The 137,364-nt window shown below is 36.7% G+C and overlaps 7 protein-coding genes and 1 long non-coding RNA gene across 15 annotated transcripts; 2 read left to right on the forward strand and 6 right to left on the reverse strand.

The window, feature by feature from the left end:
• Positions 1 to 458: 458 nt before the first annotated feature.
• Positions 459 to 18,762, forward strand: LOC127806430 (DNA polymerase II subunit B4). The gene is made up of 3 exons (XM_052343722.1): positions 459 to 712; positions 1,338 to 1,456; positions 18,409 to 18,762. The coding sequence occupies exons 1-3, from the start codon at positions 501 to 503 to the stop codon at positions 18,543 to 18,545; spliced, it is 468 nt and encodes a 155-aa protein (XP_052199682.1). The 5' UTR covers positions 459 to 500; the 3' UTR covers positions 18,546 to 18,762.
• Positions 18,763 to 19,590: 828 nt separating this feature from the next.
• LOC127806424 (probable calcium-binding protein CML48) lies at positions 19,591 to 32,335 on the forward strand. The gene is made up of 5 exons (XM_052343715.1): positions 19,591 to 20,160; positions 21,270 to 21,316; positions 31,592 to 31,770; positions 31,857 to 31,875; positions 32,086 to 32,335. The coding sequence occupies exons 1-5, from the start codon at positions 19,818 to 19,820 to the stop codon at positions 32,188 to 32,190; spliced, it is 693 nt and encodes a 230-aa protein (XP_052199675.1). The 5' UTR covers positions 19,591 to 19,817; the 3' UTR covers positions 32,191 to 32,335.
• A 1,984-nt stretch (positions 32,336 to 34,319) lies between these two features.
• LOC127797560 (glucan endo-1,3-beta-glucosidase 14) lies at positions 34,320 to 46,823 on the reverse strand. 6 transcript variants are annotated; one of them, XM_052330604.1, is made up of 5 exons: positions 46,572 to 46,823; positions 44,919 to 45,943; positions 44,589 to 44,748; positions 44,406 to 44,479; positions 34,320 to 34,630 (listed from the first exon to the last, which is right to left on the reverse strand). In XM_052330604.1, exons 1-3 carry the CDS (start codon positions 46,630 to 46,632, stop codon positions 44,692 to 44,694), a joined length of 1,143 nt encoding a protein of 380 aa, XP_052186564.1. In that variant the 5' UTR covers positions 46,633 to 46,823; the 3' UTR covers positions 34,320 to 34,630; positions 44,406 to 44,479; positions 44,589 to 44,691. The 6 variants fall into 6 exon arrangements, with proteins under 6 accessions (XP_052186564.1, XP_052186530.1, XP_052186547.1 ...); XM_052330614.1 differs by lacking the exon at positions 34,320 to 34,630 and adding an exon at positions 38,160 to 38,625; XM_052330570.1 differs by lacking the exon at positions 44,406 to 44,479.
• An 8,539-nt stretch (positions 46,824 to 55,362) lies between these two features.
• Positions 55,363 to 57,697, reverse strand: LOC127797589 (uncharacterized). Of its 2 annotated transcripts, none has more exons than XR_008022250.1 (2): positions 57,395 to 57,697; positions 55,363 to 57,090 (listed from the first exon to the last, which is right to left on the reverse strand). It is a non-coding gene; the product is annotated as an uncharacterized LOC127797589 (long non-coding RNA). The 2 variants fall into 2 exon arrangements; XR_008022249.1 differs by having other exon boundaries at positions 57,248 to 57,395.
• Positions 57,698 to 82,086: 24,389 nt separating this feature from the next.
• LOC127793550 (60S ribosomal protein L10a) lies at positions 82,087 to 85,482 on the reverse strand. Of its 2 annotated transcripts, none has more exons than XM_052324305.1 (6): positions 85,350 to 85,482; positions 85,086 to 85,123; positions 83,843 to 84,062; positions 82,911 to 83,076; positions 82,500 to 82,705; positions 82,087 to 82,342 (listed from the first exon to the last, which is right to left on the reverse strand). In XM_052324305.1, exons 2-6 carry the CDS (start codon positions 85,088 to 85,090, stop codon positions 82,289 to 82,291), a joined length of 651 nt encoding a protein of 216 aa, XP_052180265.1. In that variant the 5' UTR covers positions 85,091 to 85,123; positions 85,350 to 85,482; the 3' UTR covers positions 82,087 to 82,288. The 2 variants fall into 2 exon arrangements, with proteins under 2 accessions (XP_052180265.1, XP_052180266.1); XM_052324306.1 differs by lacking the exon at positions 85,350 to 85,482 and adding an exon at positions 85,281 to 85,303.
• Positions 85,483 to 86,686: 1,204 nt separating this feature from the next.
• LOC127793552 (cytochrome b-c1 complex subunit 9-like) lies at positions 86,687 to 88,305 on the reverse strand. Its single transcript, XM_052324307.1, has 3 exons — positions 88,179 to 88,305; positions 87,887 to 87,934; positions 86,687 to 86,873 (listed from the first exon to the last, which is right to left on the reverse strand). Exons 1-3 carry the CDS (start codon positions 88,296 to 88,298, stop codon positions 86,826 to 86,828), a joined length of 216 nt encoding a protein of 71 aa, XP_052180267.1. The 5' UTR covers positions 88,299 to 88,305; the 3' UTR covers positions 86,687 to 86,825.
• Positions 88,306 to 122,885: 34,580 nt separating this feature from the next.
• Positions 122,886 to 126,959, reverse strand: LOC127812670 (tryptophan N-monooxygenase CYP79A68-like). Its single transcript, XM_052353172.1, has 2 exons — positions 125,918 to 126,959; positions 122,886 to 123,568 (listed from the first exon to the last, which is right to left on the reverse strand). Exons 1-2 carry the CDS (start codon positions 126,899 to 126,901, stop codon positions 122,936 to 122,938), a joined length of 1,617 nt encoding a protein of 538 aa, XP_052209132.1. The 5' UTR covers positions 126,902 to 126,959; the 3' UTR covers positions 122,886 to 122,935.
• A 1,111-nt stretch (positions 126,960 to 128,070) lies between these two features.
• On the reverse strand, positions 128,071 to 134,885 carry LOC127812456 (uncharacterized). The gene is made up of 3 exons (XM_052352880.1): positions 134,843 to 134,885; positions 128,898 to 129,278; positions 128,071 to 128,801 (listed from the first exon to the last, which is right to left on the reverse strand). Exons 1-3 carry the CDS (start codon positions 134,883 to 134,885, stop codon positions 128,071 to 128,073), a joined length of 1,155 nt encoding a protein of 384 aa, XP_052208840.1.
• Positions 134,886 to 137,364: the final 2,479 nt, after the last annotated feature.

Below are 137,364 nucleotides of genomic sequence, written 5' to 3' on the forward strand. Positions count from 1 at the left end.
GAATAATATTTGAAATCACGATTGATCACATTGTCATCACTTATTTATTAAAATAGATTAAAAAGATTATGTATTATTACTTTTTTAATCATTAAATGAGAGTGCGAAACATAATTGATCAGATTGTTATTAATCATAACTTATAGTATTATTTTTTATGTAAATAACATCACTAATTATATTATTCGTTAAATGAAAATTATTTATGAGAAAAAAAACACTTAATTATTATAAAAAATGGATATGAATCATAAAAAGTTTTAAAAAATCTAAATTAGAAAAAAATAGTAAGTTCGATTTTTTAATTCATATAAAAGACAACTGTCTTGCCCAATTTCGAAGACGGACTGGCCCACTGGCCCAAGGAGCCCAATATCTACTTCTAATGGGCCTCCCGGTGAGGCCTCGGGCTCGCTCCAATCAGCCGATGGCGGGAAATAAGGAACCTAGAAAATGGAGTCCACCGGGTTGGGTCGCGGAGGATCTAGAGAGAGAGAGAGATGGCGGAGAAGGCCTCGGCGGCGGAGAAAGCGCCGGCGGGAGTGGAGAAGGTGGTGTCGGAGGCGGAGGAGCTGCCGAAGACTATCGTGCGCAGGGTGGTGAAGGATAGGCTCTCCCAGTTGTCTCCCGATAGCGATATTTCTGTTTTGAGAGAAGCTCTTCAGGCCTTCTCCGAGAGCACCCGAATCTTCATCCACTACCTCTCTGCCACGTACGGCCTCAAAATCCCCCCCCCCCCCCTCCCTTTCTATCTGTTCACAAAAAAAAAAAAAAAAAAAAAGAAGAAGTTTAAAATTCGTAATATCTGCGGAAGCTTGGGCTAGCATTCTAAACTCTAGGTTTCCACAGGAGGTGCTAGCGTTTGATTCGTGAATTGCACAAGATTAGCGAGTAATTGATTGTTCGTTTGATAAGTTCTTATTTAGTATTCATATTTTTTTTCTTTGAAATATGGGCTTCTATTTGCTGTTAGCCCCTTGAATTGAAATTGATTGTTCGCTTGATAAGTTCTTGTTTAGTGGCCACATTTTTTTTCCCTTTGAAATCTGAGCTTCGATGTGCTGTTAGATCCTGAACAGGAATTAATAGCATTTTATCATGCAGTGGTACTCATAATGGAAGAAAATACTGAAAATAGGTAATCACAATGAGCGATGGATCAAGGGAAAACCCCGATTCCTGGACTTTATATAAGTTATTACTAGTTAACTCTGCATATATAATCAATCTGCTATTGGCCTCTAAAATATCAGAAGGGTTGGAGGTTAGAAGATGATGGAGATAAGAATATTTTTAAACAATAATGGCATTTGAGTAATTCTTGGTTTCATGTGCAGGGCAAATGACATATGCAAGGAATCCAAGAGACAAACCATTAATGCAGATGATGTCTTTAAGGCACTTGAAGAAGTAGAGTTTCCCCAGTTTATTGAGCCTCTAAAGGCCTCTTTGGAAGGTCTGTGAATTGAATAGTTTCAGTTCTCTTTTCAAGTCCAGTGGTTAACTTCATGTCCTTAACAATGCATTTGATGTGTACTTCAGTTTTCCTGTCTTCTTTTTTGGATTTTAATCTTTCATTTGTTAATACCTGAGATAATTTTGAGTGACACCCAAGTATAAAGTGGCAAACACTATCTTATTTTGATGTTCTGGAACCGAGGAGGATGAAATAACAACAACTATCACAAACCTTGTGTCATGAACCTAGGGTTCATAACAAGGTTAAGATTGGAATTCGGAAGGATCCTAGAGGCTTAGGATTAAGAACATAATGTTTAGAGAGGAATTTGGACAGAAATGGGGAAAGATAACATATAGAATTGAGGGAGAGATATTGAGAGAAAAGGGAGAAGAAACAAGAGAGAAACGAGAGGGAGAATGGAGAGAATTGTAGAAAGAGAATCAGAGTTTCATTTAAACAATTCAAGTATACTCTTCTCTATATACTATAGCCTATTTATAGGCTATACAACTGAAAGAAACATCTAGAATACTAGTCCCATGTGTTGTAACAGAATAACAGAAATAGCTCTTAACAAACTAAGGTATCTAATTACATAATTGCCCTTATAATTACCCTTGGGTTGTGACAATCCCCTCTCCTTGGAAGGTTTCTTATTCCCAAGAAACTCATTACATTGAGCCGTTCTTATTCATCCAATTCTCGCATTCTCTATCTGATTTTTTTTTCTTTCTTTCTTTCTTTTTTCTTCTAGGCCTTTTCTTCTCCCTCGTTCTTAAGTGTCCAAGATCAATCCTAGTCGTAATTCAGCCTAGAACTTCAATAGGAGCAACCTGATAGAGTTCAAGTTCAATACCAACAACAGTTGTTCCTGCACCTCCATAGCTACACATTGAAAGATATCAACAACATCCTCAAAATGTAGCAATGGAAGATTGCAGATTTGCCTTGGATACTCATACCAAGGCTGTTTGTGAGTATTAGCATTAGGAGCTGCTGCAACTTCAATTCCAGCTAACGGTTTCTCAATGACTGACACCTGGCCTCCATCTCAACCTTCTTCCCTAGCATGATTTACAACTAGATTAGGCTGTGCATCACCGGGATCGTCAGCTTCTTGCTCTTGTAATGTGTGGTCTACCCCAATCTCCTCCTCCAATCTTCTTTCATCTTCGAAATCCTGAGTTTCCATTGACTTGTTCGCTTCATTTACAGTGCCAACTTTCTTAATATTAGCTGAAGTTTCAGTCGGAATCTCCAGATTACATGCAAATAATTCAAAACTCTTTCTTCCTTGTGTTTGCTGGAATTTCCCTCTATATGAACTTCTCTTTCAACAATTTCAGATTGTTCCTTTGCCTTTGCTGCCCTATCAATCTGTTCTTCACAGATTCCCTTTGGATAATGCCATTCACCACCAATATCATCACTAATGTTGCATTCCTCCTTGATAATTTTGCTGAAATTGGTATACTTCTTCCACTCCATATTAGAAATAGGTAGTGAATCTGCTTCTCGACTTCTTGTTTTCTCCTTCGGCTGGTCCATTTTAAGGAAGTTCTCTTTGTTAAGATTTCCACGATAATTCTCGAAGAATTTAGCAGGAAAACTATAATGATACTTCTTAGTAAGTATCATTGCAAACTCCTGCAATTGTTCGTGTAGCATCCGGTCGAATTCCTTACTCGATTCATGTACCACACTTCTTGTTCCCTTGTCTAATTGGCTGATCCCCTTCTCCTGTTTCTTGTTTTTTCCAGCTAAAATTTCAGCCTTCTTCTGCTTTCATTGAGGCTCCAATTGCCTCATGCGTGCACTACTTTCCATGGGCGATTTTTCACAAACAGTATACTTCGAAATCCAAGTAGCAGGAGTTCTATACATGATGAATCCCCCCCTTCCATAAACTATTCTGGTCTAAATTAGAATTGCCTCAACACAATTCAATATTTGATAAGGAATTTCATCGAATCTGTTAAATCAGTTGCTTTCTGATCCCCGGGGTGCATATCGGCGGTCACCCGTGAAAACCCATTCCATAGCTCCAGCAAGATTAACGTAGCGACATTCTCAAGGAGACCCCATCTTGTCCCACCGGACATTATAATAACGACATGATTACAAACATATCAATGCCATGAAAAATCACACGCCATGCATTTTTATGAAACTTACTCAGTTGACGCATCATGTAACAAAATACAACATGCTCAATATGTGGGTAAATCAAAGACAATTTGGGTAATACATTAACATGGAATAATCCAAGGTTTGGAGGATAAAACTGCTCACTAACCAATCACGTTCACATGGAACAACCCAAGGTTTGGAGGGTAAAACTGCTCACTAACCAATCACAAGCAAAAATAATTTGAAATAAACCAAAAACCAAGTGCTGGATGGAACCACTCACCTTAACACAATTTATACTGAAACCTCGAAACACATGCTGACTTTAAATGTCATGCGATCCTCGAATCTGATGGCCAAATCACCTCTTAACCAACGTTGTATCCAAGGAAATCAGTATTCCATATTTTTCTCAATTTTTCCATCTTCCATAAACTTCTTTTTCTTCAAAATTCCACAATAAATATCTATCATCTATTTTCACCAAATATTTTTTTCACAGATATTCCTAAAATAATTTTCTAAAAATTATAAAAATAATTTCGAAAATTTCCCGTACCTCACGCGCCAAGTGCGTAGCCTGCGAGTTGAGTCTGCGCGTGCAGCACATGTAGGTTGTTTTCTCCGGTCGTCTTCTTCAGCTTTGGTCGCCAGCGACAGCTCCGATGGTCGATCTGACCCTACCACCTTGAAGAGCTTTTCACGTTGGTCCTAGGGGTGCCTTTAGATGCTTGAAATTGCCATCGGAAAAGCCTCAAATGGTCGGTTACAGGTCCAGTTCTGGCAAAGCCTCTGAAACCCCTTAAACCTATACCAAATGCTCACAAACTCTCTAGAAATTCTCTCTAAAATACACGGAACAAAAGTCCCTTATCCAAAATACTCGATTCTTTCTTAAACAACATGAATTCGAAGCAAAAACTTGAATAAAACCCTCAGCCCTGAACCCTCTATTTATAAGCAAATCCTAGTCGCTAATCTCCAAATTTTGAGCTTACTTAGCCCCTAAGGTCTAAATCTAGCCATTAAGTGGCTCGAGTAGCCTTGAATCATGAAAAAAATGCCACAATTTGCCGGCCAATTTTTCCAGTCACTTTCCTCATTAATTCCGGTCACATCACGGCCGATCTTGGCCAATGGCTACCACCAATTGATTCATCATGATCTGGGGCACCTCCTGGACCCCTTGGGTAACCTTCCCAACAGCTACAAGTGGCTGGTCGACGGTGCGGCTGGCCAAAGAATGGCAGGTTTTACACCTAACTTTTGTAATTTACACTTTGACCCCCTAATTAATTTCCAGACACAGTTTGGACCTTTCCTTGAAACCCCTAAGATTTCCAATATTTCCATCAAGCCCCTTGAGTTCCAAACTCCTCATTTTGACCCCGAAACTTTAGAAAAAACCCATTTTTGACCTCCCTCGGCCAAAATTACAAACTTGCACTTAGGCCCGATTGCACGAAAAATTGTGTTATGTGCCCTATTTTGCGAATCCTTCGAGTTCACGAGTCCCTAAGCTTCCTTTTCACATCTTTGACCCTAATTTCTGTCTTTGCCACAATTGTTTCACCACTTTTGGCCAAGATTTATAAATTACGCTCCGGCCCCTAATGTACAAAAAATTATGTTTTGACTCGAAAATTCCATAAATTCCAAAACATTATATATAAAATTCTGAGTATTATAGCCTAGCCTTGGAAAATAGCCGCAATCCACTCGTTCTTCTGCTTCACAACATTTGCCCAGGATAAGCAATCACCTCACCATAGTTAGCGATCTTCAATTCTCCAGCAAACTGAACAACTAGGCAATAGATAAATCACCCTATTGTTCCACCTTCAAAGTCGACAACCTAATTTGAAGCGATTCACGCTTCCACCTTCATAGTCGCTCTGTTTTCGACCCAATACCTATTGTGCCACTTTGATTTGACTTCAAATTCACCGTTGACACTCTCCTAGTTGTGTCGTCTTGAATTCCACTGAGTCCTGATACCACATTAATCACCATCCGCTTCACCTAATCATTGTCCAACACTCCAAGTCGGCCAATTGTCCGCCTATGATCGCAGTTGCTGTTAATCATCAATCGCTCAAGAATCTGGACTAGCCTCAATCACACGCCTTCACAATTTGGATCTTACGCACTGATAAAAAAAAACTTTCAGATCCTTAACCAAAAATCATCGGAATCACTTACTGGAATTAATTGGAATTATCGGAATTGTAGAATTCGCTGGAATCGAAGTCGCAACCATGGAGACTCACAATTGCCCCAGTCGGTGCTTCTTTCTCGCCAAATCACCGTGTAGGCCAGAATCGCTTGGGTTATCTCCCAAGATTACAGCCTACCTTGCTACTGCCGGTTTCCGAAATCACTTTCATATTTCGTGAATCAACTGCATTGGATAGCAGCCATCGACATCCAACGGACCTTAATTAGCAACGAAAACGGCCGATGAACGATGCTCTGATACCATTTGTCATGAACCTAAGGTTCATAACAAGGATTAGATTGGAATCTGGAAGGATCCTAGAGGCTTAGGATTAAGAACAGAATGTTTAGAGGGGGATTTGGATAGAAATGGGGAAAGATAACATATAGAATTGAGGGAGAGATATTGAGAGAAAAGGGGGAAGAAACAAGAGAGAAATGAGAAGGAGAATGGAGAGAATTGTAGAGAGAGAATCAGAGTTTCATTTAATCAATTCAAACATGCTCTTCTCTACATACTATAGCCTATTTATAGGCTATACAACTGAAAGAAACATCTAGAATACTAGCCTCATGTGCTGTAACAGAATAACATAAATAGCTCCTAACAAACTAAGGTAACTAATTATATTATTGCCCTTCTAATTACCCTTGGGTCGTGACACCTTGATCCTACAAGGTGGGGTTGACATGACTTCTAGCTCTTTACCTATCCTTTTATTCAAGTTTTGCATTGAGTGGCTGGAAATTCTAGAAGGACTCGGTTATGTTAGGTTTTATATGCGGCAGTGGCAAATTAGGAAATAAAAGGCTAATTGCATGCAAATTTAAGTGAGGGGTAGATAGGATATTTTCCTGGGTATTCTCTCATTGTAACTCACGCCCTTATGTCTATAAATAAGAGGCGTGGGGGTCGACTGCCGATATCTAATAGACTAATCGTTCTCATTGACTATAAGAGCTGTATTGCTAGAGAAGGGATAAAGAAGATATCTTTGTAATCTTGCAGTTCTTGGTTTGTCAGTGAGGATTGTGGGGTGTGCGAGTGATTTCTGTGTACTGAATTCATTAAGTTTCTAGTGGATTGCTCTTTCTATGAAGGCTGGATGTAGGACTGATTTTTTTAATCAGTTCGAACCAAGATAAATCTCGGTGTATCTTGTGTGGTTTGATTGCTCTAACTCTATTCTTTGTCAATTCTTTATTTTCTGTTTATGTTGTATGGTTGAATCGGTGAGAGAGTGCATCAAGGGTATTCAGATTTGTTGGTTTTTTGGGTGAATTCATAGATCGACAGTGCTCCCAATTGTAACATATCCATCTCTATTCTCTAGCATGGTCATATCTTCTGAGGGGGATAAATTATATTGGGGAAAAATGCAGCAAGAAAAAGTAACTTCTTAGAAGCAAAAACAGGATAATGCTGTGTATTATGTAGAAATCCAGTTTTCTATCTCATGTTGCAGATTTTTAGCCTTATCTTATCCATTATCAATACACTGGTGGTTAATATTATCTGACAAATTTTGGTCACTGAGGTGTGTCAGTCTGTTAAGAGTAGAGAAAGGAAGACATTGGAATAATGAGAAGACTGTGGATATTATAGCAATGCCATAAGTGTATGTATGTATGGATGTATTTATGGCTAAAAGTCTTGCAGTTGCAAATTAGGACCATGAAAGTTTCCCATTGAGAGCCATGGATAGGCTCCACTGATATGCAATAAAGGGGGCTGGGACTTGCAACTCTTTTTACAAAGCAAAAAGGCCATATGGTTATAGATCAAAGCAATCTTCTACTTGTTTTGTTTTCTATCTTCCTTTTCAATGATCAATGCTTATTTTTTGCTATGATGGAAGAATGTAAGACATTTAGACAAACCTACAAGTTTCTAGACTAGTAGCTATCTTCAATCAATAGCAGGTGGTTAATATAAATGTCAATTCTCTTTCATTATGGAATGGTGCCTCTTAGATTAGGTGCTGCCAGATTGTTAAAAATCAAAAAGAAAAGAAGGTTAATGGGACAGGTAGGTCTCCCCATCAAGGGACCCTCCTAAAACGGTTTCTTGCATGTTGTCCACCTTCAGAGCCCCTTTGATAGACTTCCTATTGTTTTATGTACGTATTACATAAATTAGTTATCTTTTATTTTAATCTTAACTGATCCCGATATGGTGATTGAATTTTGTGTCCATGGTAATTAGATAATGTCAAGCATCTAGTGGTGATTCAATGCATATAACAATGGTGAGATGTGGCTTTTAGCCCTTCTTACTTTTCTTTCTCATCGTTGTGCTTGGACTTTAGTCTACAAACCATAAACCTTTGGTCTTTCTTCTTGGTATTGTTGACTTCTAGTATGGATTACATTAAAGAAACTAAAGTATAGCATTTTTATTTTTCAAAATTTGGTGTAGCCTACTTTTGAGTTGTCCATAAACTTTTGTGACACTGTTACTCTCTTGCAAAAGTGCTAGTAAAATTTTGGGATCAAATAATATATTTTACTAGGGAACAAGTTGATATGTCTTTGTTGGGATCACTCACTGAATTACCCTAGCAACCACTGTTTTATTATATTGGTTCAAAATAAAAACAAAACCTATTACCAATGACCATAGAGTTTAGTTGGCTAGATCTATGCTGCTGAATTCTGCATGTGACTTTGAACTATAGGTTGCACTAGAAGTTCTGGAGATGTGTTGTGTTGTGTTGAGAACCACTTTAACTAATATTTTGTATATATATTTTTGGCATGTTTCATGCTTTGCTTGTTTTGTTTGACAGCTCTGATGGAGATATTTTGCTTTTAATTCAAGTCGTTCGTCTTAACACTGAAACCAAAATTAAACAAATTAAAGTTTTCATCTAACTTGAACTAGAATCAACTAAATGAAAACAGTTCTTGAACCACTTAATGTAATGAATATAACTCCTTTGAATCAAATAACTATACTTGAATTCAATTCTAAAGTATGGTCTCACCAAATTTTTAACTTTCATTTTGAACTTTAGTTTGTCCATAAACACCAATTTGGCATTATGCCTGATAGGTCAACAATGGAAGCTATATCAACTTAATAGACACTTAAATGGAAAAATTCCTAGGCATTACAAAAAGACGTGCATATGGTATTTATAAACTTTCAAAAAACCTATGATAGTCCCCAGAAGTCTTGTGGAGGATGTTAGAGAAGAGAGGAGTTCAAATTACTTATATATAGGCTATCATGTATCATCAAACAAGAAACATTTGTTAGGATTTTTGGATAAGATATTGAGGCCTTTTCAATTACAATTGGATCACGTTAAGGATTTGCATTGAGCTCTCACCTTTTTGTTTTTGTGATGGATGAACTCGCATACCACATCCAAGAAGTCTAATGGCTTTATAGACAATATGGGCAAGGATAGAGATGCATAGGGGTGTAGAATTCATGTAGCAAACCCCATCTAGTGGGATTAAGGCTTGTGATTGTTGATTTTGTCGTATTTTGAGCTTTCACTATGTTATAACTGATATCCACTGATGTTGCCTAGTATAGATCAATTAGATCTTCTAAGCTCTCTGTCTTGGAAGTTTTAGTGTAAATTGTGGGGATTGGTAAGGTTATTGTATGAAAATGTTTGGAGAAAATTTGCATGTCCACAGTTAAATGTGAGATAACAAGGAAGATGTGCAAGTATTGGGTGATAAAGAGTTTTATCCAACTTTCAAGGATAAGTGGGATTTCTTGGGAATGGTCAATAAGGAACAAATGCTTGAGAGGTGGTGAACTTTTGCATGTTAGAATCTCAAATCAATTGGGGAACTAAATTTGGCTATATTTTTGTCTTTAAAAGCTCTATAAAACCTCTTTTTAGTCTCAAACACATTTTTTGGGGACGCATCACCTGATTGGGGATACTTTGTCAAGCCGTGACAGTGTACCAAATCTTCCATGTGGCTTGCAATCTCAAGCCACTAGGGCATGATTTGGTGGGTCTAAAGGGATAAGCCTAAGCATTGGTTCTGTAGCATTGTCATGACCCTAGGAATTACCCAAGGATATATTAGTAAATATAATAGTAGGAGTTGGCATACAATATACAATAATTGTAATTTCTTTTCCTTCTTTCTGTTATAGTGTTTTGTCCCATCTTATAGGCAGTTAGACTAGTTGTTATATTGCACATAGGAGTATGTGGGAGGCTATTAGGCTATATATAAGCCTCAGCTGAGGTTGGATGGATTATACTTGAATTGATTGAATGAAAATCTGATTCTCTTTCTACAATTCTCTCCATTCTCCCTCTTGTTTCTCTCTATTGCTCTCCCTCATTTCTCTTTACATCCTTCCCCCCATTTCTGTCCAAATTTCCCTCTAAACATTTTGTTCTCAGTTCTACTCAATCGGATCCTTCCAATTGCCAATCCAAACCTATTATGAACCCTAGGTTCATGACAAGCATTTGCATGGGCAGCAAATGAGTAGTAATTTTGCATGAGAGGGTGGGGTGTGAGCTATGTCATGGGATACATTTATTATCCCCAGTAACCTTAGACAAACGCCAAACTAATAATTGTACTTTTGTATCACTATCCTAGAGTGGTTGTGGTCCATGTGGTGGGATACATTTATGTTACGACCCTAGGATTTGCCTAGGGTCTAGGAAGTAATTTGGTAAGAATTAAAGGAAGATAGGGCAGAAAGGGAGGGAAAGAACATAACGGATAGAATTGAGGAAGAAGAGAGAAAGACGAGAGAGAGAACTAGGAGAATTGGGTGAGGGAAAATGAGAGAATTCAAATCATTCATTAAGCCCTTCCTCTAACTACTCAAGCCAATTTATAGGCTTATGATTGAAGATGCTAACAACAGCAGCAGAAAATGCAACTAGTGCAACTTATAAGGAAAACACATGACATGTATTACTAATATATCATTGGGGTTCCTTGGGGTCGTGACAATCCCCATCCCTTTAAACAATTCTTGCCCCCAAGAATTGACAGTTGTTGACCTCATTCCTCAGCCGATTCCAGCCTTAACAATCTAGTTTCTTCTTCGCCTGTTCTTGTTCTCATCTCTTATCTTCCTTTTCTTTTGCCTTTCCGTGTCTTTTTCTTCAAAAACATCAGTACTATGACTTGCTACAACAACAAGACCAGCCATCCCCCTCATCCTGATTTCCTTTAAGAATGGTTCCAATTGATCCGTTATTGCTGCAACCATATCATTTCCAATCGTAGAAAGGAATTCCAGCTTCGCTGCAGGCCAAAATCTACTTCGAAGTTGCAGCTCTCCAATTGAAAGAGGAATAAACAAAACAGCAAGAGTCTTGTTCCCCTCAACAAAAATTTCTTCCAAGCACAAGCAACTTTCGTTAATCTCTAACCAACCTTGAATTGTACTCCAATGGGCATTCACTTTGATTAAAGCACTTTGTAATCTTCAAATTCCGAGGTTGGTGTAGTCATATCCTCCCCTATCTTCACAACCTCTTCTCCTTCCTTATCTTCAATAGAGACTTCCAGGACCTCCATGTCAACTATCCCTTCTCTAATATCCAAACTCCTGAACCGTGTGGCAGCAACCTCCTTTTCCCTCATCTTTTGAACCACATGGCTATTCTCTTGTTTAGTTAGTTTCAATTGCTCCTTTTCTACTAGAGTTAACACCTGTAACTGATTTACCCCCTTTGAAGTAACAGCAAGATTGTCACTCACAGTAGCTACAGGGTTGTACAAGTCCTCAGCCTCCTGCTTCTTCCTTTGGTCCAAGTCCTCGTTGCATGGTTGTCTTTCATCATTGGCATGGAACCTATTTGCAACGTCATCCTCATCTTTCGAAGCTACTCCATTAGCTTCTTGCAAATATAAGATGTGATTTTCGCTGATATCCATGTCCGATCTCTCTATATTGCTGAAGTTTTCAGTTACAACTGACTAGTCCAGCTCCAATTTTCCTCAGATTCTTGCTGGTCATAATTTGCAACCTTAAAGGCTCCTTCAATCTATTTGCTGCTCTCCGTAGATCCGTTAGGCTGCAGCCCATGCTTCTTAAAGATGTCTTACAAGGTGAGTTCCTGCAACCTTGCTTTCTCAGCTGCCTCTTTCATGGTTGCAGGCATCATCATTTTGACTATTAACCTCAATTTGTCCTTCAACCCACTAACAAATCTTGATACAAAATAGTGCTCCGTTAGGGTTGGTTGAGCACTCCACATTAGGGGCCTTAGCTCCTCAAATTTAACTTAATAATCTACCACCGATCCCTCCCGCCTTAAATTGTTGAACTCCTTAGTTACCTTAGCCGTGTTCTTCTTCCCAAATTGGTCATGTAAATTTCCAGCAAGATCAGTCCCCCTGGCCTTCCCTTATCTAGGCATTGGGGTGTGATGGGGAGTGAGGGAAGATGAACCTCTTACCTGAATTTTCGGTTTCAAGACCGATAGTTCTTCTGCCTCTTACAAGCCATAGGTCATAGGGAGGGTACCATGGTTGGGCAGAATTGGATCAGCTGCTACTCGGGGAGGAAAATACGGTGGAAACCAGAATTGATGTGGCGAAGACAGCATGTTGAACATGCTGTTGATCTGCTAGCTATGTTGCTCCCTCGCCTTCCGATGCCTCTCCAAACCTCTCTGCATTCCTTCTTGAGAGGCAGCTACATTCTCCCATATGTTTTCAATGATGGTCACAATATCCCCTCGGATTTGGGTCATTGCCCCATGCGTTGGCATCATCCCGAACCTTAACGCCTCTATCCTCGACTCCAGCTGCTTTAATCTGGTTCTTTCGGCCATCACTCAATTGTTCGCACTAACTTCACCTCTGTAACAGCCTCTTGTTAATCGCCTCTTATGTAGCTTTCAAAGGCCTCTTCGGAAACTTATTTTGATACTGAAATTCAGCAACCCAAGCTAATGCAACTATTGCTTCCAATTCAACAACCTCAATTCCAGCTGCTAAACATACTCCAAATCAATTTCCCAAGTCATCGGAATTCTATTTGAGATCGCCTCACATTAGTCACTAAGTTGCCTAGGAGAATCACCCGCCTCACAGTAGTTGCCTTGGTCAAATAGCCAAGGATTCCTCTTGTTTCGCCTTAGCAATTCAAATCTGAATCGAAATTCACAGCCGTAAGACTTCCTCACCTCTCGCTTGAATCAAGTTAGAGATTGCCTAAGTTTACTACCGTTGTCAGTGATCGGTTGTTATGAACTTAAATGGCCGTTTGCAGACAGTTTCCAATCTCAATTGCTCAAGGCTCTGCTTCAATTGCAACTTCCTTTTCCACTGTAATCAGTGCCCTCGTCCTTCACCCAATCACTATTCAAGGACTGCGAAACCACTGGCTCTGTTGCGATCTGCTTTTAGTCATTGTCAGAGCTCCCTTGACCTGCGTTGTCTTCAATTCTGAGCCGAAGCTTGCCTTGCTCCCCTTCGCCTTTCAAATCCGAGTTCAATTTCGAATTCAATACCTTTAATCTACAATTGAATTGTCGATCAGGGCCTACAGTCCGCAATAACTTGTTTCTCACAGTCGCCCTCTTGATTTGCTTCCGTAGCCAAGACAAGCTTCAAATTCCGAACCTAACGCTATGGGTTTGTCGATTGTCAGACTTGCTTGCGTCTGCTTGTCATCGCTACAAATTCAAGATCGCTGGACCTACTTCCACGTCGTGCCTTAACTACTCGCCCAGTCACCGTCCACTGGCTTTATAATCACCGAAATTTCACTTATCTCTGCCTTGACTCACAATCGTCGAACTCTGCTTCACCTAAATCCACCTAGATCTGGATCCGCTTCTCCTCCAATTTTGGACTTGATTAACTCAATCAAGTCAGCAGAGAATTTCCCCATATTGAACCGCACTCTGATGTTCAACGATCATTACTTCCTCTTCCAATTTCACCCCAGTTCCGTCATTGGAAGTCACAAAGCAGCCTCGATCAGTTCCACAGCCTAACGTCTGACTCGCCTATTGCTACCGGATTCCGTAATAGCTTTCAAATTTCGAGAATCAACATCCGTCGGAATTTGCTACATGGAATCACCTTGGTCAATTTCTACAATTTCCAGATCACAGCCGAGATTCATCGGCTCTGATAGCAAATGTTATGACCCTAGGATTTGCCTAGGGTCTAGGAAGGAATTTGGTAAGAATTAAAGGAAGATGGGGCAGAAAGGGAGGGAAAGAACAAAACAGGCAGAATTGAGGAAGAAGAGAGAAAGACGGGAGAGAGAACTAGGAGAATTGAGGGAGGGAAAATGAGAGAATTCAAATCATTAATTAAGCCCTTCTTCTAACTACTCAAGCCTATTTATAGGCTTACAATTGAAGATGCTAACTATAACAACAAAAAATGCAACTAGTGCAACTAATAAGGAAAACACATGACATGTATTACTAATATATCCTTGGGGTTGTGACAATTTATTACCCCCATTAACTGTAGACTAGGCCCAAACTAATAGATACTTGCCTAAGAGGGCTTTATTATTAATAATGGCTAGATCACCCCTGAAAGGTTCTGTCATGATCCTTGGAGATGAGCTAGGGTGTGAAAGGAAGATCAAGAATGATAAGAGAAGAATTTGGGAAAGAGATCAGTTGAGAGGGAGAAATCAGCAAGAAGATAAGGGTGGAGATCACTGAGAGAGAGAGAGGAGAAATATTAGAGAGAAAATAAAGTATTCAATTCATTTTCAGCATATCCCCTTCCTATAGCTGAGGCAATATATATAGTCTCACTTAACTACCAAACAAAGCTCTCTAACCAACTAAGTTACAAGACAAAAAGGGAAAATAATAGAATAACAACACTCATGTGTTGTAATCGAATTACAAAAATACCCCCTAACTGTAATTGTAACTCAATTATAGCTTTACTCCTATAATACCCAAGGTCATGACAATTTTCCCCCCCTTGAAATGTTTTTTGTCCCCAAGAAACTTATTACCACCTAGCCGTTGCTTCTTTATCCAATGCCTATCTTCACCCAGTGGTTTCTTCTTCGCTTTTCCTTCTTCTTATCTTGTTTTTCCCTTTTCTTTTGCCTTCTCTTTTCTTTCTCTTCAGCAACAACAACATTATGTCTTGCTGCCACACCAATTTCAGCCATTCGCCTCTTCCTTAGTGCCGTTAAAAATGGTTCCAAATGTGTCGTCAGCCCTACAATCCCATCCTTTTCAATTATGGACAGAATTTCAATTCTCTCTGCGGGTAAAAACCTATACATTACCTCCAACTCTTCTTGCCACAATGTTACATTTGCTTTGTCTTGTGTGCTCGTGCCAATGACATACATGTGAGATGTTCCAAGCAAGGTACCCAATGCAATCCCTTGTTCTTTCTCCTCAAGTACTTGGTGAAAAGGCTTTTCTGGCTCCTTCTTCTGCTGCTTCCAGAAATCAATAGAATCAAGTGTCTTAACACTAGTAAGAGTGCTTGAGAGACTGTCATTCTCCAATTCCTCTTCCTCACCCTCTTCTTCCATGTACTCCTCAGCCCTCTCCACCTTCTCGCTGCCCATTTTACCCCAAGCCAAAGAATCCTTAGCTTTTGGTAGGTCCAAAATAGGAGGAAGGATTTCAGCCCCAATATCTGTGTAGATTGAGGGTCCTTCAGTCAGATTTTCTTGATCCAATGCTATTCCATTTCCCACAAACTTTTGATCCGAAACACCCCCAAATCCTTCAGCCCTTGCATTAGCCAACGAGGGTAATGAGTTGGCATCTTCCTTGTCAATTTCGCCTAAACTGGTATACTTCTTCTGCTCAACATTGGAGGTGAGCAATGAATCTACTTCCTACCTCAATTTCTCATTCAACGGCTCTATTTTAAGGAATTTGTCTTTGTTAAAACTCCCATGATAATCATTGAAGTATTCAACGGGAAAGTTGTAATGATACTTCTTGATTAGCATCATCACAAACTCCTGCAGCTTCTAGCTGAACATACGGCCAAATTCTTCGCACTCTTCATCAATCCCACTTCTTTTTTCCTTGTCCCCGTGGCTGATCTCCTTCTCAAAATCCTTTCCCCGTGTTTGATTCTTTTGGTCAACTGAAAATGCAGCCTTTCGATTGGGACCGTGAGGTGATCAGAAATCATTTGACCCTGCTTCTCTCTCAATTCTTCCTCGTTTAACAGGGCTATTCACCGAATTTGTGAAACTGGCTGCGACAACCTTCCTCACCCCTGTCGTCAACTCCAGCAGAGCTCCTACAACCTGTCTTCCGCTTTAGTCGCACGCACCTAGGCCGTTTGCTTCAGCTTCAACGGACTCACGCTCGCCTTGGACAGTCGCAACACTCCCAAGTCCAAATCGCGACCTCCTGGCTGTTCGCGTCACCTTCTGGTCACCCACTCCAGTCATTCGACCAACTTGCATCACTGTTGTCACTCCCTAAGCTTGCTTGGATGGCCGAGGTCGGCTCTGTTACCGTCCCTCAAGGTCGCCTCTGAAGTAAGTCTCATCCTCGTCTTAAGCAACCTGACTCGCTTCCGACACTGCTACTTGACTTCGCCAGACGATGCACAAACGGCAGGCCACGAGCTTCCGAGAACGCATTTGACGGACTCCCTCACCAATCGCAAGCGTTGTCTATTCATAACGCTTCACCTCACCTAGAATCGCTTCTCACCGTCTGGGTTGGGCTTGCTTGCTCATCTGGAAGTTCCAATCAACTGGAATCAAATCCACACGCCGCCGAAATCCGCCTTACCACAATCGCCAAGGAAAACCGCTCACCATAGTAGTCGCCTTCAACTGGAATCAAATCCACAGCCAAGGATTGACTGTTCTGATACCATTTGTCATGATCCTTGGAGATGAGCTAGGGTGTGAAAGGAAGATCGAGAATGATAAGAGAAGAATTTGGGGAAGAGATCAATTGAGAGGGAGAAATCAGCAAGAACATAAGGGGGGAGATCATCGAGAGAGAGAGAGAAAATAGAGTATTCAATTCATTTTCAGCATATCCCCTTCCTACAGCTGAGGCAATACATATAGTCTCACTTAACTACTAAACAAAATTCTCTAACCAATTATGCTACATGACAAAAAGGGAAAATAACAGAATAACAACACTCATGTGTTGTAACCGAATTACAAAAATACTCCCTAACTGTAATTGTAACTCAATTATAGCTTTGCCCCTATAATACCCAAGGTCGTGACAGGTTCAGACAAAATGCATTCCATTTAATATGACTAGAACTCTTCCTGAATACCACCCCACCAAAAGTCACTCTGAAGTCTCTTAAGCTCCGCAAAGCAATAAGAAATACTGACGCAGATGTAGGTGAGAAGGCTAGAAAGATTGCACATAATTCAATTGTTCTTTAGGAGTACACTTCTCAAGTCTCTTCACCATAATTTCCACAGAGTAGAACCTCAAGTTATACCGAATGAGTAGCTAAGTAACCAACTACACTTAAATGACATTTCCAAAACTTGGATTCTTCAATAGATTGTGAATGATCTGAATCTTAGCCAAATTGATGTGTGAACCAGGGACTGCAAAAAACAAGATTCTATAAGAACATTATTACTGATGAAGAGCCAGTTTGCAGCACAGGGCCAAATGATTGATGACTCCTATGTCTAAAGAAGTTATGCTACTATCATGTTTTTTTAATAGTTCTTCTGCTCTTCTGTTTGTGAATTTATTGAGGTGGATTCCTTCTACTTCCTGTGCTTAAGCTTGTCATTTCCATAAATGTAATCCTGGCCACAGCTTATCCATTAGGCACTCATTATGAAACAGAAACTGTTGTCTCTTACTATATTCATAATATTTGTGAATGTAATTTCAGAAAGTTGATTTCTGATTAGTTTAAAATCAGATAATGGATCCAGAGGTGGCCTTTATAATTTTAGATTAGGCAGATTTGTGCACTCAGATATGATTTTGCTAACTCTTCCTTTCACTTGTAATAGAAGCGAGCAAGGCTTTAAATGCATGGAGGATATGCATTGCCATGAATTGGGCGGCTGTTGCCTTTATAGGAATGGGTTTCATAAATTGATATGGAATAGTTTCTGTGTTAGATCAGCTTAGAATGATGATGGGAATAGTTTCTGTAACTGTCCTTTAAGTTCTTCTAAATGGGTATTATTTGTGGATTGTTTCCTCAAAGGGGTTGACTTTGGCATGGAAGAATTCCATTTGGTTTGTTACTTGAAGGTGGAAGAGAAGAGGAACATGGTATAGAACAGGCAGGCGACTTGAAAATTGATGCGTTTATTTGTTGTTAAGGGAAGGTGGGAAAGAAATCAATGGAAAATATCCAGCTTCTTTTACCTGCATCCAGAATTCGTTATCTCACATACTTGGTTTATGTTCTTTAGGGTAAGGAGATGAGTATTTTAGTTTTAAAAAAAATTAAATCCTTAACAAAAAAATTCCCAAAATATATGTTGACATGGGATTACTTGACAACAAGCATTCTTTCCTAATCCTTGTAATGCCACCTACCATTGGCAGGTCAGGATTTATTTATTTATTTATTTAGTTGGGGGTGTATGGCTCGTCTGGATTTCAGTAGCAGAGATACTTAAATCAGACATGTCTCAGTGTTAACTTTTTGTTCGTTTTCAGAGTTAAGACAGAAGAATGCTGGAAAGAGATCTGCGTCCAAGGTGAAGGAAGGGAGTAGAAAGAAGAAAAAAGAGTCGCCTGTGGAAGATGGAGGTGAAGACCAACAAGCTAATGTGGAAGAAGAGAATGAAGATTAATTAGGACATTGCCATTTGGCCCCTGCCAACGGCTAAAAATTGGACTAGTAATTTGCCTCGCGTTGTTGTATTTTAAGTTGGTAGCGCATTTACATACTTCTTGCATTTGGTAATTTCGTCATGCTGTCACTGTAGATGCTAATTTTGGTTAGTTTAAGTCGTTGACAGAGAGGGGGTTGGCAATTGAACTAAACTAACTAATTTTTTTGTATTGAAATACTCAACCGAGCGGATGTGTAGAAGGCTGATTTAACTATTTTGACCAAAATGGCCGAATTAAATGAATTTTACCAAAATAATTGCTTTGTAAACATCCATTTATTTCATAGCAGAATGGAAATTTAAAATTAATTTACAGAAGTTTTTAATTTTGTAAAAGTCAGGAGATTATTGTTTTATTGTGTGATTCTGTTGAATTATAAAGAGGCTGTTCTTAACAACTCAAATTTGTTATTTCTTCAATTACAAAATATCAGTAGTATCATAATATTACTGTCGTTGGTAGGTTGTTATGTGCTTGCAAGTTTAAACCCTTACAAGAAAGAATCTCTTTGATGTTGTCTTATTATTTGCTAGTTTGAGTTAAGATAAAAAAAAAAAAAATGTCTAATATGTATTTTGACAATTAAAATAACCGTTTGATACTTAGTAAGAAAGTACCATAAACAACTAAAGACTGAGTTAGTCAAGAATATTAAAGTTAATGCAAATAGGTATTAAATATTCGAACAACAATCGAATAAGATGAAAAGTGTTATTATTTCTTTTAAGAAGAGTGCTTTTTTATTCAATTTATATTTGTTGAGATCTTTTTTTTTTCTTTGCGGGTTCTTGTCGCTTGATCTTATGATTTTTAACAGAAAGATAAATGTGACTCTGATATTAGTAATTGTTCAAGGAATAAATTTGAAGCTAAAAATTCAGACGTGTCCCTACTGAGCACTGGCATTAGACTTCAATTTGTATTTGTTGAACTATAGCCTAAGGAGTGTTGTATAATGGATCTTCCCTTCATCCTCCCTAGTCGCAGCCAATTCTGATACTATCTAGCGAAAAGAGAGTGCTGATTTGCAGCACCCGGTGGGGTCGACCGCTGTCTCTCGGCCGCCTTCTTCGACCGTCGACTGTTAGGCCAGTAATACTAGTTTTTTAAGAGGACAAAACGTAATTAAAACCCCCTCTGTATATCTTTTTTATATTTCCTTCTTCGTCCAACAAAATCAGTCATCACTTTCTCGCACTTTCCATCAGTTTCCTTTTCGCCAATCAGCCATGTCTTACCACCCCCGACCCAACTCGGGTTACACCCCTTCCGCCCCACCCATGCCCATGCCCATGCCCGAGCCTCACGGGTCTGGCAGCCGCTACCCGGCTCCTCCCAACTACAACAACGCCCAGACGCCCAGTTACGGGTCGCCCGTGTACTCCGGTTTCCCGCCAGGGACCCACCCGGAGGTCATTCGGAGCTTCGAGATGGTGGACAAGGATCGCAGCGGCTTCATCGACGAGTCGGAGCTCCAACAGGCTCTCTCTTCGGGTTACCAGCGTTTCAGCCTTCGTACTATCCGCTTGCTCTTGTTTCTCTTCAAGAACCCGAACGATTCTCTCCGCCTTGGTGGGTTCTTCTTCTTCTTATTGTAGTTTTTGCCTTGTTTTTTGATATCTCTTTTCTATCCAGTCAAGCTGAACTTTATTGGTTCTTCTGCTTCGTCTATGGTTCAATTGGAACTCCATTTAATTGGGAACTGGGTTTTTCTCAGCGAAGAAAAACATTGAGTTAATTTTTACTTCTCCAAATATAAATTTATTTAGATGATTAGAGGCCTGTTGGTTTCATTATTCTTCCTTTTGTTTTCGTTTACAAGCAATTGGGTTTGAGCCGAGCCGAGCTCAGGCTCAGCTCGTAAGCCAGTTTCTGGGATTGAGCTTGAGCTCAACTCGGGCTTGGCTTGTCAAAAGGTTGATGAGTCAAGCTCTAGCGCTTGTTGGCAAGCCCGAGCTTGCGAGAACTTGTAATTTTGCTTAAGCATAATTTTTATTTTGTTTTATTATATATTACATATATTAAATGATTAAATTAATATATATAATAATTTTAAACATATTTAATTTAATTATATTATCATAATAATTTAAAGTTTAATAAGTTTATATTGAATAATATATTTATAAAATTATAAATAAACGTATTAATGTATTTATAAATATGCTTGTTTATAAGTTATTCATGAACTTCTAATCGAGCATGTTTACGACCTTCTAATCAAACCTATTAATTCATGAGTTTTTAATCAAATATGTTTGTAAATTTTAACTAACTGAGTTTTACTAAAATCAAATTTAGTTTGTTTACAAATTGAGTTTCAAAATTAAGTTCAAACTGAGCTCGTTTACTTTAACGAACGAACTCAAACGAGGTTTTGTCAAGTCGAACACGAAGCCACTCGTGAACAACTTTGGTCATTTGCAACCCTACAAGCACAATTATGAAACCTGGAAAAGCAAAATTGTCCCCTAAAACTGACTCTTTCAAAGCATTTTCTGGACTGCATTGACCAAATTTTCTTTTCTTCTGTTTTCAGACCCTTACATTTTCTTAAATTTGCAAACTTGTGTATGTATAGATACATTTATTGTTGTTTGTTGGATTTTTCTAATCAGTTCAATAATCTTTTGAACACACATCGTCTTTGTGATAATTTTGAGTACTCTTACCTGTCACAGGGCCAAAAGAGTTTGCTGCTTTGTGGAGTTGTCTTGGTCAATGGCGGGTGAGCTGTCGTTTTATCTTTCTCACGTCAAATTTAGACACACAACATATTTATCCCTTTTGATATGTGAAAGACGTTTCATTGCAATTCTTTCACTAATAAAAAAATGAACACACTTTACAAATGTGTTTCATTGAGATATATGATGCATAGTTGTAATAACGGCATGGTATTAGAAATTTCTAGTTTTACCTGTGTCAACCTTGAAATTTCTTGCGCGAGTGGTGAATATAAGTATGCTGCTGAAATTTTGAGCTTGCTTTTTGATGCAAGATTAAAGCCATACAAAAAACATATGTTGTCTCATATGAATATCAGATTCATAATAGTAATGTTACTTGGTTTTCAATTTCACATATTCATGAGTCATGCAAGTACATCTTTGCATAAAATAATTAAAGCACCAGTGAAAGCATTACATTGATAGACATGAAATTCCTAAGCCAGAGTTCTAAATCAATTATATCCATATTTGGAAGTCTGAAATTTGTGATGTCGACATTATTACAAAACCAAAGAGAGAAGGAATTAATTGCCTCTCTATTATATGGTTTTGGGAAACAATGATTGATATTAGGATAGAAAATTGGCATTAAGAAAGACACATTGGGGGCAATGGTTCTCATTTATACTAGCTTGTATTCCCATTTCTATGCTAGTATTAACTTATATTTGACTAAGTTTGTCTGGGTGTGGACATGTCAAAGTCCAATATCTTTAGTGCATGTGTTGGTTAGCCAATCAGCAGGATAATTTTCATTTTCTTTTTTTTTGTCGTTGGGGGGGGGGGGAGGGGGGTTTGTTTTCTTGGGTTTCTGCTCAGCTTTAGTACACAAGATTTTAGTTAACTGTTAACTGGGTGACCTGTCCCAGTTTGACCAGCCTTCTCCCTTTTATTATTTGATTTACCCCACCCCCTCTCTCAATCTCTTTCACATACAGTTTAACTTGACTGCCATTGGTGGCCAAAAGCAGATAAAAGAAAGAGACAAGAGCAACATAAAGCCGTGTCTAGGGGAGATTGGGACAAAAAAATGAGCCGAGAGAGGTGATCAGAGTTGTTGTCATTGAAGAAGGTGACAACTGTTAGAGAGAGGGATGAGAGGAAATGGAAGTGAGAGAAAAAGGAGAGAAATGGCCAGTCAGGAGGTGAAGGAGGGAGGTAGAGGCAGGTCTTGCAGGAGCGACATATGTAGAGCTACCATTTGGAGGCTGGCCATGGCCAAGGGACACATCGACAGGAGACTCTCATGTGGTTCTCTCTCTGTGTTCCACTGAAGAGGAAAATTTTTGTTGTGTTTGTTGCTATTCTGCTGAACAGAAAGGTGTTTGAGTGGTAGTTTCTGAACTCTAAACAAACATATAGACCTGTGCATCAGATTGTAGGCTCATAAAAGCTTAAACCCAACTCTGTGTATGCTGAGCCTTAGAAATCGTAAAACCGAAAATCACATAAGGTTAAATGCAATGCAAGATTCCTGAACTGTTTTTTGGTATATTAATGGAATCTAGAGTGGTAAGAAAAGCTCTTATGTTGAGGGGAAAATCAGTTTAGGGACACAAAATCAGATATGGGATGTTGAGTGCATTTTTTGGTTCTTTTCTTACTACAATAAGAAAATCAAGGTCAGATTGCTCACTAATAGATGAGGGAGAAAGTGTTATTTCAGTACCTAGACCTCATTCAGAGTCATGGATCTGTCCTTGGTTTGGATTGGGCCGTACACGTTGTTGAAGACGTGCCTTAGGAATCTGTCATATGTTTGTTTCAACTAACTGTTATTTTTATTGTTAGTGGGTTGTCAGTTCCTATTATGTTGCTTTGTTGTTATTAAGTAGTGGACTATGTTGTTAGTTGTGCTGACTAGAATTCTGGGCCATGATCCTCTATTCTAGCATCTTTCAAATGTATTTAAGCTTAAGATAACTTCAGTAAAAAATTGATGTTTTAGAGTTGCTCATATTCCTTCTCTTATCATTTCTAATTTCTGTAAAACAACAATTGGTATCAGAGCACTTTCTTCTTGAGGGACCCGTGAGTGTCTTAGTGAGTTTTTTGAGAGCACCTAAACACTGACCCTATCTTTATAGAAATCAAACCTTTCAAGCTATGAATGCTGAGGCAGGTTTCGCTCAAATTGCTCCACCAACCTTCGATGGGGAGAATTATCAGATCTGGGCAGTGCGTATGGAAGCCTATCTTGAAGCCTTGGATGTTTGGGATGCTGTGGAAGATGCAGATTTTCATGTTCCAGCTCTACCAGATGACCCCACAATGGCTCAACTCAGAAACCACAAAGATAAAAAAGCAAAGAAGACAAAGGCAAAGGCCATTCTTTTTGCTGCCGTCTCACCCTCAATTTTCACCAGAATTATGACTCTGGAATCAGCAAATGCCATTTGGAATTTCCTTCGAGATGAATATGAAGGTAATCAGAGGATTAAAGGTATGAAAGTGCTGAATCTTATAAGAGAATTTGAAGTACTTAAGATGAAGGAGTCAGAAACTATTAAAGAATATTCTGACCAGCTTCTTAAAATTGCAAATCACGTAAGATTACTTGGCACTGAACTTTCTGATTCTAGAATTGTTCAAAAGCTTCTTGTAACTGTACCTGAGAGATTTGAAGCCTCAATTTCTGCTTTAGAAAATACTAAGGATCTATCGAGTATTACATTGGCAGAAGTAATTCATGCTTTGCAAGCCACTGAACAGAGAAGGCTCATAAGACAAGAAGGTACAGTTGAAGGAGCTCTGCAGTCAAAGCACCAATCTGGTGGAAAGGGAAAGAAAAAGAAAAACAAGAAGGACATAGTTGCAAGTGGAGATGCTACTTCTAATAATAATAACAGTAGTAGCAAAAAGGAAAGATATCCACCTTGTAAACATTGTGGTGGCAAATCTCATCCTTATTTCAAATGCTGGAGGAGGCCTAATGCCAAATGCAATAGGTGTAACCAAATGGGGCATGAGGTAGTAATATGCAAGGCAAAAATTCAACAAGAAGCTGTTGAAGCAAAAAATGCTAATCAAGAGGAGGAAGATCAACTCTTTGTTGCAACCTGTTTCTCCAGCAGCAATTCATGTGAATCCTGGTTAATTGATAGTGGCTGCACCAACCATATGACCTATGACAGAGAGTTGTTCAAGGAATTGGAGAGCACTGAAGTTAAATGGGTCAGAATTGGAAATGGTGAACACATTCCAGTAAAAGGAAAAGGCACTGTAGCTATAACAAGCTACTCGGGTACAAAAACTCTTACTGATGTTCTATATGTGCCTGATATTAATCAAAACTTACTCAGTGTTGGACAGTTACTTGAGAAAGGATTCAAGGTTATTTTTGAAGACAAATACTGCATAATCAAGGATCCAACATGCCAAGAAATGTTCAAGGTCAAAATGAGGAGCAAGAGTTTTTCATTTGATCCAATGAAGGAGGAGCAAGCTGCCTTCCCAGTTACGACAAGTTCAACTGATCTTTGGCACAGGAGGTTAGGTCATTTCCATCATTCGGGAATGAACTACATGCTAAGAAATCAACTTGTTCGTGGAGTACCTACCTTAACAGCAAAATTAATTGACTGTGAAGCATGTCAGTTTGGGAAGCAAACAAGGCAACCATTCCCTGAAGGTATCTGGAGGGCCACACAAAAGCTCCAGCTAGTTCACACTGATCTTGCTGGACCACAAAGGACTCCATCACTAAAAGGAAGTCTCTATTATATCATTTTTATAGATGATTTAACCAGAATGTGCTGGATTTATTTTCTTAGATACAAATCAGAGGTCGCAAAGGTGTTCTGGAAATTCAAAGCTCATGTTGAAAACCAAAGCAGCTGCAATATTCAAGGTCTAAGGTCTGATAATGGGAAGGAATATGTCTCAGATCAGTTTCAACAATTTTGTGCAGAGGCTGGAATAGAACATCAGCTCACTGCTCCTTACACTCCTCAGCAAAATGGAGTGAGTGAAAGGAAAAATAGATCAATCATGGAGATGGCTCGATGTATGCTGCATCAAAAAGGCTTACCAAAGAAATTTTGGGCTGAAGCTGCAAATACAGCTGTGTTCATTCAAAATAGGCTGCCTACAAGAGCTGTGCAAAATCAAACACCGTTTGAAGCTTGGTTTGGTTTCAAACCTCCTTTGGATTTTTTTAAGATATTTGGTTGTTTATGCTACTCACATGTACCTCAGGTTAAGCGTGATAAACTTGACAAGAGAGCAGAACCTGGAATATTTATTGGCTACAGCACCATCTCTAAAGCTTATAGGATTTTTCAGCCTCAGACAGAGAAAATCCTAATAAGTAGAGATGTGTACTTCATGGAGGACGAAAAATGGAGTTGGAATGACTCAAAGAAAAGTTGGAATGACTCAAAGAACAATCAAAATCCTCTATTGGTACTTGACGACACAATAGATGATCCACCTGTTAGAGGCACTAGATTACTATCTGACATCTATCAAAGAAGCAATGTAGCAGTGTGTGAACCTGCAAGCTTTAAGGAAGCTATGATGGACCAAAAATGGATGGCTGCAATGCAAGAAGAGCTGTTCATGATTGAAAAAAATCAGACCTGGGAACTGGTTCGAAAACCTCATGATAGAAATGTCATAGGTGTCAAATGGGTGTTCAGAACAAAATTTAATCCTGATGGTTCTATAAACAAGCACAAAGCAAGGCTTGTTGTGAAAGGTTATGCACAAATATTTGGGATTGACTATTCTGATACTTTTGCTCCTGTTGCCAGACTTGATACAATAAGATTGCTACTTGCCATTGCAGCACAAAAGGTATGGCAGGTGTTTCACATGGATGTCAAGTCAGCTTTTCTCAATGGCTTTTTGCAAGAGGAGATTTATGTTGATCAGCCAGAAGGCTTTGTAATCAAAGGCCAGGAAGACAAAGTTTACTTGCTAAAAAAGGCTCTCTACGGCTTAAAGCAAGCTCCAAGGGTCTGGTACAGCAGAATTAATGATCATCTGTTGAGTTTGGGTTTTCAGAAAAGCCTATCAGAAGCTACACTCTATGTTAAGCATTCTGGTGCAGAAATCCTAATTATTTCTCTGTATGTTGATGATCTTCTGGTGACAGGAAGTAATGCAGCACTTATTGATGAATTTAAGCAAGAAATGATGAATGTTTTTGAAATGACAGATCTTGGTCTCATGACCTATTTCTTGGGAATGGAGATCATTCAAAGGAAGCATGAAATTTTTATTTGTCAAAAGAAGTACGCAAAGGAGATCCTCAAGAAATTCCACCTTGATGACTGCAAAGCAATGAGCACTCCTATGAATCAAAAAGAGAAGTTCAGCAAGGAGGATGGAACTGATAAAGTTGATGAAGCTTATTTCAGAGGATTAATAGGGTGTTTAATGTACCTTTCAGCAACAAGGCCTGACATCCTATTTGCAGTAAGTATTCTGTCAAGATTCATGCATTGTGCAAGTGAACTGCATTTGAAGGCAGCAAAAAGAGTTGTAAGATACATAAAAGGAACTGTCAATTATGGAGTGAAGTATTACAAGGAACAAAATTTCAGATTATTTGGTTATTCTGACAGTGATTGGGCAGGTTCTTTGGATGATATGAAGAGTACTTCAGGGTACTGTTTCAGTATGGGTTCAGGTGTTTTCTCTTGGTGTTCCAAGAAGCAGGAAATAGTAGCTCAATCAACAGCTGAAGCTGAGTTCATTGCAGCAACAGCAGCTGTCAATCAAGCTATTTGGTTGAGGAATATCCTAGCAGATCTACGTTTGGAACAAGACCAAGCCACAAAAATCTTGGTGGACAATCAAGCAGCAATTTCAATCTCACATAATCCTGTGTTCCATGGAAAGACAAAGCATTTCAATGTTAAATTGTTTTATTTAAGAGAAGTGCAGGAAAATGGAGATATAAGTCTAGTTTATTGCAAAACAGAGGACCAAACTGCTGATATGTTTACTAAATCTTTTTCACTTAGCAGGTTCGAGTTTCTGAGGAATAAACTTGGAGTTTGCAGCTTCTAAGGCAAGGAGGAGTGTTGAAGACGTGCCTTAGGAATCTGTCATATGTTTGTTTCAACTAACTGTTATTTTTATTGTTAGTGGGTTGTCAGTTCCTATTATGTTGCTTTGTTGTTATTAAGTAGTGGACTATGTTGTTAGTTGTGCTGACTAGAATTCTGGGCCATGATCCTCTATTCTAGCATCTTTCAAATGTATTTAAGCTTAAGATAACTTCAGTAAAAAATTGATGTTTTAGAGTTGCTCATATTCCTTCTCTTATCATTTCTAATTTCTGTAAAACAACACACGTCTTGAATAAACTTTCAATTCCTTAGATGTTTGATTTGGCTGTGACTGCTGCTGTTCTTGAGAGACATTTTGAGATTTCAGTTCTAGTTGAGGTGGTTCTGCTTTGAATGACTTGGATTCTAAGAGTTCTTTGGTATTAGGAAGTTCAAGTGTGTGCATAGGCTGTTTGAGTGTAGGTTGTTGTAATGGAGGCTGTGTGAGTGTATGTTGTTGTACCAGTACTTTTCTAGGTAGAAACTCATCAAGAAAAGTCAAATCCACATTCATTCATTGTCTCTTGAAGTCTTCCCTTGAAGATGAGAGAACCAGTTTGAGTAGAACGGGTTAGTTTTAGAAAAAGTGACATCCATAGTGACAGATTTTTTGACTAGGATGATGGTAGCATTTGTACCCTTTTTAATGACTAGAATATTCAATGAAGACACACTTTAGGGCTCAAGAATCTAATTTAGTGGTATGTTGTTTATGGATAGGACCTCTAAGAGATGTCTATTTTTTCGGTCAACAATTCTATTTTGTTAGAGAGTGTTAACACATGAGGATTCATGAACTATTCCTTTCTTTTGACATAAGAAGATCAGAAATTGGTTGAAATACTCTTTCTCATTATCAGAGCAAACCCTCTTAATATTTTTTCCAAACTGAGTTTTGATCATACTGTGGAATACAGGAAAATTTTTGGTCGGATTAAGTTTTTCTTCATAAGATACAACCAAGTTGTACAAGTATAATCATTAATAAATGAAATAAACCACCTAGCACCATTGATATTAGGAATTTTGGATGGAGTCCAAACATCAGAGTGAATTAAAAAGAAGGGTTTAGATGATTTTATTGAACTTAAAGGTTGAGATACACGATGATTTTTTGCAAACTCGCATACATCACAATGTAAACTATAAACTGAAATGTTCTGAAAAAGTAAAGGAAACATAGTTCTAAGAAGTTGAAAAGAAGGATGACCAAATCTCAAACGATGAAGCCAAATTTTGGACCTTTTTGGAGAGATGGAGGTATTATCAGGTGAGCATAGTAACAACTGATTCTGTCCATTTTAGTCACCTGTGGTCCCTTCAAGATAGTACAACCCATTCCTTTCCTTAGCAAATCCAATTGTCTTCCCCATGGTTTGATCTTGAAAAACACAATTGAGTATCGAAGAATTTGATTGTACAATTCAGGTCTTTGGTGATTTGGAGATGGAGAGAAGATGGTTGACAGTTTGGGAACATGTAGGACATTAGGTAAGAAAAGGAGAGGGGTAACCTTAATGTTGTCATGACCAGCAATTGGAACATCCATCAGCTACAAAGATTTTTCGGTTTCCAGGGACAAGCATATAATTGTCAAATTCATTTGGGTAGTGAGTCATATGATCGGTAGAACTAGAGTCTATGACCCATGATTGGGAATGGAAGATGTTGAGCGCTTTAGAAAATCAGAAATGAGACACTTACCGTTTTGAGCCAATGAGCATGTACCAGAAGTCTTGGTAAGGGAGTTCGGCAAACCTTTCAGCCTTTCAATGTCTTTTTTGCTGAATTCTTCTCTACTGACAGCTCATTCCTCTTAAAAAATATCCTTCTTATTAGTAAGATTAGCTTGACTTTGCTTCTGTCCTTTGAATCCACCATTTCTAGCCACTACTTGAGCCTTCCCATGCAGCTTGAAGCAGTTATCCCTTGCATGTTGAGGATTTTTACAGTAGGAACACCACAATCCATCTCAGTTGGATTGTTTAAAGGAATCAGCCGTGTTCTGCCCTTGTCTTGGATTATATAGTTTATTTCCTCCACCATCTATGCCTTCTTTGGACATCGTGGCAGAACCTTTGATCGATTGTGTCTCAAGCATAACATTTCTCCTAGTTTTGTCTGCTTGAATGACGGAGAAAAACTCACTAAGGGGTGGTAGCCAATCTTTTCCCAACACTTGCACTCTTACTTGATCATATTTCAGATTTAGTCTGCCATAAATGCAAAAGGCCTATCCCTTTCAAGAAATTCAAGTAGGACCTTAGCATCTTCAGCACACTTCATCTTAAGATCTTGATAATTACCTATTTCAAGCCAAAGACCGTTCACATAGTTATAATATTCAGTAACAAAGAGAGAGCCTTGTACCATAGATGAAACTTTGTGTTTTCAGTTCGTAAATCATCACAACATCTTGCTTCATGGAGTAGGTTTTTTGAAGCATCTCCCAAATATCTTGCACTGTAGGAAGGAATGTGAGATTTCTACTAACCTCTGGCTGCATTGAATTCCATATCTAGGACATGATCATCAAGTCGTCCTCATCCCATGCTTGGAACTTGGGGTCATCACTACTCAGACCAGTCCCATCTAAGTGGCTGCCCTTTTCCCTTCAGGATCGGGATCGTCCTCACAATCTGTGACCATTGCATATAATTCTTCCCATTCAAGCAATAAACAGCATTGATGCCTTAAAGCTCTCCACTTGAACCAGTCAATGGAGAATCAAGAACAGCTCTAGGATTAAACATCACGTTCTCGGAAGTCTCAGATATCTCCCTACGGAATAGCCAGAAAACAATGAATGGGATTGAAGGGAACAAGAATGCAATGAAGGACAAATCAGCAAAGGTGATGGCGATGAAGGAGAACAAGAAACACCAAGAAGAACAAAGGTCAGCAATGAAGGCTGACAGGAAAACAGAGGACAATCGTAGAAGGCTCTGATACTATGAAGAAAGGAATGATTCTTCTATCTTGAACTGAGTATATGGTTTAAAATATATACTAGACAAGATATACAAAAGGGAAAGAAAGAGATAAAAGAAAGAAAGAAAGAATAACAGGAAATCTCCTATTTCCTAAAACAGGAAAGGAAATCTCCAACATATTTAGGAAAGGACATATTTAGGAATAAATCCTAAGAAATCTTCAACATGATTTTTTGCCAGTGTATTTACTCACTTGCAAGTGAGGGGATTCTGTCCTTAGTGTGAGAGATTTGTTCTTGTATGCAAGAAGTGTTCTTATTTTGGTAAGGGATTGTGTTGGTTACTACCTCCTTTAAAAGCTAGGGATTCTTCATAGTAAAACCTTCAAGGGTTACTTTGAAGAGAGAGGGCAATACCTTGCTAAACCAAGGATACTCCTAGTCTGCCACAGTCTTGGGTTGCTCCTACTTGAGCACCACCTTCATCTTTTGCTAGGTTTGCTAAGATGCCTTCTCCCAACAAAATAAGCCCCAAAATATCAGCTTGTTAAGGTAACACTCACACTTGGACAGATCGGTGTAAAACTTATATTCTTATAGGATGCATGAATGAGAATATTATTGAAGCACCATAGTGGTATACATGATGCAACGTGGAGGGAGGGGGGGGGGGGGGGGGGGAGGATGATAACGTACAGTGTCTTTGGTTAGGAACTCAAGTATATCTTTTCTCAAGTTTCATTTTTCTATCTGGCACTTGCTGTATATTAATTGATATAAAATAGATCGCCTCTGACTGAGTTACTGCATTTTTCCTCCATTTGTTACCCTGCCTATGTAGCCCTTTTCTGTCTCTGCTACTTAGCTGGCATAAATTACGTTACGTACCTCCCTCAGATGGGTAAGCCCCACTATGGCAACATCGCAACTCTGTTAAAATGTATCGAGTACAAGACAATTGTTTGTGGCATAGCTTTTAAATATTACAAAACATTATGCAATAAAAATGTTTGGGTAGTTTTCCCCTTGGGTAAATCAATTTTTAAAAGTTTTGGTTGTGTTCATCTAGAAAAATGATATACTGTATCAGATTATTGGGTGTTGTGGACATTGTAATTGAGATTCATATGCATGTCATTCATTTTGCTGAAAAAGTGTCCAAACAGTTGCCTTGATCAATCCCATGTTGTGAAGCTGTCATGCTCTTTGATAATATGTGATTCACAAACAACAATTTTATTTGCGTTTGTAAAGTTGAATTCGTGTTCCTGTTACCATAGGCCATTTTTGAAAGATACGATAGAGATCGTAGTGGAAAGATAGATGCATTTGAACTAAGGGATGCTCTGTACAGTCTTGGATATGTAACTCCTCCTCCTGTTCTTCAAGTTCTCCTCTCAAGATACGACGATGGAAATGGCAGCAGGAGGTTCGGGCTGAATTTCGACAGTTTTATTGAGTAAGGCTTCTTGAAACATCACGTCTGATTCAAGGTTTTTATACCATCCTTATGTTCTGAATGATGTGCTTTTGTTGGATTCACAGGTGTGGAATGATCGTGAAGGTGAGTGGCAACTTGCATACTCCCATTTATGGTTTGATTCGTCGATGTCTTTTTGTGATTAGAATCAATTGTTCTGAGAGGAAAGCAACATTTTTATGGTTGCCCATTGTGATTTGCAAGCAAATTACGTACACATGTTTTCTCACCGTTATTTTGGTGCATATATTTTGATGCTATTTGATTCCTCCACAAATGTTGATATAATTTCAGGGCTTGACAGACAAGTTCAAGGAGAGGGACCCACGCTACACCGGTTCGGCAACGTTAACTTATGACACATTTATGACCATGGTCATACCATTTCTAGTTTCATAGTAGTACTTGTTAGGTGAAATAGAAATACAACCATAGTTGTTTTATGCTAACCATGTGTGTCATTGCTCGTTCATTTGTTCTAAGAACAAACTTTTATGTTGGAGGCGCTTTGGATTCTCTGTGTTGATTCACCATTGATGATTTATATGTTTCTAATTGTGCATAGAATTTGCTTCTATAGATTCTTATCAAATTGATTGGGACAGCTTCTCGTTAAGTCAGTCAGTCGCTTTAAAAAGTAAAGAAAAATACTATTAGTACATCCTTGGACTATACAATGATATACCAATATCTAAAATGTCCTCACCTAAGGCGCTGAGGCATAATAAGGCGAAGAGTATGTATGTCATTTATGTGTCTTGTATAGTTTAAGATATACATAAATAATATAATTTAAAAGTAAAATAACGTTATGAGGTTTCGTATCTACTTTTAGATTTATAATAAATATGATAAGAAGGGTGACTTTATGGATCTCTCTAATTTGAATTCTCTCAATTAATGTATTATTTTTTTTGATCTACAGTTTACTACTTGTTGAAGATATTATATCAAAACATGCTTCTAAAAAGAAAATTTTTAATAATAGTAATTCTAGAAAATATCATATTATGTGAATAAGAAAATTATTGGATTCATAAAATCTAAAATATTTTTTATTCTTATCCGATGCAAAGTTTCAAAGCATAAACGACTGAATATGTATCATTAACTTAAAAAGTTATTTGGGAGCTCAATATATGATAGTTGATTGATAATTTTGTTGGTTTTTTTGACATACGATGATTATTCAAGAGAGAGATGAATTGAGTGATAAAATTTATTAAATCGAATTCTTTCCTTTTTAAAAGTCTTAAACATTTTCTTATAAAAAAAATATTTGTTATAAATATATATGTTGTTTGAGAGTAATAGCAATTTAAATACACAAACAATCACAATATTAATACAAGATATATAGTGGTTTGATGTCTCCAATACCTAATCAACCCAACACTTGAGGTTTTACTATAACCATATCTAGGTTTTCCAAGAAATTTACCTAGGAAACTTTTACACCACACCAAGTTTTTTCTCTTACCTCACTTCAAAAACTATTACAAAATATACCTAGATTACTTGAAATCTAGGAGACCACTCACAATCTACAATTAAAGCAAATGAACAATCATATGTCCAACAAACTTGGACTAATAATTACCAATAAGAAGAAAACTTCTTCTTCTTTGCCTTGAGCTCCAAATGATGTACTTTTAATACTTGGATCTTAGATTACTTTTCTTGAGTGCTTGAGAGCTTAGATGTGCTTTAGAATGATAGATCTTGATAGTGCATTAACTTTCTCCAAAAAGCTTTCTTAATATATATATTTGAGCTTCCAACAGATCTATGACGACTAGAAAAATCTGATTATTAGAGTTTGGTAGTTAATTGTTCTAATTGACAGTCAACTCCATAATACCCACAGTCGATCGGCCAAAACATGCTTTCAACTACCTTAATTCTGCATAATTTACAGTTGACTATCCCTCACTTGGAGTAGACTCTCAATTCAGATTTTTAGAAAAATTAAATTTGCTTGATGATACAATCTATAACATAGATACATTACAACATATTTATATTTATTTAATTTAAATAAATATCCATATTTTTTAATTTATATTTTATCTTTTATTTACTTTAATATATAAATATAAATAAAAAAATACCCCATCTGGATTCAATAAAAATATATAAAAAATTAAAATTCATAACAATAAAAAAATATAATTTTAATTTTAATAACAATAAGTATTAATTATTAAAATACTGAGAGATAATTTTTCAAAAATAAAAATATTTTCTTATGTGTCCCCTTATAATACGTCAATCTTACACTTAGAACAAATAATATTTCATTTTGATATACAAAATATTATAATACTTAAAATATATTTTTTACCCTAAAACACATCTAAAATCCATTAAAAGATTTAAATATATCAAAAATATTTTTATTAAAATTATATTTTATTAAATATCAAAATACATAATAAGTTGATTTGAGCAATTTTTGCTCAACAATTTATAAATCTTTTCAATGACTAAATTACACAAATCAATATTTAATAAGGCAGCAGAAGAAATAATAAAATATGAAGTCCATTATTAGATGCTTGTTATTAAAAAGAATAGTTTTCCCCCTAATTACAGTTCAACCCTCCACACCTTTTTTGCTTTATTGGCAGACAATATGAACTATTTCCAAACACTTTCTACGTGAATTTCCATCACAAGGAGTTCTCGGTAAGTGAAAAACTACAGTAATTGAACTTGTCAATGGTAGATACAGCCGATTAAAAACGTAAAATTCGTCGATCTGACGATGCCTGGTCTGGGGGAAAGTTTTTCACCATTACACAAGGTAAATGATGGAATGATTTCCCATGGTGTCTCCCTGCAGCAAATGCACACAATAAAGAATTAGTTTCCAAGATCGAAATATTCATAGATCGATGAAGAATTTGTCAACAAGATGCACCAACAAGATGAAAATAATTAATCGGGTTTGTTACATTGGTAGGTTATTTGGCCTAGGTAGAGATTGTTGCATTTGTTAGAAAATAAGTAACGTTCAAGCATAACTAGAGGAATGTTCCAGCACGAACGTGACAGTGACAGGTGTGAAGGGTATTATAAAGGCCAAGTGGACTAAGGGTTAATCATTTTTGACGCCCAAATTTGGATATAGATTAGTATATATTACACTGATCTACGCTTTAGTCCACATGATGATTGAATTGAAAATTAGTTTTTCTCTAAACTCTCTTCCCTTTCCCCTAAATTCTCTATTCTTTTTCTTGGAACACCAAGGATTTTACCTTGTTGGATTGGAAATCTAACAAATTGGTATCAAAGCAGAGTCTTGACTGATGAATTTCGATGATCTTGAGCAATGGTCGATGGCACGTGGATGAAACAGATAGAGATGCAGTTACAACAAGTAATTGCAACGATGATAGAGGTATAGACTCGAGTGGGATTGATGGAAGATATAATCAGAGTTGCCGTTGATAAGAAGTTAGAAGCTGTCTTAGATCGGCTACGAGGGGAGATGTGAGACCAGATCAGTAAGGAGATGCGAAAGCATAGCAACATAGTGCGAGACCAGATGCAACAATTCACAATGATGTTCGCTAACCAGGCACCAGCACGGCTATCCCCTAATTTTCCATCTTACGAAAGATTGGACCCCATACTGCCAAGTATTGGTACGAGTCATGGAGGAGCAATGTTCTAAAAGGCGATAGGCGCTAATCGGGCAGCAAACTGGCAAATAGGCGTCGCTTAGAATTTTTTTTATTTTTTATTAATACATTAACAAATATTAAAATAAATGATGTAACAACACTTGTTGCTTGTAAATATTAAAATATTAACAAAGGCTATTGTAGCAAAGAGACGACTGGGGTGCAAGTAAATATTAAACTGACGAGGCTCAGTGCTGCAGCAACCTGCTGCTTGATGCTTGCTGCAATAGCAAGCACACAAACTTGCGCTACTGCTTGTTGCTGCAGTTGCGAGTCCACCATTCACGACGGGCGGCAGCGGCGTGCAACGAGAAGGGTAATAGGAATGGAAAGCGGCGACGGCAACTCTGCAACTACAAGAGACGACGGTGGCATGCGAGCACAAGAGAGGCGACGACGACGGCGACTCTGCAATAGACAGTCAGTAGTGGTGTGAGTGAGAGAGAAGGGAAAAAAACAATCGGCTAGGCAGTTCACGTGGCCACAATCAGCTATAATCGACCAAGCAATTCACGCTGCTAAGAGGCCGCCTAGGCGTCGCTTGGTACCAATTAGTCGGGCCAGCGCCTAAGGTGGCCTATTAGGCCATAATCGAGGTGGTCAACGGTTGCCTAACGCCTAGGCAGCCGCCTAGGCCGCGTTTTAGTTCACTATGGAGGAGTTGAATTCGTGAAATTGGGAACAAATTTGGTAGCTATTAGAGATAATGTCATAGGCATAAGGGTTGAGGCTCCGATGAATTATGATCATACGAATTTTCCAGTGCCTAAGTTAGAATTACCGATGTTTGATGAGACAAAGCCCCGGTGGTGCGAGAAATTGTTCAATATTCACCAAGTGGCTGATGACCAGAAGGTTACTCTGGCAATAGCATATCTGAATGACATAAGCGACGTCCAATTCCAAGGATGGGCAAGAGTGAGGGATAATTATAGTTGGGAAGAGTTTGCTAAGGGAATATGTGAGAGATTTGGAGAGTAGAGAATGGTAGACATTGTAGAGGAGTTCAATAAGTTGAGACAAATGGGGACTGTACATGAGTACCAGCTTCAATTTGAAGAGCTAAAATCACTCATACTTAATAGGAATCCCTATATGAATGCGGAGTACTTTGTATCGAGCTTCATCAGTAGATTGAACGATCATCTCAGATCCATGGTAAAAATTATGAGGCCTAGATCAATGCAAGAAGCAGTAGAGGATGCTTTGCTACAAGAATTAATGGTAGAAGCATTGATGAAGAAACAAAGGGGCCAAATGACAGGGGTTAACCCGGGAATGACACCATCAAGAGAGAGGATACAGAACAAGGAGAATTTCAGAAGAGGAATTGGGGTGAGGTATATGGCCAATTCAGTCTCCAATATGAGTTTACAATAAAGGGACAAGCTCATTGAGCAAATGAGGGTTGCTAGATTATGTTTTAAATGTGGGGTTAGATACTCCATTAGGCACCAATGCAAGAAGCAGTTGCTTCTACTGGAAAGAGAAGAAGAGGAGATGGTCGTGATAAAAGAAGATGAAGAAGAAGGAAAGGGAGTTATTTCTTTACAAGCAGTCAAAGGAATGGCCAGTAATAAGATTATCAAAGTAGAGGGAAATGTGAAGGATAACATTCTCATAATCTTGACAGACAATGGAAGTATCTACAGTTTCATTGACGAGGGTACAACCAAGAGGATGAAGTGACCATTAGCCAACACACAACCACTATCAGTAACAGTAGCCAATGGAAGCAGAATGATAAGCAAATCCACATGTTTGGGATTTTGGTGGAAAATGCAAGGGGAAGAGTACTAGGCGATTTGAGGCTATTGAAGTTAGAAGGGTGTCACATTGTGCTTGGGGTTGATTGGATGAGGGGTGTCAGTCCAATCAATTTCAATTTCAACAAAATGGAGGTGACCCTAAATAAAGAAGGAATGATAGTGGTACTGTAGGGGAATATGGAATTGGGAACACGAAGGGAATAAATTACAACAACTAATCAAAAGGAAGGTGTCCCAAGTAGCTCAACTATTTTCCATTGAAACAGTTGAGCAGATGGATGAAGGGAAGGAATGGGGTCCTACACTTGGGAGTTCGCCATCTACTATCACCTGACAAGTATATGAATTGGCTTATTTTGCTGCATTATTGGTTGAATACCAAGACCTCTTTGTAGAACCCCTCAAAAAGATTCTTAGACCACACAATACCCCTTCAACCTAATGTTGAACCAGTGAACATTAGGTCCTACTGTTACCCTCATAAGCTCAAATATGAGATTAAAAAATTTGTGAAAGAAATGTTGAATCAAGATATCATTAGATCTAGCCATAATCCATTTGCTTCATCCATCCTTTTGGTGAAAAAAAAAATGATACATGGTGTTTTTGTATTAATTATCGGCAACTCAATGCCATTACCATCAAGGACAAATTTCTAATACCAATCATTGAGGACCTTTTAGATGAGCTCAAGAACACACCTATATTTTCTAAACTAGACCTAAGTGTTAGATCGAAAGGTGCTATGACATACACCAAGAGGGGTGAATTGAATAATTTACAAACTTGATAGAATTTGAAATCTTTTTGACTCAATTGAGGTTTTAGTGATTTAAAACATAGAACATATAAAATGACAAATGTAAAACAAGAAAGATAAATGTCACAAAAGATTTATAGTGATTCGGTTTAAATCAAACTTAATCCATTACCTTAACTCTCACTAAGAATTTTGAATCAATTTACTAAAACATTCTACTTACACAAATAGGCACTCTAGCTACACAAATTAGGAAATACAACCTCTTACTTAAACCAAGTAAGCCATGTAGCTACACAAGCTACGAAATACAAGAAGTGTAATAAAGAGAAGATCTAAGAGATAAATCTCTTAATTATAAGATCTCTCAAAATACGAAACAAGACTTGAAATGAATATATACAAATTAATATCAAAGTCTTGAAGAGAAAAAAATACAGTACGATCAATATAAATACAAATGTGAATACCAATAAGCTCAAATTATTTCATTCCTGTTCATTAGTCTTCTCTTGATCATCCTTGAGTTGTATAAATACGCATTCCAAAAGCTTTGCTCAAAACTAACCGTTTGTTATCGTTGAAATTTGAAAAACTAGCCATTGGAAGCTTTCTGCGAAAAAAGATAGTCGATAGAATATAATAGATAGTCGACAGAATCAAGTAACAAAACAAGACATAGTCGACGAAACCATGCCCATAATCGACAAATTAAAAATATGAAGAAGATTTCTATCATCATACACAAGGATAGTCGACAGAAGAAAATTCATAGTCGATAGATCCTGCATGATAGTCGACAGAACATAATATAGTTGACAAAAACCATACATAGTCGACTATTCTTAAGCATAGTCGACAGAGCATATATACATAGTCGACTATTCGCTTGGAAAAACTTAACACTAAACTGATAACATGTAAAAGAACACTTGATTGATACAAAACATTACCACATATTTACATTTATTTAGTATAAGTAAATGTCTTCATTTTGTTTAATTTATAATTTACCTTCCATTTACTTATACTAAATAAATGTAAATAAAAAAGTACCCATTTATTTGGATTCAATAAAAATATCCAAAAAATCAAATTCCTTAACTATAAGAAAATAGAATTTTGATTTTAGAAAGCGTTTGGTACATGAGAAATTTTAAGATTCCTAAGAATGTTAGGTTGAGAATCTGTATTCTCATGTTTGGTACAACTTTTTTATAAAAAGAATCCTGAGAAATAGGATTCCCGAGAATGATTTTTAAGCAACTTTTCCATAAAAAGATTTCCATAGGGGGTTGGGAATCCAAGTTTTCCATGTACTTGGAAATGTTTTTAACAAACAAAAAGACTAAAACACCCATTACCTATTTATAACCCCATACAAACATATTATATATATTATATATATTAAAGTAAATATTCAAACAAACATATATATTATTATGTATATATATATACATACACATGTATACATGTACATAATGTGTAAAAAATAATATTTTTTATTTTCTAAAGATATTGTGGGTCCTAATATTTTATATAGTAGAAGAAATTTATCATTTTTAAATAAAAAATTAAATAAGGGTAATTTTAAAAAAAGAACATAAATTCCCAATAATGTTATATTTAAACCAAACATAGAAATGTAAGATTCTTAGAAAAGAATACTCAACATTCCAGAGAATGTTTAAATCTATTCAAACATAGAATTGCATAAATCCTGAAAATCAAAGATTTTCAAGAACATTCTCAAGAATCATGAATACCAGGAATTTAAAAACTTCTCCCGTACCAAACGCCCCCTTAGTATAAACTCGGGATCTAACAAATTTACCTCTCAAAATGCATACCTTCTATTTATTGAAAAATTCAATAAAAATCGTTTTAACAACAATGAATACTAGCTATCAAAATACCAAGAGATAGTTTTTTAAAAAGAAAACATTTTCATACATGTTTCCTTATAAGGTGCTAACCTTTCAAACTTAGAAAAATATGACTTTAAAATCTCGATACTTGAAATTCATTTGATTTTCATTCTCACAAAATAATACTTGATATTGAAATTGATTTAGTCAGAATATCATCAAATTATGATATATCCAAAAGATATATTCAAAACAATTTTCAAGACCTACCATGGCCATTTTGAATTCATTATTATGTCATTTGGCCTAATCAACGCTCTAGTCACATTCCAAACTCTCATGAATCAAATTTTTGAATTCTACCTCAAAAAAGTCACATTCCAAGCTCTCATGAATCAAATTTTTGAATTCTACCTCAAAAAATTTATATTGGTCTTCTTTGACAACATTCTAGTCTATAACCTTTCCTTTGATCAACACATAAACTATCTTAGGGCTACATTTGAGACCTTGAGATTCAACCAATTGTACATCAGGCAGTCAAAGTGCGCTTTTGCACAAAAACATGTGGAATATCTTGGACATGTGATTTCATGAGCTGGGGTGGGCACTAATCCCAAGAAAATTGAAGCTATGGTAACGTGGTCGAAACCCACCTGTAGCAAGGCACTAATAGGGTTCCTAGGGCTCACCAGTGATTACCGAACGTTTGTGAAGAAAGAAGACTTCAAGTGGAACCCCAAAGTTGATGAAGCCTTTGAGCAGCTGAAGAAAGCACTTAGTAAAGTGTCCGTACTAGGTTTGCCTAATTTTAACAAACCATTCGTACTAGAGACCAATGCTAGCAACTATGGTATATGGCCAGTTCTTTCACAAGAAGATAGGCCTCTAGCTTTCTTAAGCCAATCCCTAGCCCCAAGGCACAAAGGCCTCAGTATTTATGAGAAAGAATTGATGGCAGCCCTCGTGGCAGTAAAGAAGTAGTGACACTACTTCGAAGGAGGAATGTTTATTGTCTGGATAGATCATGAAAGCCTGGAGTTCTTAATGCAGCAGAGATTACACACCCAACTATAAAAAAAATATATGAGCAAACTCATGGGAATAGACTATGTAATTTAGTTCAGGAGAGCAAAGGAAAATGTAGTAGTTGACTCCTTGTCACGGTGCCAGGAGGAAGGGGAAAGTGCAACCATATCAACAGTAGTGCCGGATTGGGTCCAGGAAGTTACAAATAGTTACCAAGGAGAGTGGATCAAGGGATTATTGGAACAACTAAGTATGGATGCTAAGAGCAGGCCGAATTACTCATTCAACAATGGGGTGATAAGGTACAAATGTCGGCTGGTGAACAAGGATAATGAGGAGTTGAAAGGCAGAATATTACAGACACTACATGAGTCCCCTATAGGAGGCCATTTAGGGATTCAAAATACTTACCGCAAGGTGTAGTAGGTATTCTTCTGGCCTAAACTTAAAAAATATGTATGGGATTACGTGTTAGGTTGTGATGTGTAGAGTAGATGCAAACATGAAACAATAGCCCATCCAAGTTTACTTCAACCCTTGGTTGTTCCCGACCAAGCATGGGCCCATCTAACCATGGATTTCATAAAAGGACTTCCAAGGTAAAAGGAAAAGAATGCATAATGGTGGTGGTTGACAGGTTCTCCAAGTTCAACCATTTCATTAGCCTATCTCACCCATTTACAACACAAGAAATAGCTAGAACTTTCATGGATAATATAGTGAAACTGCACATAACCTCTCAGTCTATAGTCTCAAACAGGGACAAGATATTCACTAGCATATTTTAGAGAGAATTGATGAAATTCCTAAGCACCAAGCCATTCATGTCTACCGCATATCACCCTAAAACTAACGGTTAATCAGAAATAGTGAATCAATGTTTGGAAGCCTACTTAAGGTGCTTTAGCTTTCTACAGCCTCGAGGGTGGCATAAGTGGTTAGCAATAGTTTAGTGGTGGTATAATTTGAGCTTTAATAGGTCAATCAAATTGACCTCATTTGAGGCTCTCTATGAATACAAACCACAGTTGTTACCGGCCATTGGAGGCAATCTACAATAATTGCAGTGGAGACCTATTTACAACAAAGACAAGACGCAATCAAGATGGTGAAATGAGAGTTGGCTAAAGATCAAAACATGATGAAACAAATAGCTAATCAAAGAAGAAGTGAGCGAAACTTTTTAGTTGGGGAGAATGTCTACTTAAAGCTGAGCCCACAACATCTCAAGTCATTGAGCCACTAACCCTTATCTAAGCTAAGTCCTAAATACTATGCGTCATTCACCATGTTGGAGAAGATGAGTGTTGTGGCATACAAATTGCAATTGCCAAAAGAAACACATATTCATTCCATATTTCACGTTTCCCTTCTCAAGAAAGCCATTGGAGCACAAATGGGTGATATGCAGACAGGGTGCTCCAATCACACAAGTGTTGGTTAAATGGTCCTCACTCTATGAGGACAACAACACATGAAAATATCTACCAGATCTACTTAAACAATTTCCCAATTCAACTAGCTTGCTACACATTTCATGGGGACAGGAAATGCTTTAAGGAGAGGGGATTGTTACATTAGTAGGCTAATAGGTTGTTTGGCCTAGTTAGATATTATTACCTTTGTTAGAAAATAAGTTGCGTTCAGTCATAGCTGGAGAAATGTTCCAGTATGCACATGACAAGTGTGAAGGGTAAAAATGCCAAGTGGACTAAGGGTTAATCATTTTTTGGCACCCAAATTCGGACATAGATCAGTAAATATTACACTGATCTACGCCTAAGTCCACATGATGATTGAATTGGAAATTAATTTCCCTCCAAACTTTCTTCCCTCTCATTTATAAATTCTCTTACACCCCCCCCCCCCTCTTCCCCCTAAATTCTCTATTCTTTCTTCTTGGAACACCAAGGATTCTCCCTTGTCAGATCGGAGATCTGATAAGTTCTCGGCCCAGCATAGCCCAAGTTGACAGGGCAGTGGTCCAACACACTTGACATCCATACTATGAACAAATGTAGATCTGTTTAACTTGACTTCATTTAACGTTCCTTGAATGCATTTATGATAACCTACTTTACATGCATAAAGGGTCATTTATGATAACACAAGTCATTTTATCTTGGGAGGGTGGAGAGAATTCTCTTTATATGCATTATTACCCTTATTTTATATGCAAAATGGCTGTTTCTAAAGCTTTAATTACAGAGAGCAACTTAAAGAAAAAATAGTTCACATTGACATGAAGTTGGAAGCAGGACGTGAATGCTTTCAACAAACTCAGCAGACCTACAAATATAGGTTGTTTTACCAACTGGAGATGAAATTAGGCAGTGGCTAGGCGGTCACATTATGAACTTTGATTGTGGATTCATCAATATCTGTCAATCTTATCTTATTTGCCCATGCTGATGTATGAATGCAATGACAACAAGGTCATGGGCCCCAAGATGTTGAAATGCACAAACTTAAATTTGTGGCAAAAGCATCAGTTGATGTTGCGTGTTTAATAGCATTTTTCACACAACAGAAAAGGGGATTCTGTACGCTAATTTTTGAAAGAGAACGATATTATCAACAAGAAAAATTTGACATCCAAGCGGGTCTTTTTCAACTTTCTGAGGTCAGGCAACAGTAGAAGCCGATAGCATGGATTCAAAGGCAAGGAAGCAGACACAGACATGGTCCATATTTCAGGAGCCCCACCAATTTAGAGATGTGATTTATGAATGTAAGCTTGAGGTTGACAAGAAATAACAACAACAAAAATTATGGGGAGATGCTTTTGGGAATAGAGAAAAATAGATGAAGATGATAACGGCACCATCTTTAAAAGTAGGCCTCGGAATGAAAGGCAAATTTGATGAACTTTCAACTATGGAAATTAATAAGAAATGTAGGATAAGGGCCTGCCGAAAGATGGGACTCAGATGGTGGCTTCCCTGCCTGATAGAAGCCAAGATGGACTTTTGTGTTGTAGAAGACAAGGAGAATTTTATTTAAAGTAAGATTCAAATGCATGATTGCAAGCTGGAGATAAGGAGAACGGAAACCACTACAATATGTTAAATAAAAAAAAAAATGAAAAGAGGTCTTCCTAAAATTGGAATATTTCAACATTACACGATATATCTAATCAATTCATCAAGGGTACACATATTACCTGCATGATTGCCATAAAATTATACAAATACTACTACCTGTAAGATACCAGGTATATGAAAGGCTCAGGCAAACCAAAATCCTAAACACTGGATTTTATAAGAGAGTTCTAATTTTTCTGAAAGCTCATCAAGACAAGGAATAAAGATCCTAGTGACCCATCTAGATGGGTATACCTCCACCAAGCTGAAAATTACACTTCTAATCTGAAAAGATTGAAGGAACTATAGCTAGGGAGCCCGTGAAGAATTAGCCTCTGCTTTTAACTTAGAAAAAAAAAAAAACAAAAAGAAGAGGAAAAGGGGAATTGAACTTCTAATCTTTGAAATCTTACCTTGAACCATACCAAGAAATATCAATGATAGCGACAAGCCCTGGCCTTTTCCTCTTAATTGGGAGATCGGATTTCTAGCGTGAAAACATGGACATATAATGGCATGGAAGGTGCATATGCCAAACAATCCCTGTGTTGGACTAAGAAAAAAAGTAAAAGAAAAAAGAGAATTGAATTTCTCACCTTTGAAATTTCCCCTTTGAACTACTGGGAGAAATATCAAGATAGCCAAGACCCTTTTTCTCCATAATTTCCTCAATTTGTTGTCAACAAATTTTTTCTACTTTCAAGAATATATAAAGCATGCTAATGCTAAAACCAGAATACTTGAAATTGACAAGGCCTGCAAAAAAAGCATTTAGAAGACAAACATTAGATATATTGTTTGCTTCATTAAATCAGTTATTCCACTATAAAGTGAAGACTTCAATCTACAAGATCAAACATCACTAAAAAAATAAAAACAAAGACCATAAAGGGCATCTATGCCAAAAAAAGTAACAAGTTTCTTACATTTATCTTGGAAGAAGCCGAGTAAATCTCTGGAAGGAAACCCTGCAATCCAATGTCGTAAACAGGGGTACCATCAGGATAGTACAGCCCATAGTTCCTTTCTGATGCCGGACCTGGCTTTAGATTCTCGTTGAAAAGTGCAAAAACATATATGTCAATTGGCACTGACGGTTTTGCCGGAGTACCTTGATTCTGTTGTATCCGACGCAGCAAATTACCATTATATATCTCTGCGTTCTGTAGTGTGGCTCCAGCTTCATTGGGATCCCCTTTAGAAGGCCAACCGGTTTCAGAGATCTTGACATCAACATTTGTGTGCCCCATTGCTTTGATTGCTGAATAAATAGCATCAATTTGTGCATACAACATATTATCATAATTCAAGTTCGTATTAGGATCGGTTGTCCCTGAGTTAGGCTGAAAAAGGACATAATCCAATGGAACCTCGTTTGGGTTATCTTTGTATGCAAAATATGGATACGCATTTATGAGAAATGGTGAGTTGACTTGAGCATGAAAATCAAGGATGGGATGAATGTATTCAGCAAGATCTTGTCGAAATGCTCCCGAGGAAGGAGGGAATGAATTACTTAAGATGGCAAGGGAATGGGCAGTCGTCACATATAACTGTTTGCTTAACCCAAGATTCACGAGAGCGCCATAAACAGTTCGCATTGCTGGGAGAAGATGAGATATCAACTGAGTATCATTGCCTGATAGGATCTCGTTTCCCACAGTGATGCAGGTAATCTTGGTCGAGCTAATGAAAGGCTGAACACGCTGTTGAATCCAATTCTGAGCTTTGATGGGGTCGGTCATATTTAAGAGATACTCATTCCCAAGCCCAATGACAAATTCAACATCTGAATTGGCAAACGCACTCAACACCTTCGGATCAGCATCATAAAGCTTCACTCTGGTGATGTTGAGAGATCTGAGGAGGAAGGAAACACGGGACGGTGAAGGAAGGTTGTTCGCAATCTGCCCATAGTTAATTCCAATCCCAAGGCCGAGGACTTGAACAGCTGAATCCAACCAACAAAGCGGAAAACCTCAAGAATGAGTTCAAGAAAAAGAAATCTAAGATGCACCAAAATTTATAGGAGAAAACAGAATACACAGATCAGTACTCAAAAACTAGGCAAACCAGACCTGCGGTAAAGTAAGATGCAATTAAAATCCGGAACTAGGGCTCAAACCACTCTATAAATCGAAACTTCACTTTCATTGTCTCTGACAATGAGATATCAAAGAATTGGAATAGAGAGAATCATACTACTAACTCCCAAGAATATGCTGCAGAAGAAAAGAAATCGAAACACTGAATCTTTCGCATCTCAACACAAGACGGCTTAAGACTACTAATCTTCCATTTCGAGACAAGCATAACTACTAAAACATTTTCCTCTCACTTGATCTATTAACTGCTAGAATATTCTGCAAAAGAAAACTAATCAAGCCACTAAATCTCTCTCACAACTCATTGCCGGAGACTCGATTAAGAAAACTAAAAGGCGAAACAGCGTTACTTCAATTTACATCTCCTCGCAACTCACAGAGATTCAAAAAGTTCCTTCCTAAATTCGTTTCTCTTTCAAGAAAGGGAGAAAGGAGAAGCGAATCAACAAGAATTGATGAGTTGTGGAAACGAACCAGAAAGAGAGAGAAGCAAAAGGAGCGAAGAGAAGAGAGCAGAGAGCTTCGTCGTAGCCATTGCTTCTCCGCCGATACGACGCCGCTTTGCTTTCCGAGAAGCGCCCCTTCCGCTTATATATGAGTCCCCCGCCGCTCAGGCTCAGTTCAATCTATATATCTATATATCACATGCAACGCGTTTGTGCAGGCTCTTCTGTACGGCCGCATCTTTATTCACCTCACTACTGCTTCCCCGCCGTCTCTTTCTGCTGAACTTCCCCGGTTTTTATACTTTATTTACTTATTTAATAATAATATATAAATACATTTCGTAAAATTCTTGTTACGTATACCATACGACTCCCTAACCATTCATTTAGAACCTTATTATTTTATTTTTCTAAAATCAATTTTATAACACTTGACTTAAAAAATTAACAAATTAACGTTATTTTGAGCATGATTTAATTGACTGATATTCTTATCGTCAAAACATATTTCAACCATTTGCCTTTACGTATAACTAAACGATTCTTATTTTTTTGTCGGGACAGGAAGCGCATTATTATTTTTATCACGATATTTATGCATTTTACATTTTTCCATCAATTATCAAAAATTGAATTAAAATAGTTGGACTGGCATGAGTTAGTCTTAAGTAGCCTTATCGTAGATTCCAAGAAAACGGCAGTAAAAAATGTTAACACTTTTTTCTCTTTCCCACTCGGCCTTATCAAATTCAGAGCCAGACACAACCTTCATAAATAAGAGAAAATAAAAGAATAAAAAATAAGAAAATGATAGTAGCATAAGGGAGATGGTGACGCGAATCCAAGTAAGGGACCACGTGCATCGCGTTAACGAGCCAGCACCGATTGCGATGCTGCACCGCCCGCCTCGTTGCCAGAACGAGTCGGTGGACGGAGGGAGAGCCGGCACCAGCTCAGCCAGAGACCGCGTCATCCATCCACCTTTGGCTTCACTTTTTTAGCCTCGCTCTTTTGTCCTTGCCCCCTTCTTTCTTGTCCCCCAAGGCTAGGCTGAGAGTCGAGTACGTAAAGAAAGGTTAAAGTTCATTTGTTTTGAAATCTTATTTAAGTTTTGAGTTTGAGTTCAAAATTAGGATTCATTGCTTGTTTGTTTATAGTTTTAATGAGTTTAAGCTCAAGTTTATTTATATTAAACCAATTTTAAATACATTTTTATGACATAAATTTAAGATCCATTTTAAACTCATTTATGTATAATGCATAAAAGGTATGTATTTTAATAATATATACATTTAAATTTGAAGTTCCAATGATAAACATAATAAAGTAAATTTTACACAATAATCCCAAGTTTGCTTAAGTTGCACCAATCACCCATGTGTTTTCAAAAATAACACTGATCTCTCTTAATGAAACATTAAAATTAATTGTATATAAACTCCTCTCTCTCCCCCTCCTCTTCCCGTGCCCCTTCTCTCCTCTTTCTAATTCCAATGATCTTTATAATCATTTTCTTTTTTCATCTCCAACAATTTGCAAACAGTATAACCCAGTAACCACTAGTTCGATCTCTCTCAACTTTGTTCCTTTTATTACTTTCTGTTGTAGGTTTAACAATGACGATGCCCAACTATTTCTCTCTCTCTCTCTCCCAATAGATTTTTAGTGAAGCCTATTACACTAAAAACTCAACCTTGCATGATCGAGTTTTTGGAGAAACCCCACAAAGTTAGGTTTCCAATGACACCTATTAATTCGGACCGTTAGGTTTCACCAAAAACCTCATCAGTGATAATGGAATTTTTGGTAAAGCCCTATTGAAATTGATGGTTTGATGAAACCTCACTAAAACTCCTTATTCTTCCTTAGAAAGCCTAGATTTAGAATTGACTATTTAGGGTTTTGTAGATCAAAACCTAGAATAGTGAGTTTAAACAGACAAACATAAATCACTAATTGAAACCCATTACGGGTTCTCGTGAACAATTTGCCATACCCTTGTTTAGTTTTCTTTTTTTTTGTAATTTTTGTTAGTGTTGTGTACTCTAATATTAAATTTGAATGACATCTAACAGAATTGTAATTAATACATTTATTATATCTTTGTATCTATTAATTAAAAAGCATGTTTATCATTATTTATAAACTCTCTAGTTTGTTATATGAATGAGTTATTGGATCTTCTATTTGAGAATCTTATTCTTAAGATATTGATATTGTGTAATCGAATTCTCTAGTAACACGACTTCTTAAATTATTCTTGATCCTTAAATTAATCAGATATGAACTCTGATCAGTGAAGTATGGATTAGTACAATGTTTACTACTTTGTTCAATATGTGATATTAATGGAAAGATGATGTGTCACATGTCATATGATATGGGGATGTCTCTAGTAAATCTGTGGGTGGTTGTTAGGGATAACACACTTAATGTAATTTTGATGACTGACCACATGACATTGTAAATAATGGTCATGTCACCTAGTTGTAATAGTGTAATTGATTCTTATACTTAAACTGACACGATTTTTTTGTATATTAGTGTACGGGATTTGTTAATAAGTCAAATTATCTAATTACGAGTTGGAGAGGTTCATCTATATGATTTCATATTACTGGTATATGAAGACAAGTGTTAGGAATAAGATTTATCACCCTCGTCGTAATTGATGGGATAAAGATCTTATGTAATCTACTGTTAGTGTGACAGGATAGTCTTCAGTTAGGGCAGATTGATTATCAGAAAAAAAAATTTCTTAAAGTGTTATCTAGTCACATTGACGAGATCAAACACATAATTACTGAGTCTATAAGTTTCTCACTTCATGGCTCTCACTCAATCGGAATGTTAAGTGATAGAATGATTATAACACACAGTAATCGTCAACTGTAATATATTCATTTAAAGTGAAACTCCATTGTCACATATATTGTCTTGGACCATTACTAGACGTTATCTAAGACCTCTCATATCATCATCGAGATATAAAGATATTCTTATGATAGGTCAAGGTATTGACCGGTATTGAAATGGGTTTTGGTACTTTTTGTTTGCTGGCGGACAATGAATCTAAAAAATCACACACCATATAGTGTTACGTTTAGTATCAATATTATGCACCCGATGTATTTTGGTTATGTCATTAAGTGTTAATGATGTGGCGGGTCAAATATTAACTTGTTGAAGCAAAACAGTCGACTCCCTACTGGTGGTAGTTGACTACTACAATAGTCAACTCTCAGTGGTCACCAATCAAGTCCCAGTGTCACCTCAGCCTTTCCAATTGCATTCCATGTGGGTAGCAATTGGAGAAGCACACATGTGGGTAGCAATTGGAGAAGCAGATGTGGTGGGGGTGAGGCGGTGAAATTACATGTGAAGTGAAGAGATTAAAATTGCAGAAGAAGTTGTTTGCTTCTGTTTTGCTTTTTTTGCTTCCTTTGTCAATTTCTGTAGTTGCCCGGTAAATTACAAATGCATGATTGTCACGGGACAAAATAAAGACACAAGCAATTCAATTTGTTTACGCTAGACTCATTTACCAATCGAAGCTTAAAAATTTAAGCTCAAATTTATTTATTTACCTAAATAGATAAGATTAAAAAAAATCTAAATTAAGTCAAGTTTCAAGTCACTCACAAGCAATTCAATTCATTTACAGCCCTATCTATCCATAGGGATAGCCACGGAAAGAAGGATTTGGACAAGGGACTCCCCTTGTTCCTTCTCTTAATAAGTATTTTGTTTAATCTCTCTCCATTTTTGTCTCCATTCAATAATGGATATAATGGGTACCAATATTCAATAAAATTCTTATTGAAATTAAAAGAATCAAAAGAAAAAAGGAGATCAGAAAGAAAAGGGAGAGACATGAAGTAGTAGTTTGGATTTTGGATGAAATAAAGAGAGAAGTAGGAAGCAGCTGGGATAGACAAGAGGAGGAAGCTCTCAAAGTATAAAAAGGACAAAAAGGAGCCCCCACAAGAAGAAGAGTGGATGCAGCAGGCTGAGCCTGCAGCCTTGTATGAAAATCAAAGAAGTTTCACTGAAAGCGAAAAAGAGATTCGGTTATATAGACGCGCAAACACAACTAGGAGGAGGGAGCTGGAATGTTAAGTGTAATTTGACATATGATATAGCAAAAATGTTTTTTTTTTTTTTTTATTTTAGAATTACCCCCAAAAATAACTCCGAGGTGAGTTTTCTTTTTTAACCTAAACTCAATTTTACAAAATGAGTTTTAGGACTACATGAAAATGTAGATTCCATTGCCATCCCTTACAATAATCCATTTCAAAAGGTTGGCGGTGATGCTCCTCGTATTGACATGTTATAAAGATCACATGTTCACCCGCTTGCTTGAGGCGGTTTCTGATATTGCTATTGGAGTCTAGCATGAGGTATTATTTTAACTAAATAACCTCTAAACTGAAATACCATAACAAGAAGAGAATTAAAAAGGGGCTACGTAGAAAGGCCACGAGAAAAGGTCGGATTTAGAATACTCAAAATTCTTTTTTCTAAAAGAGAATGAGTTTGACATTATAATGAAGCAAAAATCTGGCTGTTTATAGCATTATTAAACAACTCAAAAGATTTGATGAGCAAAGGAAAGTGCATGCAGCATAATGCTAAAGAAAGAGAGAGTGGGATAGCTGGACGCTTGGTTGGACACAAGAAGAAATCAGTTGTGAATTTCTATTCCTTTGCAGAAAATGCTAAGATATTGCGGGAAAGTAACGACACTTGGCCGGTTGGTAGGGCCATACATACTTCATTGTTAATGAACCGTGTTTTGTAAAGTTCTGCTCAGTAGGACATGCTTTAGAGTTTAGAACACGCTTTACTCAACCCCAAAAAATAATAACCAAAAGAAGGGTGGGTTGCAAATTGCAATACCATCTTCATCTCCATTTTTTCAATCCAATTATGCATTCGCTTGTATGAACAATGAATCAAATACAAAGTTACTAATTAATAAACAGGGACATCAACTGAATATTACAAGTCAGCAAGCTTAGGACACTGTCTGGTAGGTAGGCAAATTGCGCATATTTTCTCGCCTCTACTGAGAATGCCCTTAAACTAATGTAGACTTTAAACAAATCCCTTGATATATACACTCACTAATTGCATATAAAACAAGAATAATTATCAACGTTTGAATCATGTACAGGTGAGAATTGTGAGCTATCAAAGGGACCCTAATAATGGTACTTTTTTCTTTTCTCACTAATGGAGATGGGTAAAGGCAACAAGAAAAAGAAAGGTGCAATTCATTGAGGTCAAGGAAATGGGTTCAAATTCAATTGACTTCAAGTTGAAGGCACTTATGCTATGGTCCAATCATTCCTCTGTCAATCCCTTAATGATGATTTATTGGTTGTCAAGCTTTGTTTGGGGGAGGGATGATTAATCCTTAGGAAAATTCCCTTCCTCTTAGGCCCTAAAATGGTCCAAATGATCACTCCGGCAAAATGGGTCCTTTCTGGAATAATTTCTGGTGAAAGATGAGATTGCTGCCTCATTCTTGGACCATTGGGATCACAACAAAAAAGGAGGGAGGCTTATTAATTAAGGCTTATTTTTTGTCTTTTTTTCATTTTAGGCTTGAGATTTGGGACTATTTAAGCTATTTTTTTGTATTATTAAGACTTGATTGATTATTATTAGAGTTTTTTCATACCATTAAGAAAGGGGTTTTCTCAAATTTGTGTTGAATTCATATATTTACGCTTCGATCTGCGCCAATTTCCAATGAGGAGTTTTGGCCCATTTTCAGGAATTTAACTATTTCTGGAAGTTATGATCATACAAAAATAAAAATCATATTAAAACAAAGATATATTTAACAATTTTGATTATAGAAACGGCACAAACAAGAATAAGAAAGCACAAAAAGCCAGATCAAGTAGGACCTGATTTACTGAAAAACCAAGCAAAAAGGTCCAGTCCCCAGAAACCACTTTCCAAGACAATGCCTTCACTAGATTTATAGCTAAAGCTAATTATTCTAATCAACAAAAAAGAAACATGTAAAGATCATTTCAGATAGCTTTGAATCTAAACCTTTTGGAAGGCCCATGGAAAGTCGGGTGGGTACTTTATTCTTATTCCTCTTTGGTGGGGTCCTCCCCCCCCCCCCCCCCTCCCTCTCTGTTTAAGTGTTTGACCATAATTTGCCTTTGTTTGGGCCCAAAAGGTTTGGGTCTGTTCAAGTGTTTGACCATAATTTGCCTTTGTTTTGGGCCCAAAAGGTGTGCCTTTTGGGCGCCTAATGTGCAGTCTTTCAACCCTGGCCCAAAGGCAAAAATGAAAGGGCTAGTGCGATAGAGACGCATATGTATAAAAAAAAAATTGGTGAGATTTATATTAATTTTCTCGTTCATCCCAAACCATTTTTGTCATTTTGCATGCGCTACTATTTTTTGATGATGCTCCTAGCTCTTTCTCTCTCTCTCTGGATTGGAGCTCCTATATCTTACTTGCCCTAAAGTTTTTGTTTCAGTTTCCTGCTCAGGCAGTGCTATAAATCATAAATTTAAGAATTCTCTCAACTCTCGAGAGTTAACCTAGTAGTAAGAGGTTATAACAGCCTCTACAACCAACGTTCAAACCTTCTTCGGGGTGAGTTCACACAAATTTCTTTGTACTTAGCTAGTGCACCTGATTTCTGGGCCACTGGGCAAATAGATTCCAACCAACTAGGATTTCCTAAGAACTCTTACCATCATGGGTATTGCTTCTAGTCCATGTTTGGGGGAACCAAGCCTCAATTCAAACAGTACAAGACCAGTGTACAAGGATAATGAAATCTACCCAAATTCCTAAATAAACTCAGCCAATGGAACTGTGGGTTGAAGAACCCTTACATTTGTGCTACCTTCATTGCTCGAGACTTTTTCTATAAACCCAATGATGAAACCTTATAAGAGCCATGGTCTAACCACCATTGCTTCACATGCAGCTTACTCTGTCTAACATTGTACTAAAGGTACCAAGGAAGTGTCATCTTTCTTTTTCTTTTTTTGAATAATTACATAAACATACTTCAAGGATATACAATTTTCATTAAACTCCTTGTAACTTTATAGTTCATACCTATAACATTTTAAATCTAAAAGAAACATTCTTAAGGTCTAGATCTTTATGGGAAAAAAAATTTATAAAAATAGTTAGTACAATTTTCAAATGTAAATAAAAGTGTCCATTGCAAATCCCCCCAAAAAAATTAATTTGACAGGTTTTACATATCTAAAATTGTTCATCGTTGTTAACTTTTTAAAATCTAAAACTTTTAGGATGTGTTTGATTGCATTACCTAGAATTTAATTCTAAAAACTATTTGCCTAGAAAACAAAAACCACCCCACCCCCTTAGAAAATGAATTCCATAGAAAGAATCTTTTAAATGCTTGTACCATATACATTTCCCCATAGAAAAATTAAGAGTGTTTAATTGTTTCTATAGAAAATATTATAATAATTACACATTTTCTATGGTAAATATATACAATCAAACACTCTCTTAATGATTTCTTTTAGACTTATAACTTTATTAACACTTTTATTAACTTTTAAAAAGTGTATCAACAACGTTTTGAAATTTTTCTTAATGAAAATTTAGATCTTAGGTTTTGATTATTTGGTTAAGTTTAAAAATTTATAGATACATTTATGTAAAGTTGATAGAAAGTTTAATTAAAAGTGTATGTTATAAAAAATTTCAGGTGCGTTTCTTAAATTATCCCTTTTCTTACTTTTCTTAAATAAGAAGCATTGTTTTGAGAACCAAACCACTCGATTCAACTATTAAAAACTAGTTGGAAAAATCCAACCATTTGAACCAAGAATTGTAAGAAGCGACTCAACCAACTGTAATAATCCATAAAGAGCTCTAATTCTGAAAAGACCTTGAAATATTAAGATAAACATCATTTTAAGTAATCCCAATCCCGAAAGATTTAGAATTACTCCATGTTCTTTTATAAATAAGCAGAATCTCATTACATAAAATGTACATATTTGATATTAGTGTGAATATAATCTTCAAGTATTTAGCAATTTAAGCATTGAAGTGTTTGCATGAGAACTTTCCTATACTGTCGTACTATTTATTCTCTTACAAGGTCAGATAGTTTAATGACAACGTTTTAAATCAAATAAATTTATTATTATATTTTGATAACAAGAGAAAATATCTTTATTACTAAATATGTTAAAGGGGATCACACAAACTTTCCCGTGGAATGTTTGAAATTTTCACCTAAAAAGCAACCAAAGTTGAAATTTTCACCTAAAAAGCAACCAAAGTTCAAGCAAATCCAATTGGTTTACAACCTTTAGACTTCTCATAGTTCATGATTTACAATCTAAGAAATTTTACACTTGGCTGCTACCTAACGTAAATCTCCTCCCTTATCCAAGCTTTAGAATGACCGTAAATAGAAGAAATACCTTAACACTAAAAGCATTCAGGGGAATACTCAACCAACGTGAAATTTTTGGACTTCTTACTCAAAAAGAAAATTTAATTGAAAAAAAGGGAGCCTGGATTGGCACAATGTTAAGACTGACAGAACATGCAGCATTTCAGGCACTGCTGGGGTAGACCATGGCCTTGATTGGGTGGTTCATCATTGGATTATAGAAAAAGTCTAAAGCAAGGAAACGCAGTATGGAAGGCACAAAGAGGTCGACTTTGTGGAAAGTACCAACAAAAAAGGTGGTTTCCATAGTGGTAATGATGGAGGTTCAATAACAAATACTGCTACCTAACTCCTTAAAGCAAAAGATACAATAGGGCGGAAACAAGAACAACCCCATTATCATGTTGCCTAGTTAGAATTAGAATAAAAATGAAACTTAATCATCCATCTTTAAAACAACTAGGCATGTGAATGTTTGGAGCAGTATGAGAAGCGCAAGCTAGTAGCTCTCTGCCCTTCACTCGAGGCTCCATATTTTGCGAAGAGGCCTCACAAACACAGCATTTTTTGCATGTTTGTCGTTTCCACAGGATGGAGATCTCTTAGTCCCTTTAACTAAAGTGTAATCCATCTATGAATTATATACAACAGACCAGATAGAAAGACCTACATTGCAGAGATTGTGCTAAGCATTAATTTAAAATTAAACTTACAAACAGGTGATACTTATATTTCAAAGATTTCCGTAGATGTTAATAAGCAGGCCAGGACATTATCTCCCATCAATAATAGTTGTCGGCTCAAATCTATCCAGCCATCGTGAGGGCAGACAAATATAAATTAGGTGAGCTCCAATTAATACACTTCAACCCAAGAGTTCACGAGTGCCATGAAAAGCAGCCTTTTCATATTCTCTCTTCTCTAAGCTCTCTTAACTCTTTCTTTTAAGCTCAAGTGGGGGGAAAAAGGGGGCTTTTTTAGGTGAGGTATAGATTGTCTAAGTGCTGCGTGAGAGTAACAGAAAAGACGTGACAAATAAGTGTTAAGAGTGATGCAAGTGCAAGGAGTAGCTCTCTGCTCTTCAATCTAGACTCCATGGTTTTTCAAATTGATGCATTGGATTCGCAATAACTGATGCCTAAATCTTTGTGCCTGAAGAAAAATTATCCAAGTGGATAAATGTCCATTAATTCTGTTAACCAAATAAAGCACCAGATTCATTAGAGCCAGGACAAACCAAGTAGAAATTACCTCTTGGAGATGCCATCTAACAGTATTAAAACGCATAATAAATGCTTACAACCCTGAAATTTTGAACTTATTTTCCAAAACTTTGCTTAGAAAGACTTCATTATGGACTTTGCAGTCACAACCTTTTCCATTAAATAATAATCCCAGCAAAAAATTGATGCAATCAAGATGGTTGGAAGCCACTTATTATTACAGCCTTTTCATGTATAGAAAAGCAAAAGCTTGATTCCCCCCCCCCCCCCCCAACCCGCTTCTATTTTGTCTATCTTCCCCTTTCTTTTCTCCTTTACTGTCCAATTCCTTGTCTCTATACCTCTGTAATTTCTTCTTCTTCTCAATAATAGCTTTCATAAGCTAGGAAGAGAGCCATTACCTGATGATAACCCATAGGAAATAAAGCCCTATGTCCCTATCTACTTCAAATAGAGCTTAATTTCTCCAAATATTTCATTATTTAGAAGCTCTTAAGGTTAATCCACATTGGATCTTCTCTCCTTTGCCACCATGCCTCTTAATAATAAAAGCACAACGCAAAACAAATAGATATAATGGATAGTAAATAACATGTTGCCTTGATAGAGCTTGCAAGGAAAATGGAACTTAACCATCCAATCCTGTGACAACAAGGCACTAACTTTTGGAGCACTTTGAGAAGAAGCAAAGCAAGTGGCTATCTGCTCTTCAATCTGGTCTCCATGTATCACAACTACTACAACGATCCCAAACTTACCTCGTCCAATGCCTAAGATGGATGTGTATCTATACAATGCCCAAGAAGGTTGTAAAGCGCCCTTACCTCATTCCTAAGAAAAGTGTTACAAGTCCACAATATACAGTGTCCACCCTAGTTGCAACTTCTCAGTACCTACCATGAAATTAGATTGTTTACTAGACCAGCCGCAACCTCCAATAAAAGATGATTAAAAAATCTAAACCATATTACTTAGGGTATTAACCACCGAGCGACCATTCTTACATATAGCAGAGCCAAACATCAGACATTCATTCTACTCGCATCGTACCTTCGGGAACAAACAAAGATCGAAGACAATCCGATCGCAGGAGAAGCCGAAAAGGAATTTAAATAGACGACAAACATCACAACAGGTCGCAGGAAAAACACAAATCCATGCGTTCAATGCTAAATGGAAAAATGCAAAGGATCTTACAGAAAGAGCCGGCGGCGGGCGAAGAATGAGTTGCTCCCGCTCTGCTCCCTGGTCGTTACTTATAGATGGCCCGAGGGAATAGAGAAGATGCCCTAATTCTACGCTACGCTCGATGCCGCCGCATGGCAAACCACTTTTATACTCAAATCGCTTTACAATAAAAATTCACAGTGCTAATATTTACGTTATGTGATCACTATGTTCTATATTGTTAAAACAATTGCACGACCATTAAGAAGCTATAAGTGAATTTTAAGGGTCTTGCAGAACTTTTTAATGGTGCCGTGACAATGAAACATAATTGATTACAAATGTTGTTAGTTGACATTAGGTATGGCTATGGAGATTGTTGTTGGATCCCGCCTAAATTAGGCATCCGCCAAAATTGTAGCGAGAGGTTTTTTACATTGAAATGTTGGGATTTAGTCTAATTGTGACTAAATTAGGTATCCACCAATTACTCTTTTTTTTTTCTTTTTTTTTTGGGGGCGGGGGGTAAGTTTCAAGCTGTGAAGCACGAAAACGGCGCGGAGGAGTCGTTTCGATATTTTCAAATCGTTTCCCATTTCGGAAACAGAAAAGGAAAAAATGGCCCGAAATATTTTTCGAGCCGTTTGTGTAATTATTGAAACATTTTGGGCCGTTTCGGATTTTAAAAACATAGTCAGAAACGGGTTTCCAACCGAAAAAGCGTTTCCAACGAGCTGGGAAGCTATTTCTTCTTCTTCCAGGGAGCTGCCCAGTTATTTCTTCTTCCATCTGAACCCTCCTCCCTCCCCAAACGCATTGCTATAAGAAGATTTGACTCTCTAATGATTCGGTCGCGTGAATAATATGTTTTTCCCCTCTTTTGTTTACAGTAAGTATATATATGTTAAGTTAACAGCAAGATATATATATATCCAGAGATATATATGTGTGTGTGATTATATTTATCATTATATATATGTCTCTATATATATATCTATTTTTATATATATTTTTAATACATTATAAAATTTATGTTTATTATTTATATTTAAATATTTTTATTTTTTATATTAAAAATTATATTTATAAAAAAATCCCTATATTTTTTAAATTTACAGTTTACCTCACGTTTCCGTTTCCTACTTTTTTAAAAAAATGCCATTTTCGCATTTCCGTTTCCTATCAGAAACGTCTTCCATTTCCATTTACATGCAACTTAGGTTTCAAGTATAAATACCCCCTTTCCATAAGGTTGAGCCATCCAAATTTGAGGATCCAAGAAACAAGAACAAGTTTCAAGATAGATAAGAGGCAAGAAAGCCAAAGGCTTCAAAGTGAGGGTGTTTGAGAGTGCGATTCTTGTATCACTTGAAAAAGAGTAGAGTGTGTGAAAATATTTTGTAATTATCCTTATTATAATGAAATATTTCTTGGAGCTTGTCCCGTCGTTTCTCTATCAATATTGAAGGATTTTCCATGTTAAATTTATGTCTCTTGTATTTTTACTTGTATTCTATTACGTGGTAAGAAAATGTGATTCCAAGAAGGTTCCGCAATTTATTAAATTTCTGTCTAATTTTCCTAACAAGTGGTATCAGAATTCTTGGTTACGAAAGTGTCAATCTTTCAGGAAATTCTTAGTATGCTCTGTGATCACAACATTATTTGATCTTCCACATTAGAAAAAAATTGTCTAGGTTAAAAGTATCTTTCTTGTACATCCAATTACTGGATTTAAGTGTGGTGTGTGGAAATGCATGTCTAGGAAAGGTTTTGCCTAAGGAAAAATTTGATATTTAAGTGTGTTCAATTGTAACCCACATCTCTTTTCTAAGAACTTACCTAGTATATTATTCACGTACAGATACTATTCTAGTATACGATTACTATTCACAATTGTAATATCCCATATTTTCGTAAGGTTGTCATGTATTTTAAGTGAGTTTAAAATACCGAAAAATGAGCTTGAAAGGCCAATTAGTTGCTGAATCAGCTACAGGAAGTGCCCTAGAGCCTAGATGCTTAAGGAAAATGATGTGACATCGTCAAGCATCTCGAAGTATGATTTATGGCACCGAAAGAAATTGGATCGGGAACAGTTCCCGATATAACTAAAAAGGCAATTGTAATTTAGGCTGAAATACCGAATTATCGTACAGGGCATTCGGGAAGTCAACAGAACCCCAAGAAAGTTCATATTTAGTATGTAGAGCAACCCTTTAGTAGTTTTTGGAAGAAATAAAAGGGTTTGTAGCCAAAACGAAGATTTGGGCCTTAGTGCAGTTTTTCAAAATTGACAGAGGGTGGTTGAAACAATGCTTTTTTGGAATCTTCAAGGGAATGTTTTAGGATATTTCAAAGGGTTATAAAGGTCTTGAGGGAGAAGTTCAATTTTTTGAGCCAGGGGTAAAATCGTAATTTTTGAGATTCGGGTAAAAGTGTAATTTACCCAAAAATTAGGGGCATTAGCGTAATTAGTCCTTTCTTCAGGGATTAAAATGCAATTAAAAATTGGCCTAGGGACTGTCGACGTTCGATTTCGGCCGACCATGATTCGTTTTGGGCCGCGGTGAGTCAATCCAAAAATACCGAGAAGGAAGGAAACCCCCCCCCCCAAAATTCCAAGCGTGTACACCAGAATCCTTTACGTGCTTCGGCCAGAACGATGCCTAGTCCACGGCCGCCGTCTGATTATTCTCTCAGAGTGGCGGTATCTGATTATTCTTTTTGTCCCTGCCCCTCATGGTCTCTTTGATTCCCATTTATATTGAGGGGCTTTTACAATTTAGATAATATATAAAAATACAGTGATTGTATAATGGGTGACAAACAGTTCTTATCGCCTTCAGTGGGATTCTCATTACGAGGGGCATGGGCTGTTACAGATAAAGTGATCGGACCCTACCTCTGACTTCTCAGCAGCTTTGCCACTCATGCGAGCTGGAGGTTTTAGGCCAGCGACCTGGATGGGCCAGCGATTTGGAGGATATTTCAGGAGCTCGTTAGTTGATTGCTTGGAGCTCGTTGGGGGATTACCGGGAGCTCGCCATATGCTCGCTTTACGAGTTCCGGATCTTTGGTGGAGGCTGGACTTTCCTTGACGAGGTCGTCCGGGCCTTCTTGGCCTTGGGTGATTGGGCCGGTCTATCGGACCGAGTCTGGCCCATGCGGGGTGATGCGGGAAATGTTCAGGTCGGTGAAGTCGATGCAGGTCCTCCATTTCCCGTTTTTCTTTTTTACTAGGACCGGGTTGGCCACCCAGACCGGATAGTGGGCTTCCTTGATGAAATTATTTGCCAAGAGTTTGTCCACTTCTTCTTTAAGAGCGGCATAACGCTCCGGAGTCATTGGCCTCCTCTTCTGGCGCACTGGCCTGTAGCTTGGATCTACGTTGAGCCTGTGTGACATGACTTCTGGGGCGATTCCCACCATATCTTCGTGGTTCCATGCGAATACATCAAGGTTAGCTTTAAGGAAATCTGTAAGTTGGGATTTTACCTCGGGGGCTAGACTCTTGCCTAGCTTGAGGTGCCTTTCCTCGTTTGCCTCGCCGACTGAGATATCTTCGAGCTCTTCCATGGGACCGGTGGGTTTTTCGCAGTCGACCTCGCGTGGATCCAGGTCCTCCCATCGGCCGGTTGATCGCGGGCCAACTTTTGAGATGATATTTACTTTCTTTCCCTTTGCTCCCATTTTCAGGGCGTCCTCATAGCAACGTCTTGCGAGGTGCTGCTCGCCTCGTACACACCTTACACCGTCGGGGGTCGGGAATTTCACCGTAAGCGACCTGGTTGAAGTGACTAGATCCAGGTCGTTCATCGCCGGCCTTCCGAGTACGACGTTGTATGCTGAGAGGCAGTCAATTATTAGGAATTTTGCTAAAGTAGTGGCCTGGCGGTTCGCATCCCCGATGGTGAGGGGAAGGCTGATCCGACCGACGGGAATCATTGCGTCCCCCGTGAACCCATAGAGTGGCTCTGGGGACGAGCTCAACTGTTCCGGTCCCAAACCCATCTGATCGAAGCATGTTCTGTACATTACATTTACCGAGCTGCCCGTGTCCACCATTATCCTTCGCACTTCGGAGTTGCCGACCTGGGCTCGTATAACGAGTGCGTCGTTGTGCGGCTAATGGACGTCTCTGGCGTTTTCTTCCGAGAAAAACATCTTCTCTGGGATTGGGTTACCCCTAGGCCGCTTCGCGGGAACCGGCTGTTCGCCCGATCTTGCTAGCAAGACATGGTTGGCCTCTCGTATGTATTTGTCGCGGGATTTGTGGGAGGATCCAGCGAGGTGGGGCCCGCTATGGATCGTGTAGATGGTTCGTACAGCCGGTGATTGGTCATCATCGGTGGGAGGCTGCTGCTGTACCGGCGGCTGGCTTGGTTGATTAGTCGGCCGCACCACGTAATCTTTCAAGCGACCTCTTCTTATCAGATCTTCGATGGCGTCCCTTAGGGCCCAGCATTCCGAGGTGTTGTGACCCGCCTCGTTGTGGTATGCGCAAAATTTTTCTTTGTTTCGGAATTTGTTTGGGGTTCTTAACGGGTTGGGCTTCCCGAATTCCTCTTTGTTCCTTTCGATGGCGAAGATCCTTTCTTGGGGGTCTGACAGGGCACAGTAGCTGTCAAAGCGCTGTGATCTACGAGGTCGCTCATCTCCCTCTGCCTTCCGAGCTCGCTTGAACACTTCATTGCTCGAGCGCTCCCCCCGAGCTTCTCTTCCGGCGTCTCCGTTGTGCCTTCTCTTATTCTGGCTGGAGCCCCCAGCTTCTTCTCTCGACCCGACGGGTTTCTTCGTCCCGAAGGCGTCTTCCCATCGGATTTCCTTGGAAGCTCGTTTATAGAATTCCCCCAGGTCTTTGACTGGGGTTCGGTAGATGCTCTCGTAGAGCTTTCCGTCTTTTCGGAGGCCGGCGGAGATCGCCGTTAGGATACTTTCATCCGAGGGATCCTCGACGTTGCTCACCTCGCGCCTGAACCTGGCGATGTAATCCCTTAGTGGCTCGTTTGCTTTCTGGAATACGGTGGTGAGGTGGCAAGGTGGCGCGAGCTGCCTCCTTAGAACCCTGTATTGGTTAAGGAACCTCTGTTGGCACTCTTCCCAGCTGTTGATGCTACGGGGCGGAAGGCTCCTGAACCAAGCTCGGGGGATGTCTCCTAAGATTGCTGGGAAGGCGCGACATTTAGCCAGCGAGCTGGTTGTCTGTAGATCCATTTGCACGTTATACGCATCCAGGTAATCATAGGGGTCGCTGTCCCCATTATATTGTGGCATGCTCGGGACCTTAAAACCTCCGGGGCAGGGGTTCGAGCTCAATCTCTCTGGTGAACGGCGTCCTATCCCCACGGCCATTATTCTGGCTGCGGACTCCTTGTCGTTCTTCCAGCTGTCGCACCCTTTGATACAGCTCTTCCACAGTTGAGTCCGGTCCTACTGATTGCTGGGCTTGCGATCGCCTGCTTCTTTCTCGGACTGGGGAGCGGTGAATTGGGGACGGATAGTTATCCCCGATATCCTCTTCCGCGGGTGGGTGTCTCTCCTCCCGCGGTTGGCGGACCCTGCGAGGCGACGCCGGTGGGTCGTGGACAGCCTGTGCTTGAGCTTGGGCCAGAATTCTGACCGCGTCAGCGAGTTGCATTACCGTATTCTCCAATGCTTCCTGGCGCTGCTGCCAGTCCCGGATCGTCCCTGTCCCAGTGATTTGGACAATAGGCTGGACAGGGACCCGTGGTGGTATGCCGGGAGTGTCTCCGGCGGGCGGCGGCAAAGGAGTATCGGCTGTCGGGGCAACGGGTCCTCCATTTGGTGGTAAGTCTCGTGGTCGGTCGTGGTGATTTTCAAGTGGGTCGACCGCTGCCTCGGAACTTCTAGTATTCCTTCCTCTAGCCATGGCTATTGATCAGAGCGGCCCCTTCCTCTAGCGCCAAAATGTCGACGTTCGATTTCGGCCGACCGTGATTCGTTTTGGGCCGCGGTGAGTCAATCCAAAAATACCGAGAAGAAGGAAACCCCCCCCCCAAAAAAAATTCCAAGCGTGTACACCAGAATCTTTTACGTGGTTTGGCCAGAACGATGCCTAGTCCACGGCCGCCGTCTGATTATTCTCTCAGAGTGGCGGTATCTGATTATTCTTTTCGTCCCTGCCCTCATGGTCTCTTTGATTATTCTCGATTGCATCTATTCCCAGGAAAATTGAAGTCTCGATGGGTCGGCCCCTTTGTAATCAAGTCCATCTCAGGATATGGGGCATTTGAGATAGAAAATCCGGAGTCAGGACAGCTTCTAACAGTCAATGGTCATAGGTTGAAACCATACCAGGGTAGTGTTGAGGAGAATGAAGGAGTTGTGGATTTGGATGATCCATCATCATCTGATGAATAGGGAAAGTTTCCTATCGTCTGGGAATCTGACGTTAAAAGACCACCTTTCCATTTAGGTTAAATGGATGTTTATAGATCTGAAAAAAAATATATATATATATATATATAAAAATTAAATAAAAAAAAAGAAAAAATAAAATAAAATAAAAATAAAATAAAATAATAAAGAATTATATATATAAGTTGTTCATTTTCTGCATTACTTAATTAACTTTGATTCAAATAGTGTTTCTTTGTGTGCAGTCTAAATAAATTTTTTTTGCATACGAGTTCATGCATTGAAGACCACCAGGTATGCCTATCTTCTATCCTTTTATTGTCGATTGAGGACAATGTAAGGTGTACTTGATTTTATTGGTGTTTGAAACTGATCCATTGTGCAAATAATTTTGTTAGACTCGATAATATTGTCTTGTATGGTATGTATGATTTTATTGGGCCCCTAAAACAAAACATTTATTAAAAAAATCAAAAAAAATAATAATTAATAATAATAATAAGAATAAGAATAAAAAAATTAAAAAAAAACAATAAAATAATAATAAAAAAAAATTGAATTGAGAGAGACAAAATTGACGCTGGTGGTAGCTATCTTTTCTTGGGCAGTGCAATCACACTGCCCTATAAAGGATAAGGCACACTGCCAAATGTTGAAAAATGAGGCACCAAGCGTTGAAAAAGAGACGTCAAGCCTGACCCTGTAATTATGGCATGCCTCGAGCCGAGTGTAAAATAGTGATGGTCATTGCTCTATAAGAGACTCCATATCTGTATAAGGCAAGCCACCCTTCTTGAGCTCAGTCTTCTCTCATTTGTGTTATTCTCCGATCAGGTACTCTCATCCCTTTTGTAAAGTTTATAGTTCTTTACTTTCTTCTTAGTATAGTTAAAAAAAAAAAAATGGATCTTTATCTCTCAAAAATTCACAAGTACTATCCATCTCTCCCGCAGAATGATTTGAAAAAAATTTATGTTGCTAGGTGTGAAAGACTTAGGTTGTTGATGCTTAATAACATCCCTGAAGATATTCGTTGGCTGATCGAAGCAAAAGTTCGATTAGCTGGTGAAACTTCACCTAGTTTTAAGCATTTTCCAGGCTTAGGGAAGAGTAGTTTTGCGAAGAAAAGAAGAGCGAAAAGAGTGAATGGTTGTTACAAATGTGCTCGATGGACCTGTAACACACGATGCAAATCTGTGGGGTTTACGTCCATAAATCGAGAAGATAAAATTAGTTTCATAAAGGATGGACTGAGTAAGGAGTCTCTGGATGATATCCGATTGACTCTTGAGACGCATCCATGTGGAATAGTGCAAAGAGAACTTCTTGCTTTATGGACCCAGTTCAGAAGTGACCACCAACGCTATAGTCTTGGGAATCTGACTAAAAACGACCCTGTTTGCCAATCTATAAGAAAATTGGATGGGAAGCTTATCCCCGCTTCATAGAAAGTGTTTAAGCCGTTTCTGAACGTAAAACCAGAGGAAGATGTGAGCCACAATCACAACTACTTATACATACGCATGATTTTTGTTTGTATTTATTTCTTGTTGAATTGTTGTATAGCTACTTTTGATCGCCAAACTTCTTTTCAGGACATACAAAAGGAACAAACATGGAAGGCCAGTTAGTTCGTCGAATCAATACCATATGTGTACTTTGTGGCTCTCAACTTGGGAGCGATATTTGTTATGCACTTGCAGCGAGCGAACTTGGTAAAAAATTAGGAGAGAAAAAAATTAATTTGGTATATGGAGGGGGAAGTCGTGGATTGAATGGTTATGTTTCACAAGCTGTACATCTTGGAAATTCATCTGTGGTAGGTATAATGTCAATCCCTTTAGCTAAACCACATATTTCCGGGATTACACGCGGTCAACTTATAGAAACGACTTCTATGTCTGAGCGCATGGCTTGTAAGATTTATCAGTCAGATGCCTTCATTGCTTTACCAGGAGGTTTTGGAACACTTGAAGAAATCTTTTGTATAATCTCCTGGGTCAAGAGTAATCTCCATACCAAACCTATTGGACTTTTAAATGTTAACCATTTTTTCGATGGGTTACTCTCTTTTCTTGATCAGGCTGTGGACCAACAGTTCATTTCTCGTTCAGCAAGAAAGATTCTCATTTCTGCATCCACCATTGATAAGCTGCTAGAGAAATTACATGCTTATGTTCCACAGTACGATCCTTATGAGCCTCGGATAGACTGGTCTAAGGCAATTAGTAACAAGCGCCAAAGGGGTCCGATTAATTTAGATTTATCACTGTGAGAAATGCTCTTTATTAAGATGGCTGAGTAAGGAGTACTTTTTGTACTCTTGAGACGCATCTAGTTATTGTACAACTCGCAGAATTTTTCTTGGTTGTGTTCTTTAAAAAAAAACAAAAAAAACAAAAAAAAAAAAAAACAAAACAAAACTGTGGAATGTTGTTAGCAAAGTCTTTGATAAGATGGCTGAGTAAGGAGTACTTTTTGTACTCTTGAGACGCATTTTGCTTATCTTATGACTTGCATGAAATTTTTATTTTGGTGTGAAAATATAAATATATATATATGGTGTGCTCATTTGTTGTTTAAGTTTTAGCAGTTCACAGCAAATCTATGGACTTGTGGAGTTACAGGTATTCCTAACAACCCTGATTTATTACTGCAATTCAAGTTGGGGGGTGTAAGGTCTAGTCATGAATCATCTGGTTTATATTTAACTGTGAGTTTGTAATTACTAGTTTGTAGTCTTGTGGGAATTGATTGTCTTTATCTGCTCTTATAAAAAAAAAAAAATTATTATGTGTTTTAAATAATGCTATTCCTAAAGCTTTAAAGTTATGCACTGATAGCCGGTTAAGTTTGCAATACGAAACATAAATGCATTGATTTCTCATTTGAAAACGTTTATGCATGAGAATAAGTAATTTACATTCATCAGGGATTCAAAATTTAGAAATTGGTTATCGGTCATAAAGTCAAAGATAACAGTAATTAGCTGATTAGTACACTGTATGATCCCTCAACAGAAGTGGAGACTATTACCCAAGCAAGTGTTTGAGCCTAATAACCGTTAATTCTGAGTGAAATAACACTTACTCTAAATATGCTCTCTTGTTTATCTTATCTTTTCAATGGCTTCAAAATATCAATTCGCTTTGAATGTCTAGTATGATAGCGGATGAATTTGACTGGTTTCAAACTATGAATTAGATGACTGAGAAGCATGATAGGGGGATCAATTTCTTTCATTTTGAGCCTATTTTTTTTTTCTTTAAATCAACCTCTTGTTAGCCCATTTGAGCCATTTGTAGTACAACTTCTTTCGTTACCCTTGTTTAACCCATAACCATATGAATTTTATCCAATTTGGTGTGATTTTGGGAATTAGTCTGTTTATCTATTTTCATATTTAAAAAGAAAAAGAAAAAAAAAAGAAAAAAAAAGAGAAAAAAAAAAAAGAAAAAAAAAGTGAAAAAAATGGGGCAAATTCTCTTAATTATTCAGCATAACTGTTTCAAAATGAATGCTAAAAAAAAAAAAAAAAAAAAATCCCGACACACCATTTGCACACTCTACCTTTTCTTTGACAACCCGTATTAACCTTATAGCCCCATTACAACCCAGTCTGGTCCCTTTTGATGCTATAAATCATGTGATCTCAGAATTCGAGTTTGGAGTAGGGAATCATGTTTAAATTCAGAAGTTACTCATCTAGAGCATTATTCCAATCATGAAGCTATGTCAATTTCCTTATTCTTTCATGAAAATACGTTCCTTGTATTTGGGATGGCACCGAGTTTTGAACTTGTTCTGCATTTACTCTTATAACGGTGCACCCCCTTGTGTGTACACCTGAGGAATCCTTTTTATTGGAGAGAAAATCCATAGTAAGATTTGAAGTCAAAACTTCGAGGAAGTAAGTCTGTGTGTTGGTTATCCTAATTTCCATTCCTGAGATTGTATGACCTTTAACCAAAAATCTGATTTAGAATGCTAAATTATTTATTTAATTTTATGCATTTCGGTTTCGAATTTGAAATTTTTACATTCATACAGTTATTGTGAATAAAGTTTGGCAGGTGTATAATCTGATTGCTAAGGGACTAGCAATGTTTAAGTTGTGGGGTATGATTAGTGGTTAATTTTATAAAAATTTTGTTATAATTATATCCTTCTTTTGATCTTAAAAATAGTTTAAATTAGATATTAATATATATTTTATGGTTATATGCAAGTTGAAATTGAAAAATGAATGAAATGAAATTTTAAAGTAAAATTTAATAATAATAATAATAATATATAAAATTATATATAATACATATACATCATTATATGCATTCATGTAATATATATAATATAATATAATATATATATATGTGCCATGTGTAATACATATATATAATATATAATTTATTAATAATATTAAATTATTTTTATTTTTTTTTAGGCATGAAGAATTAAAGCCCATGAAGACTTCAAGTCCATGAAGAAATCAAGCACATGAAAAATTAAAGTCCATGAAGAATTCAAGCCCATGAAGAATTAAGGCCCAATTTGAGCAACCCATGGAAGATATTATTTGGAGAAGGCCCAATGATTATTTTTAATCCTAATGAAGATTAAAAACCAATTTATAGAAATCTATTTTTATTTTTTATGTGAGAGCTTTATTAGGTATGTTTTTTAGCTAAAATCCATTTAACTATTAGGTGGATATTATAGCTAAAATCCATTTAACTTTATGAATGCTTTATTAGGTATGTATTTTAGCTAAAATCCATTTAATATTAGGTGTGTATTATAGCTAAAATCCATTTAACTTTAAGTGTGTGAGTGCCCATTAGATATAATTATGTCTAGTTGAATAATTGAAATTGTGTGGTTTGTATTGCATCTTGTGGCCTATAAATAGATCACTTGATTGCATTTGTAAGTGTAATTATTATTCTTAAATAAAAGTTTAGTTATTTCCTTAGAATTCTCTCTTTGAGAATTGTTTTTGTTCTCTCTCATTTTCTTTAGTATTTTCTCTTGTGATCTTACTTCCTTCCTTTCTTCTTTTAAATTCTTATGTCATTTATTATTACTTTATTATTCACCGCCTAAATGGACGGTTAGTTTTTGCCTTTAAATTTTTGCAATTTTAATTCTTATCATTTAATTGTTCACCGCCTAAATGGACGGTTAGTTTATGCCTTTAAATTCTTGCAATTTTAATTCTTGTATTTTAATTATCTACCGCCTAAATGGCCGGTTAGTTTCTTCTATTTTAATTCCTGTCATTTAAATTCTGTTATTTAAATTATGTCATTTAAATTCCTGTCAATTAATTTAATGGAGATGAGTAGCTAAATCTAATCTTGGGTTAAGGCAAGGACAGTGTCCAACGCCAATGATTCCCAAAGAAAGCTGCGTTTTAAATAAGTAACCTTAATTTAAATTTCAGTATGAGTGTGTATTAATTATTGAAAAATCACTAGGTTTGGATTGGAGCGTAAGCCTAACTTAGAGCTTTCATGCCATGTATGAGAGTTACTAGAACTGGAAACGCTATCATACCCAAATCCGGATGATTAATTTAGTTGTTTTGTATATTAATTGTAATTGGATTTATGGTAGTTGCTTAAATTAGAATCCCGCATATCATGTATGGGGATTGCTTAACCTAGAACTATCATCATCTCTAATTGCATTTAATAACAAATCCTCATATCTGAAATTAAATTAATGTTGCTAATCTTTTATGCTAAAATTTGGGAATCAACGGGTTGGCACTGAAATTGTCTTAACTCAAGTACTATCCAATTTTATATTCTCATTTAAAGTATTTATTTCAATTACTGCCTTAATTTATTTCCTAGTATCTGTTGTTTAAAAAACCATAAAAACCTTGTTGCCAATTTATCCAAATGCGTGTGTGCTTGTGTGACATTTTTTTTTTTATTTTGCCATAAATAAATCTCTCAGTGGACGACCTGGACTCATTCAGAAAATATAAATTTAAATTTGGACTACAACTGCACTCGTACACTGACGAGTATAAACCTTTCACCTAAACAAAGAAAAAAATATAAATTTTTTATTGTATTTTGTTTTGTGTTTTAATTGCAGGGTGGGAGTGCAGCCATTAGTCGATTGCTTGGAGCTCGTTGGGGGATTACCGGGAGCTCGCCATATGCTCGCTTTACGAGTTTCGGATCTTTGGTGGAGGTTGGACTTTCCTTGACGAGGTCGTCCGGGCCTTCTTGGCCTTGGGTGATTGGGCCGGTCTATCGGACCGAGTCTGGCCCATGCGGGGTGATGCGGGAAATACATATAACAGGGACCAAGTTGAAAAGGGTCTAAGTGCAATTACTTGAAAAGTTTGGGCCAAAGTGTAATTCTTGAAACCTTTTTCCTAGGGGTATCTGGGAGATTAAGGATAAAGTCTCATGATGACTTTAAAAATAAGATGAAAGCTCATGATGACTTATTTGATAAGATTTGATGAGATTTGATTGGATTTGATTTGATTTGATAAGATCTTATTTGGATAAGATTTGATTCGGATAAGAATGATTGCAGAAAATCTAAGAAGATTTGGAATGATTAGAGAATATCTTAAAAGATTTGGAATGATTCGAGAATATTTTAGAAGATTTGAAATGATTGGAATATCTTGAAAGATTTAGAAAAGATTTGAAATGATTGTGACTTACTTGGTGGCCAAGTTTCCAAACCTATAGATAGGGTGCTCATGGCCAAAGGTTTCCTCATTCTATGTTGTGATAAATTCGTGCTAGACAAGAGTGTTTCGAGCTTACTGGATAGAAAGCTTTTGTTCCTAGAGAAGAAGAAGCACTTACTCAACGCCTGAGGGCGTGTGAGAATGTGGATTTGCACAAATTTTGAGGAATTCTGAAATTAAGTCAAGGTGAGACTCCTATACTCCAAATCTTATTTTTGTTCTCTTATGTGAGACTACTATTGCATGAAACGTGTTTTGTGTAACGTTTTTGTACGCAAAATCATATTGTTCTCTTACATGAAATCATGTTGCATATATAAAATGTAATTTCTTGAAAAATAAATGTTGTTGGTTTTCAACTATTACATTTATAAAATTCATGTGGCCATACTGTTGTACCATATTAGGTTTCGATTATCGCTTTCGCAGTTTTTATGATATACTGAGGGGTTATGTTCGAAATTCGGTACTTGAAATTTAAGATATGTACCATGATAAAAAGGAATTTATGTATATTTTGGGACTTAGCATAGTGACACGCTCGGTTAGAAAAATCGGGGTGTTACAGTTGGTATCAGAGCGAACATAAGGAAAAGTTCGCATGTGGCTAGTTGAGCAAATCCACCGTAAGTTTTGGGAAAATTAGGTTAGGAATTTTGAAATAATTAGTGGCATACTCTTGTTGCTTATTCGATTTGAATCGCGCCATGCTGTGGTGATTTAATAATCTGCTCTGTCTTCTTGCTAGATGGTGAATACAAGAAGGAATAGGTGCGAGAGACGTAATGGCGAAGAAAGCAACACTAACCCACACCCAAGAGGTGGTGTGGGAAGACAAAGAGATGCACGAGCTGACCTCGGTGAAGGTCGAGTTGATAGGATTGAGAGAATCCTAGAAGGCATGGCTGGACGAATTTTGGAGTTGCAGCCCGAGCAAAGAAGAGTAGATGCTTTGGAAAGGTATCTATGACAATTATCTGTTACACTTATGGACAGCTCGGGCATACTTCCAGAAGTTGCTCGAAGGGCACAGTTCAAGAAGGTAAGGCCATAGTAGCAACACCAGTGGGTGTGATCTGCTACAATTACAACCAGCACGGGCACATCTCGAGGAATTACCCGAAGAAGAAAGAGTAGCAGCTGAAGATTGAAGAAGGGAAAGGGACACGGTAGGAGTGGGTCTATAATTTGACCAAGGAGGATGCAGAGGCGAATCCTGAGGTTATCCAAGGTACTCTATTCATTTTGGATATTCCTATGCATGCATTGATAGATCCAGGGTCTACTTATTCTTTTATATCGCATGCATTGGATGGGAGTCTGAGAGTAGAAACTGAGTCTATGGGGTGTCTGATGGTGATTTCGACACCTATGGGTAAGAGTATGAAGTCCTTAGACATAGTGAGGAGATGCGAAATTAGCCTGAGTAAAGTTCGTTTCCAAGCTGATCTGATTCTGTTAGAAGTATATGATTTCGACATAATCTTAAGGATGGACTTCTTGTCTAATAATGATGCCAATATAGATTGTCGTAAGAAGATAATGACCATAAGAAAACCTGAGGGAGGGTTGGTTAAATTTCGAGGACAAGGCGACCCTGAGGTTATAAAGATGATTTCAGCAATGACAGCAGCAAAATTATTGAGCCGAGGGGCTCGTGGATACATAGCTTATGCTCAGTTGAAAGAAAAAGAGATGCCGAAGCTCGATGAGGTGCAAGTGGTACGAGAATATGAGGACGTGTTTCCAGAGGAATTACCAGGATTACCCCCACCTCGGGAGATCGAGTTCTCGATTGAGTTAGTGCCAGGAACCCAACCAATATCAATTCCGCCATACCAAATGGCTCTAACAAAGATGAAAGAATTGAAGAGTCAGTTACAGGAGTTGACTGATAAGGGGTTCATTAGGCCAAGCACGTCGCCATGGGGCGCACCGATGCTGTTTGTAAAAAAAAAGGACGAGAGTCTAAGGATGTGCACTGACTACCGTCAACTGAATAAGGCCACGGCAAAGAACAAGTATCCGCTCCCGAGGATAGACGAGTTGTTTGATCAACTGCAATGAGCGAAGGTGTTCTCAAAGATTGATTTGAGATCCGGGTATTATCAGTTGAGAATTAAGCCAGATGATGTTCCGAAGACGGCATTTCGGTCAAGGTATGGCAATTTTGAGTATTTTGTAATGCCATTCAGATTAACTAACGCTCTAGCAGCCTTTATGGATCTTATGAATAGGGTGTTTAGACCTTATCTGGATCAATTTGTGATCGTATTTATAGACGATATATTAGTGTATTCTTCGAATGAGAGTGAGCACGAGGAGCATTTAAGAATAGTGTTAGGAACTCTCAGGGAACATCAATTATATGCTAAGTTCTCGAAGTGCGAGTTCTGGCTATCCCAAGTGGCGTTTCTTGGACATGTGATCTCGGTGGAAGGGATCTCAGTGGACTCATCCAAGATTGAGGCTGTACGAGGATGGAAACAACCGACGTGCGTGACCGAAGTGCGAAGCTTTTTGGGGTTGGCAGGCTACTATCGAAGATTCGTGGAAGGGTTTTCGAAGATAGCTGCACCTATGACAAAGCTCATAAGGAAAGAGGTAAAGTTTGAGTGGACTGCCAAGTGCGAGGAAAGCTTTCAAGAGCTTAAGAGCAGACTGATCTCGGCACCTGTTTTGGCAATGCCTAGTGGGATCAGTGGATATGTTGTATACACCGATGCCTCGAAGGTTGGTTTAGGCTATGTATTGATGCAACATAGTCAAGTGATCGCGTATGGATCACGCTAGTTGAAGAGGCACGAAGTAAACTACCCAACGCATGATTTAGAGCTGGCAGCGGTGGTATATGCTCTGAAGCTATGGAGGCACTACCTATATGGAGAGACGTTCGATGTATTCACAGACCACAAAAGTCTGAGGTATGTGTTCTCGCAGAAAAAGTTGAACATGAGGTAGCGACGATGGATTGAATTCCTGAAGTACTACGACTGCACCATCTTGTATCACCCAGGGCGTGCCAACGTGGTGGGTTACGCTTTGAGTAGGACTGTGCCTACTGTTATGGCCGGGTTGATGGCCCAGGAGTGGCTGTTGATTGAGGCATTTAGCTTGATGACGGTGAGTGTAGTGCCGAAGGGATCATCTATCCTAATAGCTGGCCTGGCGGTTCGGCTAGATCTGGAGACTAAGATACAAGGGGCTAGTGAGAGTGACCGGCGTATACGTCTATGGATAGATGAGCAGGGTCAGCCCAAGAGTTCAAATTTTGAGATGCGGAATGGCATTCTCAGGTTTCAAGGTAGAGTGTACGTGCCAAACCTTTGGGAGTTGAGGCAGAAAATTTTGGATGAAGCCCACAGAGCTAAGTATATCGTGCACCCAGGGGCCACGAAGATGTATCGAGATCTTCGAGAAATCTATTGGTGGCCAAGAATGAAGGCCAGCGTGGCTAGAAGAGTGGCACAGTGTAATATATGCCAAAGGGTAAAAATTGAGCACTAGAAACCCGCAGGGTTGATAAGACATTTGGAAGTTCCCGAGTGGAAATGAGAACATATCACGATGGATTTCGTAACAGGATTTCCGAAGAGTCGAAAGGGCTATGATGCCATTTGGGTGATCGTAGACAGGTTGACAAAGTTAGCACATTTCTTGCCTACAAGAATGGGTCAACTGGTACGAAAATTCGCAGAGTAGTACGTGAAGGAAATCGTACGACTCCATGGTGCACCAGTAAGAATAGTTTCAGATCGAGACCCGAGGTTCACCTCGAGGTTTTGGGAGAGTTTGCAGGAGTGTATGGGGACTCAGTTAAAATTGAGTACGGCTTATCACCCGCAAACTGATGAGCAATCAAAAAGGACAATTCAAACGCTTAAAGATATGCTGAGATCCTGTGCCCTTGATTTTGGAGGAAATTGGGATGAGCATCTGCCATTGGTAGAATTTGCGTACAACAATAGTTACCACGGTAGTATCGGGATGGCTCCTTATAAGGCTTTGTATGGGAGAAAGTGTCGGTCGCCCATCTGTTGGACCGAAATAGGGGAATGACAGATGTTAGGACCTGACCTTGTGCAGCAGACTGCCAATAAGATTCGAATAATCTAAGAGAGGATCAAAGCTGCGCAAAGCCGACAAAAATCGTACGCTTATCAAAGAAGAAGGGATCTAGAGTTTTAGGTAGGAGATCTGGTATACCTTAAAGTATCACCTCAGCATTTGGTGACACGTGGAAGTGGTAAGGGAAAGCTAAAGCCAAGGTATATAGGACCATATCCGATTTTGGAAAGAGTCGGCCCTTTAGCCTATCGATTGGAGCTTTCGCCTAGTTTGTCCGGGATTCATAATGTGTTCCATGTCTCCCAACTTCGAAGACATGTGCTAGATCTGACCCTTGGAGTTTGGATGGAGACAATTCAGCTAAGGAATGATTTAACCTATCCGGAGTTACCTGGAGCAATTCTGGACTGTCGAACTCAAGTATTGAGGAACAAAGAGATTCCATTGGTGAAGGTTCAATGGGGAAAGCACTCAGATGATGAGGCAACGTGGGAACTTAAGGAAACAATTAGGAAGAAATATCCCTATTTGTTCGAGGAAATGGAAATAGGATAGGGAATTTTTATATTTTCTTCTAGAGATTGTATTCCAAAGTGCAATAATTATTTGACCTTCAATGATTTCGAATATATGGAAAATTTCGAGGACAAAATTCTTTTATGGGGGGTTAGATTGTAATACCCCATATTTTCGTAAGGTTACCATGTATTTTAAGTGAGTTTAAAATACCGAAAAATGAGCTTAAAAGGCTAATTAGTTGTTGAATCAGCTGCAGGGAATGTCCTGGAGTCTAGATGCTTAAGGAAAATGATGTGACATCGTCAAGCATCTCGAGGTATGATTTATGGCATCGAAAGAAATTGGATCGGGAATGGTTCCCAGTACAGCTAAAAAGGCAATTGTGATTTAGGCTGAAATACCGAATTATCGTACGGGGCATCCGGGAAGTCAACAGAACCCCAAGGAAGTTCATATTTGGTATGTAGAGCAACCCTTCAGTAGTTTTTGGAAGAAATAAAAGGGTTTGTAGCCAAAATGAAGATTCGAGCCTTAGTGCAGTTTTCCAAAATTGATAGAGGGAGGTCAAAATGATGCTTTTTCGGAATCTTCAAGGGAATGTTTTAGGATATTTCAAAGGGTTATAAAGGTCTTGAGGGAGAAGTTTAATTTTTGAGCCAGGGGCAAAATCGTAATTTTTGAGATTCGAGTAAAAGTGTAATTTACCCAAAAACCAGGGGCATTAGCGTAATTAGTCCTTTCTTTAGGGACTAAAATACAATTAAAAATTGGCCTAGGGACCAAGTTGAAAAGGGTCTAAGTGCAATTACTTGAAAAGTTTGGGCCAAAGTGTAATTCTTGAAACCTTTTTCCTAGGGGCATCTGGGAGATTAAGGATAAAGTCTCATGATGACTTTAAAAATAAGATGAAAGCTCATGATGACTTATTTGATAAGATTTGATGAGATTTGATTGGATTTGATTTGATTTGATAAGATCTTATTTGGATAAGATTTGATTTGATAAGATTTGATTCGGATAAGAATGATTGCAGAAAATCTAAGAAGATTTGGAATGATTAGAGAATATCTTAAAATATTTGAAATGATTAGAGAATATTTTAGAAGATTTGAAATGATTGGAATATCTTGAAAGATTTAGAAAAGATTTGAAATGATTGTGACTTACTTGGTGGCCAAGTTTCCAAACCTATAAATAGGGTGCTCATGGCCAAGGGTTTCCTCATTCTATGTTGTGATAAATTCGTGCTAGACGAGAGTGTTTCGAGCTTAGTGGATAGAAGGCTTTTGTTCCTAGAGAAGAAGAAGCACTTGCTCAATGCCTGAGGGCGTGTGAGAATGTGGATTTGCACAAATTTTGAGGAATTCCGAAATTAAGTCAAGGTGAGACTCCTATACTCCAAATCTTATTTTTGTTCTCTTATGTGAGACTACTATTGCATGAAACGTGTTTTGTGTAACGTTTTTGTACGCAAAATCATATTGTTCTCTTATATGAAATCATGTTGCATATATGAAATGTAATTTCTTGGAAAATAAATGTTGTTGGTTTTCAACTATTGCATTTATAAAATTCATGTGGCCATATTGTTGTACCATATCAAGTTTCGATTATCGCTTTCACAGTTTTTATGATATGCTGGGGGGTTATGTTCGAAATTCGGTACTTGAAATTTAAGATATGTACCATGATAAAAAGGAATTTATGTATATTTTGGGACCCAGCATAGTGACACGCTCGGTCAGAAAAATCGGGGTGTTACAACAATGAATAGTTGAAGCCTAGTTCAAATCTGACAAATGTTAGTACAAGCAGAATAATTAGTCTGAACGGAACCAACTATTACGTATGAAGGGAAAAAAAAATGAAAGATCTCATTTATGTAAAAAGTTGGCATCTACTAGTATTTGTTATACAAAAGCCTAAATTAAAAACTAATGAAGAGTAGGAATTCGAACATGCCCAAATATGTGATTTTATTCGACAATGGGTAGATGACAACGTGCTTAATCATATTTGTGATGAGACACATGCCAAATTATTATGGGAGAAACTTGAATCTCTATATGCTCAAAAGACCGGCAACAACAAGCTCTCATTGATTAGGAAGATGATGAATTTACACTACAAGGAGGATAGTACTATCTTCGATCACTTGAGTGATTTTCAAGAAGTTTTGCAGTAGTTGTCTTCTATGAGTGTAAAGTTTGACAATGAGATTCGAGCTTTATGGCTGCTCGGTACTTTACTAGACTCTTGGGAGATATTTAGAATGTCTCTTTGTAACTTCACTCCTAATGGTACAGTGACGATGGAACTTGTAAGGGGTGTTGTTTTGAATAAAGAGATGAGGAGAAAATTCCAAGTTTCGTCTTCGCAATCCAAGGTTTTTATCACTGAAGATAAGGGGAAAAGTAAAAGTATAGGTCTAAATGTAATGATAAAGGTCGAAGCAAGTCAAGGCCTAATTACAAAAAAGTAGAGTGCCACAATTGTGGCAAACTAGGACACATTAAAAAGAAGTGTTTCTAATTCAAGAAAGACATGAAAAATGGCAACTTTAAAGAAGAAAAGAAAGATCATGACCACAACGATACAGTTGTTGTTGTTGAACTTGTCATAGTTTGTGATAAGGAGGTAATTAATTTTGCCTGTCAAGAGACAAACTGGGTCATTAATAATGGAGCTACCTTACATGTTACATCAAAAAAGGAACTCTTTTCATCTTATACGCTCGGTAATTTTAGGGTGGTAAAGATGGGTAATAAGAATTATTCAAATATTGTCGACATGGGAGATATCCACTTAAAGACCAATAAAGGAGCGCGATTGATTCTCAAGGATCTTAGGCATGTGCCTGATATTCACTTTAATTTAATCTAGGTGAGAAGGCTTGACGATGAGGGCTATTGCAACACCTTTGGTAATGGATAATGGAAACTTACTAAAGGTTCATTGGTTGTGGCCCTAGAAAATAAGAATCCTAGCTTATATGTGACACAAGCTAACATTGTTGGTGACTTCGTCAATGTTGTGGGAGATGAGAAGACAACCGAGATATGACACAAGAGACTTAGCCACATAAGTGAGAAGGGATTAAACTGCTTGGCCAAGAAGAATCTGCTCTCAGGTGTAAAGAGAGCAAGTTTAAAGAAATATGTGCATTGCATGGTCGGGAAGCAGAACATAGTTGCTTCCAAGGGTCACTCTCCTTCAATGCAATCAAATTTGCTAGAGTTAGTGTATTCTAATGTTTTTGGTCCCTTTAAGGTAAAATCCTTTAGTGGTGAAATTTATTTTGTAACATTTATTGATGATTATTTAAGAAAACTTTAGACTTATGTTTTGAAACCAAAGATCAGGTGCTTGATGTTTTCAACCAAAGATCAGGACTTATGTATTGAAAGGGAAACTGGTAAAAAGTTAAAAGTATATTCGTACTAATAATGGAGACGAATGCACTGGTCCTTTTAATGAGTTCTGCAAAAAGATGGGCATTAGATATCAAAAGACACCCCAAGGACTCCACAGTTGAACGGTCTGACTGAAAGGATGAACCAGACCCTAATAGAGAGAGTCGGAAGTTTGCTTTCAGAAGCAAAATTGTCAAAATCCTTTTGGGGGGAGACTTTGCTCACAGCAATACATGTTATCAACAAATCTCCAGCAGCTGCTCTAAATGGTGATGTCTCAAAAAAAGTTTGGTATGGTAGAGAAGTCTCTTACGATCATCTACGGTTTTTTGAATGTAAGGCGTTTGTTCACATTTCGAAGGGTAAGATATCAAAGCTTGATGCTAAGACACAACAATGCATCTTTATCGGTTATGGTCTTGATGAATTTAGCTACATATTGTATGACTCGATTGAGAATAAACTTGTTCGGAGCCGCATTGTAGTATTCATTGAAGATCAAACCATTAATGATATTGAAAAAGTTGAGAAGAAAGTGTCTAGTGGCAGTGAAGGCTTGATTGATCTAAATCTACTTCCTATAGTGAACTTCCTCAATCCAATTGACAATGGTACTCAAGATGATAATTAGGTTGATGGCCAGCTAAGGACAAATAATGATCCTACAGATAATGCAAGAAATAATGATGAGGTTGTTGAGCAGGGGGAGCAACCCTCTCCACCATCGCTCTGAAGATCAAAGAGAGAGTGGCAACCTTTTTCCAAGTACTTTAGTTCAGAATACATCCTTCTTATTGGTGGAGGGGTGCCAAAGAGATTTGATGAAGTTTAAAATCATAAGGATAGAATCCAATGGATGAGAGTCATGCATGACAAGATGGATTTCCTGCAGAACAATAATAATTATGAGCTTGTGGAACTTCTAAAAGGCAGGAAAGCCTTAAAGAACAAATGGGTGTTTAAGTTTAAGAGAGATTGTAACAAGCTAGTGAAGTTTAAAACTCGCTTAGTTGTAAAAGGTTTTGGATAAAAGTGAGGGATCTATTTTGATGAGATTTTCTCTTTGGTTGTTAAAATTAGCTCTATTAGAATAGTATTGGGTTTGATAGCTAACTTAGATCTAGAGCTTGAGCAATTTGATGTGAAGATTGCATTTTTCCATGGTGATTTGGAGGAACAAATCTACATGGTTCAACCAGAAATATTTGAAAAGAAAGGGAATGAACATATGGTTTGTAGATTAAAGAAGAGTTTGTATAAACTGAATCAAGGTCCGAGGCAGTGGTATAAGAAGTTTGACTCTTTCATGATGAGTCGCAGATATATCAGAACTGACACAAATCACTGTGCGTATTTTAAAAATTTCCTAGGTGGCAAATTCATTATCCTTCTGCTATATGTAGATGATATGTTGATAGTGGGGTTGGACATGAAGATAATTGGCAATTTGAAAAAGGAGTTGTCAAAAGTGTTTGACATAAAAGATTTAGGACCTGCAAGGCAAATTCTAGGAATGCAAATTTTACAAGATCGAAAAGCTAAAAAGCTATGTTTGTCACAGGAAAAATATGTGAAGCGGATTCTAGAAAGATTCAACATGCAGAGTGCTAAACCAATTAACACACCATCGGCCAGTCACTTTAAACTCAGTAGAAATAGTTGTCCCACAAATCAAGAAGAAAAGAAAGATATGGTTAGGATTCCTTATTCCTCTACAGTTAGAAGTTTGATATACACCATGGTTAGTACCCATCCAGGTATCGCTCACGCAATAGGAGTAGTTAGGAGGTTTTTTTCCAATCTAGGTAAAGACTATTGGGAAGCTGTGAAGTGGATCTTGAGATATCTCAGAGGTAGTACAAAAATGTGCTTGTGTTTTGGAGGGTCTGAACCAATTTTGAAGGGATATATAGATGCAAATATGGCAAGTGACCTGGATAGTAGAAAATCTACTTTAAGATTCTTATTCACTTTTGCTGGAGGAGCTATATCATGGCAGTCTAAATTGCAGAAGTGTGTTGTTTTATCTACAACAGAGGCAGAATACATTGCCATGACCGAAGTAGGAAAAGAAATGTTTTGATTAACAAGATTCCTTCAACAATTGAGAATAAAATTAGAAAAGACTGTAATTTACTGTAATAGTTAGAGTGCTCTAGATTTGAGCAAGAACGCGATGTATCACTCACGCACAAAACACATTGATATAAGATACTATTGGTTGTGGTTAGCAGTAGAGGAACATCAATTTATATTAGAAAAGATCCACACTGATAAAACCTTGCTAACATGATGATAAAGGTTGTAGCTCAGGAAAAACTTCAACTAAGTGCTGGGTTGGTCGGCATGGATTCTGTTTAATTGTTTTCATCATTATTCTCCTTACTCATAGGTCGAAGAGGGAGAATTGTTGAGATCCAATTTAAATTAGGCATCCACCAAAATTGTAGCAAGAGGTTTTTTAATTTAAAGTGCTGAGATCTAGCCTAATTGTGCCTAAATTAGATAGCCACCAATTACTCTTTTTTCTTGTGGGAAGGGGAATAAGTCTTATGTATAAATACCCCATCTCCATAAGGTTGAGGCATCCAAATTTGAGGATCCAAGAAATAAGAACAAACTTCTAGGTAGATGAAAGATAAGAAAGCCAAAGATTTCAAAGTGAGCGTGTTTGAGAGTGTGCCACTATATTCTTGTATCATGTAAAGAGAGTAGAGTATATGAGAATATTTTATAATTATCCTTATTATAATAAAATATTTCTCTAAGATTACTCCATAATTTCTCTTAATATTGAAGGATTTTTCACATTAAATTTGTCTCTTATATTTTTGTTTATATTCTATTACGTGATGAAAAAATGTAATTCTGATAAGCTTTCGTGATTTATTAAATTTTTGTTCGATTTCCCAACAATTGTGTTGTAAAAAAAATCTCTTTTATGGCAAAGTTTGAAGACAAAATAAAATCATCTAAAAACAATGAGGGATAAGTAGAGGTAAAATTTTAAATATTTATGGGGGATTTAGGGCCTTTTTTTCATCACACATTTAATATAATAAATTTTAATTATTTCATAATTGATTTCAAAATAAAATTTTGATGCATTTTGACATCAATTGTTTAATTCAAAATAAAACAACGAGAGATAAGTCGAGGTAAATTTTGTATTTTTGGAGTCGAAGTCCGCGTAAACAAGCTCCCGTAAACGCTGTAATAGTTTATTAATGGAGTTGATTCTCATACCCAAATTAGACCCTAAATCCCCAAACTCGAGCTAAATCTGAGATGCAGTGAGACCCTAACTCGATTAACACTACAAATCATTTGATGCGTGGTTAGAGGAATAAAAGGGTGTTTGGCAGTTTAGGGACCAAGCTCAAAATGCTCCTCTTCTAGTAGCATAAATAATAGACTTTATGTCAATGGTGTTTTAACACATTGATACGGAATTTGGGTCACAATAGTAGTAGTAGTAGTAGTAATATATCTATTACTACTACTACTACTACTAGTAATAGATATATTCTTTCAACAAAAGCAATTTATTATAAAATAAAAATGGAAAATCAAGAATCAAATAGCCCAAAGGAAACGAAAAGAAAATAACAAAACAGCAATTCGCACAACCCCCTCTTTTGTAGTTCTTCTCCATAAATAATCTCATAGAAAACAAATATTATAGTGTTTAAGAGTGCTTCAAAGTAAGCAGGCTAACAAAAATGCAGAATTGCTGAATCCAGGAAATCCATTTCTCATGTTTTGACCTTTGCCCACACTAAACAATCACCTGCCTAAATAGATCGAGATGAGAAGCCCTCCTCAGAAGATGCGAACTGGCTTCCCCATGGTACTCTTCAGGTACAAGCACCGCACCTGATTTCCATTCAACACATAAGAACGTAGTAAGATGAGTGAGCATCCACAAGGCAACAACAATTTAACATTATAAATGCACCTCTAGTAGTGTACTTGCGTGTTGTGTTCATGGCCACATATATAATTTATAGATCTGGTGGGAGAAGAAACTCACATTTTGCCAGTTCTTCTTCAACAATGAAACTAGAAAATTGACGCTCATTTGCACATTCTGGAAGATCTGTTTCTCCTCCATACTGCAATTCCCAACAGCCACTCCCATGCAGAGAACCTTCTTCAGTTGGAACTTCACTGTAGCTTTAGTCTCATTGACTTTAGACTCGAGGGATTCCTGGTGAGTGACGAGGGTAGGAAACTTCCCTGCATTGTCATATAAAATGCATCTGGTCAAATAAAAGCAAAGATACGAGATGGGCAAAATTCGGTCAAGGAAACAAGTGTAATAAGCCAACTCCACCGTTATAAATCTATCCACTGATCTAACAGCATGAGAAATCATGCAGGTGAAACATGAAGTCCATGATGGCTACAGAAAATGCATGCTTGATTAATCAAATAGGCAAACCTGCTTTGTTGAGACCAGGGCCCAAAAGACGAGGAATCTGCTTGATGACAGCTTCTGATGCTAAGAAGGCATGGTATTTCTTAGCAAGTTTCTTAACCAACTTCTTGTTTTTGTTAAGCTTCTTCAACCCTTCCACGTCCATGTATTCTAATCCTATCTTCTCAGCCTGCAGTGGAAGGAAACCAGTCACCTTATGGGCAAGAACATTAATCAAATGTTTCAACTTAGTCAACATCTCAAAGAGTTCAAATACCAAGGAAAGAACCACTCTTCCTTCAGATTATATCCAACTTTCAAACAATATCCTTACAAGCAACGAAGTGAAGAAAAGCAAGAACTTAAAAAAATAAAAAAGAAATAATAAGTGTAGTGTTGCTTGCTTATCCTAATCAGTCTTCCCCATTAGCATAGTTAGCATGCAAAAATAATTCACACATTTATGTAATTAGTTAACACAGATGAAAGAAAAAATAATTATCACAACCGTCAGAACAAAATCATGGACTTGATGCTTGCATTGTGATGTTTAGTTGTAGAAACTGGGCAGACAAACCAAAGTCTCATTGATGAATTACAACTTCTACCATGCAAATAGTTTGGGCCAAACTAAAAGCATAACAGAGAAAAATACACTAGCACACACGTCATATAAAAAAGGAAAGGGGAAGAAAGACCTTGTATAAAACACACTAATGTTTAAGATAAACTCACTTAACTTTTAATATAGTTTTTATTAAGTAGGAGGACAAGACAACAAAATATACCCCATTGCTGTTTATGGAAGATATTAGAGATGCTCTTTTCTGGCCATAAAATCAACAGAAACATAAAATGCAATCACAAAGCACTACCAAGGAATCAATTACTCCTCTTAAAATAGGTTTGCCTTATCTTTATTGTTTTCAATCATGAGTTTATTAAAATAAGATTACCTCCTCCACATGTTGAGCATCACCAAGCATGCAAACCTTCATCTTGGGACGAGGGATGTGAGGCAACTTCACAGAACCACTGAAACGTTTGTCCTTTTGAGGATCATAGTTTTTCAGCCCAATCTGAAGCTCAATAGTTTCAGTGAAATTACGCTTTTTTTCCTTGGCATCACCAGCAATCTGAGTGATGGCTTCCCTCAAGGCCTCACTCTGAAGCTTACTGTAGAAAAAAAAAGACTCAATGCGTCAAAATGAATAAAAACAGGAACACTAGAAGCAAAAGTACAGATACATATTTTCAAAAATGTAGAACAGCAGTTATATGCACATCATCATTATGCAATAGGCTTCTCATTATATGTACTCCATGAATGAGTAGTAATAATGAATGGTTCCTCAATAGAAATAACAACAATTGGCAACCATCTTGTGCTCCCCGAGTCAACAATATTCTCAGAAATATAATCAGGGTTATATTGTGGAAGTTGTTGGACACCTTAATCAAATAGTTCAGATAGAAATATGTAAATGATTCTTCTCATAGTCTATGGTATCAGGTCCTCAAAGAGCTCAGCTTCATGTTTCACAAAGGGCTAAGAGTTAGGGTCCCTTTGATGGTGGTACATTGTTGTCATGAAACTAGCAAGGCAACAACAACAATTCAGACTTCGAGGTTAGGACAATCGTGTAAAAGTTTTCATCCAAATGCAAGGGAAGCAACTTATTTCAAGACACTTTTGCATGGTGCAGTTCTTGTGATCTTTTTCTCACAGTGCAATGCATTTATTAAACTATATTTTGTAAAGGATGAGGTGGCTGACAATTGGGGGAAAATTTGGAACAGGGAGGTCAGGAGAAATCAATTAACTAGGAAGACACTTTCCAACCATACCAGAAAAATTATCCACGAGAGTCCAAATGAAACTTCCAGTTAGTCAAATATCCGGATTGGATACTCCAATAAACAAATGCATCCCAATTGCAGAAAACAATAAAATACAAAACTAAAAGTAGGGCATAATATAATTGACAATTTCACTGGTTTCAATAAAATCTGGTCAGGTCTACAGAAACTACACGAACACTCAAACTTTGAATAAATCTAAATATTGGATCCATTGAAGGTTGAAATGGATTTTCAAAAGCAATCCATCTAACATAAAATAGCAGCACATCAATAAAACAAGCTCAACAGAGGACACAATTAAAACTTCAGATGAAATAAAATCTGTGTTTTACATACCTCATGACTGAAACCTTTGCCTCTCTTCAGATGATATGCTGTCACCAAAACCGCAACAACGAATTAGTACGTCTATCGTTGCGAACTAACACTTTTTTCCGAGACAACAATTAAGCCTATTTCTGATTTCATCAATAACATTTCTTCTAGATCAACAGAAAACAAAAAGAAAGAATAACAAGAAATCAAACGCACCAACGAAGTGAAACACTCAGATTCGAATTGCGAAAGCTTATTTCAGCTGGGATTAGAGAGAAACAGTACCTGCGAAAAACCCTACTCTAGGGTATGCGAGAGCCGACGAGCGAGCGACAAAGAAGAGTTCAATGTTTCGTGATGGCGGATAAATAACGTCAACTGAGCGAACCCTAAACACGTGAGACAGATTGGGCCTTCACACGTGTGGGCTATGCAGCAAACATTTGATTGGGCCAATGATAAGCCAGGGGTTCTCTTACCAATACCCATTAGAAAAGGCCCAATCCCGTGCTTTTACAATCTTACAAAAAAATGAGGATTTGTTTGAAATTATTTAAAAATAATAAAAACGTTTAATCGTTAGTTTTATTTAAGAAATTTAAAATTTTAAAATCTTAAGAAAATAAAAATAAATTTATTCTGTTTTCATAATTTTTGTTTTATTTTAGTTCTTTTTCCTCCATGCTTAATAGAATATTAATTTCTTATGAGGGAGAAGAAGAAATAAAATAAATTTGAAGGTATAATATAAAATAGAATATTAATTTCTTATTTTTAAGTAAAAATAAGTCAAAAATTAAAATTAAAAATCTAAAAATCTTGTCTTATTTTTTCTTTTCTTTTTTTATTTCTCACCAAGACCCTTTATTATAAAATATAACATAAGACTTTTTGAGTATCTTTCCAAAAAATATATTTGGCAAATATAATATACGACTCTTAATTAATAATTAAACTCAAATAGGAGTGCAATAGGTCATTTTGGTAACCACATATTAAATAAACCAAACCAAGTGAACTAAATCGAATTGAATTGACCAATTACAACTAATAAACTAAACTAATCAATAACTGAAAAAATTAACCTTAAACCATATAAATTAAATCAATTGAATAAACTGAACAAATACAAAAAAATTAATCAAAACTGAACTAATCAATTGATCGAACAAGCTAAAAAACTGAACAAGTTGGAAAATCATTCAATGGGCCAAAAACGTCTCTCAAAGTCCGGTCAGTTCAATTAGTTTGGTTATTTTCAACTAAAAATACGAATTCTCTTAAAAAAAATTAATTGGACTGCATCGAATTAAAAAAGAAAAACTGAACAAAACTGATTCAGTTTGATTAGACCAAACTTTTGCACACCACTAATTAAATAAGGTTATTTTTTTAAATAAGCGGTGCAAATTTGTTTTTAGTCTGGATTATGAAACTAAAATGCATAATTATAAATAAACTATAAGCTAAGAAATTGAACTAGTGTTGGACATGACACAAATAAACAAGATGCTCAAATGTCCAATATAATAATCATCTAAATGCTATGACAGAACAAGGAAATATTATTCCCAAAAATCAAGAAAAATTATTTAGTTTCAGCCTTCCAAGAATGCGTACTTAATTCCCAAAAATCAATATAATCATTTAGTTTCAGCTCTTCAAAGAATTCCCAAATAATACTGGAAAAGAGAGATCAGCAGCTCTTCTTCTTCTTCTTCTTCTTCTTCTTCTTCCGTTAGGGAGAAGAAGATCGGCTCTTCATTCTCGTGGCCTCTGTCCCAAAACTGGAATGTCCTCGTATCGCTTCTGAAGCATAGCAGTAAGCAAACGAATCTTAGTGAGAGACTCAAAACAGGCAAGAGCAACAGGGGCAACTGTTGAAACAGCAGCAAGCATGATGAGAGAGCAAGTATATCTCTAATTATTATCAGAAAGAAGGGAGGATTCACCAAGCTAGCACTTAGCATCGAACTATAATCCTGCAACCAAATTGGGTTCCAAATTTCATGTTTTATTCCTATGTATCTTGATTACATGCACAAGTGAAGAGTTAAAGAAATAAAATGAAGATTCTTTTCTTCCTTCTCCCCTTTTTCATGTGCATAAAAAGTACACCATATTTCCCACGGTAGATGCAAATTCTAATACTCAAAACCAGCTATTGCTCAATAGAAATCTCCAGTTCCCACTGAAGGGTTCAATTAAGACGCTGATAAAGCATCAGTAAGAAGGGAAGAAGAAGAAAAGTATCAGTTTTTAAGAAGCACCTTTTGTACTGGAAATGATGCCCGTGATACGACAGGACTTGATTGCTAAAACAGTAATATATCAACCCTTAATTCCACTATATAACCACCTCCTTGAATTCTAGCTTGTTAATCATTTTTATCTATGATCTTATCTTTTATAAGACTTTTATAATTCACAAATATCTAAGAGTTTTTCACTAAGTTTTACTAATTGCTCTTCCCCGACCACTTTTACTAAAGACTTATTCCATTCCATTCACTAGATCTCCTCAGTTGATTGCTACTAACATAATAACATAAGTTAATTCACATAGAGCCCAATCTGATCTGAGATATAATCCAGTTTTCTTCATCACAGATATGCACAACTTGATCATTGCCTTTATTTATATGTTAATACATATGTTGAGAAGTCTGTTCACGATTGATTGATTTTATACAACCAAATTAATCACTTTTGCTTGATCCGTGTGTCATTCCAACTGTTTTCATCCATAATTCCTAATTAAAACACATGCGTTGTGCATTTAATTATAATAAAAGTATTTAACTGGAGGAAGTTGGAAGTACCCCAACATTATTGTGCTCCCAGAGCTTATGAATTCCATAGTCCACAGCCTGCCAATACAAGAAAAATACGTAATTAAATGAACATTCAATCAATTCTACCTACTAAAAAAGGAGGGGGAAAAAAGAGAAAATATTCTAAGTCATGTTTGTTTGTACAACTTTCTGATCCAGATTTTATTGATGAAAAAACGGAGATGGAACAACAGTCTCCCTCAAAAAACACAGATTCATATACAAACATATAGAAGCACATGCATATCCATATCACAGAACATGAGATCGGAACCCTAACCCGTTCTCCGACGAAAGCACCGACAATCACGAATGTGGCGTAGACGGAGGTCCGGCGCATAAGCAACCTGTATAGCCCTTCCAGAAGCCCTCCACCGCTTCTTCTAGTTCTTGAATCCATCTTTCTCGATCTCTCTCTCGCTTGAACTTGTACGAGATCAACGACGTAAATAGGTCAGGGCCCATAAGAAGAAACGGTTCAGAGTTGAAGGAACCCGGTTCAAGTAATCAGCGGTTCAGTGACGTAATATAAATATATATTTAAATTACATTAAATTATTTAACATTATTTATATTGTTAAATCTATTAAATTAAATTACATTCAAATAACTTAAAAAGTATAGTTGAAAATGTTAGGCGGTTACGACTAAGGGAAAGAGATGCAATTGTAATACAGTCTTATTTTTTTTTTCAATATCAATTTAGATGAAGAGTCTTGATTGAGAAATATGTTTTGGGCCGATAATAAATGCAAACAAACATATAAGGAGTTCGGCGATGTTATGAGCTTTGACACCATGCACGTGCCTCACAGATAAGTATGACATGTCATTCCCTCCTCTTGTTGGGGTGAATTATAACGTATAATCTACGCTGCTCGGATGCAGGTTAGTGTTGAATGATTATATGACACGTTTGTTTAGCTATTTATGACATGGCTTCAATGCATGCAAAGTCAGACTCTTAATAGAATAATTACTAACCAAGACAAAGCTATGAAAATTAATGCAATCCAGATTGTATTTCCGAATACGAAATATAGATGGTGCTTGTGGCATATATTAAATAAACTCTCTAAAAAATTTGGCAACCACACTCAAAATTATGCTATATTTTCAGCTATACATGAACTACTATAACACCCCTAACTTTAAAATAACAAATTTATGGGTTATATATAATTTTTTATTATATAATAAATTATATAAGTATAAAATATATATTTATATATGTATGGCGGTGTATGTGCTTGGAGGCCAAGCATCAAAACCAGATATTCCTTCTCCCAATTAGAGAGCTTGGCTGAGAAGCAGAGGAGAGAAGAGACAGAGTGTGAGGGATCGTGATCAGAAGGAGAGAGGCCGTGAGGGTGGCTGGAGGCAGCGTTAGAAGCTACCATGGCCGATGGGGCAGTAGCTCGCGGGGGAGGAAGCAGCAGCTGCGGTGGCTCGCGTGGAGGCTCACGGCGGTTGAGGCGGTGTGGTAGAGGCCAAGGGCAGCAACGACCATGGCTACCGCGAGAGGTTGTCGGGCGGCAATGCGCTGTTGTGCGCAGAGGGCTGCGATCGATGGTGGCCGACGACAACCTGGAGTTGCGATCGATGGCCGGCAGCCATGGCAATGGTCGGTAGCTGGAGGTGCGCGGGAGGCCAGCGGAGGTGTCTCGCGCGGTGGCAGGTGCGGCAGGACTGGTGCGTGCACAGAAGGAAGAAAGAGGGAGGAGGAAGAAGAGGGAAGAAAGAAAAGAAAAGAAATAAAAGAAAAATGGAAAAAAAATATGGAAAAATAACTGAAAATTCTTGAAAAATTGGGAAAAATTCTTGAAGTTGATTTGGGGCTCGAGGAACGTGTCAGAGGCTCGAAAATAGGAACTCAGACATGAGATGGCAGTTTAGAAGGCAACGCTAGGTGGATGTTTTCCCGATTTCTTCTCCAAATTGATCGAGGTAAAGGTTTAATATGCTTTGTGTGTAAATTTACATTTGTCATGACTTGCATAAGACATTGAGGAAGTGTCTAAGCATCAGGCTGTGGATTTGGGCCATGTGAGTCTCGAGATGGGGTCCTAAATGGAACTAGTGGGGCCACCAAAATCCGGACCAGGGTGCGGTGGACAGGCTTGCATGCACGCTGCACTTCATTTTTATCTATGATGTCATGCTCATTAATTTATTACATTGCATATTGCCTTTACTGAGTCCCCAAACTCACCTCTATATTTTTCCCACTAACCCAATAGGTGGCTCGGGATCCGAGAAGGGAAAGGCGGTGCTAATAGATGAGCTGCCAGTTGGCAGTGACCGTTAACAGTGAGGGTGTAGTGGCCCACTACCGGATAGTCCCGCTAGCATAGGATATCCGAAAGGAGGTCATCACAAGTGTGATATAGAACAATAACATACAACACCATAATACTATCCTTAGATAAACTCAGCGGAAGCTAACATAAAGGTTTATAACATCTTAGACCATAGTCTAAACAAAATGAAATACAAGGGCACTAACAAATTTTACAACATAAAATTTCCTCACACTTGCCCTCATCACAAATGCTAACATAGACCATCTAATTTGGAAGGTCTCTGTACACTTCTAACCCTGGACTTTAGCCCCACTGGGCTCGCCCTCAACCACTGCTCTACTTGTACCTGGAATGACATAAGAGTAAACAAGGTGAGCCACAAGGCTCAGCAAGTGTATTTATAAAGCATGGAGATATAGAATCAAAGGCAGGGATAATCAAGATAGAATAAACAACTCTATGAGGAGATATTAGTATAACGCGACTCATAAGTTCTCGGTTTACATTAATTTCCCATGCCGTGATTATTACATATATTATGCACTCGTTCCCATGCTCATGCATATGCACCAATAGTAGGGAATTTTTTCTGCATAATTCTCAAGGCTCTCACGGCCTATATATATATATATCCATTCATGAATATATATGCATCATGAAAATACATCAACAAATGATAACAATTTGAGCCACGCCTTCTGGGTTGATGGCCACCTCACCCGCGTCAAGCGCTCATAGGATATCCTTTCTCATCCACGGACTTAGCCGTCGCGCAAAATAATAGGTGCGCAAATCAGTATAATCATGCATCACATATGCATATCCCCATTTCATGTCAATCCTCAATGATTAAGAAAAATCTCAAATCATGCTTAACATGCACAATTACATAAATTAAAGTGTGCACTATCTTATGATCACAGGGTAAATTTTAATACATTTATTGACTCATACTTATAGAAATGTCCAAACCAATATTTACGGTATATTTTTACCCCAATAATAATCGCAAGGAATCAAAATTTATACATGCAAGAAACACTAAATCTTGCATGACACTAGACCCTAATGAATAAATGTCATTCCTTAAGAAATGTAGGGTGACACAAAACCCTATTTAGATTTTTGCAATGTTCAACAAGAAAACGAATTAATATTGCAAGATTTATCGAAATAAGAAAAATAAAACCCTTTTATCCAACAATGAGGGTTATCAAGAATAATTCAAAAAAACAATGGAAGAACTATACAAAAATCATAATTTTAAGCGTAGGAAGGATAGACTACATAGGAAGAGTTGAATAACAACATATTTCAGAAATTTCCAGATTTCAAGCATATTTTCAAAAATCCAATCTGGGCTCAATATTTGGTAAAATACCACAAACGATATACCAAATCAAAGCCTAATGAGTCTAGTTTCTGGAACATCAACTGGATTTGAAATCGGAAATAACCACAAGGAGATATTCCACAAAAACCGAAACAAGGCAGAATTTGTAACAGTAATTTACAGAATTCTACATAGAATTCAACAAGGTTGTTATGGGTACAAATCATAACCAAAAATTTCAAATCTTATACCGAATCAAAGCCCATGAAGTCTATTTTATAGAAAAAATAAATGGATCACAATTTGGATATAACCACAGAGCATTATACTCCAAAAACCGAAGCAAGAACAGATTATTCAAAAACAGAGCAGAAAATTTCCAGATTCTGGGCAAGAATTTACAAGGATACTGTAGGCTCAAAACACAGCCAAAAATTCTAAAAAATTTACCAAATGAATATTATCAAGTCTAGTTTATATAGAAACAAACGGATCTTGAATCGGATATAACCACAAAGAGTTATACCCTAAAGAGTACAACAAGGTCAGTTTACTCGAAAGCAGTAAAATTTCCAGATCTTAGCAGGGATTTACAAGGCTATAACATGATCAAATCTTAGTCAAAAAATTCGATTCTTGTGTCTAAAATGAAGCTTAAGATTTGTAGTTTACAACCCAACAAACGGATCTCAATTTGGATATAAACACAAGGAGTTATAGACCAAAGAACATAACATGGTCAGTGAATCCGAGAATAAGAATTTAAGAGCAACAACTTAAAAATGAAGGAAACAAGCCTTCTAAGATGGAAACAAGGTTGAAGAACTTGCATTAAAATATAATCAAGAGAAGAAGAACTTACACAATCATAAGGAGAAGAAGAAGAAGAAGATCTTGAATTTGAAATAAGAAGGAAGGGAACTTGCCTTAGATGGTTGCAATCCAAAGAGATGAAGACACCCCTTGAAATTGAAAATTCCATAGTCTCCACTTAAAGCTTCAATGAAGAAGAACAATGGAGGAAGAAGAGACAATCGGGAGAGGGAGAAGAAGAAGGGAACAAGAAAGTAAGAAGAAAGAAAAGGAGGAAAAAAAATGTGGGAGACTTGTCTCCCAACTCCTTTCAATCCATCTCCCTTTTAATTTTCTCTAATTTACCCTTCATACTAACACACACAATTCACATATCTCTTACCCATTTTGGTCATTTTACCATTTTCTTAATCTTTTTTTCTTTTTAATTAAGATACCATTCTCTATGCCCATAGCCCAAGCCCAAGTCAAAATATATAGCCCAAGCCCAAGTCAAAATATATGGCCCAATCCAATTAAGGCCCAATGGACTTTTCTTGAGATTTGGGTTCAACCCAATTCATTTACACTTAAGATTTAATTATTTATCAATGGTCTAATTCAAATAAGGCCCAAACCCATTTAGCCCACAACTTTGAGACTTTTTCACACCAAATATTATTTTCATTAATTTACCCCCATTACCAACTCATATAATATTTTTAACAATTAATTAATAAAGGCAACAACTCTAATGTGCAAACTAAAATACCCATAACACCTAGACCCACTAACGGGTCGTTACAGAGGGTGTGGGTTAACCCTATGTTAATAATGTAATATATCTTTTGTGTGTTAATCACGAGTCTCGGTTATGGTTTAACCAGACGTAAACTGGAATCAAGTTAATGTTCCCACTATGAGTAAACCCAGTAGGTGTAGGGAACTTATACTTGTCGGTTATGGCCAAAATCTGGGATATGTTTAAATATGTTTGGTAGTTGAAGTAATTTATTGAGCTTGTTGGTATTTGTTTAGTTGAAATTGGATTTATACTCCAAGGGCCTAATCAGGTACGAGACTTGGGTGAGTTTTCGTTGTCGATGCAATTTACTCCCGAGTTCTCGATCGATCGAAGGCGGCGAAGCCTGGACCCCACCCAGGGCGCCCATATTATTTTAAAGCTTTATATTAGAAGGGGCATAACCGTCTTTCGTAGCAGGCCGAGATTGTAGTGAGGGTTATGGTGGCACCCAGTAGTGGGGTCGGGGCGTCACAACTACTCTATGATTCGCAAGCTCCACAATAATTCGAACAAGGTTGGATTTATGATGGTTAAACAATTTGGATTGCATGATAATGATTGGTTGACCAGATTTTACATTGATAGATGTTATTGGGTTCCTTGTTTCTTGAAAACATTGTTTTGAGGATGCATGTCAACAACCAATACAGTGAAAGTATGAATGCATTTTTTGATGTGTTTGTCCATTCAAAGACAACTTTGAAGTAGCTTGTTGAACAATACGAGCAAGCACAGAAGAATAAGGTTGAAAAAGAGTTCCAAGCAGATTTCAGATCCTTCTCACAAATGGTTCCATGCATTACACCATATGAAATTGAAAAGCATTTTTAGTCGATTTACACCATTTCAAAATCTAGGGAATTTTAAGAAGAAATCACCGGAAAGATATATTGTGACATTATATCTACCAATGAGAGGTCATCAAGAACGACGTTTGAGATAAAAGAGGATGTCATTATTAGTAAGGGTGTTAAGAGAAAAAAAAATTACCTTTTTATTTTAAAGGGGTAGTTGCGAATTTGTTTGTAACTGCCACTTATTCAAGTTTAAAGGAATTATCTGCAGGCATCCTATCTCAGTACTGATTTGTTGTAAGGTAAAATCATTTCCCAATAAGTATGGAGGTGGAGGAGAGATGTGACCAGATGCTACATAAGGGTCGCAATCAACTATGATGGGTGGATCAGTAGTCCTGGGCAGTTAAGATATGACTGCAAAGCTTTTACCAAGGTAGCTGATCTCACAGTAGATGATGAAGGTCGTACTGTTAAGCTTATGGAGTGGATTAAATTTAAAAAAAAAAAAATGAGTTTTCCACATCGAAGTCAAGTAACACAAGTAATTGTTTTTTTCAGTCCACTGTTCAATTAGGCTTCGTCGATACAACGACGGAGAATGCTTCAAGCGAACATATATTGGACTCGAACTGCTCAAGCAGTAAAGGGAGGCTTAAGAAGCTTCGCAAGGAGGGCTCATTGGAGATGACATCGAAAAGAGCTAAGGCAAGCACTAGTTTGTAGTGTTCAAGTAACCTACTAGGTGGAATATAAATTAATTGGGGTTTGATGATACACCATGTATTCGGGTACAAAGAAAGTCAATAAAGTGCCATAAAAGAATCTACAGGATGGTGCAATCGTTGTTTAGACTACACTGGAAGCACAATACCCTGTCATGACACCCTTCTCACAACATGTTCCATACATTCAACCCTTGCTATTTCCCACCTTGAGGCCTCCGTCTCTACCAATTAATATATTTAATTTTCAAGATAATTTCATTGTTCACTTTTTAAAAAAATCAAAAAAGTTATATCATGCATATGTTTATTAATGTCAATACTTTGTAGGAGGTCTTGCTACACATTACTATATTCCGTATATGCAACACAAGAATGGAACCAGGTTGTAATGGATAATCCGGAGAAGCAACAATGGGGAAAATAAGAAGTTGTCGGAGAAGTAGCAAAGGAGAGACAGAGAAACATGGAATCCTTACACCTCTAAAACATTGATGTATATATTTATAAATTATTAGTATTTTAATTTTAGTTAAATACATGTAAAATATTGATTGATTGAATAGCAATAGCATGCTTTGGGTTTAATGGACCAAATAAACCTGGGTCGAGTTTAATTGTTCGAATAAACCCGGTGCTTAGTCTTTATAGTTTTATTTGTTTTTCTTCCTACAAATCCTTGGACTGACATGATGATGATATGAGACTTTTGATTACCCAAAAGATTGGAAATGTAATTTTTAAACAATAATTTATTTTTATTTATTTTGCCTCTTGGGTCATTAAGATCCCCCATAAAAAAAAATAATTCAATAAATAGAGGATTATTAGGTTTAATAGCATGGCCGAATTTAATTGGCCAAATAAACCCAGACTGGATTTAATTAGCCAAATAAACCCAGTAATTACTCTTTTTAATTTTATTTATTTTCTTCCTTACAAATCCTTATACCAACATGATGATGATATGAAACTTTTGATTACCCAAAAGAATGGAAATGTAATTCTTAAACAATAATTTTTTTTTATTTGCCTCTTTGGTCATTAGGATCCCCTCCTCTAAAAAAAATCAATTTAATAAATAGAGGATTATTAGGTTCAATAGCATGGTCAGGTTTAATTGGCCAAATAAACCCGGGTCATGTTTAATTGGCAGAATAAACTCGGTGATTAGTCTTTTTAATTTTATTTATTTTTTTCCTTCAAATCCTTGGACCGACATGATGATGATATGGGACTTTTGATTACCCGAAAGAATGGAAATGTAATTCTTAAATAATAATTTATTTTTTTTGTCTCTTGGGTCATTAGGATCTCCCTTCCCCCCCCCCCCCCCAAAAAAAAAAAATTAATTAAATAAATAGAGGATTATTAGGTTCAATAGCATGATCGAGTTTAATTGGCCAAATAAACTTGGGCTAGGTTTAGTTAGCCAATTAAACCCGGTGCTTAGTCTTTTTTTTTTTTTGTTTTTTTCCTACGAATCCTTGGATCGACATGATGATGATATGAGATGTTTGATTACCCGAAAAACTATGAAAATTAATGTAATTCTTAAATAATAATTTAATTTTTTATCCACTCTTGCATAAACCCCTTCCAATTCCATTTTTCTCACTCAAACTAATAACACTCCATTTTAGCTTCTTATCCTTAAACCCGAAATCCCTTTACCAAAACCCGATCTCTCCATGTCTCTCTCTTCCTAAACCTGACCGTCGACATTACAGTATCAGTGAGCCACTGCTATTACCATAGCCTTTTAACATCGTCACCGTCGAACTCTTATCGTTGATAGTAAAGAGGTTAGTTCTCATCTCCTTTTGTGTGTTTTTTGCAAAAGGGATGGACGTGCTTCAACACAATGGGTTTCGTCACGCTGTGTCGCTTGACATGTTGGATGCCCATCTACCTTCCTTGCCTTGCTGTGTCGCTTGAAGAGGTGAGGAAGGTAGGCAGTCTTGCTCATCGATGGGGCTTCCTTGTGATGAAGCCCCATTGGCGAGGATGACTGTCTGCTTTCCTTATCGGGCTGTCTCGCTAGAGATCGCGATAAGGATAAAGGGGCATGCTTCTGATGGGGCATGTTGGCAAGGAACTCCCATCGGCGAGCATCCCCCCGGGCGTCCTAGGCCTATGGAGCCCGATCTCGGGCTTAATCACCCAATGAAGCCTGATTAAGTGATTATGTTCACGTGCCCCATTTCAATTTAATTCCTATTCCAATTGTTGTTTAGGTTATGTTTGAACCCTTTCAGATAGATGTCGAGCAGAATAGGAAATTTACTTATATTCACGCTAACCAGGTAATATCGATGAGTACACGGTTTACTACTGTAACAACCCGTTATCAGATCTAAAAATATTTTGTCATTAATTTATGTGTAAAAAAAGTGTGCTATTATTTGAGGAAGGTGATGGTAATATATATATATATATTTTTTTTCCTTCATTTACTAAAAAGAAATATTATATATATTTTATGTGAAAAAAATAAAATAAATAAATAATATAAAAAATAAAATAAAAAATGGGGAAATCAAAATTAAAAGTGGGATGATGTGTATATATGTGTGTGTATATATATATATATGATAATTGGTGTAAGTGGATTAAATTAAAATAGGAAAAGAAAAATAAAAAAAAAAGAAAGTAAAATGACATAAAAGGGCATGGAAATATATGTGTGTGTGCAAGTGGGAGGAGCAAAGTTGAGAAAACATAAATGGGGGGTGAGGTGGCAGACATTTCCCCATTTCCCTCTTTGTTTTTCTCCTCCTTGCTTTCTTGCTCCTTTCTCTCTCTCTCTCGTTAGTATTTCTTCTTCTTTTTCTCCAACTTCCTATCTTCTTTTTTTTTTTTTTTTCTTTTGTTGATTTGGAGTTTCAAGGGGGTGTGGCTTTGTGGCATTTAACAGGCTTCTTCTTCTCTAAATTCGATTTCTTCCATCCAAGGCAAGTTCCATTCCTTTCGTGCTTTTCATTTCGAAATTATTAAATTTTTGGCCAACTTGTGCAAGTTATACTTTTCGGGCTATAACTTTATGTATAGGTAGGGAGTAAGTGCATCGTAAGACTATTTCTTATGGTCACCAATCCTAAATGTCAAAAGTGGTGCTCTAAAAGAAAGCCATAATAAATCAACTACAAAGAATGTCTTAGGAATGTAAGTTTGAAACCTCAACATAAATTTTGTTACTTTTTTTTTATATAATATCTGTCTAAATGATCAAATAATTTTGTAGGCACAAGGAATAAGTATGACATTTGAGCCAAGTGATGCGAAGTAGGACATGGACTTCTAAAGGTCCTTTAACCCTCTATACTCAATTGGCATTGACGTTTACAAAAATGGGAGTGGAAGGGTTGATGATAATGAAGATGATGCACTCTGGGGGTCCAACAAGGTAGGAGAAGAGGAGGAGGATGCTCTTCGTAAAGAGGGGAGGTCAACGAGTAAGGCGGAGACAAGACTCCCTCTTAGTACCCATTGCGAACAACACAATGATGGGTTATGATTATTCTAATAAAAATGTTCATGTTCTGTAATTTTTTGTTATTATTTGCAACATGTTTTATATGTTTGTAGTAATTTAATTTTCTTTTGCAAATCACCGAGAAGCTGACTCTCACGTTAGAGATGATGTGGAACATGAATGGGGAACTCAAACAGATGAGCACACAGTTGGATAGGGAAATCGGTCTAATGAGCTCACAGATGACGTTAATAGAAATGAGGTTGGGGCAAATGGAGTGGAGGTTGAGGCAAGCGAAGATAGGGCAGTTAACACTACTTACCAATCTAAGTGCCCAGCCTATTGTGTATTCCCTAGATCACATTAAGGGTGGTGATGATAAGCAACCAAATGGTCATCAGACAAATCCAGCTCGTGATGAAGTGGAGAACCAGACATCTCCAGCCAGAGTAGGCTCAAACTTCACTTTTATACATTTTGCATTTTAGTTTGCAATAAAATCTTCTAACAGTTGCAGAAGGAAGTGGTTATGGTCGGTTGACAAACTACGCGAGATTGATTGGCATTGTAGTTTCGTTGACCACCATACACTGATCCCACCCAATGAAAGAGGATAAGGATGATGTTATGGTGGACAGGACAGACAAATAGACAACTCTGCTCATATTAGATGTAGATATAGTACTACGGTCCAATTTGAAGGGAATAGTAGATGATGTTCATTGGGGTGGTGGATAATGCGCATGAGGTTGCAGAACATCACTTGAACCAAGAGGGGACAGGTGATGATGTTCCTGATCCTCTATCGAACAGTGTGGCTTCCGATGTGGTGATGCAGATAGCGGCTGAAGTAGGAGAGCATCACCTGGACCTAGAAGGGGATAATGATCCTAACCCTCCCCACTCTCCCCGAGAGCTACACTGATTACATATGCTCGGAGAAAGACATTGTGTAAGTATACAAAGTATGAACCATTTTTTATTATTATTCTATTTACATCGATACAGTCTCACCCTTAATTCTTGGTTGTTGTAGGCGTGACACAGGTTAGTTGGTTTATCTATTACTGAAGGACTTGCGGTGCGTAGCAGAAGCTCCTAATTGGTTAGAGGGGGCACACATTGACAATTATATGTGTTGCCTCTGATGAAGAAGAAAGACGTAGTCTCGTTCTGTATATAACACCAACTACACACTCATGTCAACTTCACTATTTGTAAGTGCTAAACACAAATCTTAGGTACCTTTATTGCATCTATATTTCGTTTGTGATCATATATTTCATCCAAGTACTTATGGGAATGCACTGGGACAATAAATACGTAGGGAAGCAGTTCGTGCCGTTAGGGTAACTGTTTCAGACTATTGGATGAATTTTGTCCACGAAAAGGTTGACAATGAACACCCTTAGTGGACAGCGGACTTCGTAGGTGTTATTTTAACTTCTTTATGGATTTAGTCTCGTACAAAATCTAACGTATTTTAAATATATGCAAATCTTGCTCCCATGTAGTGTAGGAAATTCTCACTAGGTCTTTGCCAAGATTTGTTTGAAAGAGGAGAAAGTTGTTGTATACGACTCCATAACGATGTCAGAAGATAGCTGGCATTCCAGGGTCAAGGCCATGCAACCAATGGTCAGCCTCCTTCCCATTATCCTGAGGCGCAATGGATATTATGTGCATATCTCCACAATTGCACCTCCATACAAAAAAATGGGTGGTGGAAAGTCTTGATCCGGGGAAAGAGCCGTTGCCTCAATAACCCGACGAGTACTGTGGTTATTTAATTTAATTTATTATGGAGTGAATTGTTTGTTATTGTCATTGGATGTTTGACTAAATTTAGTTATTTCTAATATAGGGACAGCTGCAGAGTGTACCAGCCAGGCTGCGATGTATTTGTATAGACACAACATAGTAGTTGATAGTTGAATGTATATGTAATTTTTAATTTTTCATATGTATTTGTATAGACATAATAGTGTAGTTGGTATATGTAATTTGTTCATATGTAATATGTATATTATGCTGATATGTAATATATATTATATTGAAATGTCTATGTTGTATATACATAGTTGTGTAGTACGGTTATTTAGCAAGCTTCATCGTAGGGCGATGACCGGGCTTCATCGCTTAAGGAAGCCTAGACGGCTTTCCTTGCACTAGAAAGGCCAGCCTCCTAGGCTTCATAGGCCGATGAAGCTCGACTGTTGAGCCAACTTGGTCATACTAATTAAGTTTTGATGATTAACAAAAAGAGAATTTTCAATATACAAAATATAGTATTTTTAGTGATTAATAAAAGGGGTATTTTTATTAAATATATTAATTATAGTATCGAATTATGTTTAATTAATTTATAAAATATTTTTAATAGCATATGTATTATCAAAAATATTATTTTCTATTAAAATAATTTTTAGATTAATTTATAAAATATTTTCATAGTATATGTATTACCAAAAATATTATTTTCTATTAAAAATATATTTTTAATTTAATTTATTAAATATTTTTTCATAAGTGTATGTATTTTTAAAAATGTTTTTTTCATTAAATTATTTTTCAAAGTATTTCTAAAATATATAAAAAAATAATTTTGTAAAATTTGGAAAAAAAATTAATTTTTCATTATTGCTACAGTACCAGTACAGTGACGCTACAGTGCCCCTCCAACGGTTAGAGTTTTGATCATTGCTACAGTATACATTACCATTGCTACAATACACATTATCGTTGCTACAGTGAAGTTGACTGTTGCTATAGTGCTACTACAGTAATTTTCATAATGCTTATAAATAGCTCCAAATTCATGTTGGAGAGCATTCTTTACTCATATTACCTATTCAAAGCACTCAAAAGCTCCCAAAAGCCCTCGGGCTAATTTTCAAACATTCCAAAACTCTTAAAGATTTATTGCACATCCACCGAAAAGCCACAAGGCAAGAGGAGAAAAAGAGACCGCAAAGCCGAATCCAATTTTCTCCATTCAAACTGAGGTCACAATTTATTTTTTTATTTAAATATTATTGCCTTGTATATTTTGTATTTAATTACTTATTTATGTCCAAGTGTGGACAATTATTTGTGAACAATTAAATAATCATTGTGGATTATATAGATTTCCTAAAACCGTTAAAATCTAGGTGATTATAGTTTCCAAAATAAGTTAGGGAGAAAACCTTGGTGTTGGTGGTTTTTCTAGAACCCGTTATAATCTAAGAGTGTATCTAGTTTTCAATGTGAATTAGTGTGAAAACCTTGATAAAATTAATGGAACCCCAATGGTGGTTGAGACTTTGGGAGAGTAGAGTAGGTGTGTGTCGAGACACCGAATCACTATAAATTGTCTTGTGCCTTATTTATTTATTCTTGCTATATCTTGTAGTTTGCAATTTATTAATTTCAAACTCACATATATATAGTTATAAAATATTAATTTGTTTAAAATTAAATAAAAAGAATTTAATTAAAAAAAATAATTTATCTATTCTTAGAGAAAATAAATAATCAATAATATTTATTAAAAGGAAGAAAAATTTTAAACACTCAATTCACCCTACTTTTGAGTGGCCATATCTTAAGGGACCAACAATTGGTATCAGAGTAGACTTCTAAAATAGTTAAATTGTAATACCCGGGAATAATTTGAGGATAAAAATGATATTTGATAAAAGGCATAAATGGAATTTGCGGAAAAATAAGATTATAGGGTACACTAACACAGATTTGGACGACCGAATTAGTCAGAGGGAGTACCCCGGACCCTATATAGCCAAGGAAAACGGTATAGTATCGACGAGTGATTTAAATTATGATTTTTAGTGATAAAAGAAATGAGATCGGGAACAGTTTTCGATACAGCAAAAATACAGCTGCCAATTAGGTCGTATTACCGAATTGTTATAGACAATACCCAAAAAATCAACGGAGTGTGTCTAGGACTAATATTTGATGTATAGAACAACCCTTAAGTTGTTTCAGGTTGAATCGAGTGGATTTGAGGTCAAATCGATCAATCGGGCCTAAGTGTAATTTTCTAAAATTGCCCGAGGGAGGTCAAAACGGTAATTTTTTGAAATTTTCAAGGGATAAATGAGAATTAAAAATCTTGAGGGTCTTAGTGATGGTGCTAGAAAGATCAGGGCCTTGAGGATAAGGGCCAAAATGCAAAAGAAAGTTTTTAAGGGGTTAAAATGCAATTTTTGAAAATCTGCCAAAGCATGGCAGATTTGGCCGCGAAATCGGCCAGAAAAATGGGAGATTTGTGCAGCAAATATCGTCAGGGCATGGCCTAGGGTAGTCTAGGAAGCGTGTGAGGAAAGGTTTGGCCGAAAATCGGCCACGTGGGGGTCAAATTTGGCCTATAAATAGCCAAGGGTTTCGGCCGATTTTGAAGCACCAAATAACTCGGGTTTGAGGGAAAATCGAGGGAAGCCAATAAGGGGCTTTTGATCCTTGAGTCGAGGGGAGAATTTCTAGAAATTTTGGTGAATTTTCGAGGTGATTTGAAGGGGTTTCGAAGGCTGATCGGAGAAGGAAGGCGGACCACCTACCGTCGCCTGTAACCGGTCGTTTGGGGGGTTTTTCGGTGGCCTTTCGGCCTGAAAACGGTGGGGTTGGGATCGATTCTTCGAGGGCTTTCAGGGGGTACCGGTTTCGGGGGCATCAGAGAAACCGCCGGCGACTGGCTCAAGGTTGAAGACGGTGGCGCATGAGTTGCACGCGCCAGGCTTTGCTTGCACCCACGCGCCAAGCGCGTGAAGGCGCGTGACGAGGGGCTTTTTGGTAATTCAACTTCCAGAAATTTTATTTAATTATTTTATGAATTATTATATAAAAATATTTGAGAAAATAGTTGTGTAGATATTTATTTTGAATTATTAGAGAAGAAAAATAGGAAAATATGAGAAAATTAAGGAAAATTATAATTGTTGGATAAATATGATGATTAGGGTGCCCTGAGGGTTTAGACGAAGTGACTCGTGCGAAATTCGAGGTGGGCACGCAAATCGAGACGTACCGCGCTTTTCAAGAAAAAATTGAATTACGCCTAAATGTGAGTGGTTCTACCCGAAAAGACTTATAGTAGCATGTGAATGGTTTATTGTGAGTATTCATCCTTGTGGCTTGATTTATTGTGATGGTCTGTCCAAACGGTTGTTTACACATGCATTGAATTTTGTACGATAAATTGCATACATCGAAATGTTGATTTTAAGTTATGCATGTTATGATTTTTCGGCATTGGCATGTTGTGTTGTCCATGTGGGACGTGGGTTGTTAACCTGTGACGTAGCTCTCGAGTGTCAACACTCGGAATGCGTGCCAAGGGTTAATGTTATGTGACCCACTTGGGACGGGGCTGAGACGGACTTCACCCTACGGTACTCAAGTGGCGGGGCTGAGAGCGGACACCACCCCGATTGTTGGCTCAAGTGGCGGGGCTGAGAATGGACACCACCCCAGGTTCCTTTGAACAATAGCATTAAGGCCGAGGTGTCGTGGATAATGCTGATGTGACACTCTTGGGGCTAGGGTTGCGTTGGGTCTTGGAATGCTTTTGAGTAGGAGTGTAAAGCCTAACAATGACAATGGGGTGATTCTCGGGTTCATATAACGAGGTTGTCCCTCTTAAGCAGGATTGGTTTGCCAATGGGTCGGTGTGATCGTGTCGCCTTTAGAGAGATTGCATTTCCCTGGTTAGGGCTAAGTGCTATATGGGATTCTCTTAGGCTGGGGCATGTTGGGATTTATCAGTTTTATATATGGTTTTGCATATCTGCATGAAAATATTTTTGAACTCTCACTTAGATGATTCAGCATCTAATTTGGACTATGTCCCTGGAATATTCAAACGTTCCAGGTGAATGCAGTGGCGCCAAGGAAAAGAATATCATCGAGATGTAGCTGCTATGTTTAGTTTTCATAGGTTTTTGTCTATGATTACGATGTTCATAGGTTATGTAATATTTTGATATTTTCATGTGAAACATCGATTTGGTTATTGTAAAAGGAATTGTCGATTATATATCATTGAGGTTTCGATCTTGCTTCCGCTGAGGTAATTGATAATACCTGTCTTAGTCTATTAATTATTAAATTTTGATATACTGAGAAGGTACGATCGGGATTGTCGGAAATGACTATAATGAAGGTGTGTATGTCAAAAGGCTTGTGTTGTGTTAAAAAAAAAAAAAAAAAAATTTCAAAATTTCGAGGTAATGCATGTTCTGGGAAAACGGGGTGTTACATAAACTCTTAGTTTATACTTTAATTTAGAAAAGATCTAGATAGCTGCATTCACCAACCAAGCTATAGTCAAAGGACCCTCACCCTCTAAACCACCATTCTTTGATGGCACAAATTTTGCTTATTGGAAAATGAGGATGGAGTCTTATTTATTTTCAATAGACTATTATTTGTGGAAAACAGTTAGAGATGGTTTTGTCACAACTTCAACTAAAGAAGATAAATGGATCGAAGAAGATATTAAAAAATACCAAATGGATCATAAAGCTAAATACATAATCTTTTGTTCAATCCTCCCTAGTGAATATGAAAAATTATCTACTTGCTCTACATCACATGAAATTTGAAAAAAAATAGAAATATTATATGAAGGTACCGATGAAGTAAATGATACTAAGATTAATCTCCTAATATCTCAATATGAAGAATTTAAATTACTTTAAAGTGAAAATATTAGTGATATGAATGGTAGATTCCAAAAGATTATAAACAATCTTAAGATGCTAGGAAAAATAATTTCAGAAGAAGATCAAATTAAGAAAATCCTTAGATCTCTAATAGTAGATTGGAAACCTTTAGTGACTGCTATTTCTCAAGCAAAAAATTTAAAAGAATTAAAAATAAAAAAATTAATTGGAATACTTCTAACTCATGAATTAATATTAAACAAGACTAATAAAGATACTAAAGGCAAAAAGACCTTAGTCTTAAAAGCAAATAAAGAAACCGAATCTAGTGAAGTGGAAGATGAGGATGAAACGGCTCTTCTATCAAAAGCATTTGCTAAAATAATGAGAAAGAGAGAAAATGAGCATAGAAAAATACCTCTTACTTGTTTTAAATGTAAGAAGAGCGGGCACATGCAATTTAATTGCTTGGAAGATAAGAAAGAAAAGAAAGTAGAAAATAAAATATTTAAAAAATTAAAGAAACATGCTTTCTCGGCATGGGATGCCGATGATTCATCTCAATCCAAAGAGGAACAAGCACAAATGTGCTTCATGGCTATAAGAGAAGAAAAAGTAGAAGATATGGAATTTGAAGAATTATAAAAAGCATACGAAAAACTTTATATAAAATATCAACATATTAAGAAATAAATAAAAACCATCAAGAAAAATCACAAAGAGGAAAATGAAAAATTAAAGGGTAAAATAATGTCTTTAGAAGAAAAATCACAAGAATTCAATAAAGAGAATGAAGATAAATTAACTAATCTTCAAGAAGAAAACAAATATTAAAAAGTAAAAATAATAAATTATTAGTAGAAAAAAAATGCTGTAGAGAAAAGTTTAGCCACATTAATTTTAAAGAAAAATTCTAAACCCAAACCAAGGTACAAAACACCTAAGAGAGAATGGAAACAACCTAGATGGAGACCACAACCTAAGAGAAACAATATAGTACAAATGTAGATATCAAAAGGGGTGATACAAGCAATGAATGAATTAGATCACAAAATTTTAAATGTTGCTCCTCATTCACATACATAAAAAATAATTAAATCATTTGATCCCAACGAAGAACGATTCAAGGGACCCGTCTATAGATGGGTACCCAAACCTAAAACATGATCGTTTAAATGTGCAGATGTGCGTGACGACCATAATGGAAAACAAGTGGTGTATGGACAGTGGCTGCTCATGGCACATGATCGGTGAGAGAGATTTATTCTTAGATCTCTCTCTGAAAGATGGAGGATCTGTCACATTTGGGGACAATGCCAAAGGTAAAACATAATCTTATTAGCATTAGTCAATTTTGTGATGATGGCTATGAAATTATTTTTAGACAAAGGCATTATCTCGTTATTGATAATTTTAACTCCATTATTATTTGTGCTAATAGGCAAGGCAATGTATATATTGCTAATATTGAGAAAATTAATGCAAAATATCTTATGGTGAAAAATGAAGATATTCTCTTATGGCATAGAAGATTAGGTCATGTTAATTCGGACTTAATTAAAAAAATAGCTAATAAGGATTTAGTTATAGGTCTCCCAAAGATAAAGTTCAATGAAGAAATATCTTGTGATATATGTTGCCAAGGAAAACAAACTAGAGCTTCCTTTAAATCTAAGAGTGAAATATCAACCAATAAACCTTTACAACTCTTGCACATGGACTTATTTGGACCCACTCAAACTAGAAGTTACGGTGGAAAATTTTATGCATATGTTGTAGTAGATGACTTTTCTAGATTTACATGGGTTATGTTCTTAGCATCAAAGGATAAAGTTTTTCAAAATTTTGTCAAATTAGCTAAAAGAGTTGAAAGAGAGCAAGATGATAGAATTGTCGCTATTAGAAGCGATCATGGTGGGGAATTTGAGAATAGACATTTAATGAAGTTTTGTGAAGCAAATGATATTCTTCACCAATTATCCACACTTACAACTCCACAACAAAATGGTGTTGTTGAAAGGAGAAATAGGACTCTTCGAAAGATGGCTAGGACCATACTTTTGGAGAATAACTTGCCAACATATTTTTAAGCCAAAGCGGTCAATACCGCTTGTTATATCCTAAATAGGTTTAATCTAAGACAAGGTATCAAGAAAACAACATTTGAATTATACTATGACAAAAAACCTAACGTATCTTATTTTAAAGCCTTTGGATATAAATGTTTTATCTTAAATACAAAGGACAATGTAGAAAAATTTGAGGCTAAAAGTAACCAAGGAATCTTCCTTGGATATTCAAATACTAGTAAGGCTTATAGAATATACAATATTAGAACAAATACCTTGGAAGAATCCATTCATGTGAAATTCAATGAGCATATTGAAACAAAAAGAAAAAATGAAGACGAAGAGATGATATCCATAGATCCATCTAAGGAAATGGAGAAGTTGAACATTCAAGAAGAAACTAAGGATGAGTCTCCAAACTCTCCATCTAAAGCCTAAAAACAACCTTTAGAAAAAGAAGACTTAGATAAACTTCCCAAGAGGTTCAAACATGTAGCAAGACACCCTATAGATCAAATCCTAAGGGATCCAAGCCAAGGAATAATCACTAGGGCGTCTCGGCATCAATATTGTAACAATGTGGCATTCATATCAAAAGTTGAACCAACTTGCGTAGATCAAGCCCTAGAAGATGAGTTTTGGATTAAGGCTATGCAAGAAGAATTATATCAATTCAAAAGAAATGAAGTATGAGAATTAGTTCCTAGACCCAAAGATAAATCTATAATAAGAACCAAATGAATTTTCAAGAATAAATTAGATGAAAATGAAAATATAATAAGAAAAAAGGCAAGGCTTGTAGCCAAAGGATATTGCCAAGAGGAACGCATCGATTTTGAAGAATCTTAAGCCCCCGTAGCTAGGATAGAAGCAATCAGGATGCTTTTAACCTTTGTCTCTCACATGAATTTCATGTTATATCAAATGGATGTGAAGAGTGCATTCTTAAATGGCTACATAAATGAAGAGGTTTATGTGAGACAACCTCTCGATTTTGAGGATCATCATTTAGAGGACCATGTTTATAGATTAAAAAAAGCCTTATATGGTCTCAAACAAGCTCCTAGAGCGTGGTATGAAAGATTGAGTAAATTTCTTATTGAGAAAGGTTTTTCAAGAGGAAAAGTTAACACAACCCTATTCATAAAACATGAGGAATCCAATATAATAACAATTCAAATATATGTAGATGATATAGTATTTAGAGGAACAAGTGAAAAACTTTGCAAAGATTTTGCAAATTTAATGACTAGAGAATTTGATATGAGTCTCATGGGAGAACTCACATATTTTCTAGGCCTCCAAATAAAACAATCAAAAGAAGGAATCTTTGTCTATCAAACAAAATATATCAAAGAAATGTTAAAGAAATTTGGGATGGAAAATGCTAAAGCAATAGGCACACCTATGAGTACATCCACAAAATTAGATAAAGATGATCAAGAGATAAGTGTGGATCAAAAACTCTATAGGAGTATGATAGGGTTATTACTTTACCTAACGGCAAGTAGACCCGATATCATGTTTAGTGTATTCTTATGTGCAAGATTTCAATCAAATCCAAAAGAATCTCATGTATTGGCAGTTAAAAGAATTTTCAAATACTTAATTGGAACCCAAGATGTAGGTTTATAGTATCCAAATGGGGATAATTTTGAATTGATTGGATATTCCAATTCAGACTTTACAGGTTGTAAAGTAGACCGTAAGAGCACTTCTGGAACTTGTCAATTGTTAGGAAACAAGTTGGTTTCATGGTTCTCAAAGAAACAAAATTCGATAGCATTATCTAATGCTAAAGCTGAATATATAGCTGCCGGTAGTTGTTGTGCTCAAGTTCTTTGGATTCGCCAAGAACTACAAGATTTTGGAATAAATTTTAAGCAAACCCCTATTCGATGTGATAATACCAGTGCAATTAACCTCTCTAAGAATCCATTGTTGCATTCAAGAACAAAGCATATAGAGGTTAGACATCATTTCCTTAGGGACCATGTCCAAAATCAAGAAATATCTCTTGAGTTTGTTCCAACAAAATTACAATTACACTATAAGAAAATAGTCAATTTGAGACGGATTTAGAGATGGATTTTGAGTTTGAGACGGATTTAGAGACGGATTTTGGGCTGTCGCTAAAACCTCCGTCGATAAATTTAAGACGGATTTTTAGACGAATTTTTTTCGTCTCTGTTTAAAACGTATTTAGAGATGGATTTTGGGCTGTCGCTAAAACCTCCGTCGATAAATTTGAGACGGATTTAGAGACAGCTTAGAGACGAATTTTTTCCGTCTCTGTTTAAGATAGATTTAGAGACAGATTTTTTCTGTCTCTATTTGAAACAGATTTAGAGACGGATTTTTTCGTCCCTGTTTGAGACGGATTCAGAGACAGATTTTTTAGACGACTTTTTTAGACGGATTTTTCCGTCTCTGTTTGAGATGGATTTACAGACGGAGTTTGAGACGAATTCTTAAACTTATTCGGATTTGAGACAAATTTAGAGACAGATTTTTTCTGTCTCAAAATCCGTCTCAAATTATAAATTTAATTAAAAAATAATATTCTTACAAAATCTTATATATAAACCTAATATACACAATATAAATCATGCATAAATATATAAACCTGATATACACAATATTAAATCCATATAATATTAAATTCATACAAGAAATCCATATAATATAAATTCATACAAAAAATTCATATAATATTAAATTTAAACAAGAAATCCATACAATATTAATAAAACACATCGTCTATGAACAACAAAAATAATACAATGTAATATCCATCCATAGCAATGTCGAATTCTCCTAATGATCTGAAAGATTTGAGGGCGATGGCGATGGCGATGAAGAAGGATTATGTAATCTTTCTTCTATGGCTGACAAACGATGATTCAATGGTTGTATAGCTGCGCTAATAGCATGTTGAATTTGGTCAGCAAGTGAGATGAACGACGACTGTGGAGGCGGTGGCAATGGTGACAACATATGATAGGAACCAGGGATAACATATGCTTCTTAACCCCATCCCATACACACGACCCTTCTTTTTCTCGCCTGCAACCTCCAACCATAATGATGTCTCATCAAAAGCTGGCTGCAGGGGCTGTCTAGCAACGTCACTATCTTCTATCGGGCCAACTGCTGATGATTGTGATGATGCATCATGTTAACGTGTCTGGAAGTCAGCCTGCATATATATATATATACATGGAATAAGTTGTACTATCAAAAAGGTCAGTTAAGCATAAAACAACAACAACATATCCAGCCTTTATCCCACTATGTGGTTTGTCTAAAGTTCATGTTTTGGATCCTACTAAGTTTTACATTGGTTGTCGGCTACCTAACACAACCCTCCTCCTTTATCCGGGCTTGGGACCAGCAGTGGATAACATCCCCAGGCAGAGTTCAGTTAAGCATAATATAGATAAATATATATACAAGTATGGCTTCTAAAATTTTAAATAGTATAGATATACTAAAGTAACACATTACCTTAAATTCGCCAAACCACATATCCCTAACAACAGAGTCTGTCTTTTTCCAACTCGAGTACGGCTTCTCAAACTTACTTTGAATTATTCGTGTTATATCTCGTTTGCACCAAATGTTATCAAACATGTTAAAACACACATTAGTTTGTGAAAACATCTACTTAAACTTTGTGCAAATAAAAATTGATTAATAAAATCAAGAATGCTTAGGAGAAACCCAAGGGACATATCATGGTATGGTTTTGAGGGGTAGTAGTGGGCGTTGATAAACCCCCAACCTCAGCGAGCGTGGAAAGGCCCATCAGTGTAGGACTGGGGTGTATGTGGACTAGGGGAATCAAATCTCACATCAAAAGGAGATGAATGTCCCCTTACAAAAATAAATAATTGTGAGGGGTTCAACATGCAAAGTGATGAATAGGCTAAAAATGGGGTGTAGAGCGTACCATTGTGGTCCTCGCCAGCACTCTCTCTAAATTGACGACGTCACATACCCTGATCATATGGTGTTCTTTGTGACATATCCTATCATATAAGACAAACAACAGTTAGTAAGCATGTGATGACAACTTTTAAATACTTTTACAATAAAATATGATTCATCAATTAGTTTAATATTTTATTTTCATGATTCATTAGTTTCTGGGATCTACAAGTATATCCAGAAAAACATGCTAGCTAAGAACTCTAGCTTGTGATACTTCAAAAGAAATGAATACATTTTGAACCAATATATAAAATGTCAAGATAAAACTGAGAAGCATTCTAAATTTTTTATTAAATTGTTTGTTAAATTTTTTAAAATACACTGAATGATATACATGCCATTTTTTTTATCGATAAGATTGAAAATATGTTTATTTAAGAGGAGAAGAGATAAGTATATTTGAAAAATTATAAATAAATTTAACAATCACGTTAAAAAGTACAAAAGTTTAGAATTCTTTTTATATTTTATATTTTTCAATCTATATTTTAATTAACAAACACTACTTAAGACAATTATCAAAAAAATTTACACTTCTCATTTGAGATAACTTTTCTTTGCCACTCGCAGGCATGCTATAGTTTTGTGATTAAAAACTATAACTTTTCATTTCATTTCATGCTTTCCATTCCATTTTAACTTCCATTGTAGCTAAGAGAAATAGAAACTGAAGATGTTTGATTTTGCTGTCAGTTGTCAAAAAATGAAAAGCAAAACTTAAAACAATGTTCGATCTTCAGACTCTGTGCTCAATTTCTTTCTCAAAAAACATTATAAATTTAAATTTTTTATTTTCTTTAGACATACAAAATGCATCAAAAATAATATAAAAATCCAAAAACATTTAAAAAAAAAAATCAGCAATAATATCATCCAACGCAGTCGAAAAGGCACTTTGACATTATTTTGTTAGAGCCAAAAAATTCTGATTATAAAATTCAGCGGAAACAAGAATTTTAGCAAATGCATAAAAAATCAGCAAAGTTTCAGTTTTTCTCAGAAAAGTTAAAAAAAATCAGCAAAAACACCTGATTTTCTCCTTTGTTTTGCTGTGTCTATACACATGTATATATAGAGAGAGAGAGACAGAGACCAGATCTGGTCTTCTTCGTCTTCATCATTTTTCTGTACATTCATCTTCTTTTTTTTTTTTTTAGCTAGGAGTATATTCATATTCTTTTGCGTATTCTTCATCTTCTTTTCAATTACACACACACACACACGTCTATATATAGATAGAGATGTATCAGCAAAAATACCTGATCTTCTATAATACATCTTATCCACTGAAATTTGCTCAAATTTTTTTGGATTCAACCTCTCCAAACAGAAAATAAGTCAACCTATAACTGCTAAAATAAGCCAAACCTCTCGAAATTTGCTAAACGCTATAACTACTAAAACCATTTATACAAAATATACAAAATATATACCTCTCGAAATTTCCAACCAAACCATCACAAAATATATATGCTAACAAGAAGCAGCAGCAAACACCCAAGGCTGAAGTTTGTATTCACAAAATATATATACCAACAAGAAGCAACAGCAAAATATATATAGGAATCAACAAAAAAACTTACCAGAGGTTGAAATGGAGGCTGCGGCGCTGTGACCGGCGGAGGCGGAGGCCGAAGTGCAAGCTGCGACGACGATGACGACGAAGGCTGAAGTGGAGGCTGCGGCGCTGCAACCGGCGAGGGCGGAGGCAGAAGTTCAGAGAGTGTGAGAGAGAGAGAGAGTGAGCGGGGGAAGAGTGAGAGAAAGGGGGGGAGTTTAGCCTTAGGGTTTCTTTTCGCAAAGAGGGAAATCGAAATGGGCGACGGAAGAACCAGACCTTGAGGCAACGGCGATGACAACTGGAGGCGGATCAGGAGGCGGTGACGACGACCGAAGGTGGGAGACGAAGGCGGCGGAGACGACTGGAGGAGGGAGAGGAAGGCGACGACAACTACTAGAGGCAAAGGCAGAGGCAGAGGCGGAGACGTGGGGCGTGAGTTCAAAGAGAGAGAGAGGGGGGAACTGGATCGTGAGTTAGGGATTCAAGGGAAAGAGGGAATGAGAGAGGAAAAGAAGGATTTGGGGATTTGAAATTTTTTTAAAAATAATTAATTATTAATTTAATCTTAATAATTTTTGTAAGTACCGTGTCACACAACTTGGTTTATAAAATATTAAAAAAATTATAATTTTTATAAAAAAACAAAAAAATTATTATTAGATATACTTTTTAATAATAAATGATACAAAAATGGCTTTTTACTTTCTCATTTGTATATGTACTTTTCTATTATTAGATATACTTTTTCATGATAATCTTTATTATCCTTTCTTGAATATCAAATATTACTTTAATTCATTTTCACATTTATGTATATATTTACCATTTATATTATTAGCACATGCCCTTGCCTGTGTAAATAATACTATATATATATTATTTAATATTATTTGTGTTGATAATTAGCCTTTAATTAGAATTTAAAAGGCTAATATATATATATAAGTAGGATATTATATATATTTTTAGTATTTATATAAGTATTTTAAATAGAGAGTAGAGTAGACTTTCACTTTCAGTGCTCATATTTTATTGAACTAAAATATAATATTATGAACTAAAATATAATATTATTTTTGGTTCACTTCAGAATCTATCGAACCTCAATTCATCCTCTTCCCTTGTTTGCTGTAATTAGTTTTTGGTTTGATCTGACCACTCATCTAATTAAGATTGAAAACTAATTGGGGTTATTTATTTTTTAATAATTATATTTATATATATTATTTTAAATTATCACAATAAATAATTTTAACTATTTATTAATAATATACATTTATAATAAATATTAAAATTCCTATTCTATCCCTTTCTTCTTTCTCTATTTTGATGTACATGTATTGTTTATAAATTTTTTTGTTTGGATGATATATATATATATGTATATTTTTTTAAAACAAATTATATTGAAAACAAAAAAAATAAAATAATTTGGACTGGTTAAGATCAAATCGAACCAGTTTAAATCGAATGAATACTCCTAAAGTAGACATCAAATTTGGCATTAAGACGTAATATTAGATTTTTAATTTTTTAAAATATCATCTATTTATTAATCTATTTATTTGCTTAAGAAAAGGCAACAAATGAATAAGCTAATTCCTAATTTGATTTTATAACCTCCAAGACAGAACAAATGAATAAGCGAAGTAACCCAATCGGGCTTAATTCATGGATTAAGCTCTATCAGGTTCTTTTGGATTAAGCCTAGTCGAGTTTTTTTAAAACTGACACTGTTGCAAGCCATCTGAGCATTGATTATAGAGAAATTGGTGGTTGTGACTGTGGTAAGAGACGTTTGAAGTGAAGAGGGAGTTAAAAAAAAAAAAAAACAAAAGAGAAGTGACCATGCCATAGATTTGGGGAAGTGACCGATTGTCTGTTTTGCCTCCTATCTCTCTGACAGTGGTTATGATACATATGAGGTGATGGAAGCTTAAATGATCACTCTGTTAGATTTGGTGTTTTTTTAAACTTCATGTCTCAACCATATGAATTTAAGTTAATTCATATATTTATGATTAATCAAACATTGTAATGCTTAATTAATCAAACACAATGTAGATAAAGATAATACTAAATATATTATTAATCAAAGTCATGTTTGATGTATACTATATATAGAGAGATTCTTGTATATTATATAGAGAAATATACATTCTGATCATATTAGATGTATTATTATTTTTAATTCAAAAAATTATTATAAAATTGTGTGATATAACAAGTTTTTTGAGATTTGATGTGTTTTTCTTGACTCTATCAGGAATGTAAAAATATTTATATCATCTTTTCAATATAAGAATAGTATTTATATATTCTCTAAATATTATTCAATTCAGTTTTAGTATACTTTTTCACATTAAAAAAATATAATTCATATACTACTTTTTTAAAATACAAAAGTGCCCCTTTCTCTCTCTCCTCTCCATTTTTTTTCCATTTTGTATATATTTAATAATTATTACAAATAGTTAATTATTATACATTTAATATATATTTTAATTTATAAATTTATATATATTAGTTTACATGTATATATATTTTATTTTATATTTTATACACATGAAATATATTAATTTATATATTTAGAATTTAATTTCTATATCAATAGATAAAAATTTTACATTTTATAAATTTGAGAGAGAAAAAATTTCCGTCTTAAAATCCGTCTCAATTTGAGAGGGATTTTGAGACGGAAATTTTTCCGTCTTAAATTGAGATGGATTAATTTCTGTCTCAAAAATCGGTCTCAAATTGAGACGGATTAGTTTCCGTCTCTAAATCCGTCTCAAATTAGAGACGGATATTTTTCCGTCTCTAAATTCGTCTCAAAATCTGTCTCAAATTCGTCACTCATTTCAGATGGAAAAATCCGTCTCTAAACTGTTGTTTTCTTGTAGTGTTAGCAGATATTTTCACAAAACCATTGCCACAAGAAATATTTGATTTTATTCGAAGGGAATTGGGGTTAATAAATCCCTTTGGGTAACCTAGAATATTAAAATAATAATAATAATAATAATAAAATAAAAATAAGAAATATTAATAAAAAATAAAAAAGGGGCCGACCTAGATAAGGTCGAGCCCCCTGTTATCTCTCTCACTTCCTTCTTCAAAACCCTCTCTGTTCTTCCTCCTCTTACCCGATCCTCTCTCTGTTCTCACTATCTCTCTCTCTCTCTTACTTTCTATCTCATCTCTCTCTCGTAGCCATCGCCACCAGTGTCCTCTCCGGGACCTCACTTGTACGCTGTCGCCTCTCCGTCGTGCAGCCAATAGGATCCATGGTGAGTCTTTGTTCATTTTTTTCCATTTTTTTGGTTTTCCTTCATGTATCTTGGATCCACGGTTCTTTGTTGTTCATTTTTTTTCATCTTTGTGTTTGTATTTGTTTGTTCTTGTTAGGGTTTCACGGTGAGCTTCATTATCCCTAGCCCCCAAATCCCTTGCCTCTCTAACTCACTCTTGCTCTCACCCTCACTCTCGTAGATCGTTGCTTTGTCGCTCAACGTTTGGTATCACCCTCGCCCTTACCATCGCCCTCTTACTCTCACCCTCACCCTTGCCCTCTTGCTCTCACCCTCGCCCTCACCCTCATCCTCCCAACTGCTAATCAAAACCCTAAAAACAATTACTTATCATTGTTTTAAAAAAAAATTAATAATAATAATAATAAATCATAAATAAATAAATCCAAAAAAAAACTAAAAGATTATGTCAGGACTCGGTTCTCCATGCGATGCCTGCAAAGTATTAAGAAGAAAGTGTACCCAATCATGCGTCTTTGCCCCTTACTTCTGCTATGAATAAAGGCATACTAATTTTGCAGATATCCATAAGGTTTTTGGTGCCAGTAATGTCTCAAAACTTCTGGCTCAGCTTTCAATTAGTAACCGTTATGGGGCTGTTGCTAGACTCTTGTATGAAGCTCAAGCTAGGCTTCAAGATCATATCTACGGGTTGTGTCTCCTACATTTTTTTTCTCCAACAACAGATCGTCGATCTTCAATTTCATTTAGCTTTATTGGAGGAATTACTATTTGTAAACTTTTATGTAAACCCTCTTAATGTTCAAAATTGGTTTCAAACAGAAACTAATTTAAACCCATATTATGACAATGAATCTTTCCTTGTGGATAATCCAAACCTTATTTGGAATTTTGAAAACTTGGTCATCCAAGAAGAAAATGTGTCGTTTCCTTATTTCCAAGAGACTAGTTTGCAACTTTACCCAGTCGAAACTAGCAGCAACCAATAGCCATTCCCAGGTGATATTGATGAACTTGGATCCGTTATCTTCAGCAACCAGTATCAGCAGCGAACATCGACGAAATGCAAATCTATCAACATGGGTGACTTAGATTAGTGATTTGTAGATTTTATAATGTTACTGTATCTCTTGACTATTTTATGATTACTTTTTTTGTGGTTGTGTGATCTTGGATTATGCTTGATATATTTCTCTCATGAGCTATATTGTTTATATATCTTTACTCTTTTAACTCACAATGACTTTTTGATTATGACAAAAAGAGGGAGAAGAATGAAAATTTATGTATGAGAGTGACTTGTAATTTTAAGTTGTAAATATTTTTATATGGGAGAGAAGAATGTATGATATTTTTTTATTTATTGAGGTAAGGGAATTGTATATTTGAGAGATAAGAAATCAATTTAGACATTCAAGGCAAGCAGATGTAATCAAGGCAATCAGGTTTGGTAATCAGGTTTGCTACTTAAAACTCTTAAAAACAAATATTTTATCTATTAAGTTATATCAAAAATAATTTTATGCTACTAGTATTTTTGATAGGGGGAGTTTATAGTATAAAATTAAGGAGGAGTTCAAAAATATTTTATCAAATTAATCATCTCATAAATTATGTTTTTGTCATCATAAAAAAAGGGGAGAATGTTGAGCCAACTTGCTCATACTAATTAAGTTTTGATGATTAACAAAAAGAGAATTTTTAATATACAAAATATAGTATTTTTAGTGATTAATAAAAAGATCGAATTATGTTTAATTAATTTATAAAATATTTTTAATAGCATGTGTATTATCAAAAATATTATTTTCTATTAAATAATTTTTTATATAATTTTTAGATTAATTTATAAAATATTTTTCATAGTATATGTATTACCAAAAATATTATTTTCTATTAAAAATATTTTTTTAATTTAATTTATTAAACATTTTCTTTCATAAGTGTATGTATTTTCAAAAATGTTATTTTTCATTAAAATTATTTTTCAAAGTATTTCTAAAATGTATAAAAAAATAATTTTACAAAATTTGGACAAAAATTAATTTTTCATTATTGCTACAGTACCGGTATAGTGACACTACAGTGCCCCTCTAACGGTTAGAATTTTGACCGTTGCTACAGTGTACATTACCGTTGCTATAGTGAAGTTGACCATTGCTATAATGCTTCTACAGTAATTTTCATAATGCTTATAAATAGCTGCAAATTCATTTTGAAGAGCATTCTTTGCTTATATTGCCTATCCAAAGCACTCAAAAGCTCCCAAAAGCCCTCAAGCTAATTTCCAAACATTCCAAAGCTCTTAAAGATTTATTGCACATCCACCGAAGAGCCACAAGACAAGAGGAGAAAAAGAGATCGCAAAGCCGAATCCAATTTTCTCCATTCAAACTGAGGTCGCAATTTATTTTTTTATTTAATTATTATTGCCTTATATATTTTGTGTTTAATTGCTTATTTATGTCCAAGTGTGGACAATTATTTGTGAACAATTAAATTATCATTGTGGATTGTATAGATTTCCTAAAACCGTTAAAATCTAGGTGAGTATAGTTTCCAAGGTAAGCTAGGAAGAATACCTTGGTGATTAAACGTGTGTGATATTGTTGAAAGGTCAAAGAGGATTGCTAGTGTCAATGAGGGTGCACGGTGTGCCCCATGCGTTTGTTAAAAGGCCAAATAGACTAATATATACAGAATTTTGAGTCAAATTTTAATTTTATCTAGTTTTGACATTTGCTTCAATTTGGTTATCGAACTTTAATTTTTGTTTCAATATTTTTCTTAATCGACCAGACGTGTGCCTCAGCTTACGCAGTAGCTAATGTGACTAGGTGGTTGAGGTGGTGTGTTGATGTGTCTAATAATTAACACACCAGCAAAATGATGTTGTTTTGCTTGCTCTTACCACAAACCATAAGGCAAAACGACGTCGTTTTGGTAAAATTAATAACCAAATACACAAATTAATAATAAAATACACAAAATGATCAGATACACAAAAGAATCATATACACATACACAAAATTAATAATCAAACACAATAATCAATGGATGAAAGCTTGGATTGTTACTTCAATGGCTGACCAAGGGCGGGATCTTCAGGTGATCGACAGTGAGGGGTATCGAGTAGCCAACGAGAATGGAGGCAACCAATTGGGAAGGACAATGAGATTGGAAAGTACGTCGTCGGTCGGTTGAACAGAAGGAAAAATAAACTAGAAATAGCAAAAGGTTGCGAAGATGGAGGCCTCAGTGGCAGAGAATAGATAGGTCAGACGCTCGAAAACAATCATCTAGTGGATGAACAAAGAGATGGGTGAGGCGCTGGGTGGGGGCAGTGGTGTTGCGGCAACCATTTTTTTTTTTTTTTTTTTTTACGGGCCAGTTGAACAGAGTGATGGGTTTGGAAAAGGTGAATCAATAGAGGGATTTGTTGCCTTCAATTGAGTGGGTCTCTGCAAATGTCTGACGAGCATAGATCAACCTTTCATCTACATTAATCACCGTGCTCTAGTCGTCTTCTTCATCACGTTCCCTACAACGCGACCGTCGACAACACTCAGATCCATCGCCACTGATGGATGTCCTTTTCCTATTCGCTATCGCCGATCGACCTACTCACCATCATCGCCGATCTCCCTCACCACTAGCGTTGCTTCCAACTTCCTCACCTTCCATTCCTACTTCTGTCTACCACTGAAGCAGCCATTCCAAGCATACACAGATCCGATCTGGCCTAACCCAATTTACCCATAGTTCTGACATAGATCTTGCCTAATTTACCCGTTTTGCTGACCACATTAGTTGCCACATAAACTGTGACACATGCTTAGTAAATCAGAGATAAAATTGAAATAAAAGTAAAAATTTGATGAGCAAATTGAAGCAAATGTTAAAGCTGGATAAAATTAAAAATTGACCATAAATTCGTGATATATTAGTCTATTCGACCTTGTCAAAATGCCTTTGCTTTTTAATCTTTTGTTTCTTTGCTTCTTGAGGACGACTGTGGTCTTCTATTTTACTTTCAGAGTGGGAAGCGGCAAATGGCAACTGTCATGTCAAATGGATGCAACCCCATAATAGAATCAGATTAAAAAAAAGAAGAAAGAGATGCATGAATAGTAAATACATAGAGCTTACGATTACCTTATCTCTACTACATTTCTTATTCTACTTTTTCTTAAATTATAAATAATTTATTCTTTATTTTTATTTTACCTTAAAAATTATATTTACTCTAACTAGACTCTCTATCCACTCTCTATTTGCTTCTTTATTTTATTTATTTATTAATACTATAAAAATCAATTCAATTAAACACAAAAATAGTACACCAATAATCCAAATATGTTAAATTAATACTTAAATCAATTCAAATTAAACATAAACATAATACACCAACAGCCCAAACATGATAAAAAAAAATTACAAACATTATTGAAATTAAAAAATACAATTGAAACCTAGCCATGATTCAATCGCCAGTGACCGACCAACAACCTTATTTTCATCCAATCTTAGCTATGATTGATCGGATTTATCCAACAATCACAATTGGAATTGGAAATTGCAATTGCAGAAATCAAAGGCATATTGTGTCTCTTTGTCTTCTCCGTCCCTAGGTGGTCGTGGGCAATGATGACTCTTTGTCTTCTTTGGCCATGGGTGACGGTGACTCATAAAAGGTCTTCTCCGTCCCTAGGTGATGGCAATGCTTTATCTTCTCTGGTCATGGGCTAAGACGACTCTTTGTCTTCTCTGGCCATGGGTGATGGTGACTCGTAAAAGGTCTTCTTCGACTGTGAGCAATGGCAAATTAGTTGCAGCGTGCTTCGACGGCGATGATGATGCCTTTCCATCTTCTTTGATGGAGGTTCATGCTTCGCTCGTGACAACAACGATGTCTCTCATCCAGCGTTGACTATTGTGAGAAGGGATGGTGAGGATTTTGTCATTCACTATTTAGATGGTGATCGAGCAATATATAGGATGGGGAGTTGCATTAAAGAAAGTAGTGACTCCCCAAAATTTGGCTTGGCAACGAAAATGATGACGGGTTGGAGACAATCTTAATCGGCCAACCCAAAATGCCAAAAGGCTTGGAGATATACAAAATTTAATTGTTATAATTTTTAAAGTAATCATACCCATATTGCATCGCATCATATAAGTAATTATATTTGTAACTGAAGAATAATCATAATCATAATCATTAAATTTTATCCATGATCATACTAAAATAAACCCAATTGTAGCTGCAAATACAATATACAAACACAAACTAAAAACAGATTAAACAGCAATAATAATACAATTAATATAAACAGCTTAAACCCACAAATAATAACAATTGAAGAAATACAACAAATAATAAATAAATAAAATTATATGACGAAAGTTCAAGTTCTATAAATAGTAATTTAAATAATTCAAGTGCTACCACAACAATATTATAATCAAAACATAGACAAAATTAGTGGTTTGGCATCCCTATTTGGTGTGACAGTGATGTCTTTGTTCATGGTGAATAACATTTTTATTTTTCTGTTTTGTGAGTGGAGTTAGTCATTTGTAATGCTTTAACGAACGTTCATGAATCACACACACTCTCTCTCTCTCAATGACTCGACTGTTGATGCATGAATCGTATTAATATCTTTTAATTTTGGGTAATTTATGAACCGCGCATGATCGATCATTCGCAGTGTGAATCCTGGCCGACTTTAGTTTTGTTCATGAACCTTTATTCTACTTCCGTAAAGGCAATATGTACTGCCCTCATAAAGGCAATGTACTTCTTTAAATCATAGTACTTTTTGTTTGGGACCAACGCGTGTATCATAGTACTTTTTGTTGGTTGGGGGAAGGGCGGTTGACGTTTCATTGCAGTTGCACTACGTACACTGCTAATTAATTGAATAATATATTTCTGGTGTCTGGTGGGCCATGCAATCACGTTTTAATTTCATATATTAAAATATTAAGTGCACATTTAGTTTAGATCGATTTGTTTAACGTTCACTGCCTTACGTGAACAAAACTCCAAATTATGGGGTTTCGAAGGGAAATCAAAAACGTAAATTTATACAGGAATAGATCTAAATGTGATTTGATAAAAATTATAAAATAGACCAATTTTACCAAGTTAAAAGAGCCAACTTTGAGTGTAAAATTGGACGAAACTAAATTAAATTACATTAAACCTAATATTGGGTTTTGTAGATGAGATCGAATGATAAATTCATTGGATCCAAGTTTGATAAAAATTAACAAGTGGATTAAAAATTATTTAAATTCGAAATCGGTTAAAATGTATGCTGATGAATTGGTTAAACAGTCTAATTTGGACCCAAATAAAATTCGAACAACATTTTAAGAAAAATTAGAAGGTGGTTGGATTAAAAGATTTTTTTTGGTATTAATTTTGTGTACCTCATTTTTTTTATAATTCTTATAGTTAACTAAACTCTATTTGGACATGTAATAACTTTATTTTAACGGTCAAAGTTCAGTTGTTGCTTGTCAATTAAGTTCGATGTAGATTGTGTGTTTTGTGCAAAACTCTAATTAATTGTAATTAATGGTTAAAAAGAAAATGTCAGAGAATAATATGGGTGTAAATGTAAAATTAAAAAAGGTTCTTAAATTTTTAAGAGAATAACTTGTTATGATTTTTTTTTTTTTAACCCAGATTTCGAGTTTCGTTCGATTAATCTTGGGGGCGGATGGCCTTCCATCCGAACGGTCATATTTGATGCATAAACAGAGCAGGACATTCAGGTTATATCTTTAAATGAGATAAATGTTATTACAAAAATTTAATTCTTGACACTTTCCGTAAAACTTCATATATTTTACCGTTGATCCACATGCTTGTTTCGGCTTTTTTTTTCATAAATTGATAATGCTCTTCATTAGTTGTTCGGTTGAGGGTATATAATTTGAAGAGCAGTGTACTTTTTTAATTTTTACACCATAATTTAATTGTGTACGTTAAACTGTATTCTTGCCTTTTATTTTTACACGTACATTAACTTATTACCCATACCCAAAAGGTAATGCAACAGTACCCATCTTAGCACAGAGAGCAATAAACTACACGATCAGTAACGTAGAATTCAACGAAAGATCCCACGTTTATTTATGTTTAATTTGATTTATTTATTTAACTTTGACAATAAAGGTCCCACATGGACTTGCATCTTGCTAGCTGCTATATGGATGCAAATGGAAATTATCTTTCAGACTGAAAGGTACAAGTTCTCAGGCAACCGGGGCTCTGCAAGAGCAAGCAAAGGACTAGCCCGGGACATATTATCAGCGGACTCTTTCATGTCGATCTTTGAAATGTTGGGTGGCAATTTGAAAGTGAAACCTTGAAGAAGCCTAGCCATCAACATTGTAGTCATGACGGATCCTAGGGTGACACCAACACATCCACGTCGTCCAATGCTAAATGACAAAATGCGCAAGTCCGGGTCATTGAGCCCCACCTCGGAGCCGTCTTCTGTCAAGTGGCGCTCCGGCCGAAACTCGAGCGGCTCCTCCCAGACCTTAGGGTTCCGGCCTAGTCCTGGGCGACTGAGCAGCACATGGCTCCCCTTTGGGATGAAGTAGCCAGCTACGGTTGTGTCGGCAACAGAGACATGTGGGACATTAAAGGGTGCCAAGGGGTGGAGGCGGAAGGCTTCTTTGATGCAAGCTTTGACATAGTTGAGGTGCGGGAGATCTGATTCTTGGACCAGCCTTTCTTTTCCCACCACTCTGTCCAATTCCTCGATGGCTCGTTTGAATGTTTCCGGTTGGTTTAACATCTCAGCAAGTGCCCATTCCACGGCGTTTGATGGGTTGTCCACTGTTTCTATCATCAGCTCCTGCCAATATGGATAAACATATAGATCAAGAATCAGTACTGGTTATTATAAATAGTCTTGTTTATTGCAAATGTATTGTAAATATTCATCTAGGCAATAAATATGAGTATATATTATAAGGAATTAATCCGGCCCTTTTATATAAGTAACAATCATAACCTTAATTATTTCACCAAATAGGGTTGATAACTTGAACTTAATTTATACTTTAATCCATTTGTTAATCCCACAACCGATTTATCCAGCCAAGGATGTAACCAAGAACCAAGCCAATAAATCGAATCAAGCACACCAAGAACACAATACAAACAGTACACATGATATACGTGTTCAGATCCGAAAATGGATCTTAATCACGGCAGAGGTTTTCGCCTCTAATCAAATCCACTAAATCAACGATTACAAATCGATTACAACAATTCAACAAAGAACGAAACACTTACAGTATTGCATCAAGATAACAGAAACCAGAAAACAAGTACAAGCATGCATCACCACCGAGCATACATTGTACTCATCACTGCCTCTTGATCTTACCTCCCACGACAAAGCGATTTAACACCGGAGATAGAGCAATACACCATAGGTTCTTACAGATCGAAGGATTCACAGGTTGTGTCTCCTCTTCAAGGCGCCGATTTAGGGTTTCAAGATTGCAGAAGGGTTAGCAAAAAGTGACGCTTCAATTCTGATAAGAGCCTTATATACCGAGGCAGATTGATTTCAAGCCACACGATCAGTGCTTAAACATAATCAATGGCTGCTATAATAGATGCGCATATAACAAGGTAATGACATAGGCTAAAGACATATCCAGCCCCCTCACCTTTCACCATTTAACCATTTTCCCCCCTTAACTTAAACAAGGACCTATTAGCCCACTCAACTTTCAAATTTAAACCTATTATATACCTTAATTACTAATTTTGTAATAGTTACGTACCTTATTGCAGCAAGCATTGCTGCGTGAGTTGCACATGCCATCTGATGTAGGGCCCACATTGATCAACCCAATGAAAGTGTGCCACTTGTCTCGATCTGCAAGAGAGGAAGGAGGCTGGTGGCCGCCGGTGGCTGATAGCCGCCTGAGACGACAAAGAGATAGGGAGAACGAGGGATACAGAGAGAGCGAGGGATACAGAGAGCGAGAGCGAGAGATACAGAGCGAGAGAGCGAGGGATACAAAGAGCGAGAGCGAGAGATACAGAGAAAGAGAGCGAGAGATACAGAGTGAGAGGGCGAGAGCGAGAGTTACAGAGCGAGAGCGAGAGATACAGAGCGAGAGAGCGAGGGATACAGAGAGCGAGAGCGAGAGATACAGAGAAAGAGAGCGAGAGATACAGAGTGAGAGGGCGAGAGCGAGAGATACAGAGTGAGAGGGCGAGAGCGAGAGTTACAGAGCGAGAGCGAGAGATACAGACAGAGAGAGAGAGCGAGAGATACAGAGAAAGAGAGCGAGAGATACAGAGTGAGAGGGCGAGAGCGAGAGTTACAGAGCGAGAGCGAGAGATACAGACAGAGAGAGAGAGCGAGAACGAGAGATACAGAGAGAGAAAGTGAGAGATACAGAGAGAGAGAGCGAAAGATACAGACAGAGAGATAGTGAGAGCGAGAGCGAGAGAGACCGACAGAGAGAGAGCGAGAGTGAGAGAGAGGAAGAAGACGCCCAAAGCCCAAATCTGCCCGCGACCCACCTCCTACGCCGCCCCCCGACCCCAATCGACGCCATCACCATCTGCCCGCCTACGCTTGGCAGCTACTATCGACGACCCCCCAACCTCGGTCGACGCCTCGGACGCTGCTGGCGACCACCGACAGAGAGAGCGAGAGCAAGAGAGAGGCAGGGAGCGGCAACGGGCGGGAGGAGAGAGGCAGGGAGCGGCAACGGGCGGGAGAAGAGAGGCAGCGAGTGGGAGGAGGTCACCGGAGACAAGGGGGAAGAAGGAGGTGATGTGCTGCATGCGCCTCCATCGCGTGTGTTAGATTCAAAATTGGAAGTTGAGGGGGCTAATAGGTCCTTGTTGAAGTTAATGAGGCAAAATGGTTTAATGGTGAAAGGTGAGGGGGTTGGGTATGACTTTAGCCTAATGACATGTAAATTCAAATGACATAAAACTGAAATTACATTCACATGAAATGAGAATGAAATGCAACAATTAACATTTAATTTTGAATCACAAATTACAACACCATTAATTTCAACTAATATCCATGTTCTTTTTAAAACCTTCATGTTATCCTGTTTAAGAATTAAATTTAAATTTTTGTTGTCAATTTTTTCCTTTTCTGTGTGTTCTTCCCACTCTTTGGCGAGTACAACTTCCGAATTTGGGGAGAGATCATACTAACCACAATCTGAGCTTTGATTTCTTCAACCGAAAGTAATGGGCTACCGTGTGCATTTTTTAGGGTAAGAAGCACATCAAGCAAGTCTTCTTTTTCTTCCTTTGTACCCTTTTGCCATTCTCTGGACCTCTCTTCAATCAGTGGATCTTGGTATTTCCTGCATGTGCCAACGGCCTTTCTCATGATCTTCTCATGGCCGTCCAAGTCTAGTTTGCCTCGCAACCATGGAATATAATCCGAGATGCAAAACGCATAGAGATAGAGAAGAATGGTGAATAGAGCATCGATATGCTCTTCTTCCTCCACTCCGGGCCCGCCATCTTCCTTTCCCTCCCCGAAAAATCTCTTCCCAAAAATCATCTTTCTTATCACATTTCCACAGAAATGTTGCGTTGCGACTCTGATGTCCACAATACCACCGATCATGGAACTTTTACGAGTTTGATTGTACACAAAGCGGATAAGGTGATCGGCTTCTTCGACTCTCATATTATGGAGCCATCGAAATCTCGCCGGTGAAAGAACTTCGGAGACAAGGACTCTTCTCATCTTCTTCCATTGATCTCCCAATGGCGTAAGAGCCGTTGTAAGATATTTGCTTGTCAACTCTGCCGATAAGCAAATCGGCCTGGAAGAGAAAACAGAATCATGCTTTTTCAAGAATTCGCAAGCGAGTTGAGGAGAAGTGACGGGAATGACATGAACATTTCCCAGGCGGACACAGATTATTTCAGAGTCCAGTTCCTCCATTAATTTGTGTATCCACCGAAAGGTGGGCTTGTTTGTGAGCATCTCCGGGAGACATCCAACGATTGGCCATGGTTTTGGCCCCGGTGGAAGCGAGGCGGCCTCGTTTGATCTCTTGTTTCTCTTGGCTTTGTGTTTGTGAAAGATCAGAAAAGCCAAGGCCATGAAGAGAAAAGTCGAGCAAATGAAGAAGGGAGTAGTTGAAACGCCGTCACCATTGCCTGCGCGGCTGCCGGCCATTTTAATTTGGGAAAGATGGACAACAAAATTTATCTGCTATATATTGCTCTTACACTTAGCACTTTGTACCCTGCGTCCCGAGAATTGCGCGGGCTTCCTTTATATACAAGTTGCGGAGCGCCGGATTTACTAGAGTGACTGCACGTATTAACTTCTGGAAATCACAGTCGAATCAAGCCCACTCATCCAATAGGAACAACATAAATTGGACCGTCAATTTCTTCACTCTTCACCGACAGGAAGCCATTCACCCTTGATTTGGATAGCGACCTGCCGCTCAAGTGGGTGAGCAGATGATCTAAAAGACAACAACGGAATTGCATTACCATGCAAACCTCCTTTTTAAGTTTTATACATATATCCCATTTCTCACGTTGTTCAATGATCCTTCCTTCAAGGACAAGTAAAAACATTATTTATAAGCATACATTTTATTTTTAAATAGTTTTTCTTTTCTGTGTTAAACATTTTACTGATTGATGAAATATTTCAAAACACACGATGGATTCATTATCAATTATTATAAGATTATTTTATAACTAAAAATAAGATGTGATAAATAAATATTACACTCCATTAAATACCACTCCAACAATTAAGTGATACATACAAGGGCGGAGCCAGAAAATTTTAACAGTATAGATAAAAATTAAATAATACATAAAAATTTAAAATAATATAATATTAAAAAATATATCGATAAATTATTACAATTGTTCTTAACGTGTTTTCATATTTTGATAACGCCGCATAATAATATCATTATCAATTTTATTAAATACATATTTTTCAATATACACAATCAAACTATCATTTAACCATTGATCTCTAATTCGATTACGTAGCAGAGTCTTGACAAGTTTCATGGCAGAAAATACTCTTTCTACTGTAGCAGTAGCAACAAGAAGAATTAATCTTAGTGTCAAAAGTTTGTAAATTAATGAATATACATTATTTTTCTTCATCGCTATCAACTTCTATGCAAGATCACTAAGGCCTTGTAGTCCTTCAAAATTCTTGTCAGTACACACATCAATAATATATGTTTCAAGTATATCATTAAGCGCAAAGAGATCTATTGGTGAAAAATCTTCAGGATAATACTCACCAAGTCGAATTAACTTATTCTTATCAAGAGCAGAGAATGAATCATCTGGACACAAGCATGCTCACAAAAGGCATAATTCACTATTTACCTCAGAAAAACGATCATTCAACTCTTGAAGTTGCATATCAATGACTGCATAAAAGAAATCTATCTGTAAGTGATGCAAATTTGTCATTTTTGGAGTGTTACATCGTGAACGACCTGGAGGTTTATAAGTATCATCCATGTTGGGAACATTAATACTGTGCTTCTGACAGAAAGAATAAATTGTTTCTAAAAAAGAATTCCATTCGTTGTCCCTCATTGCTTGAAGCTGTTCTTTACAAATTTTCACTAATCTCATGACATTAGCAAAATCTTGATCTTTCTTTTGTAGTGCCTTTGACAATTCATTTGACATTCCTAAAATCTTTTTCATGAGATATAGACTAAACGCAAAGTCAAATGTTATTATCAAATTCAACAAATTACATGATTCACCTATTTTTTCAGAACTTGGAACATCATTAGCAATCACTCCAAGGACATCAATTGTAGGTGAAAATATATGAATCAAATTCAATAAAGAACCATAATGAGAGCCCCAACGTGTATCACCAAAATGCTTAAGAGTAGTTTGTTGATTAAGGCCCCATCCACTTGATATTTCACCATGACTAAGTGCTTCAAGAATTTGGAGTCTTTGTTTTTTTCTAAGAAGATCACATCGTTTAGCTGATCCTCCAACAACATTCACAACCCTATCAACCAAGTCAAAGAATGCTTCAATCTCTACATGTTTGTTTGCTACAGCTACAAGAGCAAGTTGAAGTTGATGAGCAAAGCAATAAATATAAAAAACACTTGGGTTTTTATTTAAAATAAGTGTTTTGAGACCATTAAATTCACCTTGCATATTGCTAGCTCCATCATAATCTTGACCTCTCAAACTAGATATACTCAATTTGTATCTAGAAAACAAATTATCAATAGCATCCTTAAGCGAGAGAGCTGTGGTACTCGAAACATGTTTGATTCCTACAAAACGTTCAACTACACATCCCTTCTTATTCACATAAAGCAAAACAATAGATATTTGTTCCTTAACTGAAATGTCATGAGATTCATCAACTAAAATAGAAAATAACCCATCACCAATCTCGTTGATAATGATATTTATTGTTTCAAAAGCAGCAACACTTATAATATCTTTTTGAATGTCAGGTGATGTAAGTTTGAGATTTTCAGGAGCATTCTTGAAAGTAACTGCCTTGATCTCATCATTATGATCTGCCAAAAAGTTCAACAATTCGAGAAAATTCCCTTGATTATTTGAATCTTTAGATTCATCATGTTCACGAAATAAAAGCCCTTGTTGTAAAAGAAATCAAACACAATCTATTGATGCACCCAAATGAATTCGATAGTCATTTCGTGTTTGTTGTGATTGCCTCAAGAAAATTACTCGAATATATTTCTCTTGATTTATAAAGGCTTCGAACTTAATTCGAGCTTTATTGTGTGGACTAGTGTGACTTCCAACGTACTCTTGAAGTTTTTCTTTCATTTTCCAATTTGAGAACCCTCTCTCAACAAAAGTGTCACTACCTCATCGTTCCACAATTGGTTGGAAAAGATAACAATAGAAACAAAATGCTGCATCTTTTTTAATGCTATATTCTAATCAAGAAGGAAATTCATTAAACCAAGAAGTTTGAAAACTTCTCAATGTTGATTTTTCAATTTTTGTATGTGGAAATTTATGCTTACGAGGCTGACAAGGACCTAATTGTATGTATGATCTTCAAATTTCATCTCGAACATTAACATCATATTCTATAAGTGGAATTCATAATCCTGGATTTGTAGGAAGTTGAGTAACATTAATTCTATTATGAATATCTTCACCCCTAACATCTATTTCAACATGAATATCTCTCTCATCATGAATTTCACTTTGATTCCGAGTAACATTATTTTCTATGTAAATATTACTTTTTTGTCGAACAATATCAGTTTCACTTTGATTCTCAGCAACATTAGATTTCTTTCTATTAGCATTTTGCTCTTCAATAGAAAATAGGGTTGTCCTTTTATAAAATCTCTCAATAACTGTTGATATTAAATTTAAATAAAGAATAAAAAATTAGCATAATTTTAAATATGTAATTGAAAAACTAACATAAAAATACGATCTCTAAGTTAACACAGTTTTAAATATGTAATTGAAGGACTAATTCATTTGAAGACAACAATCTCCAAGTCAACATAATTTATTTATTGAGTATAAATAAATATGAGTGAAGTTGAAAAGTGAAAATAAAAACAAAAATTCAACACAAAAAATCATTAAATAAAACAGTCAGGTTCACAGCTGGAGGGGAAGTTGTTTCTGCTGAATAATCAATGTTTTTGTCCATATATATAGATTTTAGATTTTAGATACACCGAGAAAATTATTTTTTATTTTTTACTTTTTCTTTTATCCGACAAAACTAAACTCATGGGTGAAAAATTGAATACCTGTAGCCAGCTTGGCCCTCCATTGTCGCTTGCCGACACCTTTTCCTTAATATTTTTTACAGACACTACACCTTTTTTAATATCTTATTTAATATTATTTCCATTGCTGCCTGTAGACCATGCCATTTGATGCAAATTCCACTGTTATTTTTTGAATGACAGATGATCAAATAAAATCACCATTGCCGCCAGCATGTTGCATTAACAATGAGGGTATTTTATTATTAAGATCACACTTTGATATTTGCTTTAATTTTGAGACATGCTGTCAAAATCAATCTGATTTCTACATATCTCAATTTGATTTCATGAGATTATAAACTATATTTCTACATAAATTTCTATTAATTTGATTTCTATATATTTTAATTTCTTAATTTTTTTTTGCTAAAAAATTCATTAAAACAAAGTAACTTTGTCAGTAGTATTAGAAATAAAAAATTTTAAAGATTATAAACTATTGGATCTGAAAAAGAATTGAAAAAAAAAAGAATTAACAGTACAAAGTACATTTAGTTGTTTCTCGCCCAAATCACACACACACACTCTCTCTCTCTCTCTCTCTCTCTCTCTCAATGACTTGACTGTTGATGCATGAATCACACCCAGGCCGACTTTCTTTAAATCATAGTACTTTTTGTTCGTTGGGGGAAGGGCGGTTGACGTTTCAATGGAGTTGCACTACGTACAGTGCTAATTAATTGAATAATATATTTCTGGTATCTGGTGAGCCATGCAATCACGTTTTAATTTCATATATTAAAATATTAAATGCACATTTAGTTTAGATCGATTTCTTTAACGTTCACTGCCTCACGTAATCAAAACGACGACGTCATTGACGTAATACTTAAAAAAATTTAAAACTTTTTAGATATTTAAAAATTAATTTCAAATTGTATTAAACTAAACCTGCAAGGGAATTTTGTAGTAATTTGCCAAATTATGGGGTTTCGAAAGGAAATCGAAAACCTAAATTTATACAGGAATAGATCTAAATGTGATTTGATAAAAACTATAAAATAGACCAATTTTACCAAGTTAAATGAGCCAACTTTGAGTGTAAAATTGGATAAAACTAAATTAAATTACATTAAACCCAATATTGGGTTTTGTAGATGAGGGTATGATGAATTCGTTGGATCCAAGTTTGATAAAAATTAAGAAGTGGATTAAAAGTTATTTGAGTTTGAAGTTGGTTAAAATGTATACTGATGAATTGGTTAAATAGTCTAATTTGGATCTAAATAAAATTCGAATAATATTAGAAGCAAAATTAGAAGGTGGTTGGATTAAAAGATTATTTTTTGGTATTAATTTTGTGTACCTCATTTTTTTTTTTATAATTCTTGCAGTTAACTAAACTCTATTTGGACATGTAGTAACTTTATTTTAACGTTCAAATTTCAATTGTTGCATGTCAATTAATGTTGGCAATGAAGCACCCAACGACAATGTTTCTCTCTTAAGGACTCAGGCAGGAGGGTCAGCTGCAACCAGTGTCATGTGGCAGTGGAGGGCAGCTTGGCAACTGCCCGGGCGTCCTTCATCTCGATCGTGCTCCTTGTCTCGTCCTTGTGCAATCTGGACCGTTGATGCTGCCTTTTATCTGGTGGAATCTGAGCCTTTCAAATGTATCATGCAACCCCTATTTATTTACTATGCATCGAGATGTGTAATGTGACAGATAGGAGAGAGAGAGAGAGAGAGAGAGAGAGAGTCGCTAAGGCTTGAGGGGGTCTTTCTCATTCTTGATTCAGACTCTCTTCGGCTCTTTCTAGTCTTCTCTCTGATTCGAATATGGTAAGCCTCTAATCTATTTCTTGTTATGATTTTGAGGTGTTTTTGATTGAGAACTTGTCCCTATAAATACGAGTGATTGTGAGGCTTGCATTCAGCGTGTTTGTAAACCTTATTTTTAACTCTGATAGTGCAGTGAACTCTCCATTACCAGAGCCCAACGTGGACGTAGCCCTTTCGAGTGAACCACAGTAAATCTCTCGTGTTGATTCTGCTTTCCATTTTTATTCGTATTTGTTTGTAGTGTATATTGATTTCCGATTTCAACTCTGTTGTATGTTAGAAAAGGTTTTATTTCAGTGATTCAGAAAATGTGTGTATGGTTGGGTTGTTGTCTGTTTACGTAACAAGTGGTATTAAAGCCATTTCTTTGATACGCACTGTGTGAGTCCTTGATTATTTTCTAATCCACTCAGAGTCAGGTTAGGGTTGTTAGTCGTCTGGTTAATCCTATTTTTTAGCCTCTAGGGTTTTTCTAAAAAGTCACGGTCAGTAGGTGTTTACTGTGTGTCTTTGTCAGTGTCTAAGGTTTCATTAGAATACCTTCGTGCAAGGCGAAGATGACAACAACCCAATTTGAAATCAGAACATTTGATGGAAAGAGGGATTTTGGAAGTTGAAAAAAGAAGATGAGAGTATTACTCTCTCATCACAAAGTGCTTATTGCACTTGAATCGGATGACAGAAAATGGTCCACTGAGCAATCAGCCGGGACCGATGAGATAAGGGAGGAGGCATTCAACTTGATATTTCTCCATTTGAGGGATGCTGTTATCAGAAAGGTAGACGGTATGACTAACCCCCTTGACTTATGGAATAGGCTTGAATCTTTGTATGCTGTTGTTTCTGCTCCTAACTTAGTTTATTTGAAAGGTATGCTATTCAATTTTAAAGTGAATGCATCGAAATCTATAGATGATAATTGTTATGGGCGATCTCTAGAAATCTGCTAACGGGCTGGACCCAGTCTCGCAGGGCGAACCCAAAACACCCAAGGCCCAATAGGTCTGCCGGAATTCCTTAGAGGCCCGCCAGGCCCAAAGATCAAGAACCACCAATGAAGAGTCTCACGGTAAAAAGTCAGGTCGCCTGAAGGCAGCGAGCTCGCTCTAAGCGAGCTCACTCAAAACAACATCCCAGCATCACAACATCACGGCTTCAGCTTGGTCGAAAGATACGCCAAATATTAGAATAGCTAGGAGATCGCGAGATAACAGGAAGCGATATACACCTGCCTATCAGAAGTAATTCAAATCCCTGAAGACAAGGAACCTATCCCTGATATTCCGGAGCCGATAAGGAAGACGCCATCAACAGAATAGACTCCTTCCATACTTAGAACTGATTCGAATTGTAAACAACACGACTCTATTTATAGAGAAAGAAACGCCACTATAAAAGGATCGAGCATTAAATTACATACTGTGACTCTGCCAGAATAACCAGAGGACAGTCGTGGACTAGGCATCATTCGGGCCGAACCACGTAAAAATCTTCTGTGCTTGTTTGTTCCTTTGCTTCTGTTCCTTACTCCCCGGCATTTGTTATTGCATTGTGGGCTCTCGAACTTCGGTTGACGTTCCTTGTACGTCAACAATAATATAAATGAATTTACTAAACTTATAGTAATGTTAAGAGGGACTGACCAAGCCTTAGGTGATACTAGCGAGGCAATGATATTATTAAACCCATTACCTGATGATTACAATGTAGTTAAACATGCTTTACAGTACACTGGTATTGTGCCTACATTAGAACTTGTAATTTCTGGTATCAAGGCTAGGGAATTAGAACTTCACACCTCTAAAAAATCGGGTAACAACTTATTTGTAAAGGGAAAGTTTGAAAAGAGTTAGGGTAGCTTTAACAACAATTAGAATGGGGGTACGGGGCATAAGGGAAAACAAAAACAATCTAAATGGAAATGCTACCACTGTGGAAAAGAGGGTCATATCAAAAAATATTGTTATGATTTCATTAAGAAACAGAAACAGGGTGAGAATGTGACAGTAGCTGCCAGTAACTCAAATGCCATGGCTGAAGTTTTAAATATCTCCTGTACATCTACTGCAAATGAATGGATTCTGGATTCTGGATGCTCTTTTCACATGTGTCCAAATATAGATTGGTTTCAAAACTTTAGCACTAAAGAAACTAGCATTGTCTTTATGGGAAATAATCATTCATGCAAAATTAAAGGTATATGTGACATCTCTCTGAAACTATATGATAACAAAATTAGAATGTTAACTGATGTGAGATATGTATTTGGACTAAAACGAAACTTGATTTCTCTTGGCACCTTAGATGAATTAAGGTTTTCGTATAAAGCTGAAAATGGTTTTTTGCATGTATTTAAGAATGATGATCTTATTCTCTCTGGTACAAAGAAACATGGTTTATATGTGTTGAATGGTTTCTGCCATATTCCATCTGCATGCATGGTTAAATCTGATAGAACAGATTTGTGGCACTTGAGACTTAGCCATATGAGCTAGAAAGGACTACAGGCACTATCCAACCAAGGGTACCTTGGTCCAGTGTCTGCAGATGCCTTAGGCTTCTGTGAGCCATGTACCCTAGGCAAGAAACACAGGCTGTGCTTCCCAAAGGGAACTCACTTGGCGAAGGTATGCCTAGAGTATTTACACGCAGACCTTTGAGGCCCCTCCCAAGTTCCTTCACACGATGGTAACAGGTACTTCTTGTCCATAATTGATGATTTTTCTAGGAAGGTATGGATATTTTTAATGAAATCTAAGGATCAAACTTTAGAAAAATTTAGATCATGGAAAATTTTGATTGAAAACCAAACTAATAGAAAGATCAAGACTCTAAGAACTGATAATGGATTGGAATTTTGTAATAGAGACTTTGATGAATTATGTAAAGCTCATGGTATCGTTAAGTATAGAACAGTAAGAAACACCCCTCAACAAAATAGGGTTACTGAGAGGATGAATAGAACCCTCTTAGAGAAGGTTAGATGTCTCTTGTTCATGCTGGAATGCCTAAAACTTTCTGGGGAGAAGCCTTGTCAATAGCTGCTCACCTAGTGAATAGGACCTCCTCTACAGTTATAAATTTTAAGTGTCCTGAAGAGCAATGGACTGGGAGAAAACTGAACTTAGACTATCTAAGACTGTTTGGTTGTGAGGCTTATGCCTATCAATCAGTTGGAAAGTTAGACCCCAGGGCTATTAAATGTGTCTTTGTGGGATACCAAGAGGGAACCAAGGGTTATAGGTTCTTGGACAGAACTTCAGATGGAGTTAAAATCATTATTAGTCGAGATGTAAAGTTTAATGAATTAAATTTCCCATGCAAATCAGATAATAATAAAGATAACTCAACACCTAGCGACCCTAGTGAGATTGTATTAGGCGACAACACCCAAATTGGGGTGGAGCAACAGGACTCTCCTACTACTCCAACCCCAAATGACCCACACACTCTTAATGAATCCTTAGACCAAGAAGAAATCTTTGATCAAGAAAGTGATCATAAGGTCAACCAGATGACCCGGAAGTTGAGGAGTATGACTCTCCTCAACAAGACCTAAGTAATTATCAACTCACCAAAGACCAAGTGAGGAGGTCAATCAGGCCTCCTGTTAGATATGCATATTCAGACCTGGTATTCTATGCTTTAGTTGCCAGAATGGAAATGAGGAGTAGTGAGCCTACCTGCTATGAGGAGGCTGTCAGCTCCCATAACAGCATTAAGTGGAAACAAGCTATGGATGATGAAATGACCTCTTTAAAGGTCAATGAGACTTGGAAACTAGTTCCAAGACCTGACAAGCAGAAGTTAATTAAATGTAAATGGTTGTTTAAGCTTAAAGAAAAGATGTCTCCATCTGATCCTCTAAGATTTAAGGCAAGACTTGTAGCTAAAGGTTTTTCACAAAGAGAAGGAATAGACTACACTGAAATCTTTTCACCAGTAGTTAAATTCAAAACCATACGTATGATGCTTGCTGTTGTAGTGTAATTTAACTTAGAACTTGAACAAATGGATGTCAAAATTGCCTTTTTACATGGAGACATAGATGAGATAATTTACATGGAACAACCTGTTGGGTACATTGATAAAAATCATCCTGATCATGTCTGCTTACTTAAAAAATCTTTGTATGGATTAAAACAATCCTAGGCAATGGTATAAAAAGTTTGATAATTTTGCTGCTGAGATTGGTTTTAATCGAAGTAAATATGACAGTTGCTTTTAGTACATACTATCAGATGTCCCTAGGGGTGGCAATTCGTGTTGGTGGGTCGTAATCGTGTCGTGTCGAGACACGCGTATAACACGTGTCAGACTAACCCGAACACGACCTGTTTAATAATCGTGTCAGATTCCTTAAACCCGAACATGACACGTTTATTAAACGTGTAACATGACACGACCCGTTTAACCCGTTTAACTAAACGTGTCGTATCGTGTCGTGTCATCTGTTAACCTGTTTAACCCGTTTAATTTAAATGGGTCGTGTTGTGTCACCTGTTAAACGTGTTATTTAGTTTTAAACGTGTTATTTCGTGTATAATCGTGTTAACGTGTTCAGATCAACCTAGTAACCCTTTTAATTAAACGTGTCATTTCGTATATAATCGTGTTAACGTGTTCGGGTCAACCCATTAACACGTTTAATTAAACGTGTCATTTCGTGTCTAAACGAGTTAGACGGGTTGACCCACCTAAGACACGAAAATAATCGTGTCATAAACGGGTTGACCCGTTTATGACCCGAACCCGATTAACCCTAACCCTAACTCGCTTAACTCCGTGTCGTGTCGTGTCGTGTTGTGTAATCGGGTCGTGTCCAAAATTGCTAGCTCTAGATGTCCCTGTTTATCTCTTACTATATGTTGATGATATCTTGATTATTAACAAGTCCAAGTCAAAGATCTGTGAGTTACAATTACTGTTAAACACTAACTTTGATATGAAAGACTTAGGACCAACTAAGAAAATCCTAGGGATGATAGTAGAAAGAGATAGAAGCAAAAGAAAATTGAAAATACACCAGTATGATTACCTTCTTAAAACG

This window comes from Diospyros lotus, chromosome 1 (assembly GCF_014633365.1).
Source record: "Diospyros lotus cultivar Yz01 chromosome 1, ASM1463336v1, whole genome shotgun sequence".
NCBI lineage: Eukaryota > Viridiplantae > Streptophyta > Magnoliopsida > Ericales > Ebenaceae > Diospyros > Diospyros lotus.

Bases quoted from the DNA above. Each gene is read 5' to 3' on its own strand.
- LOC127806430 (XM_052343722.1), top strand. From the start codon at position 501: ATGGCGGAGAAGGCCTCGGCGGCGGAGAAAGCGCCGGCGGGAGTGGAG. The intron at 713-1,337 runs GTACGGCCTCAA...TTTCATGTGCAG, and splicing joins ATCCACTACCTCTCTGCCAC to GGCAAATGACATATGCAAGG. The intron at 1,457-18,408 runs GTCTGTGAATTG...GTTCGTTTTCAG, and splicing joins TCTAAAGGCCTCTTTGGAAG to AGTTAAGACAGAAGAATGCT.
- LOC127797560 (XM_052330570.1), bottom strand. From the start codon at position 46,632: ATGGCTACGACGAAGCTCTCTGCTCTCTTCTCTTCGCTCCTTTTGCTT. The intron at 45,944-46,571 runs GTTCGTTTCCAC...GGTTGGATTCAG, and splicing joins TTTGCTTCTCTCTCTTTCTG to CTGTTCAAGTCCTCGGCCTT. The intron at 44,749-44,918 runs GTAAGAAACTTG...CTTTTTTTGCAG, and splicing joins CGGCTTCTTCCAAGATAAAT to GCCTTGTCAATTTCAAGTAT.
- LOC127793550 (XM_052324305.1), bottom strand. The intron at 83,077-83,842 runs GTAATCTTATTT...CTTCCACTGCAG, and splicing joins ATGCTCAACATGTGGAGGAG to GCTGAGAAGATAGGATTAGA. The intron at 82,343-82,499 runs GTGAGTTTCTTC...AATGGAAATCAG, and splicing joins TGAAGAAGAACTGGCAAAAT to GTGCGGTGCTTGTACCTGAA.
- LOC127812670 (XM_052353172.1), bottom strand. From the start codon at position 126,901: ATGGCCGGCAGCCGCGCAGGCAATGGTGACGGCGTTTCAACTACTCCC. The intron at 123,569-125,917 runs GTTAGTATGATC...CCATATTGGCAG, and splicing joins AAATCAAAGCTCAGATTGTG to GAGCTGATGATAGAAACAGT.
- LOC127812456 (XM_052352880.1), bottom strand. From the start codon at position 134,885: ATGGCTCACAGAAGCCTAAGGCATCTGCAGACACTGGACCAAG. The intron at 129,279-134,842 runs GTACCCTTGGTT...ACTTTTTGGCAG, and splicing joins TCTGCAGACACTGGACCAAG to ATCATAATGATGAGATCAAG. The intron at 128,802-128,897 runs GTGAATTTAATG...TTGCTCTTGTAG, and splicing joins TGGAGCTAGCAATATGCAAG to CTGTAGCAAACAAACATGTA.
- LOC127806424 (XM_052343715.1), top strand. From the start codon at position 19,818: ATGTCTTACCACCCCCGACCCAACTCGGGTTACACCCCTTCCGCCCCA. The intron at 20,161-21,269 runs GTGGGTTCTTCT...TACCTGTCACAG, and splicing joins GAACGATTCTCTCCGCCTTG to GGCCAAAAGAGTTTGCTGCT. The intron at 21,317-31,591 runs GTGAGCTGTCGT...CTGTTACCATAG, and splicing joins GTTGTCTTGGTCAATGGCGG to GCCATTTTTGAAAGATACGA.
- LOC127793552 (XM_052324307.1), bottom strand. From the start codon at position 88,298: ATGGATTCAAGAACTAGAAGAAGCGGTGGAGGGCTTCTGGAAGGGCTA. The intron at 87,935-88,178 runs GTTAGGGTTCCG...TTGTATTGGCAG, and splicing joins GTGCTTTCGTCGGAGAACGG to GCTGTGGACTATGGAATTCA. The intron at 86,874-87,886 runs GTACTTCCAACT...GCTATGCTTCAG, and splicing joins GGGAGCACAATAATGTTGGG to AAGCGATACGAGGACATTCC.